A 144179-nucleotide genomic window follows, 5' to 3' on the forward strand; every position below is an offset into this window, starting at 1 on the left:
ATAAGTCCAGTCCAGTTGTGCTGTCCTGTGCTGTATATTATTTACTCCAAATAAAGGGGTTATTAATATTTAATCAAAATAATTTTTACAGGGTTTTCCCTGTGCTGTGTAGAGGTATGCTCTCCTGCGCTGCATTTTGTTATATAACTCCAGAAAAATAATGGAGAACAAAAATTTGGAGGATAAAATAGGGAAAGATCAAGAAGCAATTCCTCCTACTGCTGCTGCTGCCGCTGCTGTTGTTGCTGCTGGGAGTCGATTGACATACCATATGGGAAGTTGGAAGACCACCTGTACTACTTCAGCTAAGCAATTGACTGTCCAACAGTCCTTTGCAAGAAAGATTAAATATGACAGCAGTTATCCTGTTGCAAAGCGGATAACTGAGGTCTTGGTGTTAGACGTGCGTCTGGTATCCTCTATTAGTGCAGTTGGACTGCAGTGCCACTCCTAGATAGGCCAGCTGTTTGTGCCGCACACTTGTGTCGCTTAGCTTAGTCATACAGTTACCTCATTGCACCTTTCATTTTTTTTTTTAGATGTGCTGTTTGGAGACTAATTTTTTTAAGTGCCATCCTGTCTGCCCCTGCAGTGCCACTCCTAGATGGGCCAGGTGTTTGTGCTACACACTTGTGTCACTTAGCTAAGTCATATAGCAACCTCATTGCCCCTCTTTTACTTATTTGCATGATGTGCTGTTTGGGGCCTAGTTTTTTTTTTAAGTGCCATCCTCTCTGCCACTGCATTGCCAATTCTAGATGGGCTAGGTGTTTGTGCCTCACACTTGTGTTGCTTAGCTTAGTCATACAGCTACCTCATTGAACCTCTTTTACTTCTTTGCATGATGTGCTGTTTGGGGACTAGTTTTTTTAAGTGCCATCTTGTCTTCCACTGCAGTACCACTTCTAGATTGGCCAGGTGTTTGTGCCGCACTATTGTGTCACTTATCTTAGTCATACAGCTAGCTCATTGCACCTCTTTTACTTCTTTGTATGATGTGCTGTTTGGGGACTAGTTTTTTAAGTGCCATCCTGTCTGCCACTACAGTGCTACTCCTAGATGGGCCAAGTGTTTGTGCCGCACACTTGTGTCGCTTAGCTTAGTCATACAGCTACCTCGGTGCAACTTTTAGGCCTAAAAACAATATTGTGAGGAGTGAGGTGTTCAGAATAGACTGGAAATGAATGTTATTGAGGTTAATAATACCGTAGGATCAAAATTACCCCCAAATTCTGTGATTTTAGCTATTTTTATGGGGTTTTTTTTTCAAAAATCATCCAGATCCAAAACCCGAAAGGGTGGTATTGGCAAAATCTGTCCAGATCCAAAACACGAGTGGGGATCCAGACCAAAAAACCAAAACAAGAAAAGTGCCTGGCACATATATCTACTGAATTAAATGTAGCTACACTTTTATAGTCAATGTGAGAATAAATGCTTGAATATACATCTGTACACAGATGTACAGTAGAATCCCATGATTATCATGTATTTATCTAATGTGGAAACAGTTATATCCAACAGTAGAATCTCATGTTTAATTATACATAGTAAAAATCAAACACTTTCCTGATAAAAACAGCATTAAGCTGTCTAATACTTGAACCTCAATAGGTATGCAATTTAAGCTAAATCATAACCATGAGCCTAAAACAATAAAGAATCAGGTTCAAGAAATGCAGTTTAAATAGGTCACATCTTTTAAAGGGATGCGGTTAATTTACTAGCTGTCGGTATCCCGGCAGTCAGGATACCAATGCCAGAATCCTGACAGCTGGAGAAATGCCAGCGGACAGAATCTGGACAGAAGCCTGGTATTCCCACTCAGGTGGTGGCCCATGCCACCACCCAAGGGGGTATATTATAATATGGCGAGTGAAACTCACCACCGGGTCTAAATCGTGGCGAGTCTCCAGACCAGCGGTATCCCAACTGATGGTATCTCATTCCAAATCTCTTAATAATATATTAATTGTAAATAAGTGGCACCAGAACGCAAGTTGCAATTAGCAAATAGACAGTTGTATCTGTAATCCGCTTGAATCAAACTGAATCAGCTAGAGCCTCATCCCCTTTTTTGTCTTAGTACTACTGTACCCAAACTCTAAGGATATTCCCAGGTACCTACTCTAGGGAAGTGACAGCTCACCCTACAGACAAGAGGTGCCCTAAAACCATGTCACCAAGAACCAATGCTTTACCACCAAGACAGATTCACTAATTGCAGCCTGCCACCCAAGAAGACCTAAAGCTTCACCTCCAGATCCAAGAGCAAGGAACTCAAAGTACCAGTCTCACTAAGGTACACACCATCAGAAAAATAAAGGAGGGGGTCACCAAGGCTCAACCAAGACCCAGCACAAACTTCCCAGAAGAGGTGTTCACCATCCGGGACAACAACAGTCAATAAGGTTCTTTGTGAGTTAAAAAAATTGAGGCAAGACCATTGATGATTCTACAATAACAAGCAGTCTGTGATAGCCCAACAGTAAGTGCATCATAAAGCTGCAGTGCCATTTGAATATATCTATTGTGTGCCATGGAATTCCAGAATCCAAGCTGTTATATCCTGTTTGCAGAATACCAAGCATACAAAGTGCAGGTGACAGCACCAAACCTAAAGGAATGTGTTCCATATATAGAGGGGTCAAGTCCCAGTTAATGGAGGCAGTGCTTAAGCACCACTGAGAACTTGAACTTAGTAAGCAAAAAAAGTGAGCATGCACAATAGAGCAGCTGTAGCAATGCATAGTGGCCCAACAAGACTACAGAATGCAAAACTGTGAGGGATTACCTAGGTATGTAACCCACCACCCCTGCCTGAACTGATTCATTATGGAATAATGAATCTTACACAAAATGGTACCATATTTAATCACCACATTTGCTACTAGCCCACCAGAGTCTGTCAAAGTCTTAGAGAGCACCACTAGCTCACTGACCCTAAATGCCCTGAAAATGCCTGAGAATTCTACCCTAAACAAAACCACATCAAACTTGCAGAAGCAACATATTGCAAGACCCCCATAAATGATTCAGGGAACGAAAGGTTGACAAGTCATCTGTTATCATCTGCCCTCTTATCCAGCCACAAACAATATTTCATATCCTTTGAGATAATAAACAATTTTGTTGGATCAGACCAAAAAGTGAGTTTAGAGAAGTGAGCAATACCCACCAGTGCTGTCATCACAGATGCCCAAAGGTGACTGCCAATATAACATACCCATCAAAGGCACTAAGTCATTGTTACCTGGTCTTACGTGCCATCATCCCAATCTCCAGAAATAGTTCCCAATCCTTATAGGAAGACAGGTGGGACCATTGAGTAAATAGTGCCAAGGCCATTGTCACCAGTCCCTCTATGCCAGCTTGACTATCTGCCACACACAGAAAGAAAACAAGGTAAACCATATGGGCTAGCTCAGCTATGTCAGTGCTCTATATGTAGCTCCCAGAGAGTGTAACAAGGCATTCACAATACAATACTCTGCCGAGGGGACATGCCAAGCTAAAAACTATGTTACCCTCTATACAATACAAAATAAGGTGTGCAAAGATAGAACAAAAGTTGATGCAGACTTCTGATTGTTGATTGCTTGAACCACCCCTAAGTTATACACCAAAAAACATTGCTTCTGTCATGAGAACGTTGCACCCAAAACACAAATGTAACCACAACTGTAAAGATTTCCAAAAGCGGCAGGTTAGTGGTCAGCCTGAAAGCGTGCCAAACTGCAGGCCACAGCTCAGCATCATGCCTTGTCCATATATCACCCCAAAACCTTGAGACTAAGAAGCATTGGCAAAGAGCCACAAACTAGGGATGGCGGTCAAATGACCCAGCCATACCCAGACCCTATTAAGGTCCTGCAATAATTACAACCACAAACTCAAATCACCCAGATGTGCCTGGATCCACTGGCACAGTCGAATCAAACAGCAAGTCCACCAGACCAGGAGAGCCCTCTGGCACCATGTCATCTGAACCGACTGCCACCAAACATTTAGAGCATCGGGAGGCAAAACAATCTCAGAGGTCCTTACCGAAGACCCAAGTTCAAATGGAGCAGTTGGGACCTAATCAGTACCTTAGTGACAAAAGTACTAATCTGGTGTGCCTGAACAACTTTGTTGTGGCTATGATGTGAATAAGTTGCAATATTTCAGAAAAAGTACTTAAAGTACGGTAGTTGTTACCTGTGGAGGAGCATCTAAGTGTCCTAAAAACGCTACATGAACAAGAACTCATACGTACTTACCACTTGTAAAAAATTAATAAAGATTTCGGAACTTATGTTGGCACTCATTCTACTAGTAATGTGCAGCAAAATAAACCTCTTGCTGAATATAAGTTTTCCGGTATAACAAAAATAGCTGCTACTTTTTCTTAAGGATAGATATGTAACTTTTTTGGTCTTTTCACACCACCCATCTGTTGTAACGAAAGTTTATATAAGTAGAATGCTTTCTGCCTTTTTTCTTTTTCTGTATCATAGCAACAAAGCTTGTTTATTGTCTTACAGCTGTCATTACCCAAACAGATTGAAGACAGCTACCAAACCTTTGTGAAATATAATGATATGGTGTAAACATCTACTGGATTTGTAACGTGTCAGCCTGTTGACAAGATAATGCAAGATTTAAGTGAGAAAAATAAATATTGATAAGTATATTTAAAATGCATAATTCTGTGCCTGTGAAAGCTCTTGGTTGTCCTTTATTATCTGTTTTTCAGATGTAAAATGCTAGCTAATTATCAGCATTGGCCTTTGGCTTTTATTTATTTAATTTATTTTAATCAGCATAGAGCACAAGCAAAAGCACAATTAAAGGAACATTAACAAATTTAGTGCAACAGTAATTAATACTTTGAACCACAGTTTATTTACATTATAGGGCACCAAAACTTAAAATAGAGAACAGAGCTATTGTTAATTAAAGCATTGATACCATGACACCACTTGAAAAGTATGACAAAGTACATATTTATTAAATGCTTGCCTATTTAAATGCTTGCCTTGTCTTGTCAAGTATATTAATCCAGGTTATTCGGAACCATAGGGTTTGAGTTTTATTTTCACTGGAGATGTGTACTCCATTACAGTACAGGACATGTGTGATGCATTAAAGGCCTTGAAGCTTCATTACAGGGGTATGGATCACAAGGTTGACTCTAATTAGGTCGACAATCATTAGGTTAGCCACTATTGGTCAACATAGCAAAGGTTGACATGATGGAAAGGTCAACATGTGTAAGTTTAACATGGTCAAAAGGTCGACACAAACTAAGGTCGACAGGAACAAAAGGTCAACACTGGAAAATGTCAGCATGACAAATGGTCAACACACAGAAAGTCAACACAAAATGTTTTCCTTTTTTTTCTGTCATTTTTACAGTCATCACATGAAACCCCAATTAGTTTACTACATCCCCTCGCAGCTTCGGGCAAGGTGTCTCGCCCCGCTACTGCTGCACTCAGCACTGGTTACTATTCCCAGTCATGGCCCACAAGAATGGTAAAATATGAAAAAGTTGGAAACATTTAAAAAAACAAAACAAAAAGCTTTGTCGACCAAATGTGTGTTGAACATATGTGTGTCGACCATTTGCACCTGTCAATCTTCTGTACCTGTTGATTATAAGCACTGTCGTCCTTTTGTCCATGTCTTCCTAATGCATGTGGACCATTTCTGTGTGCATTACAAGGGATCTGAGCACAATAAGGTATGCTACATCACAGGGGATTTGTGATAAATTACAGGAGATGTGTGATAAAGTGCATGAACCTGGCGAAAGGAGGAGCATGAGACAGAGTCATTTAAGACACTACAAAATAAAATTGCAGCATATTTTGAATGCACGGTCTGTATATTTATATATATATATATATATATACACACATATATTATTCAGTGTATGTACATATATGGTGGTGTAATGGTTAGAATTACTACCTTACAGAGTCACAGCACTGAGGTCATGGGTTCGTGGGGTCATCAGGGTCCATGGGTTTTTCTTTTCATGTGGGTGCTAATGTATGTTTTGTTCTGTGGGGACCAATGTGCTTAATATTCCTTTGGGGGCCATTGTGTCTTATTTTTTCTCCTGTGTTTTCTTTTTTTGCTGTAGGAAATAAATATGTGTTTGGTTAATCCTAGAAATTACGAGGTACCAGCTGACAATATAAATGGTCTGGATGGATGCACAAAAAAATAAATTGCTATCAGTGCTTGTTCTTACCACTGTAAACATGTATATATTTAGCAAAATGAAAACATAAGTTTCATATTCTGATAAAAATATCTAATTTTACAACCCAGCTTTGCGAGTCTCACACTGATACTATAGATTGGGAAGATTAGGAAAAAGAGCCATTACTGTAAACATCTTGGTGCATAGAGCCAAAAAAATAAAATAAATAAAAATGCACATGTACTTGCCAAATGTAAGCCAGAAAATCTCTCACATACTTTAATGACCACGCATATAATAGGTAACACATTTTGGAATAGGAATGGCCCCTTAATAATATTTACAGCAGGTGTTATAACTTTAAATATGTCAGTAAGCATACCTAACCTTTATGTCTTCAAGGCGTGCGAGCATGCAAATTAAACTGATGCCAACAAACGTTAATGAAGAGTAAATAAACCTGTGTTTGGTTAATCCTATAAACTATGAGGTACCAGCGGACAATATAAATAGTCTGGATGGATGCACAACAAAAATAATTGCTATCAGTGCTTGCTCTTACCACTGCAAACATGTATATCTTTACTAAAATGAAAACACGAGGTTTTGAAATTTTGATAAAAACATTTCAGCTTGCAACCCAACTTCAAAGGTCCTCATGTTTTTGCGGGTCTCACACTGATAATAGATTGGGCAGATAAGGAGAAATAGCAATTACTGTAATCGTCTTGGTGCATAGATTTAAAAAAAGAAATAAAATAAACAGCTAAAAATACACATACTGTTTACAGATGGAACCTCACTCATCTAGCCTTCATCTATTGTTCTCAGCTGCAATACAACACAGAGAGAACAATACAACAAGGGATTAAGTCATTACAGCAAGGGATTAAGGGCCTAATTCAGATTTGATAGTAGACCTGCAGCTATGATCAGGCACACTGACACGTGGGGGAACACGCAACACAGGGCTAGTCTGCCCCGCATGTAAGGCCTGAACCCCCCCTTCCCGCAGAAGTCCAAAAGGATCGCACAGCGACGATGCTTTTGTACTTCAGGAGTTGCTCCCGGCCAGCGCAGCTCCTGCGCCCTGGCGGGGAGCTACTCCTACTCCTACTAGTCCACTGACCACTAAATCCCTTCCTCTTGTAACCAAGCTCCTGCAAACCACACCACCAACTCCCTCAGTGTCAATTTTTACCTTACACAGGAAAGCCAATAGTCCAGCAGGCCATGTCACTGGCAAGTCTGACGAGTCCTCTCCTGCCTGGGATTTCTCTGATGCATCCTTGAGTGTAACGCCTAATGCTGCTGGTGCTGCTGTTGTTGCTGCTGGGAGTCGATCGTCATCCCAGAGGGGAAGTCGGAAGACCACTTGTACTACTTCCAGTAAGCAATTGACTGTCCAACAGTCCTTTGCGAGGAAGATGAAATATCACAGCAGTCATCCTGCTGCAAAGCGGATAACTCAGGTCTTGTCAGCCTGGGTGGTGAGAAACGTGGTTCCGGTATCCACCGTTAATTCACAGGCAACTAGACACTTGTTTGAGGTACTGTGTCCCCGGTACCAAATACCATCTAGGTTCCATTTCTCTAGGCAGGTGATATCGAAAATGTACACAGACGTCAGAAAAAGAGTCACCAGTGTCCTAAAAAATGCAGTTGTACCCAATGTCCACTTAACCACGGACATGTGTACTAGTGGAGCAGGGCAAACTCAGGACTATATGACTGTGACAGCCCACTGGGTAGATGTATTGCCTCCCGCAGCAAGAACAGCAGCTGCGGCACCAGTAGCAGCATCTCGCAAACACCAACTCGTTCCTAGGCAGGCTACGCTTTGTATAACCGCTTTCCATAAGAGGCACACAGCTGACAACCTCTTACGGAAACTGAGGAACATCATCGCAGAATGGCTTACCCCAATTGGACTCTCCTGGGGATTTGTGACATCGGACAATGCCAGCAATATTGTGCGTGCATTACATCTGGGCAAATTCCAGCACGTCCCATGTTTTGCACATACATTGAATTTGGTGGTGCAGAATTATTTAAAAAATGACAGGGGCGTGCAAGAGATACTGTCGTGGCCCGAAGAATTGCGGGCCACTTTCGGCATTCAGCCACCGCGTGCCGAAGACTGGAGCACCAGTAAACAGTCCTGAACCTGCCCTGCCATCATCTGAAGCAAGAGGTGGTAACGAGGTGGAATTCAACCCTCTATATGCTTCAGAGGATAAAGGAGCTGCAAAAGGCCATTCAAGCCTATACATCTGCCCACGATATAGGCCAAGCGCCACGATATAGGCCATGCACCTGACTCAAGCGCAGTGGAGAATGATTTCAACGTTGTGCAAGGTTCTGCAACCATTTGAACTTGCCACACGTGAAGTCAGTTCAGACACTGCCAGCCTGAGTCAGGTCATTCCCCTCATCAGGCTTTTGCAGAAGAAGCAACAGGAGACATCGAAGGAGGAGCTAAAACATAGCGATTCCGCTAGACATGTGGGACTTGTGGATGGAGCCCTTAATTCGCTTAACCAGGATTCACGGGTGGTCAATCAGTTGAAATCAGAGCACTACATTTTGGCCACCGTGCTCGATCCTAGATTTAAAACCTACATTGTATCTCTCTTTCCGGCAGACACAAGTCTGCAGAGGTTCAAAGACCTGCTGGTGAGAAAATTGTCAAGTCAAGCGGAACGTGACCCGTCAACAGCTCCTCCTTCACATTCTCCCGCAACTGGGGGTGCGAGGAAAAGGCTAAGAATTCCGAGCCCACCCGCTGGCGGTGATGCAGGGCAGTCTGGAGCGAGTGCTGACATCTGGTCCAGACTGAAGGACCTGCCAACGATTACTGACATGTCGTCTACTGTCACTGCATATGATTCTCTCACCATTGAAAGAATGGTGGAGGATTATATGAGTGACCGCATCCAAGTAGGCACGTCAGACAGTCCGTTCGTATACTGGCAGGAAAAAGAGGCAATTTGGAGGCCCTTGCACAAACTGGCTTTATTCTACCTAAGTTGCCCTCCCTCCAGTGTGTACTCCGAAAGAGTGTTTAGTGCAGCCGCTCACCTTGTCAGCAATCGGCGTACGAGGTTACTTCCAGAAAATGTGGAGAAGATGATGTTCATCAAAATGAATTATAATGAATTCCTCCGTGGAGACATTCACCAGCAATTGCCTCCAGAAAGTACACAGGGACCTGAGATGGTGGATTCCAGTGGGGACGAATTAATAATCTCTGCGGAGGAGTATGTACACAGTGAAAGGGGTGAGGAATCGGAGGATGATGATGAGGTGGACATCTTGCCTCTGTAGAGCCAGTTTGTGCAAGGAGAGATTGATTGCTTCTTTTTTGGTGGGGGCCCAAACCAACCAGTCATTTCAGTCACAGTCGTGTGGCAGACCCTGTCACTGAAATGATGGGTTCGAAAGTGTGCATGTCCTGTTTATACAACATAAGTGTGGGTGGGAGGGCCCAAGGACAATTCCATCTTGCACCTCTTTTTTCTTTCATTTGTCTTTGCATCATGTGCTGTTTGGGGACACTTTTTTTGAAGTTCCATCCTGCCTGACACTGCAGTGCCACTCCGAGATGGGCCAGGTGTTTGTGTCGGCCACTTGTGTCTCTTAGCTTAGTCACACAGCGACCTTGGTGCGCCTCTTTTTTTCTTTGCATCATGTGCTGTTTGGGGACAATTTTTTTGAAGTGCCATCCTGCCTGACACTGCAGTGCCACTCCTAGATGGGCCAGGTGTTTGTGTCGGCCACTTGTGTCGCTTAGCTTAGCCATCCAGCGACCTCAGTGCAAATTTTAGGACTAAAAATAATATTGTGAGGTGTGAGGTGTTCAGTATAGACTGAAAATGAGTGGAAATTATGGTTATTGAGGTTAATAATACTATGGGATCAAAATGCCCCCCAAATTCTATGATTTAAGCTGTTTTTGAGGGTTTTTTGTAAAAAAAACACTCAAATCCAAAACACACCCGAATTTGACAAAAAAAATTCAGGGAGGTTTTGCCAAAACGCGTCCGAATCCAAAACACGGCCGCGGAACCGAATCCAAAACCAAAACACAAAACCCAAAAAATTTCCGGTGCACATCACTATAATATACACGGTCGAGTCCCGTTGTTATGACCACCAGCTGATAGAGTAAAGGGCGGTACACACGAAGAGATTAGTGCTTAAATTCTAAGCAATGACTAGAATGCTTAGAACTTAAGCACGGATCTCTCCGTGTCTATCCCCTACAGCGATAGCGATGCGTGGCCTCGCACGGCGCTATCGCTGGTGCTAGATTGGCCTGCATGCAGGCACAATCTAGCAAGTTGCTAATTTCACCGCTGGGTGAAATGAGCGCCCACCGCCCCTATTTTCCCCCTCTCACTCAGCACACAACGCACTGTGCTGAGTGGGGGGAGAGATGTGTACTGATAGATCACTCGTCACATATCTCTCCCCATGTGTACAGGGCTTAACCACTGTGTGCAGCATGGACAGCAGCTAGACAGGCTGGAAGGGACTCAATAAGGTGCTGGTAGGTTGGCACAGGTATCTGGAGCCATGCTGACTGCAGTGCATCCCACAGCTGATGGAGGTTGCGTGCCGGAGGATACATAGACCGAACACAATGATTGTTGCAAGATGTTTGTTCTCCGAAGTGTCTCACCTGACACACCAATGTCCATCCATTTGCTGAAGCAAAAAATGTGACTGATCAGAGAAGGCAACCAATCAGCGGAGGTCCTATTCCAATAAAGCCATGCATATTGAAGCCTTTCCTGCTGAATCACCTTTGTTAGCATAGGTGCAGTGACCATCCATTTGCTGCGGAGCCCCATATGCAGCAGGGTTTGCTGAACTGTCATTTTAGACACACGTCTGGTAGCCCCCAGGTTCATTTTGATGGTGAGCTGCTCCATTGTAGTGTGTGGGTCGGCCATCCCACTCTTTCGTAGCTGATGTTTACCTCTCACATCAATGTCAAATGGTTTCTACGCAGTTTCCACGCTGGTTCTTTACAATGGTGTCATTTGTTCGGTCACAATACACCTTCCCCACAGCAGCACACGAACAGCTCACAAACTGCGCTGTTTCAGAAATACTGCAACCCTTGGCCTGAAAGCTGATAATCACCCCTTTTTGCAACTCAGGTAAATCGCCCCTTTTACCTGTGACAGCAAGGAGGGAAATGTGTGGAGACGGCCTATCGCACACCTTACATACTCACCAAGCCAGTGCGCGACACGTGACATACTTCATGGCTACAAGCTGAAGAAATCAAATGTAGAAGGTGGTCCTAATAATGTGACTCAACCAATGCATCAATAAACCATCAATGTAAACAGAAAGTAATAAATTATGTAAGAATATAAAAAATATATATATAAAAGTTAAGTTGTACACAATATTCTGTAGTAGTCTCAAGTGTTAAGGATGATAAACTGGGGAACCACACTGTATCATAGTAATGGATAATAAAATCAATAAAATGCTAAAATGGAACATGATGTAATATAACAACATATGCAATATTTATTAAATGGGAAAACATTATAAATAGACACAGATCCAAAAATGAAAGAAATGTATAATGGAGAAGAACGCTGCACATACTGTATCTAACAAATATGCTTACTATTCCCACAGCTTTCCGGGGAAAAAAATCAGACTGATATTGGATAGTATGGATGGTGTAATGGTTAGCATTACTATCTCACAGCACTAAGGTCATGGGTTCAATCCCCTTAACTGTGTGGAGTTTGTATAGTCTCCTCTTACTTGCGTGAGTTTCCTCCGGGTACTCTGGTTTTCTCCCACAATCCAAAAATATACTGGCAGGTTAATTGGATTCAAACAAAATTAACCCTAGCATGAATGTGTATGTGTGTACATGTGGTAGGGAATATAGGTGGTCATTCCGAGTTGATCGCTAGCTGCTTTCGTTCGCTGCGCAGCAATCAGACAAAAAAATTGCCACTTCTGCGCATGCATAAGCGGTGCAATGCGCACGCGCGTCGTACTATTACAACGAACAATGTAGTTTCACACAAGGTCTAGCGAAGCTTTTCAGTCGCACTGCTGGCCGCAGAGTGATTGACAGGAAATGGGCATTTCTGGGTGTCAACTGACCGTTTTCAGGGAATGTTCGGTAAAATTCAGGCGTGCCAGGAAAAACTCAGGCGTGGCTGGGCGAACGCAGGACGTGTTCGTGACGTCAAAACAGGAACTGAATAGTCTGAAGTGATCGCATGCGCTGAGTAGGTCTGGCGATACTCTGAAACTGCACAAAATTATTTTGTAGCCGCCCTGCGATCCTTTCGTTCGCACTTCTGCTAAGCTAAATTACACTCCCAGTGGGCGGCAGCATAGCGTTTGCACGGCTGCTAAAAACTGCTAGCGAGCGATCAACTCGGAATGACCCCCATAGACTGTAAGCTCCACTGGGGCAGGGACTGATGTGAATGGCTAAATAACTAAAAGCGCTGCGGAATATGTGTGCACTATATAAATAACTGGTAATAAATAATAAATACTGATGTGAAGATAATAGGCATAAATATTTTTAAAGTGAAAGGAATGAATCTAGAGACAACTGGAAATAAAATAACAGAGTAAACACTGCACCGAGTGATGTACAAGTAGTTTCAAAAAAGAGGTAACTGAAACGTGTATGTTTATCTTATGTATATCACGTGTTATAGTAGACCTAGAGGGACAGCCGATATGCCACAGTACGCCATCCAGGAACGTGCATGGTGTGTGAGTATAATTTCCGAAGTTACAGGGTTTTTTCTAGAGATGTGTGGCGGGAACTTTTCGTGTTTTGTGTTTTGGTTTTGGTTCCATGCTCGTGTTTTGGATGCAGATTTGTTTTGCCAAAACCACCCTTTCTTGTTTTGGTTTTGGATCTGTATGATTTTTGAAAAAAACATAAAAATAGCTAATATCACAGAATTTTGGGGTCATTTTGATCCTACAGTATTATTAACCTCAATAACATTTATTTCTACTAATTTTCAGTCTATTCTGAACACCTCACACCTCACAATATTGTTTTTAGGCCAAAAGGTTGTACCGAGGCGGCTGGATAACTAAGCTAAGTGACACAAGTGTGCGGCACAAACATCTGGCTTATCTAGGAGTGGCACTGCAGTGGCAGACAGGAAGGCAGATTTAAAAAATAGGCCCCAAACAGCACATGATGCAAAGAGGAAAAAGAGGTGCAATTAGGTAGCTGGATGACTAAGTTAAGCGACACAAGTGTGCAGCACAAACACCTGGCCCATCTAGGAGTGGCACTGACGTTGCAGACAGTAAGGCACTTATTTGCCCAGATGTAATCAGGGCCGGATCTAGCCCTTGTGAAAAAAATAGGGTGGTGGCTTCATGAAGGTGCGTGGTCAGTTATGCCCCCAGTAGTATTGCCCCCAGTACAGTTGTTGTGCGCCCTAGTTTGTGCCCCCAGTAGTATTGCCCCCAGTAGTGTTGTGACCCCTAGCTTGTGCTTGTGCCGCTTACAAAAAAAAAATCAATACTCACCATCCCCGCTCCTGATTCCTAACCGATGCTGCCCTCCGTGTCCAGCCGCCGCTCCTCTGATCTATGGGAGAGATGTCATGATGTCTCTCCCAAAGCACTGCATAGACACTAGAAGTCAATCATGACCTCTGTGTTTATGTGCTGCTCCCACAATGCAGTGCTGGTGCGCGAATACTTAATCGCACACTGCACAGTCAGCACTGTACAGCACCGCACAGCACCGGGGGGCACAACAAGTAGCGGATCTTGCCACGGCGGCGGCGCCCCATGCAAAAGTCCTGCATGCCCGTAGCAAGATCTGCTATTGGATGTAATACACGCACAATATTAGTGGCACAGGAGAGCGTACCCCTAAACCACACACACACACACACACACACACACACACACACACGGCAAAGCCTGTAAAATTATTTTGGATAATAATAACTCTTTTATTTGGAGCTATTAAAATAATATGCAGCACAGGCGAGCGTACCCCTACACCACACAGGGCAAACCCTGTAAAAATTATTTGGATAATTATATAAGTAATGTATATAACCCTTTTATTTGGAGTAAATAATATACAGCACGGGACACCACCACTGGACTTATGGCAGCACAAGATACCACAACTGGACTGATGCAGCACAAGACAGCACCACTGGACTGGACTTATACAGCAGTAATCCTGGACTTATATGGCAGTACCCCTGGAGTTGTACGTCAGTGTCAGACAGGATGGCACTTTAAAAAACTAGTCTCCAAACAGCACATGATGCAAAGAAGAAAAAAAAAGTGCAAGATGGAATTGTCCTTGGGCCCTCCCACCCACCCTTATGTTGAATACACAGAACTTGCACACTTTAACAAACCAATCATTTCAGCGACAGGGTCTGCCATACACCTGTGGCTGAAATGAATGGTTTGTTTGGGCCAGCACCAAAAAAGAAGCAATCAATCTCTCCTTGCACAAACTGGCTCTACAGAGGCAAGATGTCAACCTCATTCTCCAAATCCTCACCCCTTTCAGTGTGTACATCCTCCTCCTCACAGCGTATTAATTCATCCCCACTGGAATCCACCGACACAGGTCCCTACGTACTTTCTGGAGGCAATTGCTGGTCAAGGTCTTCCTGGAGGAATTTATATTTCATTTTGATGAACATCATCTTCACCACTTTTTGTGGAAGTAACCTCCTACGCCGATCGCTGACAAGGTTACCGGCTGCACTAAACACTCTTTCTGAGTACACACTGGAGAACCTTGCACAAGACGGAAATCATTCTTCACTGCGTCAGGTGCATTCCCCCTCCTTTGCTTATATCGTAGGTGGTGTCACGATCCGGGTATCTGGACGCCATTTCTTACCCATCAGATGCCTCCTAAGGCTGGCTCAGCGCTCCAGGACCGGATCCCATCTGTTATCCTGATGTGTACATTCCTGTATCCTCTCCTGTCACTCTGGGACGCTGTCACAGTAAACGCCATATTACACCTGGCATGGCGTCTCCCGCGGCCTCCGCCGCCGTCCCTGAACTTCTGCATGCAGAGTGTCTGAGTGGCGATTACGTCAGCCGCGGCCTCCGCTGTGTCCGCGTGGTTGGATGTGCATCTGTCAGCCTGGCGCCTCCTGTCTCCGGTGGCCGGCGCCGCCATTACTGTTTTCATTACCACATGGATTACAAACCAAACTTCCCTCCAAGTGTCTGCATGGGCGCAGCCATCTTGGATTCTGTCAGCTGATCATTTCCACCAATCTGTTCTCAGTATTGGTAATCTGCATAATTGCCTAGCCAATCCCTTCCTTGCTGCAGGTATAAATACACTGTGCCTGAGCAAGGAAGGCGTCAGTGCTTTGGTTGTCAAACCTAGTTCCTGTTTGTCTCTCTCCTGTGATTGTCTTCCAGGTTCCAGCTCCTGTCTCAAGACTTCCACCATAGAGACCCGCACCAGCATTCCACCTGCGGTGTAGCCTTACTCTCCAATCCATTGTGGATTCATCTGTTTCCAGCTACAACATTACCTGCTTCCAGCTCAGCTTCCAGCAGAGTACAGCTTCCCTTAAAGGGCCGGTGTCCTTTCTACACTTTACCACTCTCCACCGGTATTATTATTTCTCCACTCTCAAGTTCTACATTTCAGTTCATATTTCATCGCTCCCAAGTTCATTTATTATTTAACTGGTTCCAGCCAGTATCCACTCCGTGCTAACAACAGTCTGGTTCCAGCCAGTATCCACAGCAGCTGTTTTATCTTCAGCAACCCAGCTTTTCCTGGAACACCAGCTGGCACAATCCTGGGTTATCTCCATTGCTACAGTCGGGCCTGGTAAGGACTTTCCATCTAGAAGATCATAAGAACTATCTCACACTACCAGTGCCCTGTGGCTCCTGCCATCCTGTAGTACCCAGGAACTGTATTTATTCTTTGCTGACTTTTACGTTTTCTTTTACTGCTGCTGTGTTGTGGAGTTGTCATAATAAACATCATTGACTTTTATCCAAGTTGTCGTGGTCACGCCTTCGGGCAGTTATTATTTATGTTACTTACATATCCAGGGGTCTGATACAACCTCCCAGGTTCCGGTACATCTCAGCCCCTACAACTGAGGCTGCCTCCCGTCAGCTCAGGCCCTCAGTTGTGACAGTAAGCACTGACCTAATGAATCCAGGGGGAGACCAGGATCAAGCGGCCAGGCCGATGCAAGAACTGGCAGCCCGACTAGAACATCAGGAGGCTGCACAGGGCCACATCATCCGCTGTCTCCAGGATCTCTCTACTCGGCTGGATGGGATTCAGACAACTCTCCGTGGATCAGGCGCGTCTGGTGCGTCAACCACAGTGACTCCAGCTATAACCCCACCCACCTTACCCATTTCTGCTCCACGTCTTCATCTTCCAACGCCAGCAAAATTTGACGGATCTCCAAGATTCTGCAGGGGATTTCTCAACCAGTGTGAGATTCAGTTTGAGCTACAACCTGGCAATTTTCCCAGTGACCGTACAAAAATTGCCTACATTATTTCTCTTCTCAGTGGCTCAGCCCTTGATTGGGCATCACCGTTATGGGAGAGGTCCGACACCCTGCTATCTTCCTACACTGCCTTCGTGTCAACATTCAGGCGCATCTTCGACGAGCCAGGCCGGGTAACCTCAGCTTCATCCGAGATTCTCCGTTTACGCCAGGGGTCACGTACTGTAGGACAATATCTGATACAGTTCCAGATCCTGGCGTCCGAACTGGCATGGAACGACGAGGCCCTGTATGCTGCATTCTGGCATGGCTTATCTGAGTGTATTAAAGATGAGTTAGCTACCAGAGACTTACCTTCTAAGTTAGATGAGCTAATCTCACTCTGCACGAAAGTTGATTTACGTTTCAGAGAGAGAGCAACTGAGCGTGGAAGATCATCTGCTCCAAAATCTTCTGCTCCTCCTCCTCGTCAACTGTCACCATCTAAAGATGAGCCCATGCAACTTGGCCGTTCCCGTTTAACTCCTGCTGAGCGCCGAAGACGTCTCTCCGAGTTTCTCTGTCTCTATTGTGCAGCTCCGTCTCACACCATTAATGCCTGTCCCAAACGTCCGGGAAACTCCAAATCCTAGCTCGCCAAGGAGAGGGCCGGCTAGGAGTAATGATCTCCTCTCCATCTTCTCAAGATTGTAATCTCCCAGTCTCGCTTCAAGTTGCTCAACGTTATCGGAACGTCATTGCCCTCCTTGATTCCGGAGCAGCTGGGAACTTTATTACCGAAGCCTATGTTAAACGGTGGTCCCTACCCACCGAGAGACTTCCTTCGTCCATTTCTTTAACTGCCGTGGATGGCAGCAAAATTTTTGATGCAGTTATTTCTTTAAGGACTCTACCAGTTCGTCTGAGAGTGGGAATTCTTCATTCCGAACTTATTTCTTTTTTAGTGATTCCAAGAGCCACACATCCTGTGGTCCTGGGCCTTCCATGGCTCCGTCTTCACAATCCTACAATTGATTGGACGACTACGCAAATCCTGGCATGGGGTTCCTCCTGTGCTGAGACATGTTTGTTTAAAGTATTGCCTGTCTGTTCTTCCTCCCCCAGGTCGTCTGATGTTCCACCTCCTCCATATCAAGATTTCACGGATGTGTTCAGTAAAGCTTCTGCTGATATCCTTCCTCCTCATAGAGAATGGGACTGTCCGATTGATCTCGTTCCAGGGAAGGTTCCACCTCGAGGCCGAACTTATCCGTTGTCTCTGCCTGAGACGCATTCTATGGAGGAATATATTAAAGAGAACCTAGCAAAGGGGTTCATTCGACCTTCTTCTTCTCCAGCCGGCGCAGGCTTCTTTTTTGTAAAAAAGAAAGATGGTGGTCTGCGGCCGTGCATCGACTACAGAGGTTTGAACGACATTACCATCAAGAACCGTTATCCTTTACCCCTGATTACTGAGCTCTTTGACAGAGTTAGCGGAGCTACCATCTTTACAAAGCTGGACTTGCGAGGTGCATACAATCTCATCCGGATCCGTGAGGGTGACGAGTGGAAGACCGCATTTAACACCCGTGACGGACATTATGAGTACCTCGTCATGCCCTTCGGATTGAGCAATGCTCCAGCTGTCTTCCAGCATTTCGTCAATGAGATCTTCAGAGACATTCTATACCGTCATGTCGTGGTCTATCTAGATGATATCCTCATTTTTGCCAACAATTTAGAGGAACATCGTTTTTGGGTAAAGGAGGTTCTGTCCCGTCTCTGTGTCAATCATCTCTATTGCAAATTAGAGAAATGCGTCTTTGAAGTCAAGTCCATTCCGTTTCTAGGGTACATTGTGTCCGGTTCCGGACTAGAGATGGATCCTGAGAAACTACAAGCAATTCAGAATTGGCCGGTACCCTTAACCCTCAAAGGGGTCCAGAGGTTCTTAGGGTTCGCCAATTATTACCGAAAGTTTATACGAGACTTTTCCACCATTGTGGCGCCTATTACTGCTTTCACCAAGAAGGGTGCTAACCCGTCCAAGTGGTCTGAAGAAGCCATGCAAGCTTTTCATCTTTTAAAACAGAGGTTCATCTCTGCGCCTGTCCTGAAACAGCCTGACATCGACTCTCCTTTCATCCTAGAGGTGGATGCCTCCTCCGTTGGAGTAGGAGCGGTGTTATCTCAGAGGGCTAAAGATGGCCATTTACATCCTTGCAGTTTCTTCTCACGGAAGTTCTCCCCAGCGGAGCGCAACTATGCCATTGGCGACCAGGAGTTGCTAGCCATCAAGCTCGCTCTAGAGGAGTGGAGATATCTGTTGGAGGGAGCTTCTCATTCAATCACCATCCTTACAGACCACAAGAACCTTCTATATTTGAAAGGCGCACAATGTCTCAACCCTCGTCAGGCCAGATGGGCACTTTTCTTTTCCAGGTTCGACTTTAAACTCCAGTTCTGTCCGGGCTCTCAGAATCGCAAGGCCGATGCCCTTTCCCGCTCATGGGAGCAAGAAAATGAGTCAGAGTCTTCAGACAAGCATCCTATTATAAGTCCGTTGGCATTCTCCACGGTAGGGATGGACTCTACGCCCCCATCTGGGAAAAGTTTTGTGAAGCCGATGCTAAGGAAGAAGCTCATGCATTGGGCCCATGCTTCCCGTTTTGCCGGACATACAGGTATCCAAAAAACCCTGGAGTTTATCTCTAGGTCCTATTGGTGGCCAACTCTGAAAAAGGACGTCTTGGAGTTTATTGCATCTTGCCCAAAGTGTGACCAACATAAAGTATCCCACCAGTCGCCTGCGGGGCAACTGGTTCCACTATCCGTTCCCCGTCGACCATGGACCCACTTGTCGATGGATTTCATTACAGACTTACCCATGTGCAACAAGTTCAATACCATCTGGGTGGTAGTTGACCGGTTCACCAAGATGGCACACTTCATTCCTCTCACCGGTCTTCCGTCAGCTTCCAAGTTGGCTCAAGTATTCATACAAGAGATCTTCCGACTCCACGGTCTTCCTGAAGAAATTATCTCTGATCGAGGAGTTCAATTCACAGCCAAATTCTGGCGAAGTTTATGTCAAGTCCTCCAAGTCAAGCTAAAGTTTTCCACGGCTTACCATCCTCAGACCAATGGTCAAACCGAGAGGGTGAATCAGGACTTGGAGGCCTTCCTCCGCATCTATGTGTCCTCCTCTCAAGATGACTGGGTTCAATTACTTCCCTGGGCCGAGTTCTGTCATAACAACCAGTATCATTCTTCATCTGCTTCAACACCATTCTTCACTAACTTTGGATTCCACCCTAAAGTCCCTGAGTTCCAACCGCTTCCAGCAACTTCTGTTCCCGCAGTGGATATCACCTTGCATCAGTTTGCCAATATCTGGAAGAGCGTACAATCAGCTCTGCTCAAGGCATCGTTCAGGTACAAGAAGTTTGCGGATAAGAAGCGTCGAGCAGTTCCTGCTCTCAAGGTGGGTGATCGGGTATGGTTATCCACGAAGAATTTGAGGTTAAGAGTTCCCAGTATGAAGTTTGCACCTCGCTATATCGGTCCTTTCAAGATTGAACAAGTCATCAATCCTGTTGCTTACAGACTCCAGTTGCCTCCCTTCTTAAAAATACCCAGGACATTCCATGTTTCCCTGTTGAAACCGCTGATCCTGAATCGGTTTCATTCCTCACTTCCTCCAACTCCGAAAGTCCAAACTCAACGAGGCGTTGAGTATGAAGTGGCCAAGATCCTGGACTCACGTCACCGCTACGGTCAACTACAATATCTTATTGACTGGAAGGGTTATGGTCCTGAGGAACATTCATGGACCAATGCTTCTGATGTCCATGCTCCTGCCTTGGTCCGGAGATTCCATTCCAAGTTTCCTCAAAAGCCAAAGAAGTGTCCTGGGGCCACTCCTAAAGGGGGGGGTGCTGTCACGATCCGGGTATCTGGACGCCATTTCTTACCCATCAGATGCCTCCTAAGGCTGGCTCAGCGCTCCAGGACCGGATCCCATCTGTTATCCTGATGTGTACATTCCTGTATCCTCTCCTGTCACTCTGGGACGCTGTCACAGTAAACGCCATATTACACCTGGCATGGCGTCTCCCGCGGCCTCCGCCGCCGTCCCTGAACTTCTGCATGCAGAGTGTCTGAGTGGCGATTACGTCAGCCGCGGCCTCCGCTGTGTCCGCGTGGTTGGATGTGCATCTGTCAGCCTGGCGCCTCCTGTCTCCGGTGGCCGGCGCCGCCATTACTGTTTTCATTACCACATGGATTACAAACCAAACTTCCCTCCAAGTGTCTGCATGGGCGCAGCCATCTTGGATTCTGTCAGCTGATCATTTCCACCAATCTGTTCTCAGTATTGATAATCTGCATAATTGCCTAGCCAATCCCTTCCTTGCTGCAGGTATAAATACACTGTGCCTGAGCAAGGAAGGCGTCAGTGCTTTGGTTGTCAAACCTAGTTCCTGTTTGTCTCTCTCCTGTGATTGTCTTCCAGGTTCCAGCTCCTGTCTCAAGACTTCGACCATAGAGACCCGCACCAGCATTCCACCTGCGGTGTAGCCTGACTCTCCAATCCATTGTGGATTCATCTGTTTCCAGCTACAACATTACCTGCTTCCAGCTCAGCTTCCAGCAGAGTACAGCTTCCCTTAAAGGGCCGGTGTCCTTTCTACACTTTACCACTCTCCACCGGTATTATTATTTCTCCGCTCTCAAGTTCTACATTTCAGTTCATATTTCATCGCTCCCAAGTTCATTTATTATTTAACTGGTTCCAGCCAGTATCCACTCCGTGCTAACAACAGTCTGGTTCCAGCCAGTATCCACAGCAGCTGTTTTATCTTCAGCAACCCAGCTTTTCCTGGAACACCAGCTGGCACAATCCTGGGTTATCTCCATTGCTACAGTCGGGCCTGGTAAGGACTTTCCATCTAGAAGATCATAAGAACTATCTCACACTACCAGTGCCCTGTGGCTCCTGCCATCCTGTAGTACCCAGGAACTGTATTTATTCTTTGCTGACTTTTACGTTTTCTTTTACTGCTGCTGTGTTGCGGAGTTGTCATAATAAACATCATTGACTTTTATCCAAGTTGTCGTGGTCACGCCTTCGGGCAGTTATTATTTATGTTACTTACATGTCCAGGGGTCTGATACAACCTCCCAGGTTCCGGTACATCTCAGCCCCTACAACTGAGGCTGCCTCCCGTCAGCTCAGGCCCTCAGTTGTGACAGGTGGATGTATAGGCTTGAATGGCCTTTTGCTGCTCCTCCATCCTCTGAAGCATATAGAGTGTTGAATTCCACCTCGCTACCACCTCCTGCTTCAGGTGATGGCAGGGCAGGGTCAGGACAGTCAATTGCTTACTGGAAGTAGTACAAGTAGTCTTCCGACTTCTCCTTTGGGATGACAATCGACTCCCAGCAGCAACAACAGCAGCGGCAGCAACAGCAGCAGTAGGCGTACCACTCAAGGATCCTCCAGAGGAATTCCGTTTAGGAGAGGACATGGCCTGCAGGACTACTGATGTTCCTGTCTGAGGAGGAAGTTGACGTTGAGGGAATTGGTGGTGTGGCTAGCAGGAGCTTGGGTACAAGAGGAAGAAGGGATTTAGGTGTCAGTGGACTGCTTATGCTCTTACCCAAAGTTTCACAACTTGACACTGACTTCTGATGAATACACAGCAGGTGACATATAAGGGAGGATGTTCCTAGGTGATTAAAGTCCTTACCCCTACTTATTACAGATTGACAGAAGCAAGACATGGCTTGACACCTGTTGTCCGGATTTGTGGAGAAATAATTCCACACCGAAGAGGTGGATTTTTTTATATTTTGTCAATGCATCACAATGGACTTATTCATCCCACGGACAACAGGTGTCTCCCCCGGTGCCTCATTTAAACAAACCACATTACCATCAAAATCCTCCTCATCAACTTCCTCCTCAGCGCCAGCAACATCTTCAATTTGAATATCAGAAACTGGAGTGTGGGTGCTCCTTCCAGCACTTGCAGAGTGTGTGCAAATGGTGGAAGGAGCCACCTCTTCCCGTCCAGTGTAGGGAAGGTCAGGCATCGCAGCCGCTGACACACTTTGACTCTCCTTGGGGATTAGTGATACCATCTCAGAACGCACAGTTCTTTGCTGTGCTTTTGCCAGTTTAACTCTTTTCATTTTTCTAGCTGGAGTATGAGGGCTTCCATCATCATGTGAAGCTGAACCACTAGTCATGGACATAGGCCAGGGCCTTAGCCATTCCTTGCTACTCCGTGTCGTAAATGGCTTATTGGCAAGTTTACGTTTCTCCTCAGACCATTTAAATTTTTTGGGGGGTCTTTTTACTGGACTTTGGCTTTTTGGATTTTACATGCCCTCTACTTTCACATTGGGCATCGGCCTTGGCAGATGACGTTGATGGGATTTCATTATCTATGTCATGACTAGTGGCAGCAGCTTCAGCACTAGGAGGAAGTGGTTCTTGATCTTTCCCTATTTTATCCTCTAAATTTTTGTTCAGAAAAATAATGGAGAAGTTATATAACAATAGCCCTCATTCCGAGTTGATCGCTCGCTAGCTACTTTTAGCAGCCATGAAAACGCAAAGTCACCATCCACGGGGGAGTGTATTTTTGCTTTGCAGAAGTACGAACACCTGTGCAGCTGCGCGGCAGCAAACACATTTTGTGCAGAACAAGACCAGCCCTGTAGTTACTTATTCTGTGCGATGATTGCTGGGATGAATTACATGGTAATGACGTCAGATACCCTCCCAGCAAATGCCCGTCCACACCTGAGTTTTTCCAAACACTCTAAGAAAATTGTCAGTTTCCACCCAGAATCTCCCACTTCCTCTCAATCTCTTTGCGTTCGGCTGTGCGATTGGAATCGTCGCTAGAACCAGTGCAAAACCACAAAGGACTTCATGCCCGTATGACACGTGTGTACATTGCGGTGCATACGCATGCGCAGATTAGCCCTTTTTCTCACTGGTCGCTACGCAGCGAACAACGGCAGCTAGCGATGAACTCGGAATGACCCCCAATATGCGGTACAGTAGAGCGTACCTCTTCACCACACAGGGCAAACCCTGTGAAAATTATTTGGATTAAATATTAATAACCCCTTTATTTGGAGTAAATAATATAGCACGGGACAGCACCACTGAACAGCACCACTGAACTTATATGGCAGCACCACAGTACCACTGGAATTATTCGGAAGTATCACAGGATTTTTACGGCAGTACCACTGGAATTATACAGCAGGATCACTGGAATTATACGGTAGTATCGCTGGAATTATACGGCAGTACCACTGGACTTATACGGCAGTACCACTGGACATATACGGCAGTATCACTGGACTGGATTTATATGCCAGTACTGCTTGAATTATACGCCAGTACCACTGGAATTATATGGCAGTATCACTGGAATTATATGGCAGCACCACTGGAATTATACGGCAGTACCACTAAACATATATGGCAGTAACACTGGACATATATGGCAGTACCACTGGACATATACAGCAGCACAGGGACACCATCACTGGACTGATGCAGGATAACACAGCACCACTGTAATGGACTGGCTTTTACAGCAGCACTGGATATATGCCAGCAGAGGACATACCACTGTGACTGGACTGATGTAGCACAAGACACTACCACTGTACTAATGCAGGACAACACAGCACCACTGCATTGGACTGGACTTATAAAGTATCACTGGACATATGGCAGCAGAGGACACCACCACTGTGACTGGACTGATGCAGCACAATACACCACCACTGAACTGATGCAGCACAACACAGCACCACTGGACATGTGGCAGCAATGTAACCAAACAGCTGTGACTGGACTGATGCAGCACAAGACACCACCACTGGACTGATAGAGCACAACACAGCACCACTGGACTGGACTTATACAGCAGCACTGGACATATGGCAGCAATGGACACAACCGCTGTGACTGGACTGATGCAGCAAAAGACACTACCACTGAACTGATGCAGGACACTGAGGATGGAGACATGTCCTCTGTCTACAATCTCCAATGCCAGAGTGAAAATGGTGGTGACGCGCTGCTCCTTATATGGAATCCAAACCCTGCAAGAATCCGACAGCGGGATGATGACATTTTGCCTCGTTCTGGTTTCCAAGTCAGGCGGGAAAACCCGAGCCTGACTCGGATCTGGGCTTGTGTAGTGAAGTTCAGGGGGGTTCAGTTCTCAGGGAACGGAACCCGCTCATCTCTAGTTTTTTCTAGGACAATTTCCAGAGACCTGCACCACCAAACAAAACTATCCTGTCTTTTGTAGAAAAGTTCTGGCAAACAGGGTACATGGCTAATCATAATAAATGACAGTCCAGCAGACCCTGCAGCACCAAGAGCGATGGGGTGATTCAGATCTAATCGCTGCTGTGCGTTTTTGCGCAGCGGGCGATCAGGTGCAAACTGCGCATGCTTATGCACCGCAATACGCAGGCGTGTCAGACAGCTACAATGTGCATCGCCAGTCAGGATGGTGCAAAGGAACCATTTGCACGGGCATTCACAAGGGGATTGACAGGAAGAGGCCATTTGTGGGTGGTTTAACTGACCATTTACAGGGAGTGTCCAGAAAAACGCAGGCGTGTCTAAGCGTTTTTAGGGAGGGTGATTGACGTCAGCTCTGGCCCTGATCAGCAGGATTCAATCGTACTGGAAGAGTAAATCCTGGGCTGCGCAGAGACTGCACAAACTGATTTATAGCAGTTCTGATAACACATAGGAATGCACACTTGCACAGCAAAAATACACTCTCCCTGTAGGTGGCGACTATCTGATCACAGGACAGCAAAAATCGCAGCCCAGCAATCAGGTCTGAATCACCGCCAATGTATGAGGACAGAATTTTTTTTAGATTAGCTCTTTGTTTATAATAATTAAGATGTAGCTAGTATTGCAGTTAGATTAGCTGAAGGCTGCATAAGCCTGAGGCCATATAAGAGCCCAATTTTTTGTGATTGGTTGTTTATGACTAAGCAGTTGCTAGGTAGATTAGTGTTTTCTCTGGTATTGGTCCTATAGGATTATAGGGCTGTCCATCAAGGTTTAGGGGTTGGTCTCGGAATATTATATAAGCCATAGTCATGTGCCTCAGACTTTCTCTTGCCATTTTGGAATGGCCCAGGAAGGCTGAGTTCCGTTACTGTTATAGTTATTTGTTTTATTGTGTCCTCACTGCGCTGTGCTGGACCCACCCCCCCTTCCTCCCCCCATCCCCCTTCCACTGGTTTTTTGCATTTATACATTATGCCGCTTGGCTCATGTTCCCCCTGCTGCTGTGCCTCGTCCAGGAGGGTATCCTCTCCTCCCCCTCCCTGTCGCTTAGCTCGGCCTCGGGCTTCCGGCGTTCGTTCCCGGAGCGCGGCCTCCCCATACCCCCGTCCCGGCGCTTGATATAGTGTGGCAGGGTCGGACCGTTGCGACCCGCATTTTCTTCCCCTGCTATCTCCCGGCCGGGGCGCGCAGTGCCCCTGCCGCAGCGGTCCATAGTGGTGTGCGCCCGCGGTCGCTGAGGTCGCCCCCCGGCGGCCGTGGGGCTGCAGGCAGCTGAAATCTTCAACCCGGCGCTCTCCAGCCGCTTCTCCTGCATCCTACCTGTTGCGACCTGGCCGGAGGCTTCGGCGCCCGCTGGGTGCCTGACGACCCGGGATTGGCTGCGGGAGGAGGGGGGGCGGGTTCCGGGTGCCGGGCTTGGAGCTGAGGCTGCAGCGGTTCCAACGTGCCCCCAGCTGCAGCTGCTCTGGGTGCTTTCAGCCTGTTCCCACATGTTGGGGATGGGTTTTTTGGGGTCCCTCACTGGGTGTGGGGGGAAGGGCTGATGGCCTAGGCGCCCTGGGTTTCGGGTGCCTAGGCCATCTTGCCGGTGGCCGCAGGTGCGGAGGGCGGCTCCCTTTATGGGTACCGCGGTGCTCGGTGGGTGGTTCTGCTGTGGGTGACCCCCCATTTCTCATCCGGGCCTTTCGGCCTCCGCCCTCCCCGTTTTCCGGCTTGCAGGTGCCCCGTATGGGTAGGATGGTACGGTGCAGGGGTGTCGGCGCAGTAGGCCCCAGCGGCATCTTTCCACCGGCCTGGTCCTATCTTTTCCCGTGCTGCGGGTAGTTCCAACACCCCCCCCCCCCCCCGTGGCGTCCGGCCTGCATCATTGGGGACGCCCCATGGGGCATGACTCCCTTCTGCCGCTATTTCCTCCTTACCATGCGGGAATCCCCGTCATTCCGGCCCGCTGCCCCGCGCCCCCCCCGCCTGTGCATCCTGTTTCATGGTCGAAGCGCGGGCGCTTCCTGCGCTTGTTGTCCCCTCTGTTTTGTCTGCGCAGGTGTCGACGGGTCCGTGGGAGTCAGGGTTTTGGCGGGGAGGAACCGGAGGCCGAGGAGGGATGCGGCTGCAGCGGCAGCGGAGGACGCACCGCCGTGGTCGGTGGCGGTGGAGGCGGCTGATGGTGTTCCAGGTCCTTCAGGTCCCAGTGAGCATGCTGTTGTTTTTCCTTTTGTTACAGTATTCCTTTTAACCTCTGTAGTGTTCCTCTGGTTCTCCTTGGTGCCCGCGTTAGTTGGCTAGGCTCATTGCGCGGCGCATGGCGTTAGGCGTCTCGGACTGGCAAGGCGCCGACGGCTGCTGTTCCCTCCCCCCTGCGGTTCGCGGAGAAGGCGGACGGGAGGGGGGGGGCATTAGGGTGACGGCTTTCCGTACTTTCATCTGTGGTTACGGTTTTTTGGATTTTACGGCTTGTTGCACCGGGTCGCGACCTGCCGAATATCCCCGCATAGGGCAGTATTTGTGTCAGCGCACGCGATTTAAATCTGAGGTTTACGCTTGGGGTGATTAAGACGCAAAGTCCATCGGGTTCGGGGTGGTAACGTAAATTTTCTTGGGGTTGTGTTTGGGGGTCACCGGCAGTCCCAGGCCGCACAGTGGGGTCCCAGGCCAGCCCGTGCTCCTTGTTAGGGGGGGGGTCGCTTATGGCAGGGGCTAGTACACCATAGGTCCACTCCCGTTTTCGTCACTCCTGCACATTGGCGAGGCCTGTCTCCCAACCAGTGTCGGTGCCCCAGCTACGAGCAGGTAACCTTCCCCGTGGTGGCATGAGGTGTTGTAAGTCCGCTCACGCTTGCCCGCATCAGGTCCGGCGGAGGGTGGTCGCGGAACCGGCTTGGGGCTCGTGTGGGCACTATGCCGTTTTATCCTCTCTTCCCGACTTGTGCGTCTTACCTGTGGGGTTGGTGCCAAGGAACCCGGGCTAGTGCCGCTTAGCCTACATTTGTGTATCTTCATGGGGTTTTCTTTTCATTCTCCATTTCCGAGACCGCGCGCAGGGTGAGTAGTAGTCTTTTATGGACTCTGCGTTTTTTGTTTCGTGAATAGGGGTTGGGTACCTCCTTTTTGGCTAACTTATACGTTGGGTCGTGTTTTCGGCGCTTCCCCTGCGGCCCTATCACCTGCAATTTTTCGGGCCTCGATCAGGGTCCTGTTTTATGCTGACAGGTTGGTGCCTCCGGGTTTTTCTGTCTCATGTGCCTTTTTTGAGAAATTCTGCACTTTCTTGCGTTGGCGCGTACTGTCCGCATCCGGCCCCTTCGGTGTTTCTCGCTACAGGGACTATTTTCTCTTCATGGGAGGTATTTTTGGTTTGCAGCTACCCTTCTGTAGGTTGCCAGGTCTTTGTTCGGGGTCCTGGGTTCCTGTTGCCCCGGTACGCGGCTAGTGCCCTACCGGTTGCCTGAGGTTTCGGGGGTTGGCGCTGGGCACATTTGCGGGTTGCTGTTGCCTCCCCACTGACAAGGTACCGACACTTTTGGGTTTTAATAACGACGGCTGGGGGAAACGCGAAGTTCGGCTTAAGCGGGTGCAGTTGTTGTTAGCTCCTCCCCTTTTGCGAGCAGGTTTATCCCCATGGGTGGCATAGTTTTGCACGAAACCTAAGGGCCCCTGCGGGGTGGACCAGGTAGCGTACCGCAGTTTCCCTTCCCGCGAGATAAGAGATGTATTGGTGGATTTGGTCTTCATTCCTATAATCTTTTACGGGGAGGTTTTTTTGGGCCTCCTCCTCTTTGTTCCCTACGGTCCCCCCAGGCTTTGCGGCTGTTGCTACATCTGCTTGGCTGCTGGCGGTGCAGTTTTACCATCCCGCTCCCGGAGTCGGAATGGGTTTGTGGTTGCTTTGTCTCTTTGCAGTTTGATGAGTGCTGTGAGTGGGTTCCGGGGGTGGCGTCATAAGGTTTTCTCATGCCCGTCTTCTGTCGGGCGGATTGTCCAGGCGGGTTGGCTACTCGGACTAGGCATGCGTTGGCTCCTCCCTCGTTTGGGGCGTCGGCTGCGTCCGGGTGTTTTTTCAGTAGGTTGGCTACAGCGGGTGTGTCCCTGGTAGTCGGTTTGATGGGTTTCGTGTTCGAGCGTTATCTGGGAGGTAGGTCCTAGGCTTCCCGGTATCCTGCCCTGCGGGCATTTCCTTCCGTTCTGGGATGCGTGAGCCGGTGGACCCCGTCTGGTCTTTTGCCCCCTTTCGTGAGCGCTTAAGGGTTGAGCTAGGGGGCGCCCTGCGCCTGCGGATACCCGTAGGCCTGCTACGTGGCAACTTTTGTCGTAATTGCTGGGTGTGCTGCCTCCTGTCGCCGAGTCGGTGTTGGTGGTGGCCCTTGTTTTAGATTAGCCTTTGCTTTAGCTTTCTTCTGGGTTTTGCGGGTAAGCGAGTGGTGGCGAGCAGCAGGCATTTCGGGATTCCGGGGCCTTTTCTGTAACGCAGGTTGCAGGATGGTCGGTTGCTCTGCAGGATGGTGTGATCCAAATCGGATCAAGCAGCTGGGGGTCGCTGGGTGCCTTGGAGGCCCAGGAGGTGGTGAGTGTCTGCCCGCTGCGCCTGGTGCATGAGTATTGATGGGCCTCCGGGGGGGCGACCAGTTGCTGATACAGGCGCTCGCCGGTCCTCTCACTAATTTACAGTTTTTCTGCTGTGTTTTGGGTTCGGTACCCATTCCTTGCGGAATGGGGCAGCTGACCATGCGGCAGCCACAGGGTCCGCCACGGCAGCGGTTCAGGAGCTGGGTCGTTGGGGGTATACTTCTTAGGTCCTATTCCTTGCGGATTGGGGAGGCTGCCATGCGGCATCCACAGGGTCCGCCACGGCAGCGGTTCAGGAGCTGGGTCGTTGGGGGTATACTTCTTAGGTCCTATTCCTTGCAGATTGGGGAGGCTGCCATGCGGCAGCCACAGGGGTCTCCACAGCAACTATTCTGGAGCTGGGCCGTTGGAGATTTACTTCTTAGGGCCTATTCCTTGCGGATTGTGGTGGCTACCATGCGGCAGCCGCAGGGTCCTCCTCGGCAGCTGTTCAGTAGCGGGGCCGTTGGGGGTGTGCTTCTTATAGGTCCTATTCCTTGCGGACTGGGGCGGCTGACCATGCGGCAGCCACAGGGTCCGCCACGTCAGCTATTCGGGAGTGGGTATGTTGGAGGTATACTTCTTAGATCCTGTTCCTTGCGGATTGGGGAGGCTGCCATGCGACAGCCACAGGGTCCTCCACGGCAGCTGTTCAGGAGATGGGCGTTGGAGGTATGCTTCTTAGATCCTATTCCTTGCGGATGGGGGTGAATACCATACGGCAGCCACAGGGTCCTCCACGGCAGCTATTCAGGAGGTGGTCCATTTGGAGGTATACTTCTTAGGTCCTATTCCTTGCGGATGGGGTTGGCTATCATGCGGCAGCCACGGGGTCCTCCACCGCAACTATTCAGGAGGTGGTTCGTTGGAGTTATACTTCTTAGGTTCTGTTCCTTGCGGATGGGGGTGGCTACCGTGCGGCAGCCACAGGGTCCTCCACGGCAGCTATTTCGGAGGTGGTCCGTTGGAGGTATTCTTATTATACTGCATGTGGATAATGCTTAGTTGCGCCTGTCGCGCTAACCCAAAAACTTTGTTTACCCGTCGGTTTTTGAACAAGTAGCGTTCAGGAATCGAGGGTGTGAAGTTAATTTTTTAAAATTTTCCTCCGAGGGGGCCTAATTACAATTGGCTCATCAAAGGTCCACGGGAGGTTTTTGAGTTTTCTCCTTCACTTGGGTTATTTCTGTTCTCTGTCACTTGCTTTTCCTATGTGATCTAGGTTAGTATGATGATGTTAGGGTGTTTTTCTTTTGCAGCCGTCGATGGTTTGAACAGGCGTGGCTGGTTGGCCGCTCTTACAATTTTTGGGGCAGCAGGGCATCCCTTGACGCGTAGGACAGCTGATGTTTTGGTTCCAGGGTGGTTTGTTGGTTGGGGTCCGTGGTTAAGGCATACGGAGGGGTATTTGTACAGCTCCTTTGCCACCGTGAGCATAGTTGGAATCGTCCTTGCGGTATTGTCCTGCATTTGGGCGGCGCTGATAGGGGTCGCTTCTACGGCATCTACCTCAATTTGTTCGTTAAGGCTGATTTCGTGGGCCATGTTGTCACTGGCCGGAGATCCGTTTTTGGGTGGGCAATTAGTCCAGCGTTTTTTCATTGGAAGGGGGCGGTGCGTTTCTCAGCTATTGAGAAAGCCCGCAAGATGGTAATTCTGCTGTTTCGTTGTTTGTTACAGCTTTTAGGGGGAATGGTTGTAGGCATCCTCTGCTTGTACTGCGTCAGCGGCAGTTCGACAAGGAGGTTGGGGTTTGTCTTTCTCCGGCTGGAGTTTTCAGGTTTTTTCTTAACTGGGGTTTTGGTCCTTTCAGTTAGCTATCTTGTTTTCCAGGTTTTTATTGGTTTGGATGGCGGGGCGGTTTGTTAAACTTTTGTGGCGGGAAGTCGCTACCAACCAGGGGTCAGATGGGCATAAGTGGTCATTGTGGGGCACCCTCTTTAGAAGGACGGCAGGTGTGTCCTTACCTTGCGGTTGGACATTTAGACGTTCCCCTGCGGTAACCGAACGTTTGCCAGAGAAAAGAGTGGTGAGTCTGCACAATGCGGGTTATGCAGGGAGGAGGCGGTGTTGTGGTTTAGTCCCCTCCTCAGTTTTTGTGTTTCAATCTAAATGACTGGAGCTGGTGTCTGGTAGCGACTTTTCCTTTGCCATCCTCCAAAATAAAATCAATTCAATTATAATTATAGTTTAAAGAACAGGTCAGCGATCAATAAATATCGTCTGACCTTTAACTACAGCTAACCGTGTCCGTGTCGTTATTTTAGTGTGTCGTTATTTTAGTGGTAAGCTAGCTTAAAGAAGTGTTGATGTCAATCGCAATAAAATTATGGACGCCTTATATTCATGCTCAATTGGCCTTCTGTATTCCTTTATGTTGGGCCTTTCTGAATGTGAATATGCATATATTTCTTTCTACTATGTTCATTGTTCAATGATTTATACATTGCTTTAATAAAAATATATAAAAATAAATAGAAAAATAATTGGAGACTTATAACAAATACAGTATTTTAGTCCATATGTAATTAGTATCAATTCAGTAAAGCTCTAATTTGTATTTAATTTTCTAAATTTTTTATTAATAGGAGAAATATAAATGTTCTAGGTCAGTGTTTTTCAACACATCACACTGGTTTGCCCGCTGCGGTTGTCATATGTGCCGCCGCCAGAGATGCCTGCTGCCCGGACCCGGCTGCTGCCATTTGCACTGTATGCACTGTGACGTGCCCACTGAAGAGCTGCCTGAGCTGCCCAATAGTGACTATACACTTACAGTTTGACCCCTACGATGTGGTGTGACTCATAGGTCACATACACCACATCGCCATCCCGCCCATGCTGCTCCGCTCCTCACTGCTTCTGCCATTCCCACCACTCCCACCGCTGAGGGGAAAAAAAGGTCACTAACAGGTTTGGACCTGTGCTTTTTTTTTTCTATGGAGCCAGTGCTTTTACACTATGGCAGACAGTGTGTGTGTGGTGGCATTACTACAGGGGGACAGTGCGTGTGTCTGGTGGCATTACTACCGGGGGGGCAGTGTGTGTGTTGGCATTACTACAGGGGGACAGTGTGTGTGGTGGCATTAGTACAGGGGAACAATGTGTGTGTGTGGTGGCATTACTACAGGGGGACATTGTGTGTGGTGGCATTACTAAAGGGGGACAGTGTGTATTTGGTGGCATTACTATGGGGGACAGTGTGTGTGTGTGTGTGTGTGTGTGTGTGTGTGTGGTGGCATTACTACAGGGGGACAGTGTGTGTGGTGGCATTAGTACAGGGGAACAATGTGTGTGTGTGGTGGCATTACTACAGGGGGACATTGTGTGTGGTGGCATTACTACAGGGGGACATTGTGTGTGGTTGCATTACTAAAGGGGGACAGTGTGTATTTGGTGGCATTACTATGGGGGACAGTGTGTGTGTGTGTGTGTGTGTGTGTGTGTGTGTGTGGTGGCATTACTACAGGGGGACAGTGTGTGTGTGGTGGCATTACTACAGGGGGACAGTGTGTGTGTGGTGGCATTACTACAGGAGGACAGTGTGTTTGGTGGCATTACCACAGGGGGACAATGTGTGTGGTGGCTTTACTATGGGTGGCAATGTGTGAAATTACTGTGGCAGACAGTGTGTTCAATTACTGTGGGGCCAGTGCATTATTTTAATTACTGTTGGGGACAATGTGTGTGTGTTTTTCCCCTTTGGGACCAATATACAGTATGTTTGTTTTATTTCCTTGTGTGTGTGTGTATTGTTTTTCCGTGCGGTACTGGTGTGTGCCTTGCCAATTTTCAGATCTTGTTCGGTGTGCCTCAAATTGAAAAAGGTTGAAAATCACTGTCATAGGTCATTAGAAAAAGAAAGTAATCTTAGCAAGAGAGTTTAAAAAAGGGAAAAGGCTACAGAGGAAACATACTTTGTCCAAGTAATGTCCTTTATGTGCAATAGAAGGAGAACGGTGATCATTTCATTCTGTTAGAACTAGGTGAAACAAAATGAAGTGATAATAACCCACATGTTTGAAAGATGACATTCTGGAGAGGGTACAAACTTTTTTAAAGTAGTGTACTTATAGTGCAGTGAAGGGAGCTGTGAGATGTGTGGAACATATTTCCAACTACACTCATCTTACAGATAACCAGTTACCTACTGTATGTTTACAAATAAACAATTAGACTGCTTTTAGAAACTTTTTATATGCTACTTTTGTGTGATAAAATGTAACCATGGTCCTTGATCAGGTTCATTTTGCTACTACAGGTTGAGTATCCCTTATCCAAAATGCTTGGAACCAGAGGTATTTTGGATATTAGATTTTTCCGTATTTTGGAATAATTGCATACCATAATGAGATATCATGGTGATGGGACCTAAATCTAAGCACAGAATGCATTTATGTTAAATATATACCTTAAACACACAGCCTGAAGGTAATTTTAGCTAATATTTTTTGTAACTTTGTGCATTAAACAAAGTGTGTCTACATTCACACAATTCATTTATGCTTCATATTAGTGATGAGCAGGTTCGGATCCTCGGGATCCGACCCGCCCGAACTTCACCTTTTTTTTACACGGGTCCGAGCGACTCGGATCCTCCCGCCTTGCTCGGTTAACCCGAGCGCGCCCGAACGTCATCATCCCGCTGTCGGATTCTCGCGAGATTCGGATTCTATATAAGGAGCCGCGCGTCGCCGACCATTTTCACACGTGCATTGAGATTGATAGGGAGAGGACGTGGCTGGCGTCCTCTCCGTTATATTAGAAAAGAACAGAGTAAACTGAGTGACTTAGTTATGTGGGGAGGATTGGGGACGGGGAGCAGCTGTTAGGGAGTACAGTGCAGGGTTTACCACCAGTGAGTTAGTTTAATCCTTTGTTTCTCTGCCTTAAAAAAAACGCTCCACCATATCTGTGCTCAGTGTGCTGCACTGCTGCATGATATATCTGTGCTGAGTGCACTGCTCACACTGCCTAATTGTGGGGACTGGGGAGCAGTTATAGCAGGAGTACAGTGCACAGTTTTGCTGACAGTGACCACCAGTCCAGTATATGTTTGTCTGCCAGAAAAACACTCCTGTGGTGGTTTTTTTTTTCTTCATACTAGTTTTAGCAGTCTGCTGACAGTGTCCACCAGGTCCGTTATATACAGTATATTATATATATAAGCAGTACGGTAGGCCACGGCTGTACCTACCTCTGTGTCGTCAGTGCACTCGTCGTCCATAAGTAATATAATACTATACTATCCATCCATCTACATTGTATCCCTACCTGTGGTGGGTTTTTTTTCTTCATACTAGTTTAGCAGTCTGCTGACAGTGTCCACCAGGTCCGTTATATACAGTATATTATATACATAAGCAGTACGGTAGGCCACGGCTGTACCTACCTCTGTGTCGTCAGTGCACTTGTCGTCCATAAGTAATATAATACTATACTATCCATCCATCTACATTGTATACCTACCTGTGGTGTTTTTTTTTTTCTTCATACTAGTTTAGCAGTCTGCTGACAGTGTCCAGTGTCCACAAGGTCCGTTATATACAGTATATTATATATATAAGCAGTACGGTAGGCCACGGCTGTACCTACCTCTGTGTCGTCAGTGCACTCGTCGTCCATAAGTAATATAATACTATACTTACTATCCATCCATCTACATTGTATAACTACCTGTGGTGGTTTTTTTTTTCTTCATACTAGTTTTAGCAGTCTGCTGACAGTGTCCACCAGGTCCGTTATATACAGTATATTATATATATAAGCAGTACGGTAGGCCACGGCTGTACCTACCTCTGTGTCGTCAGTGCACTCGTCGTCCATAAGTAATATAATACTATACTATCCATCCATCTACATTGTATCCCTACCTGTGGTGGGTTTTTTTTTCTTCATACTAGTTTAGCAGTCTGCTGACAGTGTCCACCAGGTCCGTTATATACAGTATATTATATATATAAGCAGTACGGTAGGCCACGGCTGTACCTACCTCTGTGTCGTCAGTGCACTTGTCGTCCATAAGTAATATAATACTATACTATCCATCCATCTACATTGTATACCTACCTGTGGTGTTTTTTTTTTTCTTCATACTAGTTTAGCAGTCTGCTGACAGTGTCCAGTGTCCACAAGGTCCGTTATATACAGTATATTATATATATAAGCAGTACGGTAGGCCACGGCTGTACCTACCTCTGTGTCGTCAGTGCACTCGTCGTCCATAAGTAATATAATACTATACTTACTATCCATCCATCTACATTGTATAACTACCTGTGGTGTTTTTTTTTTCTTCATACTAGTTTAGCAGTCTGCTGACAGTGTCCACCAGGTCCGTTATATACAGTATATTATATATATAAGCAGTACGGTAGGCCACGGCTGTACCTACCTCTGTGTCGTCAGTGCACTCGTCGTCCATAAGTAATATAATACTATACTTACTATCCATCCATCTACATTATTGTATACCTACCTGTGGTCATTTTTTTTTTCTTCATACTAGTTTAGCAGTCTGCTGACAATGTCCACCTGGTCCGTTATATACAGTATATTATATATATTAGCAGTACGGTAAGCCACGGCTGTACCTACCTCTGTGTCGTCAGTGCACTTGTCGTCCATAAGTAATATAATACTATACTTACTATCCATCCATCTACATTGTATACCTACCTGTGGTGGTTTTTTTTTTCTTCATACTAGTTTAGCAGTCTGCTGACAGTGTCCACCAGGTCCGTTATATACAGTATATTATATATATAAGCAGTACGGTAGGCCATGGCTGTACCTACCTCTGTGTCGTCAGTGCACTCGTCGTCCATAAGTAATATAATACTATACTTACTATCCATCCATCTACATTATTGTATACCTACCTGTGGTCGTTTTTTTTTTCTTCATACTAGTTTAGCAGTCTGCTGACAGTGTCCACCAGGTCCGTTATATACAGTATATTATATATATAAGCAGTACGGTAGGCCACGGCTGTACCTACCTCTGTGTCGTCAGTCACTCGTCCTCAATAAGTAATATAATACTATACTATCCATCCATCTACATTGTATACCTGTGGTGGCTTTTAGTTGTGCGCATTAAAATATGGAGAACAGAAATGTGGAGGTTAAAAAATAGGGAAAGATCAAGATCCACTTCCACCTCGTGCTGAAGCTGCTGCCACTAGTCATGGCCGAGACGATGAAATGCCATCAACGTCGTCTTCCAAGGCCGATGCCCAATGTCATAGTACAGAGCATGTAAAATCCAAAACACAAAAGATCAGTAAAAAAATGACCCAAAAATCAAAATTAAAAGCGTCTGAGGAGAAGCGTAAACTTGCCAATATGCCATTTACCACACGGAGTGGCAAGGAACGGCTGAGGCCCTGGCCTATGTTCATGGCTAGTGGTTCAGCTTCACATGAGGATGGAAGCACTCATCCTCTCGCTAGAAAAAAGAAAAGACTTGCGGCAAAAGCACAGCAAAGAACTGTGCGTTCTTAAAATTCACAAATCCCAAAGGAGAGTCCAATTGTGTCGGTTGTGATGCCTGACCTTCCCAACACTGGACGGTAAGAGCTTGCGCCTTCCACCATTTGCACGCCCCCTGCAAGTGCTGGAAGGTGCACCCGCAGTCCAGTTCCTGATAGTCAAATTGAAGATGTCACTGTTGAAGTACACCAGGATGAGGATATGGGTGTTGCTGGCGCTGGGGAGGAAATTGACAAGGAGGATTCTGATGGTGAGGTGGTTTGTTTAAGTCAGGCACCCGGGGAGACACCTGTTGTCCGTGGGAGGAATATGGCCATTGACATGCCTGGTCAAAATACAAAAAAAATCAGCTCTTCAGTGTGGAATTATTTCAACAGAAATGCGGACAACTGGTGTCAAGCCGTGTGTTGCCTTTGTCAAGCTGTAATAAGTAGGGGTAAGGACGTTAACCACCTCGGAACATCCTCCCTTATACGTCACCTGCAGCGCATTCATAATAAGTCAGTGACAAGTTCAAAAACTTTGGGCGACAGCGGAAGCAGTCCACTGACCAGTAAATCCCTTCCTCTTGTAACCAAGCTCGCGCAAACCAAACCACCAACTCCCTCAGTGTCAATTTCCTCCTTACCCAGGAAAGCCAATAGTCCTGCAGGCCATGTCACTGGCAAGTCTGACGAGTCCTCTCCTGCCTGGGATTCCTCCGATGCATCCTTGAGTGTAACGCCTACTGCTGCTGGCGCTGCTGTTTTTGCTGCTGGGAGTCGATCGTCATCCCAGAGGGGAAGTCGGAAGACCACTTGTACTACTTCCAGTAAGCAATTGACTGTCCAACAGTCCTTTGCGAGGAAGATGAAATATCACAGCAGTCATCCTGTTGCAAAGCGGATAACTGAGGCCTTGACAACTATGTTGGTATTAGACGTGCATCCAGTATCCACCGTTAGTTCACAGGGAACTAGACAATTGCTTGAGGTAGTGTGCCCCCGTTACCAAATACCATCTAGGTTCCACTTCTCTAGGCAGGCGATACCGAGAATGTACACGGACGTCAGAAAAAGACCCACCAGTGTCCTAAAAAATGCAGTTGTACCCAATGTCCACTTAACCACGGACATGTGGACAAGTGGAGCAGGGCAGACTCAGGACTACATGACTGTGACAGCCCACTGGGTAGATGTATTGCCTCCCGCTGCAAGAACAGCAGCGGCGGCACCAGTAGCAGCATCTCGCAAACGCCAACTCGTTCCTAGGCAGGCTACGCTTTGTATCACCGCTTTCCAGAATATGCACACAGCTGAAAACCTCTTAGGGCAACTGAAGAAGATCATCGCAGAATGGCTTACCCCAATTGGACTCTCCTGGGGATTTGTGGCATCGGACAACGCCAGCAATATTGTGCGTGCATTACATCTGGGCAAATTCCAGCACGTCCCATGTTTTGCACATACCTTGAATTTGGTGGTGCAGAATTATTTAAAAAACGACAGGGGCGTGCAAGAGATGCTGTCGGTGGCCAGAAGAATTGCGGGCCACTTTCGGCGTACAGGCACCGCGTAGAGAAGACTGGAGCACCACCAAAATCACCTGAACCTGCCCTGCCATCATCTGAAGCAAGAGGTGGTAACGAGGTGGAATTCAACCCTCTACATGCTTCAGAGGATGGAGGAGCAGCAAAAGGCCATTCAAGCCTATACATCTGGCCACGATATAGGCAAAGGAGGTGGAATGCACCTGTCTCAAGCGCAGTGGTGAATGATTTCAACGTTGTGCAAGGTTCTGCAACCTTTTGAACTTGCCACATGTGAAGTCAGTTCAGACACTGCCAGCCTGAGTCAGGTCATTCCCCTCATCAGGCTTTTGCAGAAGAAGCTGGAGGCATTGAAGGAGGAGCTAAAACAGAGCGATTCCGCTAGGCATGTGGGACTTGTGGATGGAGCCCTTCATTCGCTTAACCAGGATTCACGGGTGGTCAATCTGTTGAAATCAGAGCACTACATTTTGGCCACCGTGCTCGATCCTAGATTTAAAACCTACGTTGGATCTCTCTTTCCGGCAGACACAAGTCTTCAGAGGTTCAAAGAACTGCTGGTGAGAAAATTGTCAAGTCAAGCGGAACGCGACCCGTCAACATCTCCTCCTTCACATTCTCCCGCAACTGGGGGTGCGAGGAAAAGGCTACGAATTCCGAGCCCACCCGCTGGCGGTGATGCAGGGCAGTCTGGAGCGACCGCTGATGCTGACATCTGGTCCGGACTGAAGGACCTGCCAACGATTACTGACATGTCGTCTACTGTCACTGCATATGATTCTCTCACCATTGAAAGAATGGTGGAGGATTATATGAGTGACCGCATCCAAGTGGGCACGTCAGACAGTCCGTTGGTATACTGGCAGGAAAAAGAGGCAATTTGGAGGCCCTTGCACAAACTGGCTTTATTCTACCTAAGTTGCCCTCCCTCCAGTGTGTACTCCGAAAGAGTGTTTAGTGCCGCCGCTCACCTTGTCAGCAATCGGCGTACGAGGTTACTTCCAGAAAATGTGGAGAAGATGATGTTCATTAAAATTAATTATAATCAATTCCTCCATGGAGACATTCACCAGCAGCAATTGCCTCCAGAAAGTACACGGGAACCTGAGATGGTGGATTCCAGTGGGGACGAATTAATAATCTGTGAGGAGGGGGATGTACACAGTGAAAGGGGTGATGAATCGGACGATGATGATGAGGTGGACATCTTGCCTCTGTAGAGCCAGTTTGTGCAAGGAGAGATTGATTGCTTCTTTTTTGGTGGGGGCCCAAACCAACCAGTCATTTCAGTCACAGTCGTGTGGCAGACCCTGTCGCTGAAATGATGGGTTCGTTAAAGTGTGCATGTCCTGTTTTTAAAACATAAGGGTGGGTGGGAGGTCCCAAGGACAATTCCATCTTGCACCTCTTTTTTCTTTCATTTTTCTTTGCGTCATGTGCTGTTTGGGGAGTATTTTTTTAAGTGCCATCCTGTCTGACACTGCAGTGCCACTCCTAGATGGGCCTGGTGTTTGTGTCGGCCACTAGGGTCGCTTAGCTTAGTCGTCACACAGCTACCTCATTGCGCCTCTTTTTTTCTTTGCGTCATGTGCTGTTTGGGGAGTATTTTTTGGAAGGGCCATCCTGCGTGACACTGCAGTGACACTCCTAGATGGGCCAGGTGTTTGTGTCGGCCACTTGTGTCGCTTATCTTAGTCACACAGCTACCTCATTGCGCCTCTTTTTTTCTTTGCGTCATGTGCTGTTTGGGGAGTATTTTTTTGAAGGGCCATCCTGCGTGACACTGCAGTGCCACTCCTAGATGGGCCAGGTGTTTGTGTCGGCCACTTGGGTCGCTTAGCTTAGTCACACAACGACTTTGGTGCAGCTCTTTTTTTCTTTGCATCATGTGCTGTTTGGGGACTATTTTTTTAAGTGCCATCCTGTCTGACACTGCAGTGCCACTCCTAGATGGGCCAGGTGTTTGTGTCGGCCACTAGGGTCGCTTAGCTTAGTCGTCACACAGCTACCTCATTGCGCCTCTTTTTTTCTTTGCGTCATGTGCTGTTTGGGGAGTATTTTTAGGAAGGGCCATCCTGCGTGACACTGCAGTACCACTCCTAGATGGGCCAGGTGTTTGTGTCGGCCACTAGGGTCGCTTAGCTTAGTCGTCACACAGCTACCTCATTGCGCCTCTTTTTTTCTTTGCGTCATGTGCTGTTTGGGGAGTATTTTTTGGAAGGGCCATTCTGCGTGACACTGCAGTGCCACTCCTAGATGGGCCAGGTGTTTGTGTCGGCCACTAGGGTCGCTTAGCTTAGTCACACAACGACTTTGGTGCAGCTCTTTTTTTCTTTGCATCATGTGCTGTTTGGGGACTATTTTTTTAAGTGCCATCCTGTCTGACACTGCAGTGCCACTCATAGATGGGCCAGGTGTTTGTGTCGGCCACTAGGGTCGCTTAGCTTAGTCGTCACACATCTACCTCATTGCGCCTCTTTTTTTCTTTGCGTCATGTGCTGTTTGGGGAGTATTTTTTGGAAGGGCCATCCTGCGTGACACTGCAGTGCCACTCCTAGATGGGCCAGGTGTTTGTGTCGGCCACTAGGGTCGCTTAGCTTAGTCGTCACACAGCTACCTCATTGCGCCTCTTTTTTTCTTTGCGTCATGTGCTGTTTGGGGAGTATTTTTTGGAAGGGCCATCCTGCGTGACACTGCAGTGCCACTCCTAGATGGGCCAGGTGTTTGTGTCAGCCACTTGGGTCGCTTAGCTTAGTCACACAACGACTTTGGTACAGCTCTTTTTTTCTTTGCATCATGTGCTGTTTGGGGACTATTTTTTTGGAAGTGCCATCCTGCCTGACACTGCAGTGCCACTCCTAGATGGGCCCGGTGTTTGTGTCGGCCACTTGTGTCGCTTAGCTTAGCCATCCAGCGACCTTGGTGCAAATTTTAGGACTAAAAATAATATTGTGAGGTTTGAGGTGTTCAGAATAGACTGAAAATGAGTGGAAATTATGATTATTGAGGTTAGTAATACTATGGGATCAAAATGACCCCCAAATTCTATGATTTAAGCTGTTTTTTAGGGTTTTTTGAAAAAAACACCCGAATCCAAAACACACCCAAATCCGCCAAAAAAAATTCGGTGAGGTTTTGCCAAAACGCGTTCGAACCCAAAACACGGCCACGGAACCGAACCCAAAACCAAAACACAAAACCCGAAAAATTTCAGGTGCACATCACTACTTCATATACACCTTATACACACAGCCTAAAGGTCATTTAATACAATATTTTAAATAACTTTGTGTATTAAACAAAGTTTGTATACATTGAGCCATCAAAAAACAAAGGTTTCACTATCCCACTCTCGCTCAAAAAATTCCGTATTTCGGAATATTCCGTGTTTCGGAATATTTGGATATGGGATACTCAACCTGTATAAACATTTCATAGTATTCACAAACTAGTGGAATGTACAGTATAAATGTCACACTATATAGAGTAGCCTTTGCAATTGCATTCTTTCTACTGTACATCTCTGTGACAGAATCCTCATACTAACTTTTATTGTATAGGTACTTACAGTATTTAGCTGTCAGCCTGTTTCTTAGACCCCTTTCAGGCATGCATCAAAATCCTGGGTTTATGCACGTAAATGCGCATCAACCTGGGATTTTGGTATGTCTACTTGCCAAGGACTCGCGACCCTTCTCCCGACCAGTGTCGTGTACTGTAGCTGGGATCTGGGAATTTGTTGGCTTGCTATACCTGGCAATTTCCTGGGTCTGATGTCTTAAAGGGGTCTAATTTGCCTCTGTTCCCTGAACTTTTTTTGTACAACACCTCTGTATTTGTGAATGGGGATGAAATATTGGCTGAAGGGATGCCGGCTTGCAGTATACCAACAGTGGAATCCCATCTGCCGGTATACCGGCAGTAAGTCCCCTTGCGGGCTCGTTGTTCTCAAAATGCTTCAGTTCCGGTTGTGAGCTATGCTCGCCACAGGTTCTATTCCCACTCAGTTGGTGATGTGGACCCACCAACCCAGTGTGAATTATGTCGGCATTCTGACTGCTGGTAAAATGTCGGATGTCAGGATTCCGCAATTGGGTTCCTGAACGCCTGTATCCTGACAGCCGGCATTATATTTGTACCACAATACAACACACGCTGCCTCTCATGTCCGAGTCATTATGTGCTGCTGTGCACAGTTTCATGATTTAATTGGCTACCTGTTGTCCAATCCCCTTCTAAAGTGAGGACAAACAGACATTCCCTGCATTCCCAGAGGTGCTGGGCTGCCCCTCCAGAGACTCTGGCTGCACTGCTGGCTCCTCCTCAGTGATAGAAGCATAGCGCTGCATCAGAATGTCACAGTGTAGTACAAGGCTCCCTGTCACTGCAGAGAAACTAGCATTGTGGCGCACCCCCATAATGATGCCTCTGCAGCTACACAGGCATACCCTCCAACATTTTACACATAAAAATTGGTACAAATTCAGAAATGGGCGTGGCCACTGGGTAAAGGGGGCGTGGTCACACCCCTTTTCCTATGCTTTCAATGGAAGTTTGGACAGCCAAAAATCGGTACAGACCATAAAAAAGGTACTGTACCTGCCAAAAAGGTTTCTTGCACAGGACAAGAAATGCAGACTGCTGTTTAGTGTATATCATGCTATTTCAGCAATGACATGATATAATGATATCAGTAGGAAGTATGATCAGATGTGAATGTAGTTACTGGAACCCAGAGCAGTGATCCGAGATTCAGGCATTAGAAGCAGGTACCACCAGAGCAATTGTAACCCTGGATAGAGTTAATAATATTTTGACAGAGTAATATAGAGTTATATTTCAATATATTATAGTTAATATGTTCTAAATTCATATATTTATATGGAAAATGATATTGTGAGCTAAAACAATATTTATTTCATTTCATACATGTACTGCACGCAGTGTGAAAAAATGTATATAAACTTTATAGATAAATCCTGTATGTTCACTGAACATGTTATTTATGAAGTAACTAATATCATCATTACATACAGTATGTATAATTTCTGTATTTAAACTACAAATACATTATTATGTACATTGGTAGTCGGTACTGTAGAGAAGGCTCTATCCTAGCTGTCAATCACCCAGACTGAGATGGGGTGATTGCCAGTGGGCAGGGTCTATCACCCAGAGTGAGATGACCTGCCATAGTCTGCAGTCCCCCTGTGCCTACCTCCATGCTCATAGTGATGCTGTAGTAGATCTGTAAATGAGCACCGGCAGTGAGCAGTGGGAGAGTGGTGTCAGGATGGGTGCTGGATCTGGCTGCCTGAGTGGATGGACTAATGGTTTTAATAGGACCCCAAAAGGGTTATGTTATTATAAACCTAAGCCCATGTTGGAAAAATCACCCATGTGGAGGAAAAATATGAACTTCCAAACTAATCAGGGCAGAAAATTCCCCAAACATTTTCCTAGAGAGAATGTTAATGCCAACGATGGGGGGTATAGAAATCAGTAGAGAGATCGAGAATCCCGATTGGAATTAAATTATGATCAAGATAGGAGGGACACCTATTATCCAAGGCCTAGAAAAATGAGTGTCCTGGCCAAGCCCGTAGAGGTTAAAACTTCAAATAGATTTATGACATTAAGAGGGAGAGATGAAGAAAATTCGTCTTTTTTTATTTTGGCCCAAGGACTTCACGAAACAGAAGGTAGTTAATAGGGACGATGTGAATATCACTAATCCCAAAAAAATGAGAAGGGGGACAAGGGCGGGTAAGAGACCTAAAAAATCTCAAAAACCTAGAAACACTACTCCTTCGAGTAATAGTACAGAGGTTATTGATCGAGAAATGGATCTAGCCGCTGTTAATACTGTGGATTCCACTACCGAATTCACGTTGGAAGGAAAAATCTTTAATCTATCTGATAGATCCTTGACCACTCACGAACTGAAAGTGTTACAAAAAGGCTTAAACTTTGCGCCTTCTAGTAAGCCTAACTCTTTTGACTTTTTTTTTAGATGTTCAAAAGTTTATTCGAAAACTCACCATCAAAATGTTTTTTCAAAATAGAGAAAATGTGAGTTTGGAAGTGGTGAATGTTGGGGAAGTGTTTTGATTTAAAGCACCCTCATCCTTCTACCCCATACAATCGAGAGGGAATTGTTTAGAGGTTTTAAACAAAGTAGTCTGTGAAGAAATCGAGAAAGAGATACGTAAAGACATCAAAAGGAATAAGCCCAATTTGACAAAAAAGGAATTTGAGGCTATTCGGTCTCTGAAGGACGATAAAGACCTGATTATTAAGCCGGCGGATAAGGTGGGAGGGGTGGTGCTTATGAAGAGGGAGACATACATGGAGGAGGTATACAAACAGCTGAATGATGGAGGTACCTATCAGAAACTCAAAGCGGATCCAACAGTGCGCGTTGCAAAGGCACTTTTGGATCTTAGCACACAGGCACTGTATAGTAAGACAATCACAAAAAGTGAACATGAGTTTCTGAATATTAAGGACCCCACCACCCCTACCATGTATGTTCTCCCAAAGGTTCATAAGGACCCCCTCCACCCTCCCGGCCGACCAATAGTATCTGGCTGTAACAGTCTTACTAGTAATCTTTCGGCAATGATTGATTACTATTTGCAGCCTCTGGTAACAACTACTAGGTCATTTGTGAAAGACACAGGAGAAATCCTGAGGAGCCTGACGGGTTATAAATGGGAGACTGGTGATTTCTTATGTACAGCAGATGTGTGTACATTGTATACAATCATAGATCTGGAGAAAGGTCTCACTGCTGTCTCCTATTTTCTTAACAAGAGTAGTTATAGTGAACCCACTAAGACTTTTATCATGGATAGTATTAGGTTCATTTTACTTAATAATTATTTCTTCTTCGATGGAGCATTCTATTTACATCGCATTGGCACCGCCATGGGCACCAGGTTCGCCCCCAGTTATGCCAATCTATTCATGGCGTACTGGGAGGACATCCAAATATGGCATGAGGGTGTCCTGGTGGCGGGCCTGGTGTACTGGCGGCGCTATATCGATGATGTGCTCTTTGTGTGACGTGGTGACGAGGAGTCACTACGTTCATTTTGTGATAGTCTTAATCTGAACAATATGGACATCAAATTTACTTTCACTCAAAGGCAGAATGAAGTGTCCTTCTTGGACTTGAGTATTTATATCCTCAATGGAGAGGTTCATTCTAAAACTTTTAGGAAGAAAACAGATTCCAACAGTTTCATTGATAGAACAAGCCAACATCATGCGAACTGACTCGATGGGATACCATTCAGCCAGTTCACAAGAGTCAAACGAAACTGCTCGGATGCCGCCATCTGTGATCAGCAATTAGATGAACTTACAGATTGATTATTGCAAAAGGGTTATACAACAAACATTCTTGAATCAGCAAGGAAAAGGGTGGATAAGGTTGATAGGTCTCAACTGTTGGCAATTAAGGAGAAAACAACTAATCCTGATGAAAGATTCAAATGGTCCTTTGTTAGCCAGTACAGCAGGTCTTTCAAAGGAATAGAAAAAGTGTTCATTAACAACTGGAATATTTTAAAACTGGATGTAGTAATAGGTGATTTGTTGCCAGATAGACCCACCTTTATTTACAGGAGGTCTCAATCCCTTAAAAATCAATTGGTAAGGAGTAGCCTTGACTTGGAATTGAAACAGAGTATAAGAACCAAAGGCTTTCATCGATGTGGTGATTGCCTAATGTGCAAGACTGTTAAGGCTCCAGTAAGAAAATTTACTGAATACACTGTGAATGGCCGTACTTATCCCATTTGGGATTTTATTACGTGCCATACCAATAATATTATATATGTGCTCGAATGTGTATGTGGCCTTGCCTACGTTGGCAAAACAGGAAGGAGTGCCAAGGTGAGGTGGGCCGAGCACATATACAATATTCAGAAGGGCCTAGAATCTCACAGTGTTTCTGCACATTTAAAAAGATACATAACTCTAATACGTGTGCCTTAAAGAATTTTTGGGGTATCCAAGTAGTTCAACAGAAGTGGAGAACTAGGGACTTGGATAAGAGACTCTCTCTAGCGGAGATGAAGTCCATACACCGTTTGGGCACCCTTATTCCAAGGGGTCTCAGCAGTGATTTTGAATTAAAAAGTTTTTTGACATAATTCATTAACTTGTTCCCGCACTTGTTTTTGACACGGTTTTGCACTTTATATTTGGATGCATATATTGCTCGTAATTGCTGCTATCTCTTTTACTTTTTATGTACGATGTATATGGATTTATACCAGTCCGGGACTTTATTATTATATTTGACATGGGACTTTAGATGCAAGGAACTGCTGCATTAGAGGTCTTAATAATGGTTCATTGCGCTTCCTGATCAATGGAACGCATATGAACCGCAAGGATATCCACGTCGCATGGTGAAGGGAAGCCGAGCGCACGACTTCCGGTAATTTGGAAGCATGTGATCCGCATCTATGACTTCCGGTTCCGGCAATGATCACGCATGTGCGCTGTTCGGAGCGCGATCTGTGGATGTTCATTGAAGTCAGCTGGAACCTTCATTAACAAGGTATAAAAGCACATTACTGGAGCCAGTAAACCACGCTTCTGATGATGGACATTTAGTCTGATACGCAATAAGCGTGGCTCTTGCTTTTTATCCGTTACTGACCCTGGGACATTTGGACACAATCACCTCTGGCGTTTACCCTGTATGCTATCAGGCACCTGGAGATCTGATGCACAGCTTCTACCATCATTTGCTGTGGCTGCAAGGAACCTCTTGGTGATATACTATCTGTGTTACCCTATGGAGTCTTATATGATATGCTTCTCTTTTTTTAATATCTTGTAAGTTTTATCTGTGCATTAAATTGGTGCATGTTTTTAAAAAAAGTACTACACCATGGTCTGTGTTTAATGGTGCCTCTTATTCTATTCCCATTCATATTGGGGAAGGAGGCACTTATTTTTCAGGTCTCTCTGGGATACCATTAACCTTATCCGAATACTGGGCCTGATATAAGGATTATTTAGAGTGAATCTCTATCCAGAATTTATCATCATATGAGGATTATCATCCAATTAAGGGTGATTGTATTTTATTCATATCATTTGACTATGTATATGTTCTTGCATGGTATTTGGTGAGCGCTATTTCCACGTGTGCAAATTTTCTCTACATCTGTTTTATTTCTTGAAGTGTGGGGTACACCTCTTTTTGCACTCTTTATAGCTGCACTCCAAGTTTTATTGCGCATACGATTGAAAACATTTGTCACAGCATCTGGGCAGCTGCGGCAGAGAGTATCTCAGACCTGACAGCAAAGTGGCTGCAGTGAGAGCAGGTTCGGGAGCTGCTGATGCAAAAGCCAGCCTTAGTGACTGGAGAAAGAGAGCATCCACTCACCGCCAATAGGAGTGGCCATGACAGCGTGAGTGAAAGCTGGAGGAGGAGTTGATGGTGATGAGTCAGGGGCATGGTTACACGCACATATAGCTGAAGCAGCTCAGCTATTGGTGAGAAGCCAAGCCTGCACTAATGCATCATAACCAACAGCACAAAGCCCAGTACACCCCTCACTTAGGGGGCTATTCAGTTGTTGCGGAGAGTGTTTTAACTAATGGGCGTATATTGGAGCTATTTAATTGTTGCTCTTCTCAGACGCCCATTAGCTGCTGCTATCACATCTCAGCTCACAGCCCCAGATGCAGCAAGCTGAAATGTGTGAGAAGTTGGCTATTTGGATTTTTTCTCCAATTGGAAAATGTATCTCCTTTGACAAGTGATACCCTGTTATGTAGTACAGACGTGACTAACCTCTACACCTGCATCCCACATGATGCGGGTGTGGAGGCGGTCAGGTCTCTACTAACTGATAATGTGGCCTATCAGGGCCCTAGACTTTCTTTTTTTCTTAAATTGTTGGTTTTGGTGCTAAATAGGAATTACTTTATTTTTAATGGTAATTTTTTCTTGCAGTTAGTGGGGTGTGCGATGGGGACCCCTGTGGCCCCATCATACGTGAACGCATTCATGAGTAGTCTTGAGAGTCAGTTATTCACTGTGCCTGTTGATGTTACAGGATACATTTGCTACTACAAGCGGTATATAGATGACTTCATTATAGTATGGCAGAGGTCTGAGATTGCATTGCATGAATTGTTTGCTAGACATAATGCCACTACTCATGTGGTTAAGTTCACATACATCATAGATGCTAAGGTTATTAATTATTTGGATGTCAATATTCATATAACCCAGGGTAGATTCAGTTCCACCATGTATGTAAAACCGACTGATCATAACAAATTGTTACAACATCAGAGATTTCATCCCATTTCACTGTGCAAAGGGTTTCCATGTTCTTAGTGTCTGAGGGCTAGATGTATTACGTCAGACCAAGAGGAAACTCAGAAGGCCTTAAAAATAATGGTTGAAAAATTTGTACAAAGGGGGTACCCGAGAACCGATCTTGTCAAATTGAAACAAAAAGTTTTGTCTATACCAAGAGTTAGGACCCTGGTGACTAGGAATAAATCCTTGTCCCAAGTATCAAACAGAATCCCATGGGTCAATAAGTACACAACGAGCACAAGTAGGACTACAAAATGTGCTAAGGCACTGTGGCGAGTATTAACCACAGACCCTGATTTGCCAGCATTAACCCAAACACGTATTCTACCTAGCTACACCAGGGGTAAAAATTTGGCTGATTATTTGGTCAAACTGGATGTTACCAACATCACTAAGCAACAATAAACCCATTTTCTCTTACGTCCTAAGGGATGCTGGGGTCCACATTAGTAACATGGGTATAGACGGGTCCACTAGGAGCCATTGGCACTTTAGGAGTTTAATAGTGTGGGCTGGCTCCTCCCTCTATGCCCCTCCTACCAGACTCAGTTAAGAAAATGTGCCCAGAGGAGCCGGTCACAGCTAGGGGAGCTCCTAGAGCTTCTTTAGTTTATTTTTTTTCTAAGTGTTAGTTAGGCTACGTGGGACTTAGGGGGGGGGGAGTAGTGTCCGCCCTGAGGGGTTCGAGCCACTATCTCCACTGACAGGACACTGAGCTCCTGAGGGTGATGATATTTAGCTGCCCCAGGCGACCACTCACTCCTGCAGCATGCTGCCACCCCCTAACAGAGCCAGAAGATTCCAGTGGCGAGTGAGTCACCGGCCCCCACAGCAAGCTGGGAGCCGGTGTGAAGATGGCAGCAACAGGGTGGAAGCGCAGTACTAACTGTGCTCCGGAGGCTCAGTGGGACACAGTGCGGTGCTTTGAGGGGCGCCCTGAGCAAGTGCCTATACCCTACACTGGTCACCAAGGCTGTCAGGGACCTCGGTAATGCTGCCAGCACCATTCCTCAGGCCAATGTAAAGAAGTGAAGAGCGTGAAGCAGCGCCATGTTCAGGGGCGGAGCTTCTCCTCAGAGTGGACCCAGCAGTGTTCAGCGCCATTTTCCTGCCTGCGGATCCAGTACAGAGACGCTGACAGGGAGAGCTGTCCCTCCACGCAACTCCAGCTATCCTGTGCAGTACCAGGGGGTTGTAGAAGGGGTGGAGGCTGTGTAAATACTATGTAGTCTATTAAGGTACACAGTCAGCGTCAGGTAGTTGTATTATATCTACCCAGGGAAGCACTGTGTGTGGGTTGGCTCCAAACTCTGTGTTTCTCTGTGGCATACTTGGGGGGAAACTGTGTCTGATATTTTCCTGTGTGTGTGTGTGTGGGTGTTTATTTCTCACATAGCCATGTCTATGTGTCTTATGCTGCAGAGGACATTTCCTTTCAGGAGGAATCCATTCCATGTACACAGGAATGTAATGTTTTGTCTTAGATCCCTATTACTGAGCCTGAGTGGTTGACCTCTATTAAGGGAATTATATCTCAGATCTCTAGTAGGGTAGCTCATACTGAGACTGAAACTCAGGTATTACAGAAGTCTATGGCAGTTTGGTTGGGTTCTGTCCCTATTCCTTCAAAATCCCCTAACATATACCCACAAAAACGTGCACTTGCTCAGATTATGCAAGATGACACGGATACAGACTCTGACACTGCTGACGGTGATGGGGATGTGCTGAGGGCAGTGACATCCCTGGCATTGGGGGTACAGATCATGATTGAGGCTATTAGAGATGTGTTAAACATTTCTGATGCAACACCTGAGCAGGTTGAGGAGGCAACCTTCACAGATATTAAGAAAGACTCGCTAACCTTCCCTGCGTCTAAAAAATTAAACGCTTTATTTGAAAAACCCTGGGAGACCTGGAGAAAAAATTCCAGATCCCAAAAAAGGGTTTTGGTTGCCTTTCCTTTCCCTGAGGAGGATAGAAAAAAATGGGAAAATCCACCCATAGTTGAGGCATCTGTTTCCAGACTGTCAAAGAAGGTGGTTTTACATGTCCCTGGGTCTACCACATTAAAAGAACCGCCTGATCGTAATACTGACACTATGCTCAAATCCATATACACTGCTTCAGGGGTGGAATTGAGACCCACTATTGCCTGTGCATGGATTTCTAAAGCTATAGTAAAGTGGTAAGGCACGTTACTAGAGGATTTGGATTCAATGGATAGAAGTGACATTGAATTATTTTTACGTAACATACAGGATTTTCCGGGGTTCATGGTGTTATCCATGAAGGACCTGGGTACGCTGACTGCAAGGGTATCTTCCATGTCTGTCTCAGCTTGCAGGGGTCTCTGGCTATGCCAATGAACAGCAGACGCAGAATCCAGGAGAAGTGTGGAGAACCTACCCTACACAGATCAGGCTCTATTTGGGGAAGCATTGGATGTGTGGATTTCCACGGCAACCGTGGCTAAGTCACCTTTTCTTCCATCAGCTACGCCTTCTACGAAGAAACCCTTTTCTTCATCTGCATCGCAATCCTTTCGGACCGCTAAGACAAAAAAGTCCAAGCCTCCTACCACCTTCTTTAGAGGTGGTCATGCAAAATCCAAATAGCCTGCACCCGCAGGCTTCCAGGACCAGAAACCGGCTACTGGTTCCTTAAAATCCTCAGCATGACAGTGGTCCATGAAGCCTGGAAGATGGGCTGGTGAGTACGAGACTCAGACGTTTCAGCCACATCTGGGTGTTGCCTGGTCTTGATCACTGGGTACAGGATATTGTGTCCCAGAAGTACAGACTGGAATTTCAAGACCTTCCACTGCACCAATTCTTCCTATCAGGCTTGCCAGTTTTGCTGGCAGACAGGACTATCCTACACAGGAAGCCATCCAAAAATTGGAAAAGTCACAGGTCATTGTCCCTGTTCCACCTCATATACAAACCAAGGGTTATTATTCAAACCTTTTCGTGGTACCAAAACCGGATGGTTCGGACAGACCGATTTTGAACTTGAAATCGTTAAACCCTTATCTGAGGGAGTTCAAATTCAAAATGGAGTCTCTGAGAGCGGTGATCTCAGTTCTGGAGGAGGGAGAGTTTCTGGTATTCCTGGATATCAAGAATGCGTACTTCCATATTCCGATTTGGCCGCCACATCAGGCTTATCTCAGATTTGCACTGTTGGACTGACACTATCAGTTCCAGGCGCTGCCATTCGACCTCTCAACGGCACCGAGAGTGTTCACCAAGGTGATGGCAGAGATGATGGTTCTCCGCAGACAGGGGGTGAACATAATTCCATATCTGGATGACCTGCTTATAAATGCATCATCCAGGGAGAAGTTGTTACAGTCCATTGCTCAGGACTCATCTACTCAGGGAGCACGGTTGGATCCTGAACCTTCCGAAGTCACATTTGGAGCTGACAAGGAGATTGTTGTTCCTGGGAATGATCCTCGACACAGAGGTGCAGAGGGTGTTTCTATCGGAGGAGAGAGCGTTGGTGATTCAAACAATGGTCTGGGATGTTCTGAAACCAGCCCGGGTATCGGTTCATCAGTGCATTCGCCTTCTGGGGAAGATGGTTGCCTCTTACGAGGCTCTACAGTATGGAAGATTTCATGCTCGGTCATTGCAACTGGATCTCCAAGACAAGTGGTCGGGATCTCACCTACACATGCACCAGAGGATATGTCTATCGCCGAAAGCAAGGATTTCATTCCTCTGGTGGCTGCAACTGCCTCACCTTCTGGAGGGCCGCAGGTCTGGGGTTCAGAACTGGATCCTTCTAACCATTGATGCAAGTCTCAGAAGTTGGGGCGCAGTCACCCAAGGGTAAACCTTCCAAGGAAGGTGGTCAAGTCAGGAATCCATTCTTCCAATAAACATCCTGGAGCTAAGAGCTGTGTACAATGGTCTTCTACAAGCAGCACCACATCTGCAAGCTCAGGCCATTCAAGTGCAGTCAGACAATGTAACGACGGTGGCCTACATAAACCGACAGGGCGGAACGAAGAGCAGAGCTACAATGTCAGAGGTAACAAAAATCATCCTCTGGGCAGAAAGGCACGCAGTGGCGCTGACAGCAATCTTCATTCCGGGAGTAGACAACTGGGAAGCGGACTTCCTCAGCAGGCACGATCTCCATCCAGGAGAATGGGGCCTCCATCCGGAGGTGTTCATGGAGGTGACCAGTCGTTGGGGCGTACCTCAAATAGACATGATGGCCTCGCGTCTCAACAAGAAACTTCAGAGGTACTGTTCCAGGTCGAGAGACCCACAAGCAGTGGCAGTGGATACCCTGGTAACGCCGTGGGTGTTCAAGTCAGTGTAAGTGTTCCCTCCACTTCCACTCATTCCAAGAATTCTTAGCTGATACAGGCTAGGAAAAGAGTTACGTCTAAACACTACCATCGCATTTGGAAAAAGTATGTGTCTTGGTGTGAATTTAAGAAGTTTCCTGTGGTGGAGTTTCAACTTGGTCGGTTTCTCCTTTTCCTGCAAGCAGGTGTGGATATGGACCTGCGTTTGGAATCCATAAAGGTCCAGATTTCGGCTTTATCCATTTTCTTCCAGAAACAAATGGCTGCCCTCCCTGAGATTTAGACCTTTTTGAAAGGGGTTCTGCACATCCAGCCTCCCTTTATGGCACCAAGAGCACCCTGGGATCTTAACGTGGTGTTGCAGTTTCTGCAATCGGATTGGTTTGAGCCCTTACAGGAGGCTGAGGTCAAGTTTCTCACGTGGAAGGCTGTCACTTTGTTGGCATTAGCTTCTGCTCGACGTGTGTCGGAATTGGGGGCTTTGCCCTGTAAAAGTCCCTACTTAATCTTCCATGAAGATAGAGCTGAGCTCAGGACACGTCAGCAGTTTCTTCCAAAGGTTGTGTCGACTTTTCATATCAACCAACCTATTGTGGTGCCAGTGGCTACTGACTCCTCAATTGCAACAAAGTCCTTGGATGTTGTGAGGGCTTTGAAGATCTATGTGAAGAGGACTGCTCGTCACAGAAAATCGGATTCTCTGTTTCTCCTTTATGATCCCAAGAAAATTGGGTGTCCTGCTTCTAAGCAGACGATTTCTCGCTGGATCAGGCTCACTATCCCGCATGCATATTCTATGGCAGGATTGCCGTGTCCAACATCTGTTAAGGCCCACTCTACTCATAAACTGTGGTCTTCCTGGGATTCTGCCCGGGGTGCCTTGGCTTTGCAGCTTTGCCAAGCGGCTACTTGGTCTGGGTCGAACACGTTTGCTAAGTTCTACAAGTTCGATACTTTGGCCTCTGAGGACCTAAAGTTTGGTCAATCAGTTCTGCAGGAGCCTCTGCGCTCTCCCTCCCATTCTGGGAGCTTTGGTACATCCCCATGGTACTAATGTTGACCCCAGCATCCTCTAGGACGTAAGAGAAAATAGGATTTTAATTACCTACCAGCGCTTCGTTATCCTGCAGTGGTTCTTTGGTTCAGTACTGCTTTGTTCTTAGTAAAGTACTGCGTTTCTTTACTGGGTTCAGTAATGTTTCAGCTGTTGCTGAGTTTTCAGGCTAGTTAGCCTGGTTTTGCCTTGTTTGCGTGAACTGGTATGAAACTCTCCACTATCTGTGTATTTTCTTCTCTCGAAGTATGTCCCTCTCCCGGGCACAGTTTCTAGACTAAGTCTGGTAGGAGGGGCATAGAGGGAGGAGCCAGCCCACACTATTAAACTATTAAAGTGCCAATGGCTTCTAGTGGACCCGTCTATACCCATGGTACTAATGTGGACCCCAGTATCCTCTACAGACTAAGAGAAAAGGATTTACCGGTAGGTAATTAAAATCCTATTTTTTATGACCCAAGTTGGGGTGTTATTGTTGCTTAGGGTGTGCTACATGTAATACCTTACAACCGGGGCCTTCGTTTAATCACCCTCATAGTGGGAAGAAAATTTACATCAAACATAGGGTCTCATGTACAACTACGCATGTTATTAATATGCTGATATACCCATGTGGCATGGCGAATATTGGCAAAACTATACGCCAATTTAGAGAACGAATGGCACAGCATCGTAATAAAAGCTGCTTTTGATAACAATAGTGACCAGCCATTTGACAGACATTGTTTACATGCTCGCCACAATGTTGCCAGTCTTAGAGCACACCTAACCATACACAATGTCAAAGCGCAGTAAAGAAGGCAAGTAAGGTGCTAGCGTGCATAAAATGGGGAATTGAGACAAGGGACGAGGATGTAATGCTGCTGCTGTATAAAGCATTGGTACGTCCACACCTGGAATATTGTGTTTAGTTTTGGGCACCACTGTATAAAAAAGATATCGGTGAACTCGAAAGGGTTCAAAGGCCAGTTACTAAATTGATTAAAGTCCTAGAGGGACTCGATTACGAGGAAAGGCTTACTAGGTTGAATACGTATACGCAAGAAAAGAGGCGTCTAAGAGGAGACATTATTAATATCTTCAAATATGTAAAGGAACATCACAAAGAGTTATCAGAGGAATTATTTATTAAAAGAACACAGTTTAGGACACGTAGGCACTCACTGCGGCTGGAGGAGAGAAAGTTCTGAATGCAATGGAGGAAAGGGTTCTTCACTGTTAGGTCAATAAGGATTTGGAATTCCCTGCCAGGGAAAGTGGTAATGGCGGACTCTGTAAATGGATTTAAAAAAGGAATGGATACATTTCTGAATGAAAATGATATCCAAGGTTATAACATTTAAAATATTAACGTGGTTAATCCGGGGGTAATATGAGTTATAGTAGTTAACTAGTCATAAAACATTACTTCAGCGGGTATGTTACAATCATCACAACTTAATACGGGTTGAACATGATGGGCAATTTGCTTCTATTCAACCTCAATTACTATGTTACTATGTTACATCATTGACACTGGGGGTCATTCCGAGTTGATCGTAGCCCTGCAAAATTTTGCAGGGCTACGATCATGACAATAGACATGCGGGGGGACGCCCAGCACAGGGCTATCCGCCCCGAATGTCAGTGCCGGCCCTTCCCCTGCAGAAGTGCAAAAGCATTGCTTTTGCACTTTAGGAGTAGCTCCCGGCCAGTGCAGCTTTAGCATGCTGGCCGGGAGCTACTCGTCGTTCCCCGGGCCGCAGCGGCTGCGTGTGACGTCACGCAGCCGCTGCTGCCCGCCCCCCCCCCCCCGCACGGTTCGGCCACGCTTGCTTTGGCCAGACCTTGCTCATGAAACGGCGGCCAAACGACGCTGTTCCGCCCCCCCACCCAGCGACCGTCTCTGCCTGTCAATCAGGCAGAGGCGATCGTAGCTCAGCGACAGACTTCGGCCATCTGGCATGCGCCGGCGCACCGCGGCGCCAGTGCATGCGCAGTTCTGTAACGCTAAACTGCAGCGTGCGATCAGGTCAGAATGACCCCCCATGTCCCTTACTCCATGAGAGGTGGAGACAGGCCCGGCACATACCGCTCAGCAAAGGGATGCAGTGCAGGTAGGCGCCAGAGGGGAGAGGCACCTACCTCCATCCCTGTGCTGAGTTCCCTGCCCTGCTGATGCCTGCTGCTGCACCTGTCAAACTCTATGACAGGCAGCGGTGCCGGCATCATGAAGCCTCCTCTCCCCCTCCCCTCCTCCCCTATCACATACTCACAGTGCAGCCAGTCACAGTGTGCTGGGCAGATCGAAAAGGGTGCGCAGCTTCGTGGGAATAAGGGGCGGAGCTACACGGGACCAGGCTGCAGCCTGCATCACAGGAGGACGATTTTCCAGACTTTTCATGTAAGTGGCTGGAAAGAGTGATTGTGTGTGTGTGTGTGTGTACAGTGGGGGTCATTCCGATCCGATCGCACGCTGCACTTCTTCACAGCAGTGCAATCGGGTCAGAACTGCGCATGTGAGGCAGCTGCATTGCGCAGGTGTGTTGTTGCCCGGCGACAGTCGTCGCCGTGCAGCGACGCCGCAAATTAAGAAAGCTGTCGCAGTGGCGACCGCAAGAAGATTGACAGGAGGAAGGCGTTCCAGGGCATCAACTGACCGTTTTCTGGGAGTGGTTCGGCGAATTCAGGCGTGTCCAGGTGTTTGGAGGGTGGATGTCTGATGTCAATTACCAGGACCTGCATCACTGGATCGATCGCACACCGTAACTATTACCCTGGTCTAGTTCTACACAAAACTTTTTTTGCATAGCAGGGCTGCACAAGCATTTGCAGCCTTGCTATTACAAAAAGCCCTCCCCCATAGGCAGCGTCGAGTTGATCGCACGGGCAGCAAAAAGTTGCTACATGCGATCAACTCGGAATGACCCCCAGTATGTACATGTGTGTGTATGTATTTGTGTATGTGGTGTATGTGTGACTGTGCAGCATAATGTATGTAAGCGTTACTGCTTCAGGTGGCGTTGCGTCAAGTATAAGCGTTATTGGTACAGGGGGTGTTACGTGTGCAAGCGTCACTGGTACAGGGGGTGTTCGTGTGTAAGCATCACTGGTACATGGGGCGTTGCGTGTGTAAGCGTCACTGGTACAGGAGGCATTACATGAGCAAGCGTCACTGGTACAGAGGGCGTTACATGTGTAAGCGTCAACGCTACACGGTGCGTTACGTGTGTAAGCGTCACTGCTACAGGGTGCGTTACATGTGTAAGCGTCACTGCTACAGGGTGCGTTATGTGTGTCAGCGTCACTGCTACAGGGACGTTATGTGTGTAAGCATCACTGGTACAGGGGTTGTTGTGTGTGTAAGCGTCACTGGTACTGGGGGCGTTACATGTGTAAGCGTCAATGCTACAGGGTGCGTTATGTGTGTCAGCGTCACTGCTGCAGGGGGCGTTACATGTGTAATTGTCACTGCTACGGGGTGCATTACGTGTGTAAGTGTCAACACTACAGGGTGTGTTACGTGTGTAAGCGTCACTGCTGCAGGGAGCGTTACGTGTGTAAGCATCACTGGTACAGGAGTCATTGCATGTGTAAGCGTCACTGGTACAGGGGGCATTACATGTGCAAGCGTCACTGCTACAGGGTGTGTTACATGTGTAAGCATCAATGCTACAGGGTGCGTTACATGTGTAAGCATCAATGCTACAGGGGGCATTAGGCGTGTAAGCGTCACTGTGTCTTGTACAAGCATCACTGGTACAGGGGGCGTAATGTGTGTAAGCTTCAATGCTACAGGGTGATTTAAGTGTGTAAGCATCACTGCTGCAAGTGGCATAATGTGTGTAAGCGTCACTGCTTCAGGGGATGTTACGTGTATAAGTGTCACTGCGTCTTGTATAAGCGTCACTGGTACAGGGGGCGTTATGTGTGTAAGCATCACTACTGCAGGGGGCGTTACGTGTGTAAGTCCCACTACTACAGGGAGCATTGTGTGTATAAGCATTATATGCGCTGTCCCTTTGTAAAGTACGGGAGGGTGCAAATTTATAGATTGCAGGGGGGTGCCGAACACCCTAGCACTGGCCCTGGGTGGAGATCGTGGTAAAATGCTGCAACAAAAAGAGACAAGATGGATCTTAATACCTTAGCACCTAGGGGACTCAATGACCTTAAGTCTATAATGCTATCTTTAAAAGGCCTGAAGGATGGTTTATTTGCAGTATTTTTTTTTTTTGTAGTTTGTTATGCTTTTTCCCTTTTTGTATCATTTGGGTATTCATCATTTATACATTAGAATTAGTTTGTATTATCTGTATAAAATGGTGTTTAAATTGTATGTCTTGGAACCTGCATAACATCGATGGTTAGCTATAAACATCGATGTTGGGGCACATTTAGGTCAGTAATGTGGATTTATGTCCCTGTTGTTGTTGCTGCCATTTTCAGTACTTTGTTTGCACACAGTGTAAGGTTAAATAAGTAGTTTTTGTCCTGTTTGGTGGGATAAAGGAATGTTGAGGTCATCAAACCAACATCGATGGTTATGGTAAGGCATCGATGTTGTGCTGGTAGGATGCATTTTGGAGCATTCAATGAACCTGGAGTGAAATAATTGGTAGTCATTTTAAGCCCAGATAGTTCTGTATAAATGTATAAACCTTTATACCCCATGGAGCTTGTTTAAGCACAGTGTTATGTGTTAGGCTGCAAGCAGGGTTAAAAGGAGACAACAATATGAGGTTGATTTCAATGAAGATTCTCAGACCACTTCATTACCATTAATTCAGAATGATAAAGAAAGAGAGTTTAATTATCTATTTTATAAACTAAAAGATCTTATGAAAACAGAAACCCGCCATTGGTGGGATATGATCACTTTACAAAAATATATTAAAACCCAAAAAAACCCAAGAGGTCTCAGAATCTTTAAGACTTTATCTTTTATTGATGATCTTTTATTAAAAGAGAAATGGGATTCTTTATTAGACGATTGTTCTTTTTCATTAATGGATCTCCTTGTTAATTACCGTAGAGAAAAAACAATTCAGTTATCACGTGAAATAGAAGATACTAGAAAATGCTTTAGCACATTCTCTGACCATCCTCAGTTCCAACATAATGATTTTAAACTCAATCACAAAATAGAGCTATATGAGAAAGAGGTTATAGATGGCAAAAATAGGATATTCAATAGGGATACGGACGATTACAATCACAATAGGGTCCGTAGCTTCAATAAGAAAATCAATCCCCCCAATCGAGGGAGATCCCGTAGTACGTCTAATTGGAGACATAAAATAAATTTTAATCATTCCAAGAATAGTATGGATAACACTTATGAACTTGTATACAAACCTAATAAAAGATTCAGATCTCCCCACATGTATAAGATTGACAATAGGCCACTTTCCCCACAGAGAAACCCTCATGAGGAAATGTCAGTAAGACCTAAAGTTCCCATGTAGAGAAATTCTCTCTCCACACTTTTGCCACAAGCCAATAGCATGCCAGCTACTACTAATTTTTTAGAGAAGGATCAGAGGACCCACAGGACCAGGCCCCCATATCATTTACAAAACCATTACAAGTCCCTCAGGCTAGACTCTCTAAAGAGAGCAAGAGAAGAAAACACAGAGGATGCAGAGGAGGCCACAGGATACAAAGAAAAAAAGTGAGATTTGAGACCTTAAATCAGGCCAATATCTATCATTTGTCCTCAGCCCAAATTGGCAAATTTGAGAATCAACTTTTAACCAAAGGTCTCAAATTTGCTCCCTCTAAACCACCTGCATTCTTCAATTTATTTGTGGTACTAAACAGATACATCCGTACTTTGGCTCGCAAAAGATATTTTGCAACCAAAAAATTGGTTCAACACAAACTAGATGGCACACCAATTGTTTTGGATAATGACGATAGAACAGGATTAGATATGTTAGATTTTCTATTACTGGAGAACAATACCCCAAACTCGACTGTTTTACTGTATAACCATGAACGAACTAATGAACGAATGTTAAAATGTAAAAACAAATCTCAATTTTTCCTCTTGCATCATAGGAGTCCTCCGATTAATATTTTTTTATAAAAAGACCCTTGATGATTTCAATACTATATGTCAGAAAGAGCATAACAAATTTAAGTATAAACATAATCTATCTGTTCAAGAAAGACTAGCCCTTCAGAAATTGGCCAATGATCCCTCCCTTGTCATCAAGCTGGCTGACAAGGGAGGGGGCATTGTAATTTAAAATACAGATGATTATTTAGCTGAGGCATATAGACAGTTAAACGATAGTAGTACATATGTCAAATTATCTTCTAATCCTTCCCAAGTATTTCACCAATCTTTGACCTCATTAGTCAAAGATGCCCTTGACAGAGGAATTATATTGAGAGAAGAATCAAGATATCTTATACAGACCCACCCCATCACTCCCACCTATTATCACTTACCCAAGATCCACAATTCACTCACTGCACCTCCTGGTAGACCTATTATTTCAGGTGTCGGGTCCCTCACCTCTAATTTATCACATTTTGTAGATTATTTTTTACAGCCAATAGCATCATCACTTCCCTCACACATCAAAGACACCACCTCTTTTTTAAATGTCATCTCAAACTTAAAGTGGAAAAATTAATTTTTCTTCATGACTTGCGATGTACAGGCAATTTACTCGAATATTCCACATAAGAAAGGTGTCTCTACAGTGGCTGAATATCTTTAAAAATCAGACAAAATTTCTGTAGAATTACAACAATTCATATTAGATTCTATTTCTTTTAAACTGTATCATAACCATTTTGTTATTAATAAAAATTATTATTTACAGACACTGGGTATGGCCATGGGGACGAGGTTCGTGCTGAGTTTCACAAACCTATACATGGGGGCCTTTGAGGACACCCATGTGTGGGCAGGACTTCGGCGCGAGCCTCGTCTACTATGGCCGATACATAGACGACCTTTTTTCATTTTTGATGGTGACATTACTCTTTTCTCTGATTTCTCCACAAAGCTTAATGATAATGCATTTAATTTACGTTTCAAGAGCACTTTAATTAAATCCTCGATTGATTTTCTCAATATTTCTCTGACCATAGTTGATGGTCAAATCTCTTCCAAAACTTTTTAGGAAAGAGGTGGATACTCTTAACTTCCTACATTATGAAAGTTTACATTACAAACCATGGATAAATAACAAGCCCTTTGGTCAACTTAGGCGTATCAAACGCAATTGTAGTGAGACCCACAATTACAATGCACAGGCAAATGAACTCTCTTTATCTTTTCAGAACAGGGGATACCCCCTGGCCCTCATTATATCATCTCGAGAATGAGTTGATCTTCTAGATAGGAAGATATCTTAATACACAAAGAACACAATCAGAGATTTGAGCAGGACCAACCAAATTTATTTTCACAGTTCAATAGTTCTTCCTCCAAAGTCAAACACATTATCCGAAAAAAATTATCCCATACTTCTCATGGATCAAGTCCTTAAAACTGAATTGAGAGATACTTGGTCCATCATTTTCAAAAGATCAACCAATCTTCAACAACACCATGCACCCAGTTTTTTACCAACAAAAGACATTTAGGAGCTTCTACAACTATAGCCAATACTTCACAGTGTCTTTCCAAAATCAAAGGCTGCTTCAAATGCAGCACTAAACAGTGTATCACATGCTCAAATATTCAGAACAATACCAAGACTTTCACCTCATCCAACAATATACAATTTGACGTACTTTCCTTTATTAATTGCAATAGTTCCTACGTCATATATGTTTTGGTTTGCAGCTGTAATCTCATGTATGTAGGAAGAACAACACGCAAACTCCGAACTAGATTTTTAGAGCATAGACGCAAAATTTTCAAGGGTCACATCTTTCATAGCATCTCAAGACATTTTTCTGAAATAAATCATAAAAATCCTGATGAAATACATCTAATAGGCATTGAGACGATCATGCCTACTGTACGGGGTGGTGATAGATACAGAAAACTGTGCCTCTGGGAAAGTTATTGGATACCTAAACTTAGAACCCTCATTCCCAAGGGGCTAAACGAAGCCATCGAATTTGATCCATGATAACCACAGCTTTTCTTCCTTTCACCTGTTTTTGTACTAACATTCATATCATTACTCTTTCAAATTATAAATTAGGTTTTATTATTTTATATGCTCTGTTATAGACTCATTTTCATTCTGGGTAAGGATCCTCTATCATTTATTCGTAGTTCATATCCTTCTATTAGCCATTCTTAAGATAAACTGTACGATTTAATAAAAATTAACCCGTTAACTATTGATTTAATATTCTTAGTCATCTGTCCCGCTGAAGCTGCTCATATTTAGTCCATCTCTGCTGACAAGCCGCCTCTAATGTTATTCTGAACGATCACATGGTGTATGTGATGTGCATTTTAACTATAGATTTAATACTCTGCTTTATTTGTTCTGTTGAATTTCCCTATACTTTTGCAATAGGCTCTGTGGCATACCTGGCTTAGACCATGCATTAAAACCCACGTTCTAGTCCCAGTGTGGCACGAGACGTAGACCTAACTTTTTTATCAATTAATTGTTATTATTTTGTTTTATATAACATATTCAATTGCTTTTGGTTTTTATTTGCCAATATGATTATTATTATTCTCCGAAAATATAACTCTATAGTTGTAATTTAACACTGTCTAAAATATAAGGTCCAGATGCTCTATATATAGATATAGATTCCTGTATTCTTTTTTTATCATTTATTGTTATAATATATATTATATTACTCTGAGTTCTAGTCTCCTTCAGAACATATGAGATCATCCTGGTTTTTTGTCAGAAGTAATGTTTTTATTTATACTTATTCTATTCGGCATTTATATATTGCTGGGATATAATATTTCTATATATTTTTATATAGTTTATATATTCTACTGGCTATATATATATTCTGGATTGCTAATATACTTATTTCTATGAGAGCTGACGTGCAGTAGTTTTTAAAAAAAAAACCTTTCAATTAATTAATTATTCTTTACACCTGCTGGACTTGACTTTTGGCATTTTTTACTTCTTAATTAGAGTTTGAACACTGCTGACTGGCATTCTCAATTGCTTGGATAGCTTTTTAAATCCCCTTCCTGTTTTATACAGGAAAGGGATCCTTTGACAATTCTTTTGCTTTCCCCATGACTCACAATCCAGACACGTCAGTGCAGCACTGGATGAAAGATGCAAGGGTCTTTCAGGAGTCCAGAAACTCACTGACCTTTTATACACACACACACACACACACACACACACACACACACACACACACACACACACACACTGATTACAAGCAAACAGATCCCAGGTGAGGATGGTTACCTTTAGTAGCCATTCAAACCCGTTTGTGTCAACTTGTGTTCATGTTATCGGGCCAAAATCTCCAGGGTATGTAAACTTTTGATCAGGGTCATTTGGGTAGTTTCTGTTGTCATTATGATTAAAAAAGAATAAACACAGTTGTTTGACAATAAATGGCTTCACCCAACCACTAAACATGAGTGAAAGAAAAGTTTGTGAGTTATCATTCATATTCTCTTACAAATGGCCATAAAATCTCAAATTCTGCTAGGGTATGTAAACTTATGAGCACAACTATATATATATATATATATATATATATATATATATATATATATATATATAAAGTTGCAATGATGCGGCACTCAGCTCAAAGAAAATACTCAGGAAACCAATGTGGATTACAATGTTTCAGTGCCTTTATGCACTGTTGTCAGGTTATAAAGCACTCCCAGAAATTGACATACCTTTTATAACTGCACACCCAGTGAAGAAAACCACACCAGGAGTCCAGTTGGAACTTCCTCTCCGGAGGCAGTAACTAATGACATCATTACGTTTGTGAAACCCATCACCATAGCAACATATAAACATCAAACAGCGGTTGTGAAAAATAGAACAACATAGGTGTAATAGTACAACTTATATAATTACATTGTCACAACTGAGAGCTAATGAAGGTAGCTGGAAGCCTCAGTTATAGGGGCTGACGGGTACCGGAATTTAGGAGGAATGGACTCCTAGACATACATCAGACAGTAGCAGTAAGTGCCCGAAGGCGTGACCACGACAACTGGAATATCTTTGAGGATATTTATTAAATAAAAAGTCATATAAGGTGCAATGAAACAAACAAAAGTCACAGGTGAGAATAATACAGCTGGTTAAGACCAGTAATCTGGATTGAATGTGAAAGTTCGGTACAACACTTGGGAGCCCAGGTGAGGTATAACGTGAATTTGGGAGTAGCAGGTGAACTGAAAATAATACTGGGGAGCTCAGGTAAATAATAAATGAAGCTGGGGTTCGTGGAAAGAGTGTAGGCGAAGCAGGGGTTCGCAGGAAATCTGTAGGCAAAGCTGGGGTTCGCAGGAGAACTGTAGAAGGAGCTGGGGTTCGCAGGAGAGCTGTAGTAGATGCTGGGGTTCGCAGGAACACAGAGGGTAACTGGAGAGTGGCTACTGGAAAGCCGGAGTTTAACCCTTTAGTTCACACTGGGTGCGGGAGCAAAGATGACAGGCTGCACCACAGGGCTTAACACTGGAGAGCTGGAACAACACTGCAAGGGGAAACCACTAGGGAGTCAGGCTGAACTGCAGGAGAAATCCACAGTGAAGTGCACACTGTATTCACAGGATAGACAATGGAAACACTGACAACCTTCTGGGTGTGGAGACAGACTATTTATACCTGATGAACAGCAGGGATTGGCTGACCATAATACCTGGGCTCCAGCAGCTCTGAGGATAGGTGGAATAATGACATGTGACTAGAGTCCATCATGGCTGCGCCCATTGACAGGAACTGAAGGGGAATTAAGTACTGGGAAGCATGTGTAACAATGGCGGCGAAGGCCGCAGCAGCAGAACTTCGCGTGCCCAGACGCGCACAGCGGCCACAGGGACAGAAGCGGCAACAGAGACACATGGAGGACACACATCCAGGAGAGGACCACAGGCACGGTGGTGACGGCTGCGACGGGGCTGAGAGCGCCGCACCTCCGTGAGTACATATACTGAGGCGGCCCCTGAAACCAGCGCTGCGAACAATGACCATAGCTAAAGCCCAGCCCTGGCTCGCTGAGCCAACCTCAGGAGACACCTAATGGGTAGAAAATGGTGTCTCAGTACCCAGATCATGACAGCACCCCCCCCCCCTTTAGGAGTGGCCCCAGGACACTTCTTTGGTTTACGTAGGAACCTGGAATGAAATTTTTGGACCAATTTAGGAGCGTAAACATCAGAAGCATTTGTCCAGGAACGTTCTTCAGGACCATAGCCCTTCCAATCTATCAAATACTTGAGATGACCATATCTGATATGAGAATCCAGTATCTGGGAGACCTCATAGTCAACACCCCGTTGAGTTTGGACCTTGGGAGAAGAGGGTAACACGGAATGAAAACGATTCAAAATTACTGGTTTGAGGAGAGAAACACGGAACGTTTTAGGGACTTTCAAGAACGGAGGTAGTTGAAGTTTGTAAGCCACTGGGTTGACAACTTGCTCAATTAAGAAAGAACCAATATAGCGGGGGGGCGAATTTCATACTCGGAACCCTCAGTAGTTGATTCTTCGTGGATAGCTAAACACGGTCACCAACTTTTAGGGCAGGGATTGCCCTATGCTTCCTATCTGCAAATCTCTTGTACATGGAGGATGCTTTTAAAAGAGCCGCACGAACATTCTTCCAGTTATTTGAAAACTGTTGAATCGTGATTTCAGCTGCAGGCACTGATGTTGCTGGAAGCGGCTGGAACTCAGGCACTCTTGGATGAAACCCATATTTGGTGAGGAATGGCATGGAGGAAGATAAAGAATGGTACTGATTGTTATGACAGAATTTGGCCCGCGGGAGCAGTTTAACCCAATCATCCTGGGAGAAGGATACATAGAGACGGAGAAAGGCCTACAAGTTTTGATTCACCCTCTCAGTCTGCCTATTGGTTTGAGGGTGATAGGCTGTAGAGAACTTCAGCTTGACTTGGGGTGCTTGACAAAGGCTTCCCCAGAAATTGGCCACAAACCGAACACCTCTATCGGACATTATCTCCTCAAAGAGACCATGTAATCTGAAGATCTCTTGAATAAAGATTTGTGCCAACTTGGGAGCTGACAGAAGACCGGTGAGCGGGATGAAATGTGCCATCTTGGTGAGCCGGTCAACTACCACCAAGATGGTATTGAATTTATCGCACATAAGGAGATCCGTGATGAAGTCCATTGAGAGATGAGTCCACGGACGACGAGGAATAGACAAAGGAACCATTTGCCCAGCGGGTGACTGGCGGGGTACTTTGTGTTGGGCACATTTTGGGCAGGAGGCCACAAATTCAGTAATGTCCTTCTTTAGGGTCGGCCACCAGTATGATCTGGAAACAAATTCTAAGGTCTTGCATATGCCAGCGTGACCGGCAAAGTGAGAGGAATGTGCCCAATGCAAGAGCTTCCTTCTGAGAGCCAGCTTCACAAAACTTTTCCCTGGCGGGGGCATAGGGTCCATCCTCATTGCGGAGAATGCCACTGGATCAATGATATAATGCTTCTCAGTAGATTCAGACTAATTTTCTTGCTCCCAGGAGCGGGAAAGGGCATCATCCTTACGATTTTGTGACCCTGGACAAAACTGCAACTTGAAATCAAATATGGAAAAGAAAAGTGCCCACCTGGCTTGGCGAGGTTTAAGACATTGAGCGCCTTTTAGATACAGGAGGTTTTTATGATCCGTCATAATAGTGATGGGATAAGAAGCTCGCTCCAAGAGGTACCTCCATTCTTCCAAAGCGAGCTTGATCGCTGATGGCATAGTTACGCTCTGCAGGAGAGAATTTTCATGAGAAGAAGCCACAGGGATGTAGATGACCATCGTTAGCTCTTTGAGACAGTACTGCGCCCACTCCAACAGAAGAGGCGTCCACCTCAAGGATGAAGGGCGAGCTGGAATCTGGCTGTTTCATATCTGGAGCAGTGATGAATCTTTGTTTTAACAAATAAAACGCTTGGGAAGATTCCTCTGGCCATTTGGAAGGATTGGCACCCTTATTGATAAGAGCCGTGGTGGAAAAGTCTCTAATAAATTTCCTGCAGTAATTGGCAAACCCTAGGAACCTTTGGATGCCCTTGAGGTTTACAGGAATCGGCCAATCTTGGATCGCTTGAAGTTTCTCGGGGTCCATCTCCAGACAGATACAATATACCCCAGGAACGGGATGGATTTAATTTCAAAGACGCACTTCTCCAGTTTGCAATATAGATGATTGATACGGAGACGGGACAAGACCTCTTTCACCCAGAACTGATGTTCCTCCAAATCATTTGCAAAGATAAGGATATCATCGAGATAAACCACAACGTGATGATAAAGGAAGTCTCTGAAGATTTCATTCACGAAGTGTTGGAATAACGCTGGAGCATTGCTGAGTCCGAAAGGCATGATGCGGTACTCGTAATGTCCGTCACGGGTGTTAAAAGCGGTCTTCCACTCATCACCCTTTCGGATACGGATGAGATTATAAGCACCGCTCAGATCTAACTTTGTGAAAATAGTGGCTCCACTGTCGCAGTCAAACAGTTCGGTGATAAGCGGCAGAGGGTATCGATTTTTCACTGTGATGTCATTCAGACCCCGGTAGTCAATACAAGGCTGCGGGCCACCATCTTTCTTCTTCACGAAGAAGAAGCCTGCGCCAGCTGGAGAAGATGAAGGCCGGATGAATTCTTTAGCCAGGTTTTCCTTGATATACTCCTCCATGGAGTGGGTCTCTGGCAACGACAATGGATACGTGCGTCCATGAGGAGGAGTTTTCCCTGGAATGAGATCAATAGGACAATCCCATTCTTTATCAGGAGGAAGAATGTCGGCCGAAGACTTGCTGAATACATCAGTGAAATCCTGATATGGGGAATGTAAATGTTGATTTACTTACAGGACTAAAAGCAACACTTTAAAAATACATTCAATACACTTTAAATGGTGCCACTGCGGCCGTTGTAATCAATCCTTAGCTTACATACTTTTTACCCAGTTTGCATACAAAGCCCCGTACCGTGTACGCACTTTGCGTACAAACGCCATGATAGTCGTACAAAGTACACGCGGTGCGTACACACACAAAGACATGCCATGAGCACTTTGCAGCTACACGTGTGACTAGATTACACTTATATAACACTAGCAGGGAAAGAGAGACACAACACCAATTTGTATTTCAAAGACTATGTTGGGATCTGACCCACCAACGGTTCTTTACTAGCAGGGGGTTAGAATAACAACAATACAATACAATAAGAAAATGGCTACAGTCAGTGATACATATGTTTGGTTTCGCCTGCGCTTCCCAGTCCGGTCCTCAGTCATCAAGGGTGATGACCTTCAGAGATTGAGAGAGTGATCTGGCCTGCAGCTGGCTATTTATACATTTGTATAAAACCTAACACAATGGGAACTGTAATCTCTTTATCCATTGGACACAGGGATGGTCATTTATAGTACAGGAGAGGTCATAGGTCAGTTTGAATAGGTGGGCGATGTCTGTTCCAGGTGCACTTGCAGATGGTCTCCTCTGGGTTCCCGCCGCATATCAAGTGTACAGTAAATACAGTTAATATTTTTATTCTGCTCCTGCGCATAACTATACGCAGGAGCGTGCAATCTTCTGCAAACTAACAACGGAATATTGCTCTTAAAATACCCTACAGCTAGATACCAAACACCTCCTTATAACCTAGTTCTGTCCCCTCCTGTCCTGTAAAGGTGAATCCCTTTGTTCTTATACCATTTAAACTTGTGTAACTCACTGGTGTGGTGCAGGGAGACTATGTGTACATTGTGCACTATTTGGATGAAATATGTAATGTGTTTTTATGGCTTTTCCATGCGATTACAAACACTACTGTAATTACTCATACCACGCGCTAATACGCTGGACTGCGGGAGCGACCATACGCAAATTGCGAATATGCGCACGCACTGCAGAACAAGTACGCGCATGGAGGCCATCTGTGTGTAGTTTGTTCGTGATGTGTGTACTGAAATATTTTCGACTTCAAAAGTCCACCCTTTGGCAGTCATCAATAACTGCCACTAATTAATCAATAAACAGAAAAATATTACCTATACAATATATACAGAAGCTTGGATGATCGGGGGTGAGTTGTAGGTGGGAAAAGTATAACCTAGTGGGATAGTAAAAAGCATGTATGTATGTATGTATGAATTCAATGTCTATGGGGCATGTATCATTGTGCCGTATATGTTCTAAATAAGCTTTGAGGTATTGCGAAGTATACATTAAATCCTTCTCATCCAATATTAAGGGTCTGTAAATGGGCAAACAAACACTACCAAGCTCTTTTCGGCTTCTTATTCCAACAAATGGGGAGCACATTAAGTTGATGATACATGAAGGGGGAACATATGTGAATGCTACTTTATGTGTATAACACCTGTCGACTATGTGTGCCATTAACTGGAGGTTTAATGCAAAGATAGTGTTACGATCCTAATGCTCAGGACAGGGGAGATCTTATGTAGTGAGTCCTGAGCACCAAGACGGAATGCTGGGATTGGGAAATGAGAAGGAAATAGCCCCTAGCACCCTACCTCCGTTGTCTTACCCGTGTTATCAATTCACGCCTGAACGACTATGGTTTCTTGGGCCCATGGCAGCCGCGTTTGAAGGGCGGATTAGGTCTGCCCAACTCCAATGCCCCCTCAGGTCTTAAAGAGAGACAAGGCGTGAACTGAGACAGGGTAATAACAAGGGGACCTCTAACTGAAACACCCACGCTAGGGGCTATAAACTACCTAAAAACTAAACGTATGTGCGGCACGCCGCCAAAGGAAAAGAACTACAAAGAAACCACTGTCCACTCCCCTACACGGCACCGCCGAGTTCCGGGGAGGACAGTGAAAGCGGAAACCTCCGCAAATGCACCAATTCACAGTAAAGTAAACACTAAGCGGCATAGGCCTCAACACGCGGCAGCAGCCGCTACTCACGAAACCGGGCGAGAACCGCAGATGACAAACAGGTTCGCAAGGACTAGAAGGATTCCCAGGACCGGCTTCGGACCGCCAAAGTACCAAAGGGCAGGGAGCAAGATCCACCAAACACGGCTGACAGGAACAGAGTTCTGCAAGGCAGACTTCACAAATTGAAGTTGTAAATTGTTCCATAGCGCAGAGTAATCCCTATCTTTGCATTAAAATTCCCTATAATATTGCAGCCTAGCTAGCTGATTTTACTCAGCTGCTTTAAAGGAACATTGATTGATACAATATAATTTATTTATTTAGCGCCGGCCATCACAGTTTGAGACTTTGTCTCTAACTGTTTCCTACCTTTTTCCATTAACTGGAGGTTGCAGAGATGAATAGAAGACACATATATAAAAATACATTCACATAAACATTTTGGGTAGGGTTGACGTCTTTTCCGGTTGGATGTATCTGGGCAGAGGGGGAGACAAAAGAAAAACGGGTGAAAGAAACAGGCCATGAACTTCATTTGCAATCCTTATCATAACACAGTTTCTATTGAGGGGTCATAAATTAAATCTGCTGCTGTAACAGCACCCTCGCTCCTTAGACTCATCAAATTTGTGCTGCGCTTGCGCCGCGTTAGAATTCGAACACACCTAAATATCAGACCAATAATTATGATGACTCCCAGGATACAAAGGAGAAACTTCCTCACACTCATAATGACATATTGAGCCCACTCTCCTAACCCTGAAAACCATTTGCGTGGGTTCAACCATGAGACCGAGCCGATCAGTTCATTACCCACAGTCGCTAAGATAAGGTTGTGCTTCCTCCTGAACTCCCACTTCAACTGTAAGATCTTGTCCATCTTCTGATCGATGATCTCCGTGGGGTCGTCAGTGCTGTTCGTAATATATGTTCAGCACTTCACCCCATATTGAGTTGCCAGAGTAACACAGTACCCACCTGTCACGGCTGTAACATTATTAAGGACCATCCTGTGCTGGATCAGTTCCTTCTTGTAGGCTTGTAACTTCCTTCCCGTGTACCTGAAGGTGTCATCATACATCTCGGTGATATTGTCTATCAAGTTCGCTAGCGCATGGATGTACCTATAATTTATAGTTCCTCTGGCAGTACGGGTGATATCTAATACGAGAAGGAACTGAATCCCAGTGGATTCATGGATCAGATCAGAGGCTGCGTGCTCTGCCCTATCTATGATGATGTGTTCATAGTGAGTGAGTATAAGGAGTCTGAGCACTGCGGTGAACGTCTTTTTATCATGGGTTATGGTCATGACCTCTGGTATTACCCTTCCAATGCAACACAATCCCTCAGAGCTCGGAGCAAGCCACTTGTACGCTTTCCTCCCACATATGAAATAGGCATCATCTGGGAGAACATAGGGGACAAAATGTAACATCACCATGTTGCAAACTTTCCAGGTAAAGAAACCAATCCCTAGTTCTATCATTTGCTCAGTAAAGTATCGGGCTGGATGATATGGGCACAATACCCTGACAATTCTTTGCCAACCCACATGGTCTTGCTTCCACGTGTATACCTATTCCGAAAATACCTCCCACTGTTGGCTATCTGGCGTACAAGTTCAGAGTCAATAGGAATCCTATCAGCTCTGTGTGAAAAAGTCATTGTCTGGTGATTCCAAGTCACTTCCCAATTTCCGGGTTTTCGGTAATTGGAATTATTGAAACACAACAGGGACCTATCTACGTTGTACTGGTGGAGCTTCAAGCTAGGGGGCCTAGAGATATTGAATTTCTTGTCCACCGGTCTCCCACCCCTTAATTCAAGTACCTCATCTATTGCTAAAGGGTATGGTACTAACCCTGACTTACTCTGTCCTTGAGGTACCTGTGAGCATACCCAACATTCTGTCTGGTTTAAGACCTTACCCACTAGCGAGTGGTAATCACTCATCGGATGTTGGTCCATGTCGATATTAATGTTGGACTGACATCTCTGGATGCATCCATCTTGAACTAGATTCTCACAATTCCTACAAACACAATAATCATCAGACAATAACGCTTAACATTGCCTCCGAGCTCCATGACTATCAGAGCGCTTACTGATACCAGCCTTTACTCGAGTGATGTGCTGCTCCTGAGATCCTACAAATACATACTCACCATCAGAACCCATTCCAGATCCCCGCTCGACCTCTCTGGGACCCTCACCAAAACAAATTGTCCTGATCAAAAAAAGAATTAATAGTAGAACCCAAAACTCAGTCTCTTGTGTTAGATCCATTTCGTTAGGAGAAAGAAGGAAAATAAGGAGGGGGGGGTGAAAAAAGAAAATGGTGCGACAATCGCCTTGGTCTTGTTGCTCTCCGTGCTCAGGTGCCTTTCAACAGCCCTGCCTCTCAACTTTCCCGGAACAAACACTCTAGTGATACGAGGTTCTCTTCACCTTGCTCTTTGTCACGAGTTCTCTCCGGGTCAGCGACCTTCTTGCAGTGGGACGAGTGCACACAAGTCTCTCTTTTGGCAACCTTTAGTGCTGTTGTGCTGGTTAACAAGACTTGGTATGGTCCTTCCCACCTGTCTATGAGGCAACCTGAGCGTAAGAAATTTCGAATCATCACATAATCCCCAGGCTCAATGTCATGACAATTAGTGTTCGGTAGGTCAGGAATCACCAGCTTTAGGTTTCTTTGTTGATTTCTCAGCTGCCGGCTCATCCTAACCAAATATTTCACAGTTATTTTATCATTGCATTTCAAATCATCCTGGGGGTCTATCATTATATGAGGTTGTCGACCAAAAATAATTTCAAAGGGTGATAAGTTAAGCGGAGACCTGGGAGTGGTTCTGATGCTGTACAACACTAGTGGCAAAGCTTCTGGCCACAGCAATCCAGTTTCAGCCAGCACTTTGCTCAGCTTGTTCTTAATAGTGCTGTTCACTCTCTCTAACTTCGCACAAGCCTGTGGTCAGTACGGAGTATGTAGCTTGCTATTAATTCCCATCAGTTTGCACATGACCTGAAAGACTTCACCTGTAAAATGGGTACCCCTGTCACTTTGAATCACTCTAGGGATACCATATCTACACACAAATTCCTGCACAATTTTCTTTGCAGTGAACGTAGCAGTATTTGTGGCAGCAGGAAACGCTTCTACCCAGTTGGAAAACACATTGATACATATTAACACATGTTTCAAATTCCTACTGGGTGGTAACTGTATGAAGTTGATTTGTATTACCTGAAAAGGTCCGTCTGTCGGAAGGATATGGGATGGCTCTGTTGGTATTGTCTTACCAATATTCTTCCTCAAGCAAGTAAAACATGTAATTGCTCTCTTACCTGCATGAGAAGAGAATCCTGGCGCACACCAGTAGGCTCTTACCAGCTTGCACATACCCTCTTTGCCCAGATGAGTCAGACCGTGTGCCGCCTCAGCTAGACTTGGAAGATATGCTCTGGGGGCCACTGGCTTACCGTGTCCACCTGTCCAAAGTCCTGAGGATTCCAACCATACCCCTTCAATTTCCAGACCGCCTTTTCCTGTAGGGAACACAAATTTTGCATTTCAATTAGCTGTTGTATGTTGACCGTGTTAAATGTCCTCAGTGATGTGATGTTCATCTGTATGAGGGTGCTTGCTGCTGATTTAGCAGCTTCGTCTGCCCGGCTGTTACCAAGTGAAATTGGGTCTTGGTTGTAAGTGTGTGCTTTGCACTTGATAACAGCCACTCTGTCTGGTTCCTGTATTGCTGTCAAAAGCCTTTTGATGTGGGACGCATGCGCTGCAGGTATGCCAGCTGCCGTCATGAAATTTCTGAGGCGCCATAGGGCCCAAAATCATGCACCACTCCAAAGGCATACCTAGAGTCTGTGTATATATTAGCTGACTTACCCTTGGCCAATTCACATGCTCTGGTTAGGGCGACCAGCTCAGCAACTTGTGCTGAGTGTGGTGGGCCAAGGGGTTCAGCTTCTATGATACCTTCGTCCTCGACAACTGCATACCCGGTACACAAGTCTCCCGATTCCGTCTGTCTGTGGCAACTACCGTCAGTGTAGAAGGTAAAGTCTACTCCTTCCAGTGGGTAGTCACTAATGTCAGGTCTCGCAGTGAAAGTTTGGTTCGGGTATTCCATACAATCATGCATATCAGTATCTGCACTAAATCCTCCTTCACCATCATTCTCATCCTCCACCTTTTGTGCCTGTCCAGGCACATTTGGCAAGTAAGTTGCAGGATTTAGTGAGCTGCATCTCCTAATGGTGATGTTTACAGGGGCCATCAATGATAATTCCCACTTTGTAAACCGAGCAGATGAGACATGTCTGATTTGGGCGGAGTTTAGTAAGGCTGAGACTGCATGAGGTGTATGGATGGTCAAGTTGTGTCCTAACACTACACCCTCGCTTTTACTTACCAGCAAAGCTATCGCTGCAACACTTCACAAGCAAGTAGGGAGACCGCACTACAGTGTCCAACTGTTCACTGTAGTAAGCTACCAGTCTGCTGGCATCACCATGTCTCTGTGTTAAGACTCCTGCCACGCACCCAGAACTTTCAGTACCATACAATTCGAAGGGCTTCTCATAATCTGGCATACCTAATGCAGGTGCTTGTGATAGACACTGTTTGCGTCTCTCAAATGCCAGTTAGGACTCATCTGTGTGAGAGATCCGTTCCGGTTTGTTCGAAGAGACCATTTCTTGCAAAGGTAAAGCAAGTATAGAGAACCCTGGAATCCAGTTTCAACAGTACCCACACATTCCAAGGAAAGTGCGGATCTGTTGCTGAGTTTGTGGCAGAGTCATGTCGCGAATCGCCTGTATTCTATCAGCGGTGAGGTGTCTAAGTCCTTGTGTCAAGCAATGTCCCAATTATTTGACCCTGGTCCGGCACAACTGCAACTTATCCTTTGAAACCTTGTGTCCTGTATGGGAAAGATGAAACAAGCTGTTTTGTATCTTTCAAGGACGATTTGAGTGAGTCAGTACACAACAATAAATCATCGACATACTGTATTAGCACTGATCCACTCTCAGGTTGAAAGGATTGTAAACAGTCATGTAAGGCCTGGGAGAAAATACTCGGGCTGTCAATGAAACCTTGGGGGAGACGAGTACAGGTGTACTGTACTCCCCTATACGTAAAGGCAAAGAGGTATTGGCTGTTAGGGTAACGAGGGACAGAAAAGAAAGCAGTACAGAGGTCAATGACAGTGAAGAATTTTGCTGTAGAGGGAACTTGCATGAGGATGAAAGCTGGATTGGGCACTACGGGGAATTGGCTCTCAACTATTTTGTTTGTCCCCCTTAGATCATGCACTAGCCTGTAACCCCTCCCCCGACTATTTTTCACAGGGAAGATGGGACTATTGGCGGTGCTGGACGTCCTGACTAGGATGCGATGCTGTAGTAGCCGCTCTAGGATGGGGTACACTCCTAATTCTACCTCTGGCTTCAGAGGATACTGAGGGATTTTTGGAGCTATCCTACTATCTTTTACTTGAACTGCTACTGGAGCTACATTCGCCATCAATCCAGTGTCCTGCCCATCTTTGGTCCAAAGGGAACCAGGTATTTGCGAGATCATTTCCTCTACCTTTGATGGACACGTGTCTATAACAGTAGAATGCGATATTAGATTTGAGGGGTGTCTAGTATATCTTGCACTTCTTTAGCATGGTTCTCAGGTATATCCAAGAAAACACCCTCAGGAGTACAGTATATGACACACTGCATTTTACACAAGAAGTCTCTGCCGAGTAGATTAGTCAGAGCCGAGAGCAGCCAACAGAAAAGAATGTTTGGTTTGCAAGGGCCCTATCGTAATCTCTGCAGGTCTACTCAAAGGGTATTGTTGCACCGTTCCTGTTACTCCCATTGTCGAAAATTGTTTTACCTGTGGTTTTTACACCTGATGTGGAATTCAACACTGATCTGGCTGCCCCTGTATCTACAAGAAAAGGTAATGGTACACCAGCTACATCAACCATGACCTCAGGTTCACTACCAAGGCTAGCAATCAACTTCACTGGCTGCAGACTGCAGGTGTGGCCAAACCCCTATTGTGTAGTGGGACCCTCCCATGGCGCATTGGCAGCTACAATATGTGAGGGGGGTAGCTGTGATTTTTCGGAGCCCTGCCAGTCCCTCCTTGGTGGGTACAACCTTGATTCCCTTCTATGTGGCTCATAATCTCTCCTATATGGTCCCTGATCCCAATTATGTGAATTGTAGTATGGCTCGTATTCAGGTCTAGTGGGTCTGTATACGTTATGTGTCCCTTTATTCCTACAGTCCCTTGCAAAATGTCCTTCCTTATTACAATAGAAGCATACTATTGACCGTGACTTACCATCAGGGGTCTGGGGTTTTGGCTGATGTGGCTTTGCATTGAGAGCCTGTATACTCACCATCATCAGCTTATCCCCTTGTGACTCCCTGTACTTACTGATGTTAAGATCGTGCTCGACAGCGGACTCTCTTAACGCAGCCACCGAGATACCTCTCCAATTAGGTAGAGACATTTGCACCCTTGTTCTCAATGCCTCCTTTAACCCGTCCATTAATACAGAAAAAGCTACCTCCCTGTGGTGTGCATTATCCTTAATGTCCTCGATCCCAATATATCTAGCTATTTCCTGCAGTGCTCGATGGAAATATTCAGATGCCATTTCACCTTCCTTTTGTCTTATGGAGAAGATTTTATTCCATTTAACAACAGTAGGGAAATACACTCCTAATTACAGATTGACTTGCTTTACGTTCTCCTGATTGTATTCATCAGTGAGAGGTACCTCTGCATCTAACTTACAATCTGTTATGAATTTCGGGATGTCAATATTTGAGGGTAAACACACCCGTAGCACTGTTCGCCAATCTTTATTTGTGGGCTCGTGGGCGTTACCTAAGTCTTTAATGAATCTCTGGCATCCGACTAAATCTTTCCTGGGATCAGGAAATTCTGACATAATTGACCTTAACTCTGCCCGGGACCAGGGACAATGCATGGCAATGTTCCTGATGGGAGTCACCCCCTGAGTGTCAGTATTCCCGTTGGGAACTGCAATCACCCTGACAGGATTTAATTCAACTTCATCATTCTGGCTTGACTCTATAATGTGGGGAGCTATTGTCTCTGCATAGTGTATGGTGCCGTACTTACCTGTGGACACGACCTCACTAATCCCTCCGCTAGGGGGCTTTGATACAACTCTTGGTGGTTGGCCCATGCCAACCTGGGTGTCCCCTATAGTGGCTGCTAGAGAGAGTGCCGATATCGTGCTGGGCTCATCTTCCTGCTCACAGTCCTGAGGAAAATTTAGAATGGGATACAACTGGCAAGGGTTAAGGTTAGGGTTAACACATTTATCAATCATTTTCCTATCTTTTACCGATTCACCATTGCTTGTAGCCAATTTCTCCCCATCAATATATGGTGGTGGTGGTGCACTCGCAATTGCTTTCCCGCTAGATTTGGAACTTGCTGTGCAAGCCAGTTCCTTTTGCATCTCCCCCTCTTGCTGCCACAGGTTTAAACAATTAGTATGTCTGACCCTTTGTTTTCTGGATTTAATCAGACATACTTTAATCCTTATGTTCTGTAACACTTCTAATTCAAAGCTACCAACCTTTGGGAATGGGGCCCTATCTTCCGCAGTCATACGTACCCACTCATTGCAAAAAGCCTCTGTGTGTGAACCATATTTTTCACACATAATAAACCTCGCTGACCCTTTTGGCAGCAATTCTGACCTTCTCGATCCCAACTCTTCTGCCTGAACCCTAGCTACCAAACGCCCACTGCTTGTGCAATTGGATCCCATCGCAGACTTTTTGCCTATAAACGCAATCCCCAAATGCACAATACAATAGACGGTGAAAGACACCTAATGCTTTCACTCGCTCCTTCTCTGCTGACGTACCACGATTCACTCCAATAGTGAACACCGCGTACCCAGTGAGGCCCTAACTGGCTTCTATTCACTGGAAGTTTTTAGGAGTAACTTACCTCTTCCAGCGAATATCCACCGCTGAAGATTTTCCTGACAGAGACCAGCGAAAACTTCCCTTTTTGACTTACACAAAACTTACACAAATCTACACAGCGATAATGATACGGCAATTTTACGCAAAAGCTTGTAAAAGGGGTATCAAGTTGCGCTATGTATCGCACCCACAAACATGCGGTCCAATCGCAGTGTATAGGTACTTGTTACCTATCCGCCCTACGACCACTGGACTCGAATCACAAGCTGCGAAACCTCAGCCGGAGCGTAATACAAAACCTTTAAACTTCAATTCACAATTTCTATACTTCTGCACAATGCACAATTCTATATTACGCTCCTCTACAAATCACCTCACGATTTGCGTATTACCTTTACCTTAACGTGAGTCAGCCGCCTCACGCCACCAAGTCTCCACTCACTTGGTGTACCCACGGGACCCGAATTTCCAGGGTTCAAATCCTCTCACTCCACTTTCACTCACTCAAATACACTTTTTTTTCTTTTCTGTACAGAAAATCTTTTACTCCCTTTAGGTCATTAGCTTTTTTCCAGAGGTGCTCACAGTTTTTAAACTAAATTTTAGAGTAACCTGCTTTTGAAACCGGATAGTTATGTGCTATTGTATTAAATGTCTACTATCCCACCTTAATTGAACAAATATCGTGTGCTTTGTACTTAGCATCCGTATTCCTACGCAACCTTGTGTAAACACGTGACCAGCGTGCCTTTTAAACTACGTGCGCTCTCCTGTACTTTGTCCAGACCACGTGTACAAACATGCGTCCGCAATAAAACAAATCACACAATCTCTATAAATGTGAGCAATACAAACTATAATTACTCACTTAATACACCCCACACTTGTTCTGTATAACCCTTTACGACTGGGCCAGAACTGCGTTTTGTGTTATCTTATAATTACTCCCTTAAATACATTTATTTCAAATTTATCTATATAGCAAACAAATGTATCCGATTTCACACAGGTTTAAGAATGATTACTACCCTATGGCAACAATGTATGGGAGAGTCTGCAAACTATTGGTATGCTTTGTGTACACTCTTGGCTCCAAAATTACACAGACTTTTAAATAGCTTTTTTCCTGTTTACCTCCAGGCTCTATCAGCACCTCTATAGACCAGACAGAGCAGACGCAATCTAATCAGCACACAAATAGGGTTTTTAGAACATCCAACAACCAGGAAAAGGTTTAACGTAGATATCTTTCCACCCTTTGCTGATAGATAAAAGTCTGCTATGACCTGCTGGCCTTTGAGTATGTGAAAAACTGGATTGAGCTCCCAATTGTAAATGTAGATTTACTTACAGTACAAAAAGCAACTCTTTAAAAAGACATTCAATACACTTTAAATGGAGCCGCTGTGGCCGCTGTAATCAATCCTTAGCTTACGTACTTTTTCCCCAGTTTGCATACAAAGCCCCGTACCGTGTACGCACTTTGCGTACAAACGCCACAATGGTCGTACAAAGTACACGCGTTCCGTACACACACAAAGACATGCAGTGAGCACTTTGCAGCTACACGTGTGACTAGATTACACTTATATAACACTAGCAGGGAAAGAGAGACACAACACCAATTTGTATTTCAAAGACTATGTTGGGATCTGACCCACCAATGGTTCTTTACTAGAAGGGGGTTACAATAACAACAATACAATACAATAAGAAAATGGCTATAGTCAATGGTACATACGTTTGGTTTCGTCTGCGCTTCCCGGTCCGGTCCTCAGACATCAAGGGTGATGACCTTCAGAGATTGAGAGAGTGACCTGGCCTGCAGCTGGCTATTTATACATTTGTCCAAAACCTAACACAATGGGAACAGTAATCTCTTTATCCATTGGACACAGGGATGGTCATTTACAGTACAGGAGAGGTCATAGGTCAGTTTGAATAGGTGGGCGATGTCTGTTCCAGGTGCACTTGCAGATGGTCTCCTCCGGGTTCCTGCCGCATATCAAGTGTACAGTAAATACAGTTAATATTTATATTCTGCTCCTGCGCATAACTATTTGCATGAGCGTGCGATCTTCTGCAAACTAACACCGGAATATTGCTCTTAAAATACCCTACAGCTGGATACCAAACACATCCTTATAACCTAGTTCTGTCCCCTCCTGTCCTGTAAAGGTGAATCCCTTTATTCTTATACCATTTAAACATGTGTAACTCACTGGTAAGGTGCAGGGAGACTATGTGTACATTGTGCACTATTTGGATTAAATATGTAATGTGTCTTTAAGGCTTTTCCATGCTATTACAAACACTGCCAGAATTACTCATACCACGCGCTAATATGCAGGACTCCGGGAGCGACCATATGCAAATTGCAAATATGCGCCCGCATGGCAGAACAAATACGCGCACGGAGGCCATCTGTGTGTAGTTTGTACGTGATGTGTGTACTGAAACATTTTCGACTTCGACAGGAAGGTGGAACATCAGGAGACTTAGACGAGGATTTGCAAACTGGAATCACTTTCTGTAGACATGTTTTGGAAGGACCTCATGCCAGGATATGGGTCGTCTTCCAATCGATTTAGGGATTATGCAGACAAAGCCATGGGAGACCTAGAACCACAGGGTTAGTGGCCCTTGGGATTACCAGGAAGGAAATCAACTCGGTGTACAGGACCCCTACCTTCAGACAGATAGGTAGGGTCTTGGAGGTAATCACCGCATCAGGAATCTTACTGCCGTCCACGGCAGTTGAAGAAATTGGAGATAAATGTTTCTCAGTGGGTAGAGACCACTGCTTAACGAACCTTTCAGTAATAAAGTTTCCGGCTGCTCCAGAATCCAATAAGGCAACAAGATTCTTGGTATGCTGAGCCACTTGAAGAGAAACTGAGAGGTTACAGTCGCTTGAAGGTGGAGATGCATACATTACTCCCAGCCGACCCTCTCCTTGACGGGCTAGGATTTCGAGTTTCCTGGACGCTCAGGACAGGCATTAATGAGGTGGGAAGGTGCAGCACAGTATAGGCACAGGCGATTGGACAAACACCTTCTTCGCTCTGCTGGAGACAGTCGTGAATGACCTATCTGCATAGGTTCGTCTTTCGATGGAGACGGCTGATGAGGAGGAGGAGCAGAAAAGGTCTTAAAAGCTGTTAATCTGCCTCGCTCCAAAGACCTTTCGCGGAACCGTTGGTCAACTTTAGTGCAGAGCGATATGAGCTCATTCAGTTTTGAGGGCAAGTCTCTAGTGGCGAGCTCATCTTTAATACGTTCAGACAACCCTTGCCAGAATGCTGCATAGAGGGCTTCCTCATTCCAGGAGACTTCGGATGCCAAAGTCTGAAATTGTACTATATACTGGCCGACAGTTCTTGTCCCCTGACGTAGCCGAAGGATCTCAAAAGAAGCTGACGACACTCGACCTGGCTAATCAAAAATTTGTCTGAATGTTGCCACAAAGTCAGAGTAGGATGACAGTAGGGTATCCGATCTTTCCCATAGGGGTGATGCCCAGTCAAGGGCGGAATCACTGAGTAGGGAGATGATATACGCCACTTTAGTGCGGTCTGTAGGAAAACTGCTGGGCTGTAACTCAAAGTGGATCTCGCACTGGTTTAGGAAACCCCTGCAGGCTTTTGGAGATCCATTATATTTGGCAAGTGTCGGCAAGTGGAGATGTGGAGGAGAAATGGGTATGGAGCTACTACTGTCGGCATACTGGATGCCCCTGACCCACGGAGGGTAGCTTGAATTTCATCCAGTCGGGAAGAGAGGTCCTGGAGACATCGGATAACATACATGGCCCTGTGCAGCCTCCTGATGTTCGAGATGTGCTGCCAGTTCTTGCATGAGCCTGGTCCCTTGGACTTGGTCTCCGACCGGATCCATTAGGTCAGTGTTTACTGTCACAAGTGATGGCTGGTGAAGGTAGCTGGAAGCCTCAGTTATAGGGGCTGACGGGTACTGGATTTTAGGAGGAGTGAGTGGACTCCTAGACATACGTCAGACAGTAACAGTAACTGCCCGAAGGCGTGACCACGACAACTGGAATATCTTTGAGGATATTTATTAAATAAAAAGTCATATAAGGTGCAATGAAATAAACAAATGTCACAGGTGAGAATAATACAGCTGGTTAAGACCAGTAATCTGGATTGAATGTGAAAGTTCGGTATAACACTTGGGAGCCCAGGTGAGGTATAACGTGAATTTGGGAGTAGCAGGTGAACTGTAAATAATACTGGGGTGCTCAGGTAAATAATAAATGAAGCTGGGGTTCGTGGAAAGAGTGTAGGTGAAGCTGGGGTTCGTAGGAAATCTGTAGGCAAAGCTGGGGTTTGCAGGAGAGCTGTAGAAGGAGCTGGGGTTCACAGGAGAGCTGTAGTAGAAGCTGGGGTTCGCAGGAACACAGAGGGTAACTGGAGAGTGGCTACTGGAAGGCCGGAGTATAACCCTTTAGTTCACACTGGGTGCGGGAGCAAAGATGACAGGCTGCACCACAAGGCTTAACACTGGAGAGCTGGAACAGCACCGCAAGGAGAAACCACTAGGGAGTCAGGCTGAACTGCAGGAGAAATCCACAGTGAACTGCACACTGTACTCACAGGATAGACAGTGGAAGCACTGACAACCTTCTGGGTGTGGAGACAGGCTATTTATACCTGATGAACAGCAGGGATTGGCTGACCATAATACCTGGGCTCCAGCAGCTCTGAGGATAGGTGGAATAATGACATGTGACTAGAGTCCATCATGGCTGCGCCCATAGACAGGAACTGAAGGGGAATTAAGTACTGGGAAGCATGTGTAACAATGGCGGCAGAGGCCGCAGCAGCAGAACTTCACGCGCCCAGACGCGCACAGCGGCCACAGGGACAGAAGTGGTAGCAGAGACACATGGAGGACGCACATCCAGGAGAGGACCACAGGCGCGGCGGTGATGGCCGCGACGGGGCTGAGAGCGCCGCACCTCCATGAGTACATATACCGAGGCGGCCGCTGAAACCAGTGCTGCGAGCAATAACCATAGCTAAAGCCCGGCCCTTGCCCACTGAGCCAACCTCAGGAGACACCTGACGGGTAGAAAATGGTGTCTCAGTACCCAGATCGTGACATACAGTGCATCAATTACATAGTGAACCATCAAGTGCTCATACATCAAATATACAGTAACTATTGAAAGCAGTTAAAGCTCAAGTGTTCATTTAACCCTTAATGGGACAATACACCTAATCGGTGGATCCACTGTGCTTCTCGCTGCAACAACAACCGATTGCGATCACCACCTCTTAATAGCTTTTTTACCCAATCAATCATGTGGTACCTAATACACGCTATATTATGTTTTAATTCCGCAAAGTGGCATGCAACCGGTTGCTCAGATCTTTTATCACTAGTTAATGCAGCTTTGATATAAGAACGATGCATGGACATGCGATCTTTAAATCTGCCCTGGGTCTTCCCTACATAGGAAAAACCACAGGGACAGATAATTTGGTAAACTACATAAGCTGAGTTGCATGTAAGATGGTGTCTAATCAAATACTTCTTACCGGTGTGCGTATGGTAAAAGGAATCACCTGGTATTAAAAAACTACATGTTGTACATCCACACTTAAAGCAGCCAAGGCTCCTCTTAGATAAAAAGTACGTTGGCTTATCAATATCATAATTACTGATGTCAGCATGCACTAAAAGGTCCCTCAAATTTTGACCACGTGTATAACACGGCATGGGATTCACATTGTTAAATGGCAAATGACGATCAGTTTTAATAACATGCCAATGTTTTTTAATAACTGAATTAATTGCACTAGATTGTGTGTTAAACTGATTGACTACTAGAATCCGTTATGATTCAAGGTCACTCTGTGCTCATTGATATTTTCTCTAAGGTTTTTGAAATTAGTGAGATCACATGTATAAAAATATATATGTGTTTAATACATGAATCACTTTAGACAATACACAATTATAATCAAGGTACCTTGTAAAAAATTATTTATATCTATGTATATATAATAAAAAAGTCAATACTTATAATCTTTAAAAAGTGTGAAAATATACACCAAAACGCATTCAATTGCTCATTTATATAGAGGTGGATCAATGCAATCTCTGGACCGGATTGGACTTTCCCCGGCCGCTATAATGAAATGTCCATGATATTATGCAAACCATATGCTGGATAACCGCGGTCTTTCATTCACAGAAAGTGGAGTAATTATACTTGTGAAGCAGTTCTGTTACTGGGTGTTTAGATGGTACTAAGCTCGGCAGCCACAAATGTATTAATGTGATGTTTGTTTCCCGTACCAACAATTCACCCGTATAGATACAGTTACAATGAAACTGGTAGGCAATTGCCTATAATCATAACAAGCTCACCATCCGATTAGATGTGGTAGGTGAGTCCGGCTGTGGACATCCGTGCTGTAGTGAAGGAATGCGGCTAGGAGGCACCGGACGTCTCTGTCCTCCCAGATCAGCGTGCCGCTGCAGTATCCAGTAAGCGTAGTGAATAGGCTGGCGTCTACCGCTCGATGTAATGCCTCTGTAGTGGAGTCCACAGTTGCTAGTGGCATTGTCAACGGTATCCACTAACGCATTTCACTCATTTATTGGAGCTTTGAAAAAGCTGGACTCACCTACCAAATCTAATCGGATGGTGAGCTTGTTATGATTATAGGCAATTGCCTACTAGTTTCATTGTAACTGTATCTACACGGGTGAATTGTTGCTACGGGAAACAAACATCACATTGATACATTTGTGACTGCCGAGCTTAGTACCATCTAAACACCCAGTAACAGAACTGCTTCACAAGTATAATTACTCCACTTTCTGTAAATGAAAGACCGCGGTTATTCAGCATATAGTTTGCATAATATCATGGACATTTCATTATAGCGGCTGGGGAAAGTCCAATCCAGTCCAGAGATTGCATTGATCCACCTCTATATAAATGAGCAATTGAATGCGTTCTGGTGTATATTTTCACACTTTTTAAAGAGTATAAGTATTGACATTTTTTATTATATATATATATATATATATATATATATATATATAGATCTCCAAAATCGGTACAAACGGCACTCACAGGGTTTGAAATGAATAAATATGCTGGTCCATTTATTATATATATTAATAAATGGACCAGCATATTTATTCATTTCAAACCCTGTGAGTGCCGTTTGTACCGATTTTGGAGATCTATATACATAGGACTCAGGCACCAGGGGACGGTGTATTGCAAGTGAGTGCCGACTGATTTGGAGGACTATATATATATATATATATATATATACATAGATATAAATAATTTTTTACAAGGTACCTTGATTATAATTGTGTATTGTCTGAAGTGATTCATGTATTAAACACATATATATTTTTATACATGTGATCTCACTTATTTCAAAAACCTGAGAGAAAATATCAATGAGCGCAGAGTGACCTTGAATCTATTGCAGGTTCTCCCGTTTTTTAAACAGGAGTATATACATCTTTATTGTGCGTACATAGGCACAATTTACACACTGCAGCTATATATATATATATATATATATTTATATATATATATATATATACACATACTATTTAAAATATTACCCATTTATTGGGCAATTGGATTGAAAGAGGTAATCCAATTAACATTAGCACCAGGAGACACTTTCTTTTGAGAATACTAGAATCCGTTTTTTGTTAGTATTCTTAATATTAGTGATGTGCACCGGAAATTTTTCGGGTTTTGTGTTTTGGTTTTGGATTCGGTTCCGCGGCCGTGTTTTGGATTCGGACGTGTTTTGGCAAAACCTCCCTGAAAATGTTTTGTCGGATTCGGGTGTGTTTTGGATTTCGGTGTTTTTTTACAAAAAACCCTCTAAAACAGCTTAAATCATAGAATTTCGGGGTCATTTTGATCCCATAGTATTATTATCCTCAATAACCATAATTTCCAGGCATTTCAAGTCTATTCTGAACACCTCACACCTCACAATATTCTTTTTAGTCCTAAAATTTGCACCGAGGTCGCTGGATGGCTAAGCTAAGCGACCCAAGTGGCCGACACAAACACCTGGCCCATCTAGGAGTGGCACTGCAGTGTCAGACAGGATGGCAGATTTAAAAAATAGTCCCCAAACAGCACATGATGCAAAGAAAAAAAGAGGTGCACCAAGGTTGCTGGATGGCTAAGCTAAGCGACCCAAGTGGCCGACACAAACACCTGGCCCATCTAGGAGTGGCACTGCAGTGTCAGACAGGATGGGAGATTTAAAAAATAGTCCCCAAACAGCACATGATGCAAAGAAAAAAAGAGGTGCAATGAGGTAGCTGTGTGACTAAACTAAGCGACCCAAGTTACCGACACAAACACCTGGCCTATCTAGGAGTGGCACTGCAGTGTCAGACAGGATGGCAGATTTAAAAAATAGTCCTCAAACAGCACATGATGTAAAGAAAAAAAGAGGTGCACCAAGGTCGCTGGATGGCTAAGCTAAGCGACCCAAGTGGCCAACACAAACACCTGGCCCATCTAGGAGTGGCACTGCAGTGTCAGACAGGATGGCAGATTTAAAAAATAGTCCCCAAACAGCACATGATGCAAAGAAAAAAAGACGTGCAATGATTTAGCTGTGTGACTAAGCTAAGCAACCCAAGTGGCCGACACAAACACCTGGCACATCTAGGAGTGGCACTGCAGTGTCAGACAGGATGGCAGATTTAAAAAATAGTCCCCAAACAGCACATGATGCAAATAAAAAAAGACGTGCAATGATTTAGCTGTGTGACTAAGCTAAGCAACCAAAGTGGCCGACACAAACACCTGGCCCATCTAGGAGTGGCACTGCAGTGTCAGACAGGATGGCAAATTTAAAAAATAGTCCACAAACAGCACATGATGCAAAGAAAAAAAAGAGGTGCACCAAGGTCGCTGGATGGCTAAGCTAAGCGACCCAAGTGGCCGACACAAACACCTGGCCCATCTAGGAGTGGCACTGCAGTTTTCTAGCGAGAGGATGAGTGCTTCCATCCTCATGTGTATCTGAACCACTAGCCATGAACATAGGCCAGGGCCTCAGCCGTTCCTTGCCACTCCGTGTCGTAAATGGCATATTGGCAAGTTTACGCTTCTCATCAGACGCTTTTAATTTTGATTTTTGGGTCATTTTACTAAAATTTTGTAGTAACCACACAGAGGTAGAGCAGTGGACTACTGCACTGTACTGCTATATATATACTGGTGGTCAGCAAAATTCTGCACTGTCCTCCTACTATATACTGCGCACAACTAAAATGCAGCACAGATATGGATGTATAGTATACTTGACGACACAGAGGTAGAGCAGTGGACTACTGTACCGTACTGCTATATATATACTGGTGGTCAGCAAAATTCTGCACTGTCCTCCTACTATATACTGCGCACAACTAAAATGCAGCACAGGTATGGATGCATAGTATACTTGACGACACAGAGGTAGAGCAGTGGACTACTGTACCGTACTGCTATATATATACTGGTGATCAGCAAAATTCTGCACTGTCCTCCTACTATATACTGCACACAACTAAAATGCAGCACATGTATGGATGGATAGTATACTTGACGACACAGAGGTAGAGCAATGGACTACTGTACCGTACTGCTATATATATACTGGTGGTCAGAAAAATTCTGCACTGTCCTCCTACTATATACTGCACACAACTAAAATGCAGCACATGTATGGATGCATAGTATACTTGACGACACAGAGGTAGAGCAGTGTACTACTGTACCGTACTGCTAAATATATACTGGTGGTCAGCAAAATTCTGCACTGCCCTCCTACTATATACTGCGCACAACTAAAATGCAGCACAGGTATGGATGCATAGTATACTTGACGACACAGAGGTAGAGCAGTGGACTACTGTACCGTACTGCTATATATACTGGTGGTCAGCAAAATTCTGCACTGTCCTCCTACTATATACTGCGCACAACTAAAATGCAGCACAGGTATGGATGTATAGTATACTTGACAACACAGATATAGAGCAGTGTACTACTGTACCGTACTGCTATATATATACTGGTGGTCAGCATAATTCTGCTCTGTACTCCTACTATATACTGCGCACAGCTAAAATGCAGCACATGTATGGATAGATAGTATACTTGATGACACAGAGGTAGAGCAGTGGACTACTGTACCGTACTGCTATATATATACTGGTGATCAGCAAAATTCTGCACTGTCCTCCTACTATATACTGCCCACAACTAAAATGCAGCACATGTATGGATGGATAGTATACTTGACGACACAGAGGTAGAGCAATGGACTACTGTACCATACTGCTATATATATACTGGTGGTCAGCAAAATTCTGCACTGTCCTCCTACTGTATACTGCGCACATCTAAAATGCAGCACAGGTATGGATGCACAGTATACTTGACGACACAGAGGTAGAGCAGTGGACTACTGTACTGTACTGCTATATATATACTGGTGGTCAGTAAAATTCTGCACTGTACTCCTACTATATACTGCGCACAACTAAAATGCAGCATAGGTATGGATGCATAGTATACTTGACGACACAGAGGTAGAACAGTGGACTACTGTACCGTACTGCTATATATATACTGGTGGTCAACAAAATTATTTACTGTACTCCTACTATATACTGCGCACAACTAAAATGTAGCACAGGTATTTATGTATAGTATACTTGACGACACAGAAGTAGATCAGTGGACTACTGTACCGTACTGCTATAAATATAATGGTGGTCAGCAAAATTCTGCACTGTCCTCCTACTATATACTGCGCACAACTAAAATGCAGCACAGGTATGGATGCATAGTATACTTGATGACACAGAGGTAGAGCAGTGGACTACTGTACCGTACTGCTATATATATACTGGTGGTCAGCTAAATTCTGCACTGTACTCCTACTATATACTGCGCACAACTAAAATGCAGCACAGGTATGGATGCATATTATACTTGACGACACAGAGGTAGAGCAGTGGACTACTGTACCGTACTGCTATATATATACTGGTGGTCAGCAAAATTCTGCACTGTCCTCCTACTATATACTGCGCACAAATAAAATGCAGCACAGGTATGGATGCACAGTATACTTAACGATACAGAGGTAGAGCAGTGGACTACTGTACCGTACTGCTATATATATACTGGTGGTCAGCAAAATTCTGCACTGTCCTACTACTATATACTGCGCACAACTAAAATGCAGCACAGGTATGGATGCATAGTATATTTGACGACACAGAGGTAGAGCAGTGGACTACTGTACTGTACTGCTATATATATACTGGTGGTGAGCAAAATTCTGCACTGTACTCCTACTATATACTGCACACAACTATAATGCAGCACAGGTATGAATGGATAGTATACTTGACTACACAGAGGTAGAGCAATGGACTACTGTACCGTACTGCTATATATATACTGGTGGTCAGCAAAATTCTGCACTGTCTTACTACTACATACTGCGCACAACTAAAATGCAGCACAGGTATGGATGCACAGTATACTTGACGATACAGAGGTAGAGCAGTGGACTACTGTACCGTACTGCTATATATATACTGGTGGTCAGCAAAATTCTGCACTGTCCTACTACTATATACTGCGCACAACTAAAATGCAGCACAGGTATGGATGCATAGTATATTTGACGACACAGAGGTAGAGCAGTGGACTACTGTACTGTACTGCTATATATATACTGACTGGTGGTGAGCAAAATTCTGCTCTGTACTCCTACTATATACTGCGCACAACTAAAATGCAGCACAGGTATGGATGAATAGTATACTTGACGACACAGAGGTAGAGCAGTGGACTACTGTACCGTACTGCTATATATATACTGGTGGTGAGCAAAATTCTGCACTGTGCTCCTACTATATACTGCACACAACTAAAATGCAGCACAGGTATGAATGGATAGTATACTTGACTACACAGAGGTAGAGCAATGGACTACTGTACCATACTGCTATATATATATATACTGGTGGTCAGCAAAATTCTGCACTGTCCTCCTACTATATACTGCGCACAACTAAAATGCAGCACAGGTATGGATGCATAGTATACTTGACGACACAGAGGTAGAGCAGTGGACTACTGTACTGTACTGCTATATATATACTGGTGGTGAGCAAAATTCTGCACTGTACTCCTACTATATACTGCGCACAACTAAAATGCAGCACAGGTATGGATGAATAGTATACTTGACGACACAGAGGTAGAGCAGTGGACTACTGTACCGTACTGCTATATATATACTGGTGGTCAGCAAAATTCTGCACTGTCCTCCTACTATATACTGCGCACAACTAAAATGCAGCACAGGTATGGATGCATAGTATACTTGACGACACAGAGGTAGAGCATTGGCTACTGTACCGTACTGCTATATATATATATATATACTGGTGGTCAGCAAAATTCTGCACTATCCTCCTACTATATACTGCGCACAACTAAAATGCAGCACAGGTATGGATGCATAGTATACTTGACGACACAGAGGTAGAGCAATGGACTACTGTACCGTACTGCTATATATATACTGGTGGTCAGCAAAATTCTGCACTGTCCTCCTACTACATACTGCGCACAACTAAAATGCAGCACAGGTATGGATGGATAGTATACTTGACGACACAGAGGTAGAGCAGTGGACTACTGTACCGTACTGCTATATATACACTGGTGGTCAGCAAAATTCTGCACTGTCCTTCTACTATATACTGCGCACAACTAAAATGCAGCACAGGTATGGATGCATAGTATACTTGACGACACAGAGGTAGAGCAATGGACTACTGTACCATACTGCTATATATATACTGGTGGTCATGTCAAAATTCTGCACTGTCCTCCTACTATATATTACAATGCAGCACAGATATGGGGGGTCATTCCGAGTTGTTCGCTCGGTAAAAATCTTCGCATCGCAGCGATTTTCCGCTTAATGCGCATGCGCAATGTCCGCACTGCGACTGCGCCAAGTAAATTTGCTATGCAGTTAGGTTTTTTACTCACGGCTTTTTCATCGTTCTGGCGATCGTAATGTGATTGACAGGAAATGGGTGTTACTGGGCGGAAACAGGCCGTTTTATGGGCGTGTGGGAAAAAACGCTACCGTTTCCGGAAAAAACGCAGGAGTGGCCGGAGAAACGGGGGAGTGTCTGGGCGAACGCTGGGTGTGTTTGTGACGTCAAACCAGGAACGACAAGCACTGAACTGATCGCAGATGCCGAGTAAGTCTGAAGCTACTCAGAAACTGCTACGAGGTGTGTAATCGCAATATTGCGAATACATCGTTCGCAATTTTAAGATGCTAAGATTCACTCCCAGTAGGCGGCGGCTTAGCATGAGCAAATCTGCTAAAATCCGCTTGCGAGCGAACAACTCGGAATGACCCCCATGGAGCGTTTTTCAGGCAGAGAACGTAGATATATTCAGCACACTGAGCACAGATATTTGCAAGCACACTGAGCACAGATATTTGCAGCACACTGAGCAGATATTTGCAGCACACTGAACACAGAAACTGAGAGAACGCAGCCATATCCTCTCGCTGTCATCTCCAAACCACGAGTGAAATTGGCGGCGACGCGCGGCTCCTTATATTGAATATGAATCTCGCGAGAATCCGACAGCGGGATGATGACGTTCGGGCGCGCTCGGGTTAACCGAGCAAGGTGGGAAGATCCGAGTCTGCCTCGGAACCGTGTAAAATGGGTGAAGTTCGGGGGGGTTCGGATCCCTGAGGAACCGAACCCGCTCATCACTACTTAATATTGGATTTCTGCATAAGTGTTTTACGGTCTATTTCTGGCACTTTGTTCTTAGCATAAGATGTTTTTTAGGGTAACCCCTTACTATCAGTTTCTCAATCAATGTGTCAATCTGTAAATTAGCTGTAGCTATATCAGAATTAATCCTCCATATCCTAAACATCTGGGAATATGGCAATTAATTCTTCAGATTAGGGGGAAGACAGCTGTTAAATTGTAACAATGTGTTTCGGTCCGTAGATTTCACATGTACAGACGTTAGAAATTGGTTAGACCTTATCCTGATGTCAACATCTAAAAAATCTATGTGGTCCTGACTCATTCTAAATGTGAATTTAATTGTACAATCACTGATGTTATTAATTTCAACCAAATTACGAAATAATTCTTCCGACCCTGTCCAAACAATGAACAGGTCGTCTATAAAATTAGTGTATAAGATGATATGTGATAATACATTAGCATCAGAAAATAATAACTTCTGCTCGATATAAAACATAAAAATATTTGCAAACACCGGGGCTACTGCCGAGCCCATTGAGCATTGTGTCCCTCCTGGAGAGGGTCATGTTGGGAGGTATGCTAATAGGCATCAGTGCAATGCATTGTGGGTAATTGGGATTTTTAAACCCCTCTCCTGCACCTGACTTTCTGCTGTCTCTGGGTGAGTTGGAAAACCTGGACTTCAGATTCTCCAGCTGCAGCTCTGTAATTCAGAAAGCCTGGAATTATAAATCTCTATAGCAGGTGCAGAATGAGCAGCTCTTGTTTTCCTCACTCTTGGAGGGAGCTGATTCCATCAGAATGTGGGCAGTTGTGGTGAGACACAAGCCCTCTCACCACTATATATATTATATATATATATATATATATATATATATATATGTATATATGTATATATAATTTATTAGATAAGGTAATACCCTTCAAGTACTATGAATTCCCTTTTCAGAAAAGGTATATATTCTATATATAAAAATGTTTACTTATTTTTTTGTAATAGAGCTCTGAATGCTTCAATCAAATTTATAGTTATCCTGAGCTAATAATATATCAGCATTGTAAATCAATTACCAGTTGTCTCCCTTTTATTTAGCATTATCTACCTGCAAAATGTACAAGTAATGATACTATATTAATCGACACGTGTTCATTTGTGCAGTACATACGATCAGCTTTCTCACTGCACAATTGGGCCATAAAACACTGTATCATGACCGTCATATAGTGCTCTTACAGTACATCACATGTCATGTACTGTAGTTTATGAATGCATTTACTGTTCCTTTACTGCACAGCCAAACAGATAGAATCAAATGCTTAATATTCACCATCAGTTTGACATGGTGCGTTATAATGATTAGGAATTCTTGCTGGGTAGTGTGACCTCCAGAAATGATTACCTTTAGTACAAGTAATCAGATGATGGCTTTTATATTAATCTCTTCAGTGGTGAGAGGCAGAAAGAGACCTTTGGTTGGATGAAAAATCACATGGAATATTCTCAAAATGATTTCATTCCATCCTAGGATTAGCATTAGTAAATATGTCATACAGTATGTGAAAGGTTTGGTCCCTTGACACCTATCATAGAAATGCATCTGTCAAGCACAGGCATATTTTTGCATGTCAAGAACAAACATAACCGGTATCCACAAGTGACAATGATTTGACGACAATCTCCTATATTTTTATTATCAGTATCTTCACTGTGAGACATGAGCAATGTACTTTGAAAATGTCATATCATACTGTAATCTAGATCCCCTAAAATTAAGCCTCTGTGATGTAGGTTTTCATGATGATCTGTCCTGAATAAAATATTTTCCTATTTTAAACCAGGTTCTGTTTTACTCATTATTCCCCTAACAAATGAGTCTGGAGGGCTCACAATCAACGGAAGGATTATAAACCCAAAGGCTGTCATGTAGTGAGCTCAAAGGCATCAATGTTGGATGTTACCTTTTCAATGGATGTGTACAGGGGAGTGACAGATTTGCTGGCCAATAGTTGTATTCAATGTCATGGGTCAAGATTTGTAAAATTACTATCTATCTATCTATCTATCTATCTATCTATCTATCTATCTATCTATCTATCTATCTATCTATCTATCTATCTATCTCCAGTATATATCCAGAAATCACATAAATGGAGTAAAATCCAGCACTCTTTTTTGTTTTTCACCTCAGGCAGGATACAGCTTCTCAGATTACAGGTGCTGTTAAGCCCAGTACCCACGGGCCGATGCTGGAGAGATGTGTGCTGAGTGAACCGCTCAGCACACATCTCTCCTGCCGCTCAGCACAGCGCGATCTGTGCTGAGCGTGCGGGGGGAGACCGCTCATTTCACCCAGCGGGTGAAGTGAGCGACCCGCTAGATTGGCCTGCATGCAGGCCAATCTAGCAGCAGCGATAGCGATGTGCGGGGACGTGCATCGCTATCGCCGAGGGGGCTACACACGGAGCGATCATGCCGATATTCTAAGCAATCTAGTCAGATTGCTTAGAATATCGCTCCGTGAGTACCCCCCTTAAATTAATTAGCCTAGCTAATTGAGGCAAAACCTGGACTGTACCCTTCAGTCCTGCTGCTGCACTGATAAACCTGGGAAATCCTGATGTCCCACATTAACCTCATGAGGAACTATGCTGTCCCTGCCACATTCCTCCCCCCTTAACTTCAACCACTCTGGTGAAGCTAAGAACTCCCCCGGTGTGTTCTCTGCCTCACCCATATCTATTTGTGCCATCTGTCTGGGAACACACCCCTCCACAGATCCCCTTCTTTACTCTCCTTCTCCTCCCATAGCTTCACCAAAAGGTTGCTAGGACGATCGGGTCCCATAAACTTTCTAGAAAGGGTATCTTCATTTAGGTGCTGTTATCCTGGACAATGCTGCAACTCAAATTTGAATGGTTGTAAGGCCAGAAACCACACAAGCATTCACCTCCTTGTTTGTGTGCATCCAGTGTAAAGGTGCCGGTTCAGCGATTAGCTGGAATTCTTGCCTCAACAAACAGTTTCTCAGTGACTCCACTGCCCATTTAATCGCCAAGCACTCCTGCTCCACAGTTGAGTAATTGCGTTCTCTGGGCAGTAATTTCTGGCAAAGGTAGGATGGGTTTCTCTTCCCCTTCTACCCCTTGGGACCGGAATGCCCCTAACCCTGTCCCAGAGGCATCAGTCTGCAACAAAAACTGCTTACTGAAAGCAGGGGCTTTCAATACAGGCTCTGCACACAAGGCATGCCTTAAATCCTGCCATGCAGCCTCTGCTGATCTAGACCATATTATCTTGTCTGGGGACTGTTTTTTCAGACACTCAGTGGTGCTGCCCTAGTTGCAAAATCACGAATGAATCTGAGGTAGTAACCCACCATTCCAAGGAATGTTCTGGGCTTGGGTTTACATTTGGGTTTAGACCATGTGAGGACTGCCTCCACCTTACTGGGCAGCCCTCTGCCTACAATATATCCCAAGTATTTTGCCTTCACCATTGCAATGGAACACTTCTCAGGATTAGCAGTAAACCCATGTGACCATAAAGAATGTAACATTGCCTCTACCCTTGGAAGGTGGGACTCCCAGTCAGAACTAAAGATGACTATGTTGTCTAGATATGCAGCTGCATATTCTCTGTGAGGTTGCAGAAACTTGTTCATAGCTCTCTGGAAAATTGCTGGAGCTCCATGCAATTCAAATGCTAGCACTTTATACTTAACTAAGCTCTCTGGGGAAGAAAAGGCTGTTTTGGCATTAGCTGCCTCAGTCAAAGGAATCTGCCAATACCCTTTTGTCAAGTCCATAAATGTGAGATACTGGCTGTTTGAAAGGTTCTCCACCAGCTCATCCACCCTGGGCATAGGGTAGAAATGAAGCCGAGAAACTTTATTTAACTTGCAAAAATCATTGCAGAATCTTGAAGCACCCAAAGGTTTAGTCACTAAACAATGGGATTATTCCTTTTGCTGTTTGCTGTTTGATTCCTCTATGACCTCTAAGTACAGCATCTCCTCTACTTCTCATTTTACTGCTGCCCATTTTGCCTTGGGTATACAGAATGGCCCCTTTTTTTACCACCTGGGAGGAGTAACAATATCATGCAGGATGATTTGGGTTTTCCCCAGAATGGCAGATAACACATCCTGCTACCATGCCACTAAATTCACCACTTCCTGTTTCTGGCTAGGATTAAGGGTTTCTTCAATGGTTACCTGACATTCTGGGGTTTTCTTGGCCACAAAAGAGTGCTTACCGGCACTCTCTTTCCAAGGTTTACATGGTAGATTTGTATCTCCTTCCTTTTACCCTCCTGGTGAACCCTATAAGTAACAGGTCCCAATGCCTTTATGAGTTCATTAGGGTCTCGCCATTGAGCATACCTTTTTTTTTTACTGGTGGGTACAAGAACCAGTGCCTTGTCTCCTGGTTTAAAAGACTGGTTAGCTGAGGTCACGTCATAATTAGAATTGTGACGCTGGTGGGCTCTATCCATGTGCTTGTTCAGGAGTGGCACAAACAGCCATACAATTGGGAGACAAACTGAACGATGTTAGGTTCTTGGCATGACTGTTGTTCCCACCCTTCTTTTAACAGATCTAAAATCCCTCTAGGTTGCCTCCCATGGAGGATTTCAAAAGTACTAAAGCTCATAGAGAATTGGGGCACCTCTCATACTGCAAACATTAAATAGGGTAGGATAGGTAAGTCACAATCTAACTTTTCTTCAGACACCACCCTTTTAATCATCCGTTTAAGGGTCTGTTTAAAACGTTCTAACAAACTGTCTGTTTGTGGGTGGTAAACTGAGGTAGTAATCCTATCTAAACAGATGGCACAAGTCCTTCATTGCTTTAGAGACAAAAGGGGTATCTTGGTCCATTAAGACCTCTTTCAGTATTCCCAGGTGGGTATACAGTGTTAAAAATTCCCAGGCAATGGTGCTAGAGTTCCTATTACATAGTGGTATGGCCGCTGGGTATCCAGTGGCATAATCTACTACCACTAGTATGTATTGATGCCCTCAAGCAGATTTATCCTCTGGCCCTAATAGGACCATACCAATTCTCTCAAGAGGCACAGAAATGACAGGGAGGGATACCAGTGGCACACCAAACCCTGGCTAGGGTGCTGTCTTCTGACACACTGGGCATTCCTGGCAAAATTTTTTTTACTGTGGCAGGAATGCCAGGCCAAAAGAATATTAACTGTATGCGCTGGATAGTTTTCTCCTCCCGTAAATTTCCTCCCCACAGATGCGTGTGTACCGCCCCCAAAACCAACTGCTAATGTTTCCGGGGAGCTTATAAGTGGTCTATCCTTTTACCCTGCAGACCGGATACATGGTACAAAAAAATCATTTAAAAAAAAATATGGTACACCTTCTGTTGACAGAGCAGCAACACATTTTGAAAAGCATTAATCAGGTTTCTATCGGTTTGCTGGTCTCGACCAAAGTCCTTTAAACATATTTGCTCATCAACAGGGGATCACTGGGCCTCAGTCTATGCTTAATTCTGCAGTTCTCCGGCCAAGGAATCTTTCACAGTCGCCATGCTCTAGTAACCCATGGTCCTTGGCTCCTGGGACGCCTAAGCTGCTGTCATCATACCATGTCTCCACATCCTGCAGCAATGGGAAATCATGGCCCAGGATCAGCGGATAAGGTGGTCTGGATGTCACTGTGGCTACCACTTTCAATGACTGGCCTTTTATTATTAGTGCACAACATCCCCATGTATACACAATACTTTGACAGGGGTTAAATCCTGGTGACCCCTTAGAGGAATCAGGTTAGCAGAGACAATGGTAATTGCACTGCCAGTGTCAACTTACACCCAGACCTCTCGGCCGTCCAGCTGTGCCATCATATGAAATAGGGTGGTTTCTGCTATGGATATGGTTTCAGCAGCTATGCTGACCACAAGTTGAGTTGCTTTTCCTGCGCTGCATAATACTACAGCATAACAAATAGAAATAAAAAGTCAATGACAAATATACCATACCTCCCAACTGTCACCATTTTCTGTTTCTTTGGGACTGTCCTACAGGCCACATAGTCCCGTGGTGGTTGGGTGGGTGGGGTGGGGGGGGGAGCTGGGAAGCAGTGAATAAACGCTACGTGCATGTTTACAGCATCTATTTATGGGAGACAGAGGGGCTGGAGGCATAACCAACAGCTCACAGAGTGCTGGCCATGCTCCGACAGTGACAAAATGGCAGGCGTGGCTTGCAATCACAGCATTCCCATGAAGCCATGCCCTCTTTTCATAGGTCATGTCCATTGTTCAGGCGAGTGTGGCAAGGCACGCAAGGGAGTTCCGTATTTGAAGGTCCAGATGTTGGGAGGTATGGAATACTGAAGAAAATGGAAAAATAATAAGTGACTAGGCGCACCTCACCCCACAAAAGCATCCAAGGAGTACAAAAGGATTAACACCAGAAAATCCTCAAACCAGATACAAACAGCAAAATTATGAACTCCAATAGGCACTGAGTAACCTTACTCAGCTATTTGAAGGGAAAAGGGGAGGGGGAGACCTGAGCACAGGTGTATCAATTAGGGGGTGAATCAATTGCTAATAATATATTGTTCCACAGTGTAATATATGTACCATGGTTTTATAAAGTGAAATTCCACTTAGAAATTTCTCAGGTGGAGGTGCTCCCCTGAGAGTATGGTGAACGTATATACAAGAAGGGGCCAAAGAAACTTTCTTTTTCTGGGGGCACTCTTATAGTTATAAAATGTAACTTTTATTACTATCTTTAAAAATAATAAGTATTGTAAGCACATACAGATAGACAAACATCACATATAACTAGAGATGAGCGGGTTCGGCTTGCAGAGAACCGAACCTCACCGAACTTCACCATTCGAGTCCGGTTCCAAGCCAAGCTCGGGTTTTCCCGCTTGACTCGGAAAACCGAACGAGGCAAAACGTCATCATCCCACTGTCGGATTCTCACAGGATTTGGATTCCATATAAGGAGCCGCGCGTCCCCGCCATTTTCACTCCGGCATTGGAGAGTGTACAGAGAGGACGTGTCTCTGTTCTCTCAGTGTCCGAGGCTTGTGCTGAATCTGTCCAGTCACAGTGCTTGTGTCCTCTGCTGCCATATGTCCAGTGCTGTCCAGTGGTGCTGTGTTGTGCTGCATCAGTTCAGTGGTGGTGTGTTGTGCTGCATCAGTCACAGTGATGGTGTCCATTGCTGCCATATGTCCAGTGCTGCTGTATAATAAGTCCCTTACAGTGTTGTTGTGTTGTCCTGCATCAGACCAGTGGTAGTGTCCTGGCCATCAGTCATTCCAGTGACCAGGCAGTCACAGTGGTATACGCTGCTGCTATATGTCCACTGCTACAGTATTATAATAATAATAATAACAACAACAACAATAACAACAACAACAACAATAAGTCCCTCACAGTGTTGCTGTGTTGTGCTGCATCAGACCAGTGGTAGTGTCCTGGCCATCAGTCATTCCAGTGACCAGGCAGTCACAGTGGTATACGCTGCTGCTATATGTCCACTGCTGCCGTGTAATAATAATAATCATAAACAACAACAAGTCCCTCACAGTGTTGCTGTGTTGTGCTGCATCAGACCAGTGGTAGTGTCCTGGTCATCAGTCATTCCAGTGACCAGGCAGTCACAGTGGAATACGCTGCTGCTATCTGGCCACTGCTGCCGTATAATAATAATAATAATAATAACAATAACAACAAGTCCCTCACAGTGTTGTTGTGTTGGCTGCATCAGACCAGTGGAAGTGCCCTGGCCATCAGTCATTCCAGTGACCAGGCAGTCACAGTGGTATACGCTGCTGCTATATGTACACTGCTACAGTATTATTATAATATTATTATTATTATTATTATTATTATTATTATTATTAACAACCACAAGTCCCTCACAGTGTTGCTGTGTTGTGCTGCATCAGACCAGTGGTAGTGTCCAGGCCATGAGTCATTCCAGCGACCAGGCAGTCACAGTGGTATATGCTGCTGCTATATGTCCACTGCTGTCGTATTATAATCTCCTATATATTTGCCCAGATCTGTGACTTTGTGATTCATTTGCTAACGCTGGGCGGAGTCACAATGCTGGACGGAGTCAAGTCACAGATCTGCCCAAATATATAGGAGAGAATAGGAGTACACACTGGCCAAATATATAGGAGAAAATAGGAGAACATTTAACAGTACATGGTGATAACAGTACATACATAGTGAGCGCAGGAGAGACAGCAGCAGCAGGTTAAAGCTCCGTATAAGCACCACCCCCAGCCGTCAGCTATTGGACACATGTTAAAGCTCCGTACAAGCACCGCCGCCAGCTGCCAGCTATTGGACACATGTTAAAGCTCCATACAAGCACCGCCCCCAGCCACCAGCTATTGGACACATGGCTGAGGAGTGCGCTGTGATTGGCAGCCAATGCAACTAGCACCTGGGTCCCCGCTCACACAGGGAGACGCTGGCGGACACTACAGTGCCAGGCGCCGGAGAGTGCAGTAAGATGCCTGTGCGCTCCGTCCCCTGGCAGTGAGCCCCGCTTCGTACACGCCCTCACCCCGCGTCCCCGCTATATGTAGGCAGTTGGGGATGCTCTGTACCACGGGGGCAGTAGCTATATCCCATCACACCCACGGGTGGCCAATCACAGCGCACCCTTCAGCATGTGTCCAATGGCTGGCGCCTGGAGGCGGTGCTTGTATGTCGCGTTAACATGCTGCTGCTGCTGCCTTTCCTGCGCTCACTATGTATGTACTGTTATTACAATGTACTGTTATGTGTTCTCCTATACTCTCCTATATATTTGGCCAGTGTGTACTCCTATTCTCTCCTATATATTTGGCCAGTGTGTACTCCTATTCTCTCCTATATATTTGGCCAGTGTGTTCTCCTATTCTCTCCTATATATTTGGCCAGTGTGTTCTCCTATACTCTCCTATATATTTGGCCAGTGTGTTCTCCTATTTTCTCCTATGCTTCTCCTATATATTTGGCCAGATCTGTAACTTGACTCTGCCCAGCATTGTGACTCCACCCAGCTTTAGCAATGAGTCACAAAGTCACAGATCTGTCCTAATATATAGGAGATACCTACCTCCATCCCACCCACAGCAAACCCACGGCTGCCCCTACACCACCTACGGACCCCCTCGACCATCCACTGCACCCCCTAAACCTACACCTCCCCCACCCAATGAACACCAGCCCCTCACCCGCCACCACCGGACCCCCAACACCACCCGCAAGCACACCTACCCCTTACCCACCCACAACGCTTCCAGAACCCCTCCCACATCCACGAAAGCCTTGCACCGACCCCTCCCCCACCCCCTCCAACGCTACCCCACCCACATCACATCCAGACCCCATCCACCACCCCCAGTCCCCTGCTCCTCCCCCACCCACACCACCTCCCGCCCCCCTCTCCTATCCGCACACACTCCCGGCATCCGCCCCTCCTCCACCTACAGACACCCTCCCCCATACGCGGTCACCCCTGCACCCGCTACATTCTGTACATCATGCCCTGCAGCCACTGTTCACACCAACTAAAGGGCCCCCTTCACCATCAAATGCACTTTCGTCGTGCACTATTTACCCACTCACACAACTACGTGCAGGGGTTACGGGGGCGTAGCCCCTTCCGACGGTGTGAAGAGCGCCCGTAGGGCGCGATGAATCACCTAGTAATAATAATAATAACAACAAGTCCCTCACAGTGTTGCTGTGTTGTGCTGCATCAGACCAGTGGTAGTGTCCTGTCCATAAGTCATTCCAGTGACCAGGCAGTCACAGTGGTATACGCTTCTGCTAAATGTCCACTGCTACAGTATAATAATAATAATAATAATAATAACAACCACAAGTCCCTCACAGTGTTGCTGTATTGTGCTGCATAAGACCAGTTGTAGTGTACTGGTCATCAGTCATTCCAGCAACCAGGCAGTCACAGTGGTATACGCTGCTGCTATATGTCCAGTGCTGCCATATACTAATAATAATAATAATAATAATAATAACAACAACAACAAGTCCCTTACAGTGTTGCTGTGTTGTGCTGCATCAGAATAGTGGTAGTGTCCTGGCCATCAGTCTTTCCAGTGACCAGGCAGTCACAGTGGTATACGCTGCTGCTATATGTCCACTGCTGCCGTATAATAATAATAATAATAATAATAATAACAACAACAAGAAGTCCCTCACAGTGTTGCTGTGTTGTGCTGCATCAGACCAGTGGTAGTGTCCTGGACATCAGTCATTCCAGTGACCAGGCAGTCACAGTGGTATACGCTGCTGCTATATGTCCACAGCTACACTATAATAATAATAATAATAATTATAATAATAATAATAATAATAATAATAATAATAACCACAAGTCCCTCACAGTGTTGCTGTCTTATGCTGCATCAGACCAGTGGTAGTATTCTGGCCATCAGTCATTCCAGTGACCAGGCAGTCACAGTGGTATCTGCTGCTTTAGGTCCACCGCTACGGTATTATTATAATAATAATAATAATAATAATAACAACCATAAGTCCCTCACAGTGTTGCTGTGTTGTGCTGCATCAGACCAGTGGTAGTTTCCTGGCCATAAGTCTTTCCAGTGACCAGGCAGTCACAGTGGTATACACTGCTGCTATATGTCCACAGCTATACTATCTCCTATATATTTGCCCAGATCTGTGACTTTGTGATTCATTTGCTAACGCTGGGCGGAGTCACAATGCTGGACGGAGTCAAGTCACAGATCTGCCCAAATATATAGGAGAGAATAGGAGTACACACTGGCCAAATATATAGGAGAAAATAGGAGAACATTTAACAGTACATGGTGATAACAGTACATACATAGTGAGCGCAGGAGAGACAGCAGCAGCAGGTTAAAGCTCCGTATAAGCACCACCCCCAGCCGTCAGCTATTGGACACATGTTAAAGCTCCGTACAAGCACCGCCGCCAGCCGCCAGCTATTGGACACATGTTAAAGCTCCATACAAGCACCGCCCCCAGCCACCAGCTATTGGACACATGGCTGAGGAGTGCGCTGTGATTGGCCGCCAATGCAACTACACCTGGGTCCCCGCTCACACAGGGAGACGCTGGCGGACACTACAGTGCCAGGCACCGGAGAGTGCAGTAAGATGCCTGTGCGCTCCGTCCCCTGGCAGTGAGCCCCGCTTCGTACACGCCCTCACCCCGCGTCCCTGCTATATGTAGGGAGTTGGGGATGCTCTGTACCACGGGGGCAGCAGCAGTAGCTATATCCCATCACACCCAAGGGTGGCCAATCACAGCGCACCCTTCAGCATGTGTCCAATGGCTGGCGCCTGGAGGCGGTGCTTGTATGTCGCGTTAACATGCTGCTGCTGCTGCCTTTCCTGCATGTATGTACTGTTATTACAATGTACTGTTATGTGTTCTCCTATACTCTCCTATATATTTGGCCAGTGTGTACTCCTATTCTCTCCTATATATTTGCCCAGTGTGTACTCCTATTCTCTCCTATATATTTGGCCAGTGTGTTCTCCTATTCTCTCCTATATATTTGGCCAGTGTGTTCTCCTATACTCTCCTATATATTTGGCCAGTGTGTTCTCCTATTTTCTCCTATGCTTCTCCTATATATTTGGCCAGATCTGTAACTTGACTCTGCACAGCATTGTGACTCCACCCAGCTTTAGCAATGAGTCACAAAGTCACAGATCTGTCCTAATATATAGGAGATACCTACCTCCATCCCACCCACAGCAAACCCACGGCTGCCGCTACACCACCTACGGACCCCCTCGACCATCCACTGCACCCCCTACACCTACACCTCCCCCACCCAATGAACCCCAGCCCCTCACCCGCCACCACCGGACCCCCAACACCACCCGCAAGCACACCTACCCCTTACCCACCCACAACGCTTCCAGAACCCCTCCCACATCCACGAAAGCCTTGCACCGACCCCTCCCCCACCCCCTCCAACGCTACCCCACCCACATCACATCCAGACCCCAGCCACCACACCCAGTCCCATGCTCCTCCCCCACCCACACCACCTCCCGCCCCCCTCTCCTATCTGCACACACTCCCGGCATCCACCCCTCCTCCACCTACAGACACCCTCCCCCATTCGCGATCACCCCTGCACCCGCTACATTCTGTACATCATGCCCTGCAGCCACTGTTCACACCCACTAAAGGGTCCCCTTCACAATCAAATGCACTTTCGTCGTGCACTATTTACCCACTCACACAACTACGTGCAGGGGTTACGGGGGCGTAGCCCCTTCCGACGGTGTGAAGAGCACCCGTAGGGCGCGATGAATCACCTAGTAATAATAATAATAACAACAACAAGTCCCTCACAGTGTTGCTGTGTTGTGCTGCATCAGACCAGTGGTAGTGTCCTGCCATCAGTCATTCCAGTGACCAGGCAGTCACAGTGGTATACGCTTCTGCTAAATGTCCACTGCTACAGTATTATAATAATAATAATAACAACCACAAGTCCCTCACAGTGTTGCTGTATTGTGCTGCATCAGACCAGTTGTAGTGTACTGGTCATCAGTCATTCCAGTGACCAGGCAGTCACAGTGGCATACGCTGCTGCTATATGTCCAGTGCTGCCATATAATAATAATAATAATAATAACAACAACAACAAGTCCCTTACAGTGTTGCTGTGTTGTGCTGCATCAGAATAGTGGTAGTGTCCTGTCCATCAGTCATTCCAGTGACGAGGCAGTCACAGTGGTATACGCTGCTGCTATATGTCCAGTGCTGCCATATAATAATAATAATAATAATAACAACAACAACAAGTCCCTTACAGTGTTGCTGTGTTGTGCTGCATCAGACCAGTGGTAGTGTCCTGGCCATCAGTCATTCCAGTGACCAGGCAGTCACAGTGGTATACGCTGCTGCTATATGTCCACTGCTGCCGTATAATAATAATAATAATAATAATAATAACAACAACAACAAGTCCCTCACAGTGTTGTTGTGTTGTGCTGCATCAGACCAGTGGTAGTGTCCTGGACATCAGTCATTCCAGTGACCAGGCAGTCACAGTGGTATACGTTGCTGCTATATGTCCACAGCTACACTATAATAATAATAATAATAATAATAATAACCACAAGTCCCTCACAGTGTTGCTGTCTTATGCTGCATCAGACCAGTGGTAGTATTCTGGCCATCTGTCATTCCAGTGACCAGGCAGTCACAGTGGTATACGCTGCTGCTATAGGTCCACCGCTACGGTATTATAATAATAATAATAATAATAATAACAACCATAAGTCCCTCACAGTGTTGCTGTGTTGTGCTGCATCAGACCAGTGGTAGTGTCCAGGCCATGAGTCATTCCAGCGACCAGGCAGTCACAGTGGTATACGCTGCTGCTATATGTCCACTGCTGTTGTATTATAATAATAATACAGGTTGAGTATCCCATATCCAAATATTCCGAAATACGGACATTTTTTAGTGAGAGTGAGACAGTGAAACCTTTGTTTTCTGATGGCTCAATGTACACAAACTTTGTTTAATACACAAAGTTATTAAAAATATTGTATTAAATGACCTTCAGGCTGTGTGTATAAGGTGTATATGTAACATAAATACATTCTGTGCTTAGATTTAGGTCCCAACACCATGATATCTCATTATGGTATGCAATTATTCCAAAATACGGAAAAATCCCATATCCAAAATACCTCTGGTCCCAAGCATTTTGGATAAGGGATACTCAACCTGTAATAATAATAATAACAACTACAAGTCCCTCACAGTGTTGCTGTGTTGTGCTGCATCAGACCAGTGGTAGCGTCCTGTCTCATCAGTCATTCCAGCGACCAGGCAGTCACAGTGGTATACGCTGCTGCTAAATGTCCACTGCTGCCTTATAATAATAATAACAACAAGTCCCTTACAGTGTTGTTGTGTTGTGCTGCATCAGACCAGTGGTAGTGTCCTCGATCTCAGTCATTCCAGTGACCAGGCAGTCACAGTGGTATACGCTGCTGCTATATGTCCACAGCTATACTATTATAATAATAATAATAACCACAAGTCCCTCACGGTGTTGCTGTCCTATGCTGCATCAGACCAGTGGTAGTGTTCTGGCCATCAGTCATTCCAGTGACCAGGCAGTCACAGTGGTATACGCTGCTGCTATATGTCCACAGCTACCATATAATAATAATAATAATAATAATAATAACAACATCAACAACAACAACAAGTCCCTCACAGTGTTGCTATGTTGTGCTGCATCAGACCAGTGGTAGTGTTTTGGCCATCAGGCATTCCAGTGACCAGGCAGTCACAGTGGTATACGCTGCTGCTATATGTCCACTGCTACAGTATTATAATAACAACAACAACAAGTCAATCACAGTTTTGCTGTGTTGTGCTGCATCAGACCAGTGGTAGTGTTTTGGCCATCAGTCATTCCAGTGACCACGCAGTCACAGTGGTATATGCTAGAGATGAGCGGGTTCGGTTTCTCTGAATCCGAACCCGCCAGAACTTCATGTTTTTTTTCACGGGTCCGAGCGACTCGGATCTTCCCGCCTTGCTCGGTTAACCCGAGCGCGCCCGAACGTCATCATGACGCTGTCGGATTCTCGCGAGGCTCGGATTCTATCGCGAGACTCGGATTCTATATAAGGAGCCGCGCGTCGCCGCCATTTTCACACGTGCATTGAGATTGATAGGGAGAGGACGTGGCTGGCGTCCTCTCCGTTTAGAATAGATTAGAGAGACACTTGATTTACTAATTTTGGGGAGCATTAGGAGTACTCAGTACAGTGCAGAGTTTTGCTGATAGTGACCACCAGTTTTATTTATAATCCGTTCTCTGCCTGAAAAAAGCGATACACAGCACACAGTGACTCAGTCACATACCATATCTGTGTGCACTGCTCAGGCTCAGGCCAGTGTGCTGCATCATCTATTATCTATATATAATATTATATATATCTGTCTGACTGCTCAGCTCACACAGCTTATAATTGTGGGGGAGACTGGGGAGCACTACTGCAGTGCCAGTTATAGGTTATAGCAGGAGCCAGGAGTACATAATATATTATATAGTGAGTGACCACCAGACACACAGTGCAGTTTATTTAATATATCCGTTCTCTGCCTGAAAAAAGCGATACACACAGTGACTCAGTCAGTCACATACCATATCTGTGTGCACTGCTCAGGCTCAGGCCAGTGTGCTGCATCATCTATATATTAGAGATGAGCGGGTTCGGTTTCTCTGAATCCGAACCCGCCAGAACTTCATGTTTTTTTTCACGGGTCCGAGCGACTCGGATCTTCCCGCCTTGCTCGGCTAACCCGAGCGCGCCCGAACGTCATCATGACGCTGTCGGATTCTCGCGAGGCTCGGATTCTATCGCGAGACTCGGATTCTATATAAGGAGCCGCGCGTCGCCGCCATTTTCACACGTGCATTGAGATTGATAGGGAGAGGACGTGGCTGGCGTCCTCTCCGTTTAGAATAGATTAGAGAGACACTTGATTTACTAATTTTGGGGAGCATTAGGAGTACTCAGTACAGTGCAGAGTTTTGCTGATAGTGACCACCAGTTTTATTTATAATCCGTTCTCTGCCTGAAAAAAGCGATACACAGCACACAGTGACTCAGTCACATACCATATCTGTGTGCACTGCTCAGGCTCAGGCCAGTGTGCTGCATCATCTATTATCTATATATAATATTATATATATCTGTCTGACTGCTCAGCTCACACAGCTTATAATTGTGGGGGAGACTGGGGAGCACTACTGCAGTGCCAGTTATAGGTTATAGCAGGAGCCAGGAGTACATAATATATTATATAGTGAGTGACCACCAGACACACAGTGCAGTTTATTTAATATATCCGTTCTCTGCCTGAAAAAAGCGATACACACAGTGACTCAGTCAGTCACATACCATATCTGTGTGCACTGCTCAGGCTCAGGCCAGTGTGCTGCATCATCTATATATATTATATATCTGTCTGACTGCTCAGCTCACACAGCTTATAATTGTGGGGGAGACTGGGGAGCACTACTGCAGTGCCAGTTATAGGTTATAGCAGGAGCCAGGAGAACATAATATTATATTAAAATTAAACAGTGCACACTTTTGCTGCATGAGTGCCACTGCCAGTGTGACTAGTGACCAGTGACCTGACCACCAGTATATATAATATTAGTAGTATACTATCTCTTTATCAACCAGTCATTATTAGCAGCAGACACAGTACAGTGCGGTAGTTCACGGCTGTGGCTACCTCTGTGTCGGCACTCGGCAGCCCGTCCATAATTGTATATACCACCTAACCGTGGTTTTTTTTTCTTTCTTTATACATACATACTAGTTACGAGTATACTGTCTCTTTATCAACCAGTCTATATTAGCAGCAGACACAGTACAGTGCGGTAGTTCACGGCTGTGGCTACCTCTGTGTCGGCACTCGGCAGCCCGTCCATAATTGTATATACCACCTAACCGTGGTTTTTTTTTCTTTCTTTATACATACATACTAGTTACGAGTATACTATCTCTTTATCAACCAGTCTATATATTAGCAGCAGACACAGTACAGTGCGGTAGTTCACGGCTGTGGCTACCTCTGTGTCGGCACTCGGCAGCCCGTCCATAATTGTATATACCACCTAACCGTGTTTTTTTTTTCTTTCTTTATACATACATACTAGTTACGAGTATACTATCTCTTTATCAACCAGTCTATATATTAGCAGCAGACACAGTACAGTGCGGTAGTTCACGGCTGTGGCTACCTCTGTGTCCGCACTCGGCAGCCCGTCCATAATTGTATATACCACCTAACCGTGTTTTTTTTTTCTTTCTTTATACATACATACTAGTTACGAGTATACTATCTCTTTATCAACCAGTCTATATTAGCAGCAGACACAGTACAGTGCGGTAGTTCACGGCTGTGGCTACCTCTGTGTCGGCACTCGGCAGCCCGTCCATAATTGTATATACCACCTAACCGTGGTTTTTTTTTCTTTCTTTATACATACATACTAGTTACGAGTATACTATCTCTTTATCAACCAGTCTATATATTAGCAGCAGACACAGTACAGTGCGGTAGTTCACGGCTGTGGCTACCTCTGTGTCGGCACTCGGCAGCCCGTCCATAATTGTATATACCACCTAACCGTGGTTTTTTTTTCTTTCTTTATACATACATACTAGTTACGAGTATACTATCTCTTTATCAACCAGTCTATATATTAGCAGCAGACACAGTACAGTGCGGTAGTTCACGGCTGTGGCTACCTCTGTGTCGGCACTCGGCAGCCCGTCCATAATTGTATATACCACCTAACCGTGGTTTTTTTTTCTTTCTTTATACATACATACTAGTTACGAGTATACTATCTCTTTATCAACCAGTCTATATATTAGCAGCAGACACAGTACAGTGCGGTAGTTCACGGCTGTGGCTACCTCTGTGTCGGCACTCGGCAGCCCGTCCATAATTGTATATACCACCTAACCGTGGTTTTTTTTTCTTTCTTTATACATACATACTAGTTACGAGTATACTATCTCTTTATCAACCAGTCTATATATTAGCAGCAGACACAGTACAGTGCGGTAGTTCACGGCTGTGGCTACCTCTGTGTCGGCACTCGGCAGCCCGTCCATAATTGTATATACCACCTAACCGTGGTTTTTTTTTCTTTCTTTATACATACATACTAGTTACGAGTATACTATCTCTTTATCAACCAGTCTATATATTAGCAGCAGACACAGTACAGTGCGGTAGTTCACGGCTGTGGCTACCTCTGTGTCGGCACTCGGCAGCCCGTCCATAATTGTATATACCACCTAACCGTGGTTTTTTTTTCTTTCTTTATACATACATACTAGTTACGAGTATACTATCTCTTTATCAACCAGTCTATATATTAGCAGCAGACACAGTACAGTGCGGTAGTTCACGGCTGTGGCTACCTCTGTGTCGGCACTCGGCAGCCCGTCCATAATTGTATACTAGTATCCAATCCATCCATCTCCATTGTTTACCTGAGGTGCCTTTTAGTTGTGCCTATTAAAATATGGAGAACAAAAATGTTGAGGTTCCAAAATTAGGGAAAGATCAAGATCCACTTCCACCTCGTGCTGAAGCTGCTGCCACTAGTCATGGCCGAGACGATGAAATGCCAGCAACGTCGTCTGCCAAGGCCGATGCCCAATGTCATAGTACAGAGCATGTCAAATCCAAAACACCAAATATCAGTAAAAAAAGGACTCCAAAACCTAAAATAAAATTGTCGGAGGAGAAGCGTAAACTTGCCAATATGCCATTTACCACACGGAGTGGCAAGGAACGGCTGAGGCCCTGGCCTATGTTCATGGCTAGTGGTTCAGCTTCACATGAGGATGGAAGCACTCAGCCTCTCGCTAGAAAAATGAAAAGACTCAAGCTGGCAAAAGCAGCACAGCAAAGAACTGTGCATTCTTCGAAATCCCAAATCCACAAGGAGAGTCCAATTGTGTCGGTTGCGATGCCTGACCTTCCCAACACTGGACGTGAAGAGCATGCGCCTTCCACCATTTGCACGCCCCCTGCAAGTGCTGGAAGGAGCACCCGCAGTCCAGTTCCTGATAGTCAGATTGAAGATGTCAGTGTTGAAGTACACCAGGATGAGGAGGATATGGGTGTTGCTGGCGCTGGGGAGGAAATTGACCAGGAGGATTCTGATGGTGAGGTGGTTTGTTTAAGTCAGGCACCCGGGGAGACACCTGTTGTCCGTGGGAGGAATATGGCCGTTGACATGCCAGGTGAAAATACCAAAAAAATCAGCTCTTCGGTGTGGAGGTATTTCACCAGAAATGCGGACAACAGGTGTCAAGCCGTGTGTTCCCTTTGTCAAGCTGTAATAAGTAGGGGTAAGGACGTTAACCACCTCGGAACATCCTCCCTTATACGTCACCTGCAGCGCATTCATAATAAGTCAGTGACAAGTTCAAAAACTTTGGGTGACAGCGGAAGCAGTCCACTGACCAGTAAATCCCTTCCTCTTGTAACCAAGCTCACGCAAACCACCCCACCAACTCCCTCAGTGTCAATTTCCTCCTTCCCCAGGAATGCCAATAGTCCTGCAGGCCATGTCACTGGCAATTCTGACGAGTCCTCTCCTGCCTGGGATTCCTCCGATGCATCCTTGCGTGTAACGCCTACTGCTGCTGGCGCTGCTGTTGTTGCCGCTGGGAGTCGATGGTCATCCCAGAGGGGAAGTCGTAAGCCCACTTGTACTACTTCCAGTAAGCAATTGACTGTTCAACAGTCCTTTGCGAGGAAGATGAAATATCACAGCAGTCATCCTACTGCAAAGCGGATAACTGAGTCCTTGACAACTATGTTGGTGTTAGACGTGCGTCCGGTATCCGCCGTTAGTTCACAGGGAACTAGACAATTTATTGAGGCAGTGTGCCCCCGTTACCAAATACCATCTAGGTTCCACTTCTCTAGGCAGGCGATACCGAGAATGTACACGGACGTCAGAAAAAGACTCACCAGTGTCCTAAAAAATGCAGTTGTACCCAATGTCCACTTAACCACGGACATGTGGACAAGTGGAGCAGGGCAGGGTCAGGACTATATGACTGTGACAGCCCACTGGGTAGATGTATGGACTCCCGCCGCAAGAACAGCAGCGGCGGCACCAGTAGCAGCATCTCGCAAACGCCAACTCTTTCCTAGGCAGGCTACGCTTTGTATCACCGCTTTCCAGAATACGCACACAGCTGAAAACCTCTTACGGCAACTGAGGAAGATCATCGCGGAATGGCTTACCCCAATTGGACTCTCCTGTGGATTTGTGGCATCGGACAACGCCAGCAATATTGTGTGTGCATTAAATATGGGCAAATTCCAGCACGTCCCATGTTTTGCACATACCTTGAATTTGGTGGTGCAGAATTTTTTAAAAAACGACAGGGGCGTGCAAGAGATGCTGTCGGTGGCCAGAAAAATTGCGGGACACTTTCGGCGTACAGGCACCACGTACAGAAGACTGGAGCACCACCAAAAACTACAGAACCTGCCCTGCCATCATCTGAAGCAAGAAGTGGTAACGAGGTGGAGTTCAACCCTCTATATGCTTCAGAGGTTGGAGGAGCAGCAAAAGGCCATTCAAGCCTATACAATTGAGCACGATATAGTAGGTGGAATGCACCTGTCTCAAGTGCAGTGGAGAATGATTTCAACGTTGTGCAAGGTTCTGATGCCCTTTGAACTTGCCACACGTGAAGTCAGTTCAGACACTGCCAGCCTGAGTCAGGTCATTCCCCTCATCAGGCTTTTGCAGAAGAAGCTGGAGGCATTGAAGAAGGAGCTAAAAGGGAGCGATTCCGCTAGGCATGTGGGACTTGTGGATGCAGCCCTTAATTCGCTTAACAAGGATTCACGGGTGGTCAATCTGTTGAAATCAGAGCACTACATTTTGGCCACCGTGCTCGATCCTAGATTTAAAGCCTACCTTGGATCTCTCTTTCCGGCAGACACAGGTCTGCTGGGGTTGAAAGACCTGCTGGTGACAAAATTGTCAAGTCAAGCGGAACGTGACCTGTCAACATCTCCTCCTTCACATTCTCCCGCAACTGGGGGTGCGAGGAAAAGGCTCAGAATTCCGAGCCCACCCGCTGGCGGTGATGCAGGGCAGTCTGGAGCGACTGCTGATGCTGACATCTGGTCCGGACTGAAGGACCTGACAACGATTACGGACATGTCGTCTACTGTCACTGCATATGATTCTCTCAACATTGATAGAATGGTGGAGGATTATATGAGTGACCGCATCCAAGTAGGCACGTCACACAGTCCGTACTTATACTGGCAGGAAAAAGAGGCAATTTGGAGGCCCTTGCACAAACTGGCTTTATTCTACCTAAGTTGCCCTCCCACAAGTGTGTACTCCGAAAGAGTGTTTAGTGCCGCCGCTCACCTTGTCAGCAATCGGCGTACGAGGTTACATCCAGAAAATGTGGAGAAGATGATGTTCATTAAAATGAATTATAATCAATTCCTCCGCGGAGACATTGACCAGCAGCAATTGCCTCCACAAAGTACACAGGGAGCTGAGATGGTGGATTCCAGTGGGGACGAATTGATAATCTGTGAGGAGGGGGATGTACACGGTGATATATCGGAGGGTGAAGATGAGGTGGACATCTTGCCTCTGTAGAGCCAGTTTGTGCAAGGAGAGATTAATTGCTTCTTTTTTGGGGGGGGTCCAAACCAACCCGTCATATCAGTCACAGTCGTGTGGCAGACCCTGTCACTGAAATGATGGGTTGGTTAAAGTGTGCATGTCCTGTTTTGTTTATACAACATAAGGGTGGGTGGGAGGGCCCAAGGACAATTCCATCTTGCACCTCTTTTTTCTTTTCTTTTTCTTTGCATCATGTGCTGATTGGGGAGGGTTTTTTGGAAGGGACATCCTGCGTGACACTGCAGTGCCACTCCTAGATGGGCCCGGTGTTTGTGTCGGCCACTAGGGTCGCTAATCTTACTCACACAGTCAGCTACCTCATTGCGCCTCTTTTTTTCTTTGCGTCATGTGCTGTTTGGGGAGGGTTTTTTGGAAGGGACATCCTGCGTGACACTGCAGTGCCACTCCTAGATGGGCCCGGTGTTTGTGTCGGCCACTAGGGTCGCTAATCTTACTCACACAGCTACCTCATTGCGCCTCTTTTTTTCTTTGCGTCATGTGCTGTTTGGGGAGGGTTTTTTGGAAGGGACATCCTGCGTGACACTGCAGTGCCACTCCTAGATGGGCCCGGTGTTTGTGTCGGCCACTAGGGTCGCTTATCTTACTCACACAGCGACCTCGGTGCAAATTTTAGGACTAAAAATAATATTGTGAGGTGTGAGGTATTCAGAATAGACTGAAAATGAGTGTAAATTATGGTTTTTGAGGTTAATAATACTTTGGGATCAAAATGACCCCCAAATTCTATGATTTAAGCTGTTTTTTAGTGTTTTTTGAAAAAAACACCCGAATCCAAAACACACCCGAATCCGACAAAAAAAATTCGGTGAGGTTTTGCCAAAACGCGTTTGAACCCAAAACACGGCCGCGGAACCGAACCCAAAACCAAAACACAAAACCCGAAAAATTTCAGGCGCTCATCTCTAGTATATGCTGCTGCTATATGTCCACTGCTGTCGTATTATAATAATAATAATAATAATAATAATAATAACAAGTCCCTTACAGTGTTGCTGTGTTGTGCTGCATCAGACCAGTGGTAGTTTCAATGGCCATCAGTCATTCCAGTGACCAGGCAGTCACAGTGGTATACGCTGCTGCTATATGTCCACTGCTGCCGTATTATAATAATAATAATAATAACAACAACAAGTCACTTACAGTGTTGCGGTGTTGTGCTGCATCAGACCAGTCGTAGTGTCCTGGCCATCAGCCATCAGTCATTCCTGTGCCGCATATTGTGTTATATAACTCCAAAAATGTAATGGAGAACAAAAATTTGGAGGATAAAATAGGGAAAGATCAATAACCACTTCCTCCTAGTGCTGAAGCTGCTGCCACTAGCCATGACATAGATGATGAAATGCCATCATCGTCTGCCAAGGCCGATGCCCAATGTGATAGTAGAGGGCATGTAACATCCAAAAAGCCAAAGTTCAGTAAAAAGTCCAAAAAAAATCAATTTAAATGGTCTGAGGAGAAACATATACGTATACGCATACTTGCCAATATGCCATTTACGACACGGAGTTGCAAGGAACGGCTGAGGCACTGGCCTATGTTCATGACTAATGGTTCAGCTTCACATGACGATGGAAGCCCTCATCCTAACGCTAGAAATATTAAAAGAGTTAAGCTGGAAAAAGCACAGAATAGAATTGTGCGTTCTAAGATGGTATCACAAATCCCCAAGGATAGTCCAAGTGTGTCGGCGGTTGCGATGCTTGACCTTCCCAACACTGGACGGGAAGAGGTGGCTCCTCTAACCATTTGCATGCCCCCTGCAAGTGCTGGAAGAAGCACCAACAGTCCAGTTCCTGATATTCAAATTGAAGATGTCACTGTTGAAGTACACCAGGATGAGGATATGGGTGTTGCTGGCGCTGAGGAGGAAGTTGACGATGAGTATTCTGATGATGATGTGATTTGTTTAAGTCAGGCACCAGGGGAGACACCTGTTGTCTGTGGGATGAAGAAGCCCATTGTGATGCCTGGGAAAACTACCAAAAAAGCCACCTCTTCGGTGTGGAATTATTTCTCCACAAATCCGGACAACAGGTGTCAAGCCATGTGTTGCCTCTGTCAATCTGTAATAAGTAGGGGTAAGGATGTTAACCATCTAGGAATGTCCTCCCTTATATGTCACCTGCTGCGCATTCATTATAAGTCAGTGTCAAGTTGTGAAACTTTGGGTAAGAGCATAAGCAGTCCACTGACACCTAAATCCCTTCTTCCACCTGTACCCAAGCTCCTGCAAGCCACACCACCAACTCCCTCAACGTCAACTTCCTCCTCAGCCAGGAATGTCAGTAGTCCTGCTGGATATGTCACTGTCAAGACTAAGGAGTCCTCTCCTAACCGGGATTCCTCCGGAGGATCCTTGAGTGGTATGCCTGCTGTTGCTGCTGTTGTTGCTGCTGGGAGTGGATCGTCATCCCAGAGGGGAAGTCGGAAGACCACTTGTACTACTTGCAGTAAGCAATTGACTGTCGAACAGTCCTATGTGAGGAAGATGAAATATGACAGCAGTGATCCTGTTGCAAAGTGGATAACTGAGGCCTTGACACTTATGTTGGTGTTAGACGTGCATCCGGTATCCACCATTAGTTTAGTGGGATTTAGACAATTGATGGAGGTATTGTGTCCCCGGTACCAAATCCCATCTAGGTTCCACTTCACTAGGCAGGCGATACCGAGAATGTACAAAGACGTCAGAAAAAGAGTCACCAGTGTCCTACAAAATGCGGTTTATCCAGTGTCCACTTAACCACGGACATGTAGATGTAGATGATGATAGAGTGTCAGTAAAGATATAGAATAAAGACACACGGGCTGCGCTTAGAGTATGCAGCAGCATATTCTACGTCGGCGCTCTCTCATTGTGGGAAATGATCTACTGAGTCCCCTGCGCTGAATACAACAGGGCACTCAGATCATTACACTACAACAGCAGAAGCACCAAATTCTCCTCATTCCAAACCCTGTGACACTGTGGGACACGCTCACTCACTATAAATGCACCTGCACACAGTGAGTACCAGCTGCTTCAATTAGTGTCAAAATACAAGATTGCCTGTTACTACCCCTCCACTCAGGCAAGGAGTTTTACCTTTATCCTGCACGACATACCCTCACATTGCATGTTATTAATCAGCAATATTGACATTAAGGACTGATATCATAAAGTATTTGCCAATTTTGTGAAATATTCTGTGGTGTGGACTCATTGGTGATTGTTATTTGGAGTCATTATTATTCTGTACCGGCTGTATACAGTGTCTGCACTGTGAACTGTGTTACCTACTGTATCAATAGGAATTATTTGAGACCTTGAAAATATGGTACCAGTTTTGAAAAAGACAAATAATTATTTCGCTCAAGCTTTCTGAATTATCAGTGAACTACACATTGTCTATTTGAAGCATTTCTTACAGCAAGAGAATTCATTATCTCTGCTATTATCTACAACTAAATGTTATATGTGATGTTTGTCTATCTGTATGTGATTACAATACTTACTGTTTTTAAAGTACAGTAATAAAAGTTACATTTTATAACTAGCCTTACTCAGCGCCTATTGGAGTTCATAATTTTGCTGTTTGTATCAGGTTTCCAATACTGTAAATAGGAGTAATGTATTACATGATGGGTGATAGCATGGGGGTGTTATTTTCAATGGAAATAACAAAACAATCAAAAGAGTCAAAAGAAGGTGAAAGAATAAACAAATGGCAACACAGGAGGGAGGAAAGAAGAGGAAGGAGGGCTTTGCTTTTGAGAGCTTACACTCCTCCATCTAGCAATCCCTATCATTAATTTTGTCATTGACTTTACCATTACTACCACTAATTCACTCAAATCAATAATTACATATTATATTTAGAAGCATATAGAAAAGTTATCCAATGTGTTCTGTTCATTCATTTAGTAAAAAAGGGGTTAAACGATACCTAACATTGGCAGTTTCTGGGATTATACAAAGACTTAAAAACAGTAACTGTAACAGAGCACAATGTTTGCCTTGGGTAATAATACAAAACATTTAATACTTTTAAAGTTAAATTCTATAGCAAATGCTGTTTTATGAAAATCTCTTGTGTAACTAGAGTCCTCTGCAATTACTATTCTAGGCCTGTCTGTACTGAACTGTCTCATCACCTTTATTCTGCTGATGCCAATCTACTGACCTCCCTAGATAATCTTGCCAGTGGTAATGACCACCGTGCTTGGCTGGCTGTTAGGGGAGTAAGATAATTTACTCTTAATTATAGGAGTGCTTTAGTAAACTGCCAAATACTTAGCCTAATAACAAAACGCCCTCATTAGAATCCAAACTTTACTATGAATCTCCATTAACCATACTTCCATATTCCTTAAGGGGCTGGTGCAGAGTTGGTTTGAAAATTGCAGTAAATACTTAAAAAAAGAAAACATGCAGAAATTGGGTAGCTCTGTTCAGGATGTGTTTTGGTCAGTATGAAAAGTACATGCATCTGGTTTATGCCAACTACAGTTCATGTAATGGACACCTATGTTCTAATTAAGCCCATGCTGTAAACTATTTGTTTAATGTGTAACAAATGCATTTTATTGTTGGCATCAATTAAATATACAAAAAAAAATCTCTAAAACAGCAGAAAAATCTTTTGTGTAGACAAAAAAGATGCTTTAAACACTTACAAAAATATAAGATATTCCTAAGCAATGAATAAAGCACCAAGCAGTATCAGGCGAGCATTAGCAAACATTTAACCACAAGCAGCTCGCTAGTGGCGATCGTCACCATCATCATCATCATCCCTATCTCCACCTGACTCTGACCACTCAGAAATAATATGGGAGACCGGAAGTCGAAAGCCGCAACCCGGAAGTGAAGGAGACTGTGTGAGGAGCGTGTACAGGCCGCAGGGGAGATCGCTGCCGCTCTGTGACGCTCCATGTGAAGCCTGTGTGAGAAGTGGAGTGGGCAACAGGGGAGATCGCTGCTGCTCCCTGTGCTAGGGGACAGTGGGGGGGTCATTCAGACCTGATCGTACGCTGACGTTTTTTGCAGCAGTGCAATCAGGTCTGTAGTGCGCCTGCGCATGGGTCGCAATGCGCAGGCACGTCTGTCCCTGCGACGGCCGTCACCAGGGAGCGACAAATCTAATGAAGAAAGCGATCGCACCAGCGATTGCTAGAAGATTGACAGGAAGAGGCCGTTTGTGGGCGTCAACTGACCGTTTTCAGGGACTGTCCATGCGAACGCAGGCGTGCCCGCCACTTTCCAGGGAGGGATCCTGACATCAGCTTCATCCTGGTTCATCACAGCGGGTGAGTAAGTCCAAAAGTTTGTGCAGCTCTCTACACGAGCATTTGAAGCCCTGCACAGCGAATCCCCCCTTCCCTGTGGGCGGCAATTACCTGGTCGCAGCAGTGCAAAAAATAGCCTGCGTGTGACCAGGTCTGAATTAGACCCTGTGAGCGAGGAAGTGGAGCTTCTGAGCCGCGGGGGCTTCTGAGCTGCGGGAACAGGCAGCAGTGGAGATCACTGCTGCTCCTTGCACTAGGGGAAAGTAAGTGATGGGGCTATTGTGCTGCTGGCTGAAACTGGGCAGTGAGAGTGCTGCTGCCGCAGATACATCAGCAACTACAACAAGGTGCCGAGAGCAGCTAAACGGAGTCTACACAGGGAAAGCAGGGACCAGTGAACAAGTGCTGACACAGGAGGTGCTGCTGCAGGAGGTCCTGACCAGTGTCGGACTGGGGCATGAAGAGTCCACCGGGGGGATGCCGTTATAGGGGCCCATACTTAGGGGTGTGGCCAGCATACAAAGGGGTGTGGCCAGCCTCCACAGAGGCTTGAAATACACTATAGTTTAGTGCAGTGTAATGCAACATATCTACCATGTATGATACAAGTGCACAGTCTGGAACCTGTTACCTAGAGGAAGGAGTGGGCCCTCGGACAGTGGGGCCTACTGGTGGTTTCCCTGGTACCCCTGTGGGCCAGTCCGACCCTGGTCCTGACTCCCCCCAGACACGCAAGTATCATTATCATTACTGTATTGACTGTTTTGCATTGAGACATTATTACACATTGTATTATCAATTACTGTTCTGTTGTGAATATTGTTTCTCTCCACAGATAGACTTTAGTACTGTATTGTATTGTATTGAATTGTATTGCATAGTTTGTATTGTTTTTCTGAAGGTAAAAGGGAGATAGAGTTTTTAAACATAATGGGAGGGGCCTTGATTGAGAATCTCACTCAGTACATGTTGCGCAAAATGTATGTGCACTTGGAGCAACCATCCCAGTGTGAATACATCTGCGTGAGTTGTGTGCGAACAGTTACCCTGGAAGCCCAGGTAACTTATCTAGTGCAAACTTGCAAGATTGAAGGATATTCACAATCTTGAGCAGAGTTTAGATAGAATGGTGGAGGAGTTGCAGGGGGTGACACCGGTAGAGGAATGACGAAGACAATCAGGTAGTCAGCTGGGTCACGGTTAAAAGGAAGAAAATCAGGGGGAGGCAGGACATCTCTGAACTGCCAAACCCCAGTAAATTTGCCCGATTGGATGAAGATTCTATTGATGGCAGTGAGGAAATGATGGAGCTGGAGGATACTGTTCCCTCTAGCAACCAGAGGAGCGGTCCCTCTGGCACAAAGTTGATAAGAGAAAGCAAGGTACCTAGTTAGATTGTGGTGGTAGGGGATTCTATTATCAGGAAGACAGACAGAGCAATCTGCTACTGGGACCGTGATCGACGTTGTCTCCTGGGTGCTCTGGTATGTCACATTGCAGACCGAGTAGAAAGATTGTTGGGAGGGGCCGGAAATGACCCGGCGGTCTTGGTGCACGTTGGCAATAACGACAAAGTTAGTGGTAGGTGGGATGTCCTTAAGAAAGATTATAGGGACCTACAGATGGAGCCTCCGTCATTTCACCTGGCCAAGGCGCAGGCATGCACTGCGATCCATCCGCCTAGTTACACCGGGAGTTCACAGAGATGCTCCCATTCAGAGCTATATGTACAAATGGTTAGAAGAGCACTGGTATAAGGTAAAAATTAAGAAATTTTATTTCATCAAAGAGACATATTGTCCACAGAATTTGTAGCATACATAAAAGAGCATCAGCTGGCCAGCCCCATAATATATAATAATAACAACAATTAAATTAAGACAATGACATTTCAACAGATAAAATTAAAATAAATCATTGCTTGTAAGATTAATAGTCACCATATATGATATATTAGACCTAATATCAAAGGTATATATAAGAAAAAACAGTGGAATTTATATTCACCATCCCAGCATGGATTGTAACTTTCCACAATTTTAATGGTAAAAAGTCCACAGCATGAGTAAACCATTTGTATTAACTTGCAGGAGACATTAAATGTATTAACCACCTGAAAGGAATGTCACTGTCCTCTAGGCCACTGGTATAGAGTTCCTTTTTATATGACCATATCCAGAGGGTTTAAATAATGTTTCCACTCGTATTCCTGAGCAGGTAATAATAAATCCCCATATGAAACAATTGTATCAGTATAATGAAACTTCCTTGTTGCAATGTCAACAGAGGATAATTTACCTCTGATAGAAATGGTCTCCTGATCCCACTGTGTGGGATAGCTGGTGATATGTTCCAAGTTAGGACGCTGACACTGTGCCTGACCACAGAGCGCACACCACTCCATGTGGCAGTCTCCGTTAATGGGTATGACCACGCTGATAACTGATGTTCCCCGCACCTGCTATATGTGACTGGGTGGTCAGCGGTTGTGAGTGGGGCCGGTGTGCTCTCACTGTGTGCAGGAGTGAGATGTAAGCTGCTCTCTGTGTCGGCTATACTATTACCGTTGGTATCACGGCTCAATGCTCCTCATGTGGCCGGCCTATGATTGCTTCAAGATGGTAATGCGTTTCTCCGCCTACACAATATTTAGCAGATTCCTCAATCTTGGTCTGAGGAAGCCACTGATTATTGTGCAGATCAGGGAATTACTAAGCTTAAATGTATTCTTGCAAATGCAAAAAGCCTAACAAGTAAAAAGGGTGGAATTAGAAACTATTGCACTTAATGACCAATATGATATAACAGGCATTAAGGATACATTGTTGGACAATTCTCATGACTGGGCAGCAAACATGGAGGGGTACACCCTCTTCAGGCGAGATAGGACTAATAAAAAGGGAGTGGGTGTTTGTCTTTATGTTAAGCAATTCTTAAAACCGTATTTAAAGGAGGTCATTTTCAAGGGGACTGGAGATAATGTGGTGTCATATGGGTTGAGATTTCAAGTGGGGGTAAAGATACAAAAAAGCTTTTAATCGGGACATGCTACAAACCACCAGATATTAGTGTGTCTGATGAATTACAACTCTTGCAACAAATCGAAAAGGCTGCTGGAATGCGGGAGGTCATTATCATTTGGTCTCTAATTACCCGGACATAAATTGGTACACCAAAATAGTAAATTCAGCTAGGGGTAACATGTTCTTAAACATGCTAAAAGTTCATTACTAGTCCCAGGTAATCAAGGAACCAACTAGGCATAGGACTATACTGGACCTTGTACTAACTAATAATGAGGAGATATCAAATACTAAAGTAGGGGAGACCTTGGGAAATAGCGCTCATAATATGATCACATTCGATATCAGCTTCCAAAAACAGCAATATAAGGGTCTAACTAAAACGTTTAACTTTAGAAAAGCTAATTTCAACTTGCGCAAACAAGCAATGAAGAACATCAATTGGGAAATTGCATTTCATGGTAAGAATACTGCTGAAATGTGGGATGTTTCTACAACTGTGCTCAATAAGTACACTCATTCCCAAGGTCAACAAAAACAGGAGTAGTAAATTCAAACCGATGTGGCTTAATAAGAAAGTCAAGGAACAAATGGATACAAAGAGGTGTGCTTTCAAAGTATTTAAGTCTGACGGGAAGGCGGAATCATTCCAGTTCTACAAGGAATGTAACAAAAAATGCAAAAGAGGAATCAGAGCAGGTAAAATAGAAAATTAAAAACAAATCGCAAAGGAGAGTAAAACAAACGCCAAAAAGTTCTGTAAGTATATAAACGGTAAAAGGTTAAAAAAGGAGAAAATTGGACCATTAAAGGGCGAGTTGGATGTCTTGATTAATGATAATACGGAAAAAGCAGATACATTCTTTTCATCAGTATTCACAAGAGAAGAGCAGTTGACGAGAGTAGTGCACAACATAAACTATAATAATGACCCATTGCTAAGTACTTGGTTAAATGAGGAAGTACTGTAGTCCGGGAGAGACTACAGATGGGTCCACGGTTATCTTGGCTAGTTTGCTGCGCCTAGGCACAACATGGTTTATTAACATAAACCCTTCATCTATTGTTATCAGCTGCAATACAATACAGAGAACAATACAGCAGGGGATTAAGTAATTAAAGCAGGGGATTAAAACCGATTGCCCAGTCTCAGTTAATCCTATTAAAGGTCAAGATAAACATGGACCCATCTGTAAGTAAAATTAAGATAAACAAATCTCCTGGGACGGATGGATTTCACCCCAGGGTAATTTTTAGTGAGTCAATTGCATCAGGAATGATACCGAAGGACTGGCATATAGCAGAGGTAGTCCCAATATTTAAAAAGGAAATTAAAACTCACCCTGGTAACTATAGACTGGTAAGTTTGGCATCTATAGTGGGGAAAATACTGGAAGGTATATTAAGGTATATTAAGGGAAAGCATACTAGAGTACTTGGATACCTCCAACGATATTAATAGGAATCAGCATGGTTTTGTGAAGGACAGGTCATGTCAAACTAAGACAGGTCATGTCAAACTAACTTAATAAGCTTCTACGAGAAAGTGAGCGATAATATTGATCAGGGTAAAACAGTGGATGTGGTCTTTTTGGACTTTGCTAAGGCCTTTGACAAAGTCCCACATAAGAGACTAATTTTTAAATTAAGAGAGCTTGGGGTAAGAAACACTATTTGTACTTGGGTGAGTAACTGGCTGTACAACAGGGAACAGCGAGTGGTGAATTATGGGATGTTCTCTGAATTGGCCTCAGTGCTCAGTGGAATACTGCAGGGTTCAGTACTCAGGCCTCTGCTGTTTAACATATTCATTAATGACCTCGGAGTGGGCCGAGAAAGCACAGTGTCAATTTTCGCAGACGATACTAAACTATGTAGAGTAAATAATTCAGACAAGGATGTTGAGTCTCTACGGAATTATTTATCTAGACTGGAGGTCTGGGCAGACAAATGGAGAATGAGATTCAATATAGACAAATGTAAAGTTATGCACTTTGGGACTAAGAACAATCGGGCAGCCTATAAACTAAATGGGGAAGATGTAGGGATACTGTTAGTTGAATAGGATTTGGGTGTGCTCATCGATAATAGACTTGGTAGCAGTACGCAATGTCAAAATGCAGCAATAAAGGCAAATAAGATGTTAGCATGCATAAAACGGGGAATGGAGACAAGGTATGAGAGTGTAATCATGCCACTGTATAAATCATTGGTGCAGCCAAACCTAGAATATTGTGTACAGTTCTGGGCACCTCACTATAAAAAATATATTTTGGAACTCGAAAGGATTCAGAGGCGAGCCACCAAACTGTTTAAGGGGTTAGAGGCACTGAATTATGAGGAAAGACTTAAAAGGTTAGATATGTTTACACTGGAAAAGATGTGGCTGAGAGGGGATATTATTAATATTTATAAATACATAAAGGAACAATGCAAGGATTTAGCAGGACACGAGGATACCACCTGAGGTTGGAAGAGAAAAAATGTCATACACAACAGAGGAAAGGGTTCTTCACAGTAAGAGCAGTAAGGATTTGGAATTATCTGCCAGAGAAGGTAGTAATGGTGGACTCAATCAATAAGTTTAAAAATGGAATAGATAAATTCCTAACTGAAAGACATATCCAAGGATACAGCATTTAAGTGATATAAAATGTTATAATACAAGTTGAAATCGATGGACATTTGTCTTTTTTCAACCTCATCAACTATGGAACTCTGTAACTATGGAATTCATAATGATATATGCTCATTTTTACAATTCTGTTTGCATTTGCAATTGCTAGAACACACCCTTATGCTACTAGCCCTATGCTAGAATGTCCAAGTTCTGTCCCAAGACTTCCATTCCACCTAATCATGCAAATCTGCGTGGGTAAACATGTTCAGTACATAATCACACAAGATACCCTACACCAATTGGAGTAGTACTCATCAGACCCACAGTACTCAAAGTATAGCTGTATTCAGGTCCAGTTCAAGGGTGTTCAGCACTCCCCTGCAAACTATAAATTTGCGCCTTCCCTCCCATACATAACAAAGGGACAATGTGCGTAGAAAACGCAAAAAACAGGTGGAGCGTTGCTACACAATAGTACCAATATAGTAGATTGCAATGGCGGCGGCACACACGGTCATGCAAAAAACGTGCTATAAATTGCTTCTATGTTTCGGTTTTATTTAAAAAAGTCACAATTCCTGACAATGATTTTTTTATAAAACCGAAACATAGAAGCAATTAATAACACGTTTCTTGTATGATCGTGAGTGCCGCCTCCATTGCAACCTACTTGATATTTACATCGGAGGGCACCATGCAACTACTTTTATACACAGTTTGGAGTGCTGCTGGTCATACAAATATATATATATATATATATATATATATATACGCACACACACACACATAGGCAATAAGCCCCGGCACTCCGGACAGTCAATTACTGGCTCTGGTACCCTCCTAGTTGGTGATGGCTCCCACACATGTAGTCCATAGTTCAGGCGGCACTCAGAGACTGGACATTGGTGAATGCAAAAAACCTTCCACAGTGTGTTTGATCAAATGGTGACATTTCTGGGACTTGTCCCCTTCTTCAGACAAAAAAAAAAACAAGTGAAAAGTGTGACAATAAATACAAGCCGGCGGGATCACGGACCACACTGGGGGAGAAACAGGAGGGGGGTAAGTTATTGTTCATTATCTTTTGTATTTATTGTCACACTTTGCACTGTATTTTTGTCTGAAGAAGGGGACAAGTCCCAAAACATCACCATTTGATTAAACACATCCTGCAGGGTTTTTTTCATTCACTAATGTCAAGTCTCTGAGTGCCACCCGATCTAGGGGCTGTATACTGTATATATAAATATATATATATATATATATATATATATATTCACCCCCACATATATAGAGATTGCTTGATATAGGCAGACAAACAGATATAGATAGAATAGATACATAGACAGACAGATAGAAACTGTACAGAGACAGATGACAGAAATAGATAGATAGATAGATAGATAGATAGATAGATAGATAGATAGATAGATAGATAGATAGGCAGACAGACAGATAGATAGATAGATAGATAGATAGATAGATAGATAGATAGATAGATAGATAGATAGATAGATAGAGATAATCACACAGAAAAACAAACTCACCCAGTTGAAGTTCCTCTACACACAGAGTCCGGGGCTGTCTATCTATTGTTCTTTCAGGCAGGTGAGATGGCTTTTTATGATGGGGGCATCTAGTGGCTTCTGGCAGTACTACAGTTAGCAGTAACATAAGCTCTCTGCTCTCTGAGCCATCACTTGATCATTACGTCAGACCCTTCCAATTCCGCCTCTCCTCCCGCTGACGCCACTGCACTGACACATCAGCAGCATGGATGGTCTAGAAGAGCCACGCCTCATGCTGCCGGCTCTGCTGTCTGCCACAGTGTTACAGGCGCATAGGCAGGCAATAGCGCACAGCACAGGGATGCAGAGCAGGGAGAGTGCCTCTCATGCCTGTTGCGTCCCTGCTTTCCATCCCTTTGCTGAGTGGGTTCTGCCGACACTGTCTGTACTGTGTACAGATTTGCTAGCTAAGTGTGTTTGTTTGGGTGGAAAAGCATCATTGTCAACATCAGAATCATTGTTATTGTCAAATGATACAGTACAGGAGGTTTTTGCAGAGTAATAATTGGGGTGAGCTTGTGTTACAACTCAAAAGGGGGGACCTAGCGTGTGGTAGTGGTACTGAAGCTAATTCTGGCTGTGGAATGTGTCTTTTATTTATGAAACTGTACAGATGATATATTTATTCCTTTGTCACAATCATTTTAACCCCCAGTCCTGTGAAATTACTTTTGGCTAATTACAGGCCGCCATGTGTTTATTTATAGTTTAAGTGGTTACCAGGTTAACATACTATTGCAAATGATAAAAGCCTCAACTGATAGCAAGATCACCTATTAAAACGACACTTATCACAACAATTTGTGATTCATTTTCAAGTGCTACTTATTGAAGCAATAATAAATCACTTTTTGCTTGGATTTATGAATATATTACCATCAAAACATTTAATCAATACTTAGATACAGTACCTCTGTAAAAATGATCCAGGGAGATGGCAGTTGCTTATCACTCTGAAGGACCCCAGTCCATTACAGATCACGCATAAAATGTACAGCAAGTACTGTACTATTTAAAAAGTAACTGCCTTGCTTGGAGGTGTTAGAAAAGTTTACATGATCACTTTATTTTTTAGACTTTGTGTAGCTAGGCTCCAATGTCATTGCATGAAAAGCATTATATATATTCCTGATATGTAATTTCATATTGTTGAAATATGCAGTGATGAGCAATTATACTTATTGGAACTACAATGCAGGACTTGATAGATGTGCCCCTTTGTCTAAAACACCTTTTCCAACTACATACTAACTTGTCTAAACAAATATCAATGTTCTGGCTCAACCAACAAGATGATGAAGAAATATATAAGATTGGTTGAAATGTCAGTTGTGATCAAGAACAGCATGTATACAAATTATACATCTGACCCAAGATATATCTTAACTGATTGAATTCTGGGAATTCAATAGTTGCCCAGTTCTGTCTGATCCACACATACTTACTTTAATATCTACTGCAGTACTCTTTTCATAAGGACCTCAATACTTAAAGTAGATATCTTCAGAAATAGCATCTTTCTGAGGATTTTCTGCAAACAATGTTTAATAAATATGCCAAAAAGTGAGTTATTTTGGCTAATCTTTTGGATGACTGAGAACATTTATTCTTTGAAAAACATATATACTGTTCGCTATGGGGAGGCAGGGCCAGTGCAAGGTTTCTAGATACCCTAGGCAAAGCTATTAAATACCACCCCTGCTCCCCCAAATACCATCTGCCCAGCCACTCACATACAGTGGGGCAAAAAAGTATTTGGACAGCCACCGATTGTGCAAGTTGACCCACTTAAAAAGATGAGAGAGGTCTGTAATTTCCATCATAGGTACACTTCAACTGTGAGAGATAGAATCTAAAAAAAAAATGAGGAAATCACATTGTGTGATTTTTAAACACATTATTTGTATATTCTTGTGAAAAATGAATGTCATGATCCGGGTATCTGGACGCCATTACTTGCCTTTCAGATGTCTCCTCAGGCTGGCTCAGCGTTCCAGGGCCGGATCTCATCTGTGTCTACGCTTTGCATATCCCTCCTGTCACTCTGAGACGCTGTCATAGCGGCGCCATGTTTGAGTTTAGTATGGCGTCCCCCGTCCTCCGCGGCCTCCGCCGCCGCTCCTGTGTTCCAGTATGCAGGTTGTCAGAGTGGTGCCCCATGCCTGCCACGGCCTCCGCTGTCATCCATGTGTCTCAGTGTGCAGTTGTCAGTCTGGCGTCTCCTGTCCTCCGCGGCCGGCGCCGCCATTGCTGCTGTATTTCCATATGGTTTTCCAAACCAACTTTCCCTCCAAGTACTAACATGGGCGCAGCCATGTTGGTTCCAGTCACATGTTCGATCTCCACCAATCCGCTGCGCTGTGGAATCTGCATAATTGGTCAGCCAATGCCTGCCTTGCAGCAGGTATAAGTATCCTGTGCCTGAACCAGGAAATGGTCAGTGCTTTGATTGTCAAACCTAGTTCCAGTCTCTCTCTCCTGTGGTTGTTTCTCCAGGTTCCAGCTCCTGTCTCCAGCATCCACTAAAGAGACCCGCACCTGCCTTCCATCCTGCGGTGCAGCCTGACTCTGCAGTCCTCCGTGGCTATTCCAGCTTCCAGCTATTAACCCATCTGCTTCCAGCGGTCAGCTTCCAGCAGTATCCAGTTTCCTTAAAGTGCCGGTGTTGTTCCAGCGGATCCCTACTTCCAGCAGTATCCACAACCACCGGTAACCTCTTTTCAACTCTTCTGTTTCCACGCTCCCTAGCATCTTACAGTATCCACTCCGTGTCTTCATCACCTGGCTGGTTCCATCCAGCATCCACTCAGTGTCTTCATCACCTGGCTGGTTCCATCCAGCATCCACTCCGTGTCTTCATCACCTGGCTGGTTCCATCCAGCATCCACTCCGTGTCTTCATCACCTGGCTGGTTCCATCCAGCATCTACTCCGTGTCTTTACCTTCTGGCTGGTTCCATCCAGTATCTACAACAGTCTATTCAAGTTACCAGCTTCATCTAATCCATCTACTGGCGAGTTCATCGGCTACCTTCACTACTACAGCCAGGCCTGGTAAGTTTATTCCATCAAAGGACTTTAACATCTGTTCCTCAACCTAGTCTCTCTGAGTCTCTCTGTCTCTACTGTGCAGCTCCGTCTCACGCTATCTATGCCTGTCCCAAACGTCCGGGAAACTCCAAATCCTAGCTCGCCAAGGAGAGGGCCGGCTAGGAGTAATGATCTCCTCTCCATCTCCTCATGATTGTAACCTCCCAGTCTCGCTTCAAATTGCTCAACGTTATAGGAACTTCATTGCTCTCCTTGATTCCGGAGCAGCTGGGAATTTCATAACTGAAGCTTATGTTAAACTGTGGTCCCTACCCACTGAGAGACTTCCTTCGTCTATTTCCTTAACTGCCGTGGATGGCAGTAAGATTTTTGACGCAGTTATTTCTTTAAGGACTCTACCAGTTCGTCTGAGAGTAGGAGTTCTTTATTCAGAATCTATTTCCTTTCTAGTGATTCCAAGAGCCACACATCCAGTGGTTTTGGGCCTTCCATGGCTCCGTCTTCACAATCCATCGATTGACTGGACGACTACGCAGATACTAGCATGGGGTCCCTCCTGTGCTGAGACCTGTTTGTCCAAGGTGCTTCCTGTTTGTTCTTCTTCCCCCAGGTCGTCTGATGTTCCACCTCCTACATATCAAGACTACACGGACGTGTTCAGTAAAGCCTCCGCTGATATCCTTCCTCCTCATAGGGAATGGGACTGTCCAATTGATCTCATCCCAGGGAAGGTTCCACCTCGAGGCCGAACTTATCCGTTGTCCCTTCCAGAGACGCATTCCATGGAGGAGTACATCAAGGAGAACCTGGAGAAGGGTTTTATTCGACCTTCCTCTTCTCCAGCTGGCGCAGGCTTCTTTTTCGTTAAGAAGAAAGACGGTGGCCTGCGGCCGTGCATCGACTACAGAGGTTTGAACGACATTACCGTTAAGAACCGATATCCTTTACCCTTGATTACAGAGCTCTTCGATAGAGTTAGCAGAGCAACCATCTTTACAAAGTTGGATTTGAGGGGTGCCTACAATCTCATCCGGATCCGTGAGGGTGACGAGTGGAAGACCGCCTTTAACACCCGTGATGGACATTATGAGTACCTCGTCATGCCCTTCGGATTGAGCAACGCTCCAGCTGTTTTCCAGCATTTCGTGAATGAGATATTCAGAGACATCCTGTACCGCCATGTCGTGGTTTATCTAGATGATATCCTTATCTTTGCCAATAATCTAGAGGAACACCGCTTCTGGGTAAAGGAGGTTCTGTCCCGTCTCCGTGTCAATCATCTCTATTGCAAATTAGAGAAATGTGTTTTTGAAGTCAAATCCATTCCGTTTCTAGGTTACATTGTGTCCGGTTCCGGACTAGAGATGGATCCTGAGAAACTATGAGCAATCCAGAATTGGCCGATACCCCTAATCCTCAAAGGGGTCCAGAGGTTCTTAGGGTTCGCCAATTACTACAGAAAATTTATACGAGACTTTTCCACCATTGTGGCGCCTATCACTGCGTTTACCAAGAAGGGTGCTATTCCGTCCAAGTGGTCTGAAGAAGCTACGCAAGCATTTCATCTATTAAAGCAACGGTTCATCTCTGCACCAGTTCTGAAACAGCCCGACATTGACTCTCCTTTCCTCCGTGAGGTAGATGCCTCCTCCGTTGGAGTAAGAGCGGTGTTATCCCAGAGGGCTAAAGATGGTCATCTACATCCTTGCAGTTTCTTCTCCCGGAAGTTCTCCCCAGCTGAGCGCAACTATGCCATTGACGACCAGGAGTTGCTAGCCATCAAGCTCGCTCTAGAGGAGTGGAGATATCTGTTGGAGGGAGCTTCTCATTCAGTCACTATACTTACCGACCACAAGAATCTTTTATATTTGAAAGGCGCACAATGTCTTAACCCTCGTCAGGCCAGATGGGCACTTTTCTTTTCCAGGTTCGACTTTAAACTCCAGTTCTGTCCGGGTTCTCAGAATCGCAAGGCCGATGCCCTCTCCCGCTCATGGGAGCAAGAAAATGAGTCAGAGTCTTCGGACAAGCATCCTATTATTAATACGTTGGCATTCTCCACGGTAGGGATGGACTCTACGCCCCCACCAGGGAAAAGTTTTGTGAAGCCGGTGTTAAGGAAGAAGCTCATGCATTGGGCCCATGCTTCCCGTTTTGCCGGACATACAGGCATTTAGAAAACCCTTGAGTTTGTCTCTAGGTTCTATTGGTGGCCAACTCTGAAGAAGGACGTCATGGAGTTTATTGCCTCTTGCCCAAAGTGTGCCCAACACAAAGTCTCCCGCCAGTCGCCTGCGGGGCAACTGGTTCCATTATCTGTTCTCCGTCGACCGTGGACCCATTTGTCGATGGACTTTGTTACAGACCTGCCTATGTGCAACAAGTTTAATACCATCTGGGTGGTAGTTGACCGGTTCACCAAGATGGCACATTTCATACCTCTCACCGGTCTTCCGTCAGCTTCCAAGCTGGCTCAAGTGTTTATTCAAGAGATCTTCCGACTCCACGGTCTTCCTGAAGAGATCATCTCTGATCGTGGAGTACAATTTGTAGCCAAATTCTGGCGAAGTTTATGTCAAGCCCTCCAAGTCAAGTTGAAGTTTTCTACAGCTTACCATCCTCAGACCAATGGTCAAACCGAGAGGGTGAATCAGGACTTGGAGGCCTTCCTCCGCATTTATGTGTCTTCCTCTCAAGATGACTGGGTTCAACTCCTTCCTTGGGCCGAGTTCAGCCACAACAATCAATACCATTCCTCATCTTCTACAACACCATTCTTCATCAACTATGGATTCCACCCTAAAGTTCCAGAATTCCAACCGCTTCCAGCAACTTCTGTTCCAGCAGTGGATGTCACCTTGCGTCAGTTTTTTAACAACTGGAAGAGTGTACGAGCGGCCCTGCTCAAAGCCTCGTTCAGGTACAAGAAGTTTGCAGATAGAAAGTGTAGAGCGGTTCCTGCTCTCAAAGTGGGTGATCGTGTGTGGTTGTCCACGAAGAATTTGAGGTTGAGAGTTCCCAGCATGAAGTTTGCACCTCGTTACATCGGTCCTTTCAAAATTGAACAAGTCATCAATCCTGTTGCTTATAAACTCCAGTTACCTCCCTTCCTGAAAATACCCAGGACATTCCATGTTTCCCTGTTGAAACCGCTGATCCTGAATAGGTTTCATTCCGCACTTCCTCCGCCTCCGAAAGTCCAGACTCAACGGGGAGTTGAGTATGAAGTTGCCAAGATTCTGGATTCACGTTTCCATTACGGTCAATTGCAGTATCTTATTGACTGGAAGGGCTATGGTCCTGAAGAACGCTCTTCGACCAATGCGTCAGATGTCCATGCTCCTGCCTTGGTCCGGAATTTCCACTCTAAGTTTCCTCAAAAGCCTAAGAAGTGTCCTGGGGCCACTCCTAAAGGGGGGGGTGCTGTCACGATCCGGGTATCTGGACGCCATTACTTGCCTTTCAGATGTCTCCTCAGGCTGGCTCAGCGTTCCAGTGCCGGATCTCATTTGTGTCTACGCTTTGCATATCCCTCCTGTCACTCTGAGACGCTGTCATAGCGGCGCCATGTTTGAGTCTAGTATGGCGTCCCCCGTCCTCCGCGGCCTCCGCCGCTGCTCCTGTGTTCCAGTATGCAGGTTGTCAGAGTGGTGCCCCATGCCTGCCGCGTCCTCCGCTGTCATCCATGTGTCTCAGTGTGCAGTTGTCAGTCTGGCGTCTCCTGTCCTCCGCGGCCGGCGCCGCCATTGCTGCTGTATTTCCATATGGTTTTCCAAACCAACTTTCCCTCCAAGTACTAACATGGGCGCAGCCATGTTGGTTCTAGTCACATGTTCGATCTCCACCAATCCGCTGCGCTGTGGAATCTGCATAATTGGTCAGCCAATGCCTGCCTTGCAGCAGGTATAAGTATCCTGTGCCTGAACCAGGAAATGGTCAGTGCTTTGATTGTCAAACCTAGTTCCAGTCTCTCTCTCCTGTGGTTGTTTCTCCAGGTTCCAGCTCCTGTCTCCAGCATCCACTAAAGAGACTCGCACCTGCCTTCCATCCTGCGGTGCAGCCTGACTCTGCAGTCCTCCGTGGCTATTCCAGCTTCCAGCTATTAACCCATCTGCTTCCAGCGGTCAGCTTCCAGCAGTATCCAGTTTCCTTAAAGTGCCGGTGTTGTTCCAGTGGATCTCTACTTCCAGCAGTATCCACAACCACCGGTAACCTCTTTTCAACTCTTCTGTTTCCATGCTCCCTAGCATCTTACAGTATCCACTCCGTGTCTTCATCACCTGGCTGGTTCCATCCAGCATCCACTCCGTGTCTTCATCACCTGGCTGGTTCCATCCAGCATCCACTCCGTGTCTTCATCACCTGGCTGGTTCCATCCAGCATCCACTCCGTGTCTTCATCACCTGGCTGGTTCCATCCAGCATCCACTCCGTGTCTTTACCATCTGGCTGGTTCCATCCAGTATCTACAACAGTCTATTCAAGTTACCAGCTTCATCTAATCCATCTACTGGCGAGTTCCTCGGCTACCTTCACTACTACAGCCAGGCCTGGTAAGGTTATTCCATCAAAGGACTTTAACATCTGTTCCTCAACCTACCAGTGCTCTGTGATACCTTCTACGGTTATAGTGATCCAGGAACTATATTATTTGCCACTGATTATTATCAACTGTGAATACTGTTGTTTGAATACGGAGCCTGTTAATAAAGCTTTGATTGACTTTTAACCTGGTTGTCATGGTCACACCTTCGGGTAATCCTTCTACACTTACATGTCATGGGGTCTGATTAAACCTCCCAAGTTTAATTTCATTTTAGCCCCTACAACTGAGGCTTCCTCCTGTCAGCCTAAACCCTCAGTTGTGACAATAAATATTTGGACAATCAAAAAGTTTAACTCAGTACTTTGTAATATAACCTCAGTTGGCAATTACAGAGGTCAAATGTTTCCTGTAGTTCTTGACCAGGTTTGCACACACTGTAGCAGGTATTTTGGCCCACTCTTACATGCAGATCTTCTCTAGATCTGTCATGTTTTGGGGCTGTCAACATAGACTTTCAACTCCCTCCACAGATTTTCTATTGGGTTGAGGTCTGGAGACTGGCTAGGCCACTCCAGGACCTTGAAATGCTTCTTATGGAGCCACTCCTTAATTGCCCGGGCGGTGTGTTTGGGGTCATTGTCATGCTGGAAGATCCATCCACATTCCATCTTCAATGCTCTTACTGAGTGAGGGAGGTTTTTGCCCAAAAAAACTTATGATACATGGCTACATTCATCCTCTCCTTAATACTGATCAGTTGAACTGTCCCCTTTGCAGAAAAGCAGCCCCAGAGCATGATGTTTCCACCCCTATGCTTCACAGTGGGTATGATGTTCTTGGGATGCCATTCATCATTCTTCTCCCTCCAAACACAGCAAGTGGAGTTTATACCAAAAAGTTTGATTTTGCTCTCATCTGACCACATTACATTCTCCTAATCCTCCTCAGGATCATCCAGATGGTCACTGGAAAAATTTAGATGGGCCTGGACGTGTGCTAGCTTAAGCAGGGGGACCTTTCTGGTGCTGCATGATTTCAATCCATGACGAAGTAGTGTGTTACTAATGGTAACCTTTGTGACTGTGTTCCGAGCTCTCTTGAGGTCATTGACCAGGTCCCCCCATGTAGTTCTGGGCTGATTCCTCACTGTTCTTAAGTTCATTGATACCCCACAAGGTGAGATCTTGCATGGAGCCCCAGGTCAAGGGAGATTGTCAGTGATCTTGTATTTCTTCCATTTTTTAATAATTGCACCAACAGTTGATCTCTTCTCACCAAGCTGCTTGCCTATTGTCGAGTAGCTCATCCCAGCCTTGTGCAGCTCTACAATTTTGTCCCTGGTGTCCTTAGACAGCTCTCTGGTCTTGACCATGGTGGAGAGGTAGCAGTCTGACTGTTTGAGGGTGTGGACAGGTGTCTTTTATTCAAATAACCAGTTCAAACAGGTGCCATTAATACAGGTAATGAGTGGAGGATAGAAGAGCTTCTTAAAGAAGAAGTAACAGGTCTGTGAGAGCCAGAAATCTTGCTGCTTAGTAGGTGTCCAAATACTTTTTATTCCACAAGAATTTACAAGTAAGTTGTTTAAAAATCATACAATGTGATTTCCTGTTTATTTTTTTCAGATTCTGTCTCTCACAGGTGAAGTGTACATATAATGGAAATAAAAGACCTCTCTCATCTTTTTAAGTGGGTCAACTTGCACAATCGGTAGCGGTCCAAATACTTTTTTGCCCCACTTAACATAACTGACTTCTTTAAATATTATTAAATTCATTTTTAGATTTAGGAACATAAATATAAAAATAATAACAGTATAAAAATAATAACTTTATCATTAATACTGTCTGCAGGATCACCACGTAACACAAAGATTATTTAAATGACAGCCAAAAAATACAGAGAGCAGGCAGTCCAGCAACACACCACATGCTTTGCCCAGATGCACACTCCCTGTTCACTGTCCAATTTTTCCACCCACCGCTTTGCATTCATCATACAATATTGACAGTATTTTAGCAATATCCCCACAATACTAAGAGCATTTTTTGACTACCAGACAATATGGAACCATTTTTGAGACCACTACACAATACGGAGAGAAGTGTTTTGACCCCCAGGCAATATGGAGAGCATTTTATTGAACTTCAGACAATACAGAAATCATTAAAGTGAATGTCAGACAATAAGAGCATTATTGTGACCACCATACAATCTGGAAAGCATTTTAGTGACTGCCCCACAATATTAAGAGCATTTTTTGACTACCAGGCAATATGAAGAACATTTTTGGGACCCTCAAACATATCATCTCATCATTAAATAACTTCAGCAACAACCCCATTTAACATAATTAGCCAATAATAATCATTAACTTCCTCATACCCACCATACCCCTACATTATTAAATTTATATACATTAAGCAGGTCAATCTGCTCAATGTAATCTAAAGAATCCATTCACAACCTTAATAAAAATATTAAGCCAACCATACAGGAATACACCCTTACCCTATAATAAAATCCACATAGTTTACACCTTATACTTATTAACAGCCTCACCATCTCTCCCCTGTGTTTCTCAGTCACACCATCATCTCCCGCTTGCATCTCTCACCTCCCTCACCTTGTATCCCTCATCCTCCCACCCTTCACTTTGTGCCTCTCAGCCTCCCACCCTTCACTCTGTACCTCTCAGCCTCTCCCTTCACTCTATGCCTCTAAGCCTCCCCTTCACTCTGTGCATCTCAGCCTCCTACACTTTCCTCTATGTCTCTCAGCCTCCCCTTTCACCCTGTGCCTCTCAACTCAGTGCCTCTCAGCCTTCCACCCTTAACTCTTTGCCACTCAGCTTCCCACCCTTCACTCTATGCCTCTCAGCCACACCCTTCATTCTGTGCTTCTCTGCCTCCCACCCATCAGTCTGTGCCTTTCTGTCTCCCACCCATCAATATGTGCCTCTTAGCCTTTCCCCTTTAATCCGTTCCCCTCAGCCTCCCATCCTTCACTCTGTGCCCCCTTCAGACTATGCCTTTCAGCCTCCCATCCTTTACTCTGTGCCTCTTAGCCTCCCCCTTTCACTCTGTGGCTCTCAGCCTCCCACCCTTCACTATATGTCTCTCAGCATCCAACCTTCACTCTAAGCCTCTCAGCCTCCCAACCTTTACTCTGTGCCTCTCAGAATCCCCCTTTAGTCTGTTCCTCTCAGCCTCCTAACCTTCACTCTGTGACTCTTAGCCTCCCACCTTTCACTCTGTGCCTCTCAGCCTCCTCTTCAATCTGTGCCTCGCAGCCTCACACTCCTCACTCTGTGCATCTCAGCCCCACCCTTCACTTTGTGCCTCTAAGCCTCCTCCCCTTTACTGCATGCCTCTCAGCCTCCCACCCTTCACTATGTGCCTTCCAACCTCACCCCTTCACTCTGTGCTCTCAGCCTCCCCTTCACTCTGTGCATTTTAGCCTCCCCACTTTGCTGTTTCTATCAGCCTGCCCACCCACCCCCTTCACTGGCAGCCTCCCCCAATTGGAGTATGTGTGAGCCGGCACATAGTGAGGCCAGGCATGCACTGCAAGAAGACATCAGGAGTCAGCCAGACTGGCCAGGAAACCAGCATCTTGCTTCCACCTTCCAGCAGCCTCTTCTGCTCATCCAATGCCTTTTTCATGTTTTTTGGGGGGAGCTGCCAGACTGGCCAGGGAGTCAGCATATTGCTCCCACCTCCAAGCAGCCTCATCCACTCATCCAATGTCTGTTTCACTTTTTTGGGGGGAGCTGCCTCCTTGCCTCCCCCAATCGAGCACCACTGGTTTGCAATACTCTCAGTGTGGTCACGGAGGGTGGGCAGTGCAATATGCAAGATGCGATTGAGAAAGGGTGATATGCAAGGTGGGGGGAGTACTGACTGTAATGTTGGGCTGGAATATGCTGGGTGCTATAGGAGGATAGTGGGGGATGAAAAGGCTCTGTGGCCACCTGCAGGCCAGGAAAATCTACCTACATAGTTACTCTCTGAATTTGTAAGCTATTTTACATTTTATCCTCTATCACAAAATCTGTGTAGTTCGGCAAGCCCATATTATGTGACATTATCATAAATTTAAACACACATGGGCCTAATTCTAGCATTCGTTCAAATGGTGAATGTTTTTTTACCTGAGCATGCAACTAAGTTGCTTAAAAGTCACACAGCACATGTGTCCCAAAGTGTGCATGGACAGAGGCCCAGTGACAATTGAGACGTATGGTTTTAGAAATGTGTTGGGTGTTCATGGGCAGTGACTAGTAGGAGACAATTCAGACACACTTGGGGAGATTCAGGTGTTTGAAAAGTCATTTGGGTGTCTGTTTTTTCCTATCTAATAGACAGGAAAAAACAAACATCCAACCGACTTTTCAAACATTTGAATTCCCCCTACTAAGATGTACTGTCTCATGGGCCATTCTGGGAGTGTCGTGGGCCTGTCACACAAATGGTTGTAAACTCAGATGCTTAATCATGGATATTGAATGTCATACTCTGATGGAGAATCTGCACCTAGCATGGAGCAAATTTCTATGGTGCGACCAATGATTGTGTCTAAAGATGAACCAAGTGAGATTGTTGCTGATACACAAAAGTGGGTGTCTCATTCCTTGCAGATTAATACACATGTTTGTACACCAGGGAGAATCTTATTATAGCATTACAATAAAGTTACAGCAAAGTTTGAATCTGAATCAGCCCCATAGACACCACCAGTTAGACTCTCTAACTCCTCTCCTTGTTCAAACAAGCACATTATCTGGTTTATTTGGAATCCAAAGTGCTCCAAACTACCGAGATCCGAGTCTATGCAAAACGCGTCTTGGGATTTCCCACCAGACTCAGATTCCACATCAAGGCAAAACATTATCCTCCCGGCGTCAGGTTTTCAAGGATTTTGTATTCTATATAAGGGCACTGCTGCCAGGAATTGGCGCCATTTCACTCTGATCAGGCATGCTACTGTGTGCTGCGCTGAACTCTGCTGTAAATTGGCTGGGCTGTGTGTATAGTAAATATATACAAGGGGAATGCTGCTGTATGCCGTGCTGTACTGTGCTATAAATTGGCTGAGTTGTGTGTGTAGTCAGTGTATACAAGGGGTACTCAGCTGTCTGTTGCACTGTACTCTTCTGTTTAAGTTGGCTGAGTTGTGTCCATCTAAAGTGACTTTGCTGTGTATAGCATCTTTTATGCTACTAAGTGCTGCACTGCAGTCTGCTGGTTAAAACGACTGTGCTGTATACAGACTAATAATTAACAAGTGGCTGATCTGTGTGTGTAGTCAGTCTATACAAGGGGTACTCTGCTGTCTGCTGCGCTGTACTCTACTGGTTAAATTGGCTCTGCTGTGTCCCTATAAAGTGTCTGTGTGTTCACAAGCAGCACTACAGTGTGTATTGACATAGTCACCTGTTAGTTGCTAAAAAAAGTTAAAAAAGTTCAAAAAGAAAAAAGTTAATAAAATTGATTCTTTTAATTTGCACAACCTGTGTGTGTTGTACCTCTGTGCATTTATTATTCATGTACAAAATAAAATAAAAGCTCTTTGAATTGTCGGAGTGAGAGTTGAGCTGCAAAGTGAAAAATAAATATATTCTTCTATTGTTTGTACTGTTTGCAGTGCTTTACCTTAGTGCACTTTGCTCAAAGCTCTGTGACTCCATGCAATTTGAAACAAGCTGCGAGTTAAGAAGAAAAAAAAATATATATATATTGTTTGCACTGTTTGGTGCGCTTTACCCTAGTGCACTTTATTCAAAGCCTTTTGACTCCAGGCATTTTGAACAGAGTTGCAAGGTCAAACAAGAAAAAACCAGAGACATTGTTTGTACTGTTTGGTGTGCTTTACTATAGTGTGCTTTGTTCAAAGCCCTGTGACTCCATACAGTGTGAGCTGAACTGTCAATTATAAAAAACATAAAAAAATTGAATATTTTGTTTGTACTGTTCTGCACACTCAGTACACTCTGTACCCCGGTGTGCTTTGTTCACTCCAAGTAAGCCCTGTAGCTCCACACAGAGTGAGCCAAGCTGCCAGTTAAAAAAAAAAAAGTAAAACAAAATATTATATAATTTGACATCAGTTCAGGTCTAAAATAATGGCTAAAATTAGCAACACCTCTACTATAACTCCATCTGATGCTGTCACCATCCAAGGAATGGTGGAGGTTTATTTTCATAACACCACATAAATAGACATGTCACAGAGTCTCTTTGAGGCAATTTGAGTACCCTTGTGCAATCTGGCTTTGCAATACATAAGCTGCTCACTCTTCAGTGCATACTTGAAAAGAGTTTTCCGCACAGCCAGGATGTTATCAGCAATCAGCTTAGTGATCTACTTACTCAAAATGTGGAAAATATGATGTTCATCAAAAAGAACTGGAAATTCCACAAGGAAGACCATTACCAGCAATTATGTCAAAGTACAGAGATTCTGTAATGGTGGATTTCAACTGGGATTTGTTCTTCTGTGAGCATGATGTACACACTGATGAGAGGGTGCATGAGGATGATAATGATGATGACATCTTGCTACTGTAGAGCTGTTTGTATAGCTGCCTTAAGCCTATTGGTAGTTTGTTTTGTGGGAACCCAAACAAATCAAGCACTTCAGCCACAAAAGCGGCACTCCCTATCTCTGAAGTGCTTGGTTTGTTAACCTGTGCAAGTCCTTTTTAATATCCAACTTATGGGTGAGTGGGAGGGCCTACGGACATTTCCATCTTTCACAACTTTTTTTTTGCCACTGCTGTGTGGCAATGTTTCATAGATGTGCTATAAACTGCAATGTGTTTGTGCTGCTGCTCTGTTGCTTAGTAACCAGCCAGCTCACTGCAACCTTTGGCCTACAGCGTATGAAAACAATATTGTGAGCTGTGTGGTGGTCACAACTAACTGGAAATGATTGGAAATTTATGCTATTCAGGTTAATAATAATCTAGGAACAAAAAAATACCCAAACTATGTGATTTAAGATTTTTTGTCAATTTCTGGAAAAACATACAAAACCAAAACCGGTCATGGCTGAAATCCAAAACCAAATCCAAATCCAAAACCAGAAGACTAATTAGAACCAAAACCATCAAAAATTGTCTGGCACACATCTTTAATTGTCATTCATTGTGTGGTCAGAGTTAAAACTATAACAAACTGCTGTATGCAATGACAGAAAGAGGATAATTATCTTTGCTGGTTTAGGGGACTATTTAAAACTTGTCAAAATATAGCCAATAATTGTCATCTGTTGTCAACATTCCACTAATACAGTCCTGGTCAGAATGGCTGTCTCGATTTGCGATAGTTCTGGTTTTTTTTCCTTAAATACACCATCAGATTTTGTTTTTATATGAAAACTGCCAACCTGGAGAAATGACCATGTGCACCAGTGGTGGTCTCATTCTTTATGACATGCTTATAATAATCATAACCACACTCTCATCCTGAATTACCACTGGCTGAAGTTGGGAAGCATCATTATTGCTGGCAGTTTTAGTGCCAACATAAATTAATAGCAATTACTATTACAGTGATGCAGTGGCTTCCAATAAAAGGCTACAGTATGCCAATCATGACACATCTTTTGGCACTCACTTATAGCAGTCGTGAAAGAAGGAACATTTGTGTTCTGACTTGATGTTTTTACAGCTCATGCATAGTCATCACCACCCTGCATTAGACTTTTGTTGAAAACCACAACCATACAGTACCTAGAAAATTGCATACATTTGTCCAGATTTAAATCTTAACGTGCCCCCTATCTCCTGTCTAAAGTGATGGGAGATAGAGAAGCAATATTCAAATGTCCCCCGTTATCGCCCCTATCACGCCCAGTACAGTTGGGTTTAGGTGCGCAAAGCACCTAAACCCAACTGAACTAATGGGTGCAATCATGAAAAGACCCATTTATGTGCCCAAATGGGTCTCTTTACACGCATTTCAGCTCACTAGTGTACCTCCGGAGGTAGCGAGCTGAAATGAACTTGTTGTGCCAGTCGGCAGTAACATTAGAAAACCGCCGGTGGGCGCGACCACTGCCGGGAGGGGAGGAATAACATTTCAATCCATCCCATTATAGAAACAGCTATCCGTGCATGGTTTTAGGAATGATAAATAACCCCAATATATTAAATGTGAAATGATTTGTAACAGATGCACATTGGGCATAATTCAGATGTACAGATGTGTCCACATACATCTTTGCTTTATCCCGCCATGTATGGCACAGCTTTGCATGCCATAGACTCAGAGATTTAGCCATGTCTTGTGATTTTTCTTAATTTGCTTCTTTAATATGTTACTTTATACATATTCTATTATGGAAAACAAAAATTTTGAAAATCATCCACTCGCTACTCGTGAAAAACAGCTTAGCCGTGTTTTGCATGTTGTGCCAAATTTATAAAAAAGATTTAAGTGGACACATCTGTAGTTGGAGTGAGCATCACCTCTGTTTCCTGGAAGTGCATACGCACTCGTGCTGTTGTATTGCAATTCCCTTGTGATGTAATAAGGTTGTATGAGGACACATCTGTATCTAACAATTGAATATATAACTTAATTTTTGCATACCTCTCAACTGTGCTGCATTTAGAGGGACAGTCCCATTTGAGTCACACTGTCCCACCCAAGGGCCACAATGTCCCACGGTTAGGGGAGGTAGTTGGGGGCAGCACACACAGCATCTATTCACAGTACTTGGAGAGCCTAGGGGCAGCCCAGAATCACAGAGAGTGCTGCGCACCCCCCTTCCCCCACAGTGACATGAATGGCATACCTCCCTACATTGGTGGCAAGGCATTCGGGACCCTTGGTCGGGGTGCCGCAATGCTCTGCTCCTTTTTTGGAGTCCTGCATCTGTAGTTACCAATGTTTGGAGGTATGATTTAAAAAATGTTATTGTATAAAAAAATGTGAACTAGTCTCCTCGATTCTGCAACTGCTGCCTTTTTCTATATAAATAAAAGCAGCTGTATGAAAGAACAATCTAATTTTATTTTCATGCTCAGTAGAAATGTCAAACACAGCTTTTTTTTTGCTTTAGTAGTTGTCCTATTATACCAGCAGGTAGAGTTCTTTGACCTAGGTTAGAAAATTTCAAGACTGGCAAAGCCTTAGGGCCTTCTGTTCAGAGATAATTACAAAAAATCCATGGTGTCAATTCCAATGCACAGTGGAGGATCACTGGGTGTAAAACTGCAGCACCCCAGAACACACTCCTGTGATTTCCACTTATTTAGGAATAACTGTCTTTCTCAAGTAACATTGCATCTTATAATAAAAGTATTTTTAATAAAAGTGGAATATTTTAGCACAGAACAATACAATGTGTTTGCAGTCCCTAGGATGAAATAATAATAATAATAAAAAGCAAGTCAAATAATGGACAGATTCAAATATACATTCTTATTCAGAGGTAAGCTGTAATGCATGGGCGGATTGGGATCAAACACCAGCCCGGGAAATTTATGGAAGCAGTCCTAATGGGGGCGGAGTCTGTTGAGGGGGAAGGGTCTGTCAAGAGGGTGTGGTCACTCCTCAGAGGTCCTGATTCTGAGATAGTCACAGATGGGGCCTCCTTTGCTTTACGTTATGCTAATGTTTGTTTACCTGCGACTTTATGCATATGCTGTTACAATTAGAGATGTGCACCGGAAATTTTTCGCGTTTTGTGTTTTGGTTTTGGGTTCGGTTCCGCGGCCGTGTTTTGGGTTCGAACGCGTTTTGGCAAAACCTCACCGAATTTTTTTTGTCGGATTCGGGTGTGTTTTGGATTTGGGTGTTTTTTTCAAAAAACCCTAAAAAACAGCTTAAATCATAGAATTTGGGGGTCATTTTGATCCCAAAGTATTATTAACCTCAATAACCATAATTTCCACTCATTTTCAGTCTATTCTGAACACCTCACACCTCACAATATTATTTTTAGTCCTAAAATTTGCACCGAGGTCGCTGGATGACTAAGCTCAGCGACCCAAGTGGCCGACACAAACACCTGGCCCATCTAGGAGTGGCACTGCAGTGTCACGCAGGATGGCCCTTCCAAAAAACACTCCCCAAACAGCACATGACGCAAAGAAAAAAAGAGGCGCAATGAGGTAGCTGTGTGACTAAGCTCAGCGACCCTAGTGGCCGACACAAACACCTGGCCCATCTAGGAGTGGCACTGCAGTGTCAGGCAGGATGGCCCTTCCAAAAAACACTCCCCAAACAGCACATGACGCAAAGAAGAAAAAAAAGAGGTGCAATGAGGTAGCTGTGTGACTAAGCTCAGCGACCCAAGTGGCCGACATAAACACCTGGCCCATCTAGGAGTGGCACTGCAGTGTCACGCAGGATGGCCCTTCCAAAAAACACTCCCCAAACAGCACATGACGCAAAGAAAAATGAAAGAAAAAAGAGGTGCAAGATGGAATTGTCCTTGGGCCCTCCCACGGGCCCTCCCACCCACCCTTATGTTGTATAAACAGGACATGCAC

The sequence above is a fragment of the Pseudophryne corroboree genome, chromosome 10, assembly GCF_028390025.1.
Source record: "Pseudophryne corroboree isolate aPseCor3 chromosome 10, aPseCor3.hap2, whole genome shotgun sequence".
NCBI classification, from domain to species: domain Eukaryota; kingdom Metazoa; phylum Chordata; class Amphibia; order Anura; family Myobatrachidae; genus Pseudophryne; species Pseudophryne corroboree.